This window comes from Sabethes cyaneus, chromosome 3 (assembly GCF_943734655.1).
Source record: "Sabethes cyaneus chromosome 3, idSabCyanKW18_F2, whole genome shotgun sequence".
Taxonomy (NCBI): domain Eukaryota; kingdom Metazoa; phylum Arthropoda; class Insecta; order Diptera; family Culicidae; genus Sabethes; species Sabethes cyaneus.
This window is the reverse complement of record NC_071355.1, coordinates 86,344,246-86,488,424: the sequence shown is the minus strand read 5'-3', so window position 1 is coordinate 86,488,424 and position 144,179 is coordinate 86,344,246. Positions and strand designations below refer to the sequence as shown.

At 41.3% G+C, this 144,179-nt stretch overlaps 1 protein-coding gene across 1 annotated transcript; it reads right to left on the bottom strand.

Moving 5' to 3' along the window:
• Window positions 1-34,893: 34,893 nt before the first annotated feature.
• On the bottom strand, window positions 34,894-136,178 carry LOC128743422 (ras-specific guanine nucleotide-releasing factor 2-like). Its single transcript, XM_053839996.1, has 22 exons — window positions 136,089-136,178; window positions 126,221-126,289; window positions 125,913-126,080; window positions 124,369-124,475; window positions 123,983-124,130; window positions 122,698-123,012; window positions 113,470-113,647; window positions 112,887-113,309; window positions 112,660-112,783; window positions 112,067-112,410; window positions 111,597-111,965; window positions 106,114-106,443; window positions 105,417-106,042; window positions 97,793-97,923; window positions 91,210-91,395; window positions 66,072-66,092; window positions 59,349-59,703; window positions 59,193-59,290; window positions 51,329-51,448; window positions 51,073-51,235; window positions 35,530-35,727; window positions 34,894-35,082 (listed from the first exon to the last, which is right to left on the bottom strand). Exons 1-22 carry the CDS (start codon window positions 136,176-136,178, stop codon window positions 34,894-34,896), a joined length of 4,752 nt encoding a protein of 1,583 aa, XP_053695971.1.
• Window positions 136,179-144,179: the final 8,001 nt, after the last annotated feature.

The window sequence follows — 144,179 nt, the reverse complement described above, 5'->3', positions numbered from 1 at the left end:
ATGGAATCTCAGCTAGCACTGGCGAAGGCGTATTTACTTCAATCGTTACAACGGCGCAAAAACGATCTCCTCTTCACTTCTATTTGGACGACTTTGAGGCTCGTTCTACTACTCTCCAGATAGCATTTACAGTAGACTTCCCTCTCCGGAACCCGAACTGATGTTCGACAGACCGTATTCATCTTCCGTGACCTCGTCAGCTTGTTCAGAATAATCCTCTCCAGGAGTTTTCCGCATGTATACAGCAGATATATCGGCCTATGCGACGCCGGATTCCTTGCAGGTTTTCCTGGTTTCAGTGCTAGCACTAGTTTCTAGAGTTTCCATCTATTCGGGAAGTGACCATCTTCTTGGCATCTTTGCAACACTGCCGTGAACATATCGGGAACACTTATAATGCAGCCTTCACGACCACGGTAGGTATTCCATCCGGACCGGGCGCTTTGTTGGTTTTTAGCCGTGTAGCCATTGCTACCAGCTCATCTTTAGAGACCTGTAGACCGTCGGCATTGTCCTCTCTTCTACACTGTACGATATTGGGGGCCACACCCTCCACGATAGCTCTCAGCTTATCCGAGCACATCTCCCTGGTAGTCTGAGGTCTTTTGGATTTCGCCATCACAATGCGATACGCGTCACCCCAGGGGTTGGCATCAGTTTCTCGGTACAGCTGTTTGTAGCAGTTGCGTTTGCTCTGCTTTATCTCCCGTTTCAATGCAGACCTAGCCAATCTGAAAACCATGCTACGCTCTTTACGCTCTGCTGCAGTTGTGGATTTCTGGACGCGTCTTCTGGGTCTGAGGCAACTAGCACGAAAGTTGCTAAGTGTCTCATTCCACCAGTTAGCTGGGCGCCTAGCATTTCTCGGCTCCAGTTTTCTCGGCATGGTAGCATCACATGTCCTTGTCAGCGTGTCCGTCAACTCACGCGGATTAAGGATCGATCTTCCGCTGTCCACTGGGAGCGCTTCAACGAACAAGTCCTTGTTAAAGGCCGTTGTCTTCCGCTTCCATTCGCCATTCACAGGTTTTAGCTCTTTGTATTTTAACCGGATACGGAAGTTAACCTAGCCTACAACCAAAAGCTGAAGCTCAGTCTCAGCTAAAGAATAATGGAACTAACATCAGCTGAAGAATAACAGAACCGCCGGAAAGGACCGAACCCCGGTAGAGCTCTACAAAAATGGCCAAGAACAACTAGCAACGGCACTTCACTAGACAATTTTAAGTATTTAGAAGGCTGAGAAACTACCGGAGAAGTGGATGGAAGATATGATTCGTCCCATCTACGAAAAGAGCGATTGGTTAGATTGCTGTAATTACCGCGGCATTACGCTGGTCAACACCGCCTATATGGTGCTCTCCCAGATTTTGTTACGCCGTCTATCCCGTCTATCGTCGTCTATTCAAGTGTAGTACCAGGTGGGCCTTACGCGAATCCGTGCTACTATGGATCAAATTTTCACTCTCCGAAAAATCCGCCAAAACTATCGGGAGGCAACGTGCCCACGCATCATATATCGTGGTTTTCAGGACAACGTTTGATACAATCGAGCGCGAGCAGATGGCAAAAATGTCCGAGAAAGGTTATTCGGACATACTGACGCGGCCAATGAGAGCAGATGACCCCGACATCATTTCTAGAAACCTTGAGAGCGCGGAGGCAATCTACGCCATGGTGGACTTCGGAGCTACGCAATCTCTGCAGTACTCTGAGGCAAACTCAAAAGCGCTTTTTCTCACTAAATTTAATGACAATCGCTTATCGCTCCGAAGAATTGAATCATTCCGAACAGTTTAGTTTGATCGATTTTGGTTTGGATGCTGTTACTTGTCACGAATTTTATCTACAAACAAACGAATATTTTCCAGGCAGGATGACCAATACTTGGACACACCAGTCATCTATCTTATTACTTTGGGTTATTACGTTTTAGTTTGTATATCATATAGAGCAAATTTGACTAAATTGTTTAATAATATAAATAACATAAAAGCAAATTTGACTAAATTGTTTAATAACATATCAAATTTCGGATCTGCATCATACTTCGGTCGTAAGAAAACTGTTCTCCACAGTCCTGAAATCTTGAAACCGGACTGCATTCTTCTATTCAATATTTCTTCGGAATCATATTGCGAGACCAAACTTCGACGAGCATTCAATTGAATTACAATTACTTGCCGAGCACATCCTCCATACGTAGACAAACCCTCACGGAATATAGCCTTGGCCATAAAGCGCATCTATATATAGACGGTCCACAACTGATTGTGATTCAACGCAGGCCCGAAACTGAATTCGATTGTTCAGTCGTTCGGGAATATGGCGAAGGAAATAGGGCAAAAGAGAGTATTATCGGCTACTTGAGCAGTCAGCGGTTTGCAGCATTGGAACCTGGCAACCGCTAGAGCAAATTTGGAGCAGGTATTGTTTTAAACTTTCCTCAAGGCGAGAATCACTTTCCTACTATGCTGGCACGCACTGTGTCAGGTTATAGACCAAGAATAACATACGAGCCAAAAATTGGTACCATAATTCTTCGAAAGGTTTCAGTTCAATGCAGAAAACGAACGAGTAATTCTTGAAGTGTTTTACTTGCAGGTGTTACCGGGAAAAAGAAGAGGAATTTGTGTGGCGATAATAATTTATTGGAAAGACACCTGAAAACGACGCTTGTCGTAAGAAAGTGCTCTCCCCGGTTGTAAGTGTGAGGTGGGTAGAACTCTAACGCAAGCAGGGGCTAACTTGGGAAACTTTCGCAATATTTAATAAACGGAAATTCTAATTCCTAACTAGAATAAATCGTGTAATCAACAGCAGATGTTTCAATTATAATAAGATTAAGTTCTGTCAAGTTTTGTCTGATAAATGCATTATTATATATTTTAGTTTTATAAATATAAAGTTTATTAATTAAAATTAAGTTTTAATAATTTTTATAAGCATGAGCACAATGTAATTACAAAAAATGCAGTTGGTATCAAGAATGCGGCTCTGCTTTATACATAGAATCAGATTACTAGAAACGAAACTACTATGTAAGGTTCACCCAAAGCACATTGAATTGCGCATTTCCAGACTCCCATCTACCGATGGTGCCGTGGTGATGTTTCCATAGGCTAACTTAGTTTCTATGCTGGGAATCGACACGGTTGCTCAATTTTCAAGTCAACAAACATTTACGTCGCCTTGGTGGTAAATTCTAGATTCAATCAATTTTTTATCGTACCGAACGAACACCGTCGAAGAATCATCGGCCAAAGGATTGCTTGCTACTGTGCTGCAGTTACAAGTTGAACTCGAATGGATTCCAACATAGTAACCGTGCTTACCGTTGCGTTGGTGGCGAATGCAAATTAATGCTGATGGGGAAATGCATTCCGAATCGATGCACCCGCCGACGGGGGTTGCGGTCCAAGATAATGCACAAATTTTCCATCAGGAAGGAAGCCACTGAGGAACATCGTCTACAAATTAGGGAGCGAAATTTTACGCAAACAGTGCTCCAGCAATCTCAAACGAGAGGATGCACAATAGATGATCTTTAATGGATTGTCCGGGTGAAAAGGGCACCGCGAAGAAAACTTCGGCGATAAATTTAAGCTCGCTTTCGTGTTCTATCGCAACTGGAAAATCTTTTAGTGATTTTTTTTTGCTGCGTTTAGAAGTGTGAAGTGAATACCAATGATGTTTACAGTAGCAGTAACTTTAGTGTGTCAGTTATCAGGCTATCGAGTAGCTCCGTAAGACTGTAGAGATACTTTTTTATGAATTAATTTTATTTTTAAAATTAATTGTGGGAAAAACATTTATTTTCTTTCTGAGATAGAACTTTTTTAAATGATACAATAACTAACGCATATTATGAGTAACCCTATAAAGTATGAGATTTTTAGATGGCTACGTAGTACAGAGCTAGGGAAGAGCGCAGATCAACAAAAAGTTTAGTTACTTTCGAATAAATATTGTTTATGTCACTCTATCCAATACCGAGGTTTTCGGTTTTATGTGTGTTCGGTTAAATACAGTTAAAACTCTACAGAATAGCAAAAAAGTTCTTACTAATCTTGTTTCGGTAATAAGTTTGATGCATTATAGAAGTATTGCACACCCGGAAAAAATAACCATAACACGAAGATAAAAAATATGGTAACAGTAGGATACAAAATATGGTAAAAACAATAAAATTTATCGTCCGAAAAGATAACCAAACTATCAAATTTATTGTTGTCCACCATAACTCTTATGGTTTTCAGAGATTTCACCATAAAAATGACGGGTTGTTAAGTATCTTAACAATAAAAAAATCTTGTTTTCGCGAACAAAAATTTTCATTTACAGTAAAAGTTATCGTCCTTCTATGGTAATTTTTTTAGGTGAAAAAACAAAATATATTTAAAAAAGGCAGTAAATTTATGATGAAATATAGCCAATTCCATAGCACAAAATAAGAAACAAAAATATTAGTGAAATTTGATTGCGATTTGATTCGATTTGATTTGCGAAATTGAGGCACTTTTACAATAAATTTAGCATAAGTTTCAATGTTCACAATAAAAACTGTTGTAGATGCATTGTTTGTACTACAAAATTTAATGTAAATTTTTTTTTCGGGCATACCTGTAATTACATAAAAATTTATGGAAATAATTAATAAAATGTATAAATAAAAAGAATATTTTGAAAATTTTCCTTAAGTTTAAATAATATAGTTTTTCGAGTACAATAGAAAAGACACTTTTAATTTAATTCCACTATATTGATAATAGTGTTTATAGACCCTGAGGAAGCCGGCAAGTCGTAGGCGAAATACGTATCTGTCAAGAGTAAAATATTTGATAGTTTTTCAATTCTTTTGGAGTTTTCGACAATTTTTAAGTTTCGTGGAAAATTCTTTGAACTTTTTCTTCAAAGGTTCACCATCATCTGTAATCCACAGGACCTGTGAAGAGAAGTTGAATTCGAATCCGGTTATAATTGGCTTTCGGTCAGCGGATCTTCCAGCTTGATTAAAGAGGAACGATACACATACTTAATAAGCGTTGCTTCAATGACCCTACCGTACCAAATATGCTGCTCTTACCCTTTCACGTTTTGTCCTACTCTGGTTGGGTACTAGTTGGTAGTTAGTAGTTTTTTTATCTCATGTAGACCTTGTTGTCAGATGATCCGAAGAATAAATAAATAAATAAATAAATAAAAATAAACACCGTTGTATCATTACTTTCTTCCATCATCCCCTTTGCGAAAAGAGAAAAATATTTAAACGCCTCACCTCTTTATAAAAATTATTAATAAATTATCGTGGAATTATTTCCCTCTGCGCAGGTTTCAAGCTTTTCGAAATATTAATATAGGCAACGTACTGTTTCCAGAGGCCAAAGCGTATAGCTCATCTAACTCATCTAATCAGGGATTTTACTTATGCAGATCGACAAAAAAACGAATTTAGTACAGTTGTGATGTGATTGCGTTGCTTCTTTTTGCTATAATCGCTATTGAATGAACTATATGCTTATTACATTTTATATGTGCTTGTGTGTATAGGGGTTCTCCCTTCCTTCAAAGCTTGAACTACTTTACCAACTTATTCCTCACTGTCAGTACTATTCCATATTATAGCTGTCCCTGGCGAGGAATCATTCGTTCCTCTGACCAGTACACTTTACTATAAGAGGGACTTTTGCATTGTCAAGAGGCTTCAGTGGGTAAATATAGAATTTAGTATGAAGGAAGGATAAATGAGGGGCCTGAGAATAAACCCATGCTAAAGTCACTTGACATCGAATGGCTTGATTCTACTAAGATTAGAACCCACGACCACACGCTTGTCAAAGCAGACTCGGTAACCTTGCGGCTAGTCTGCTTTGACGAGCTAGGGGGGCCCTGCAGCCGCAAGGTTACCGAGTCTGCCTTGACAAGCGAGTGGTCTTGGGTTCGAATCTTAGTAGAATCAGGCCATTCGATGTTAAGTGACTTTAGCATGGGTTTATTCTCAGGCCCCTCCACGTCCTTCCTACTGCATTCCGCATTTACTAACAATGAAAGCCTCTTGCTAGGGCAAGTTTTAAAGTGGTACTTGCTTGAGGTGCGAATGAAGCCTCTTGTTCAAGGTCAAATTATAGCTTGTTCCGCTTCCTGGTTCTAGGAACAAGATTGGTAATGCATAAGTAGTAAGGAACACATTCATACACACATACATACTCTCACTCTGTGCTGAACTCTGCTTTACCGACCATGAAGCGTTTAGCCGGGGCAGGTTATAAGTATGATACTTGCTCGAGGTGCGAATGAAGCCTCTTGTACAAGGACAAATTATAACTAGTCTCCGCACTTCCTGGGTATAGAGCTTAGAGTAGTAAGAAGCGTAGAGGGAAAACGGGGTGAAAACACACCGACACTTTAAGCACGAATAATGAGCAGTTCGCTCACTCTATAGTGATACTACAATAACAACGAAGTGCGGAACAACACCTGGATAAAATCACAATAGATCAAAATGCTGGTCGTAGTGATAATATCCACACAAAAAAACTTGCGGCTACGGAGCCCCCTTATCACAAAGTTTTACCAACTGCTTCGGTGTACCTTAAGGGAGTAACCTGGGGTCATTACTATTTTTATTATTTTTTAACTGACGATCTTAAACTTTACTGGCCAAGCAACAATGTGAGTTTTAATATTTTTTAGAAACGATGGTTCTACAATTGATGGAGGGACGGTAGGAGAAAGTAATGAAAATTTTTTGGTGTGGAGGAAAAGACCGGGAAGGTGAGGGGGGGGGGGGGTTGGTAGCTACGCTTAACAAGTATTCGTTATGACTCCTACCTTTCGTCCAATGCTGGAAGGGGCATGGGTCAAACCAAGCTATAATCTAAGATTATAACCACTACTTGTTAGGCGTTAGGCGAACAAATCGTCGTTGAACATATTCTACGTTCTATCACGTTTTTCTTTCCAACACAGGTTATGAGGATTCCGGATGATGCTGGCATTTTGAAGTAATCGTCGTACCAATGCACTGTACAATGTCTTCAAGCTATGTGGTTCTGTCAAATCTCAAGCAATTTTTGCGATTAATCCAGAAGTTGCTACGAAGTTCTAGAGATGAAAGAGATGTTTCAAGGTCAGGAATTTAAATCTAACAACCACAGCAGCAGGCTTTGCAAGCCGTCACCACGAAAAATACTAAAGCACGGAACGAAGAACAAGGAAATTCTTAGTGGAACAATCGGAATAGACCCACGCGACGAAAAATGACTATGGATTGGAAACTTGGGACGTGGAACTGCCGATCTCTCAACTTCCAAGGGAGCACTCGAGTGCTCTCCGACGTATTCAAGAGCCGCAAGTTCGACGTCGTAGCGCTGTAGGATATGTGCTGGAAGAGCTAAACGGTACGTACGTTCAGAGATGGGCATACCATCTACCAGAGATGCGGCAGCACACACGAGCTGGGTACAGCTTTCATAGTGATGGGCAAGATGCGAAAACGGGTGATTGGGTGTTGGCCAATCAATCCTCGAATGTGCAGGTTGAGAATCAACGGCCGATTCTTCAACATAAGCATCATCAACGTGCACAGCTCCCACCACAGAAGTACCGATGACAACAATGATGAATTCTACGCGCAGTTGGAGAGTGAATACGACCGCTGCTCAAAACGTGACATCAAGATCGTCATCGGGGATTTCAATGCTCAGGTCGGCCAGGAGGAGGAATACAAACCGGTGATTGGAAGGTTCAGTGCACACCAGCGGACCAATGAAATGGGCCTAAGACTTATCGACTTTGCCGCCTCCAAGAATATGGCCGTACGTAGTATCTTTTTCCAGCACAGAATCCATCACAAGTACACCTGGAGGTCACCAAATCAGACAGAATCACAGATCGACCACGTTTTGATCGACAGTCGGCACTTCGCAGACATTATCGACGTCAGATCCTATCGAAGCGCTAACGTTGACTCGGACCACTACCTTGTGATGGTTAAGATGCGCCCAAGACTCTCTGTTGTGAACAACATTCGTTACCGACGCCAGCCTCGGTTAGATCTCGTGCGGCTGAAGCAGCCAGACGTCACCGCAAACAACGCGCGTTCACTCGAAGCTGCGCTGCCGGAAGAGGACGAGCTGGATGAAGCCCCTCTCGTGGACTGTTGGAACACTATCAAAACAGCCATCAGCAGTGTAACGGAGTGCTCCATCGGGCATGTGGCGCGGAATCAGCGAAACGATTGGGTTGACGATGAATGTAGGAGGGTGATGGATGAGGAGAACGCTGCGCGGGCGGCCAAGTAGCGCAGTGCCACACGTCAGAACGTGGAAAGACACAAACAGAAGAGGATGCAGCGAAACCAAATCTTTCGGGAGAAAAGGCGCTATCTGGAAAAGCAGCAATATGCAGACTTGGAGCGGCTGCATCGTTCTCAGGAAACGCGAAAGATCTACCAAAAACTGAACGGATCCCGCAAAGACTTTGTGCCGTGAGCCGAAATGTGTCAGGATAAGACTGACAGTATTCTGACGGACGATCGTGAGGTGACCAATAGGTGGAAGCAGCACGTCGACGAACACCTGAATGGCGCCCAGGCGGAGAACCATGGCGGCGGGGAAAGCGATTTCGACGGTGCAACAAACGGGGAAAAGGTGCCAGCCCCAACGATATGTGAAGTTAAGGAGGCCATCATGCAGCTAAAGAACAACAAGTCAGCTGGAAAAAATGACATCGGAGCGGAGCTTATTAAAATGGGACCAGAAAAGCTGGCCATTTGTCTACACCGACTAATTGTTAGAATTTGGGATACGGAACAACTACCGGAGAAGTGGAAAGATGGGGTTTTCCCGATCTATACTAAGGGCGACAAGTTGGACTGTCGAGCGAGCACCGTTCTCAATGCTGCCTATAAAGTGCTGTCCCAAATCATTTACCGCCGACTATCACCAATTGCGAATAGATTTGTGGGAACTTATCAATCTGGCTTCGTCGAAGGTCGGTCTACAACGGATCAAATATTTACACTGTGGCAAATCCTCTAAAAGGGCCGTGAATATAGAGTTCCCACGCATCATTTATTCGTTGACTTCAAAGCCGTGTATGATACCATCGACCGGAAAGAGCTATGGAAAATCATGGACGAGAACAGCTTCCCCAGGAAGCTCATCAAACTGATTAAATCTACGATGGATGGTACACAGTGCTGTGTTCGGATTTCGGGTGGATTGTCAAGTTCATTCGAATCACACAGAGGGCTTCGTCAAGGTGATGGTCTTTCATGCCTGCTGTTCAACATAGCGCTACAAGGTGTTATGAACCGAGCGGATATCAACACGCGGGGCACAATATTCATCAAATCTAGTCAATTCGTCTGCTTTGCCGATGACATGGATATTATCGGCAGAACATCTGTGGCGGTGGCTGAACAGTACACCAGACTAAAGCGCGAAGCAGAAAAGATTGGGTTAAAGGTAAATACGTCTAAAACAAAGTACATGCTGGCCAGCGGAACCGAGGCAGAACGACACCGCTTGGGCAGTAGTATATTGATCGACGACGATGAGTTTGAGGTAGTCGATCAATTTGTCTATCTTGGCTCACTGGTAACGACGGACAATGATACCAGCCGCGAAGTTCGGAAGTGTATTATCAGCGGAAGTCGTGCTTACTATGGGCTTCACAAGCAATTGCGGTCGAGCAGACTAAGTTCCCGTACAAAGTGCACCCTGTACAAGACGCTTATTAGACCAGTTGTTCTCTACGGGTATAAAACATGAACAATGCTCGAGGAGGACCTGCGAGTGCCCGCAGTTTTCGAACGACGAGTGCTAAGAACGATCTTCGGTGACGTACAGGAGAACGGAGTATGGAGGCGGAGGATGAACCATGAACTCGCACAGCTCTGTGGCGAACCCAGTATCCAGAAGGTGGCTAAAGCTGGACGGATACGATGGGCAGGGCATGTCGCAAGAATGCCGGACAACTACCCTGCAAAGATGGTGTTCGCCTCAAATCCGGTAGGAACAAGACTACCAGGAGCGAGCAAGATGGTTAGACCAGGTGGAACGAGATCTGGCGGAGAGTACTCGGTGTCCGAGGAATTGGAGAACAGTAGCCCTCAGCCGAGTTACATGGAGAAACTTTGTTCAACAGGCTTTGTCTTAGGACGGAAAGCCACCTAAGTAAGTAAGTAACCAGAGCAGCACTAGCAGCAGGAAGCGAGAGAGAATTGTCGTACTGTACTGACAAGTTTGAACAAGTAAGGCTAAATTTGACTAGCTGCTGGAGCAAATGAGGTAGGTTGGGTTGTTGCTATTGGACTAGCTGGAGTGGATAGCTGGGTATGTAGTTGGTCTTGGTATCTACCACAGACAACAGCTCTCCAAAAAACAAACTCTCCTTATTTGACCGCTGCGTAAGCAATTTCGGGAGAGTTAGTAGGGTCTAAGGAACGGGTAGTGAGAACTGAGAATTGAAAAGTAAGTAATTCCGATTGAGGGTAGTTCAATACCATCAGATCTCAAATTCGACCTCACATCCATTCTGTTCCCTTATGTCAAATAGATAAAATTATAAAATAATAAATAAACGAACTCTTTTATTAATTAAAATATACAATGTCGCTACTGTCCTTCCGATTGGCACCTATCGCCAAAAGAGGTAAAATAAATTAAACCAAGAAAATAATGTAGTTTTATGATGTTAGCCACTTCAACTAAACTGAAGTTACAACCTCTTTTGCAGATTGTCACTCAAACTTTTGATATCACCAATCCAATTAATTCAACTAACCTAAGATTGGGTAAAACGAAAAAGTTAAATCACTAATTAAAGCGACATCTTACCGAAAAGAGGCCCAATGGTCTAACCAAACAAGTACTTTTCTACGAAATCCAATCTTAAGTCCACATACGATCTCATCCTAACGTTCCTTCATCACGGTCAGCATCACCATTTGTTGTTTGCCTCTCATATGCATTTTAATTGGTTGCCCAACAAAAGAAGAGTGCTTTCCGGTTGAAACTTTTAAGCCCACTCTCGTTGTCGAACAGATTACCAACTCGGTGACATGTTGTAATCATACATTTTGCCTACATATACGAAATATGTTTCGTGAGCTGATTCTTCGAATGAATGGAGTGGAATGGAATGGCCGCTCTGTCTAAATATTTTCTCGCAAAATAATCCCCTACCCAATAGATGATATTTTACTGCTACATCGGAGCCCGGTTTCGGACGGTAGTCAGAAGCAATGAGTGGGACCCGGGTGAGGAAAACTAAAATGGGCTTTCAATTCTCCTCGAGCTTTTGTCTTGTATTCTGGCAACTGAACTTCAATTTCCATTCCCCTTTCCATCAACAACCGACCTGTTCAACATGGATTTTACCCGACAGCAAACAGTTGCAACCGCAGAGCAGGAACCCAAATCCTTCGGGTATAGGTGAACAGTTCGGTACAATCTTGTGCTTGGGTTCCGATTGAACGGCCTACAATAATCCAATCATTCCGAGCCAACCGTCTCCGAAATTGGTCGTCGGCTGTGGCATTTTATCGTCAGGAGATATCGTCAGTACCACCCTATCGATTCGAACACTGCCAAACTCGACCGACCGAGCACGAGTGGGCGAAAACGGATGAAAACAAGCTTCACAATCGGTTTGAAGATGGGAAATTTATGTCCCACTCGAGTTTATGAAGTTTTATTGCGAATCCGTTTGAACTTTTCCATCTGTGCCTATTGTTGCTTTGTTGGCGGCAATTTCAATGTGAAAAGTAAGGATATTGTCGGGGATTCGTTCATGGGAAAAACTAACTTATTTCTAGTTTTATTCCGACGGGTTCTGCCAAATGTAGAAAATGGTCTCTCTCCGACGGACGGTAACGAATGAATTGTTTGAATTGTTCTATTACTTTTCCTCCAATCTAATCCTGGTGAAAGCAGTTGATTAGTTAGATTACTTGTAGTGTTGACCTTGGTGACGAGTCAAGTTTTAATTTTAAGACCGGTTTCATTAAAGATAGGTTCCTTTAATGCAATAATTTTCCTATATGGCATGTGAGAAATTACCAGGATATCCTTCCAAACAACTTAAAACCTGGTGTCCTAATTTAGAAGTTCAACAGACTGTCATCACTAACACGTAGTCGTATCATCCCTTAGAAACTGTTTTCAACATAAAAATAAACTGCAATTTCACTCTACTTTTGCGATACAGAACTGCGAGACCTAATCTGTCACGTTTAATTTCCCATCCGTAGAAAACCGTGCACATTCAGCAATGCCACGTCGCTCGCTGGTTATGTAGGACTCAAATTACTTTCACTTGGCCGTTTGAAAGCTTTTTTTCCCTGTACGTTAGGTAAAACAACAAAAACTCTAAATCGTCCCACCAAACGAAAGCTATTTCTTTAGCTCTTTGTTCGACTTGAGTGAGGGATGCACTATTTCAAGGGTGGTTCCCTGTCAGTATAGTAATTTTGAAGTGATTCTGATATTTGTACAAAATTATGATTGTTACTCAACAAGCAGTTTTAATTCCGTTAGATTTTGCAATATTACTTTTTTAAACTAATTGCTGGTCTAGATATCAGCTAGACCACCCTTTGGCCACAGCGTGGAGTTTAATGCAGTTTTCTTTTGCGTCGTGGTGTGGATTGTGGGACAGAAACCGGTTGGTTACGCTTTAAGTACAGAAAAAAAGATTCTCCGGTGTTGTGCAAATTATTCCTGGTGAATTTGTGGAAAACGATCGTCCAACCAGAGTGTTACTACTATAAATAAAGCTGTTCCAAAGTTGGAAAGCTCTGGCATTACATTTTCTTTCCTCTCCGCACCTGTTCTCCGTGAACAACTAGCTAGCCGGTTTGGTGCGATCTATGCAAAAGGATACGCCCGAAGAAAGTAACTGTATTGTTCTGGCTCTGGTAGATAGGATATGAGCCTGATGCGCACGTAAAAAGAGAGGAAACCCAGCCATAATTTATGGTCGTGCATAAAATGGTCGATACCAATCTAGCACAAACTGGATCCTCCCGATGATAGTGGGATGTGGTAGCTCAGGAAAGAATACCCAACCGGGGTAATTTATGAATTTTAGAAAATTGGTTGGAAAGGACAAACGGCGAACAAGTTATTAGCCGGAAACGCCAAATTAAAAATGCAGAATGAATAGCTCGAGCAGTTAATCGTTTTCGCAATGTGGGTAGTTTGCAGAAAATAATTGTAGTGAACCTCTTATATAAACAATAGGCTATATCATAGACAAATACACAAACTAGTAGGATCAGCTAATGATAAATGCGAAATAACCACCCACGGTCAAATCAATCGTGAAATATCCTTTTGTCTCGAATAAATAAGTTTGCACAAATTGCATCAATATAATCCACACGAAGAAGTTGGACCACATTGGATCGTTTCCACGCTTCAATAGTTATCTAAAGACTGAATTGACCTAAAGATTATCTTTACGGTCATTTTCGGAGTTTGTTAATCACTTTCAGAGGATGTTATGTTTACTGTTCTCCAATCGCTGTCGCTAGATATGATCAAATCTTTCAACTTTATTTTTACCCAGTTCACTCTAATTTATCACTCTATGAGAAAAATAATAAAATTATTTTAAAGATTTGTTGACTATTTTTGGCGAAATTCTGGCAACATTGAATTCCTTTTCTAACACGCGACGTTTCAGTATACTATCTTTCGACTATCATCAGACTCTAATTAAACGGCAGGAATATTCTCCCTGCTTCTTGTAGGCTATTGATTCACCTCACCTACTAGTTATTTGGTAGAGCTTGAGCTTATGCTGCTATTTTAAGTAGACAGACATTCGCTGTTCAGCCAATTTAAATCAGTTTGCACAAATTTATCTGATTATATGCTGATGGCTGATGTTGTAAGCCCAACTTTTTCTGAATTCTTAATTCGTTCTACCAACAGGCCGAGCAGCAAAATAAAAGCGCTCTTACCTTTGAAGTAGAATCATCATCCCTTCTCTGACCTATTTCGTAAATATGACTTTTTGATGTTTTCTAGATATTGCAATTCATAGACAACGCATTCAGCTTCCGCTGGCTGCTGCTGCCTGAAACTTTCGCCAGCATCGGCAGACGGGCACGATCTGAGAGGCGATAATTAATTAACGGAAGTACTTATCGCTACTCACAACCGGAGTAAGGCTTCCTTTTTGGATAAGAAATCAAAGCCCAAGAATTGAAACAGAACAACTTTTTTCTATTGGCGTGGGCTTTTGAACGGGATGCATAGTACAACTAAAATAGATGCAGTCGAACAGATTGACGTAAGAGAACGAAGCGGAAAAGTAGGTACCTTTGATGTCTGTTGTATGACCAGATCCGGCTGCATAATTGCTGGCAATGTTGGGAAATTGGTAGACAATGACAGACTTTCAAGATCTAAAGTGATAATGCGAAAGGAATACCTAGATAGCACATCAATCGAATAAAAGTCTTTCGTTTTATAATATCAGTTCGTTGCATTAGTTTCAATTCTATTCAACCGTAGTCAAATAATAGAGAACAACTGTATGCTGAAATGCCTATATGTAGGTATGTGTTTCCACTTTAATTTAAACCACTAAGTGTTGTCACTGTTTTCTGGCAAACCACGATTGCAACCACTTTGCCCGCCCAATCAAGACTATTATAATTAAATCAATCAATGACCGGTCGGAGAGATATGCTGGTTTCTTAAGCACCCTTCTACTGATTGCAGCTTAAGTAGTCACAAAATAGGATAATTCTCAATACCACAGCCTTTATGTGGCATTTTGTCTAGGACAAGGTAGCATTATTTATAGAATGTGTATCACACACAGGAATTAAAGCAAATAATAACAATTGATTTCGCTAATTAACAAACAGGATTTTTTTTCAAAGACGGTTGAATACTGTCATAAATTTTTGTTGTTGTTGTTATTAGTTTATTAGGACCTTTTTACGCAAGGCGTTTATTCTAGTCCTTGTCATCAATTAGTTCAAACCGCTTCACAGACAAATTTTCACATTTATACCATAAGAAAATTACGAAATAGATTTTTCCTAATATTCGATGCAAGCACCCTTTGGTTATTAGGTATTAAACGAATATTACCATAACTGAACATAAAAATTAACGTTCTCTTCGTCGCGGTAAAGTGACAACACACCCGATAGTCACAGATGTGGAAAAAATCAGTAGGATCTGGCCCACCGAATTGAAGCCACTACACTAGTAGTGCTCGGTAGAAATAGATATCGCAAGACACGGCGGCGCCTAGCAGGACAGTAGCTGTTTTTTCTCTCATCCGAGTTATCGTCATAACGGTTAGTCTTACATGTTTCGATCTGTTGTGCAGAACAATTTTTGGACGATGAAGGGAGTTGTTCGATTAAAATCGGTTTTTAAAATTGGAAACTTTTCAAGCTAGGGTAAGGAACCGATTAACCAAGGGCCCCCCATTATACTCAGTTGAAAATAAATGAGCTTAAAATGCAGTATTTTGTTCATATTTCAGAACTTTTTGATAAGACCATCATCTTGAATCACTTAAACATAAATTTAGTTCATATAAACACAATTTACTATGTTTTCGACAAGAAAAATGATAAATTAAAAATTGTTGTCAAAAAACTTACATATTTCAACTGCTGAAGAGATTTGCTACCTTGCTACTCCGATGGTGAAAACGTGGTACAATAGTTTCTAGAGAAATTCCATAGTTAATTTTCGCTTGATAAATTACTGGTTAAGAAAGCATCGTGGTGATTAAAATGCGTTCCGGGTTATTAAAATTAGTCCCAGAGCGCATGAATTTATTTATCAAAAAATCAGAATTTCAGCTTAATAGTAGCGACTTTCAGCAGTAGCAGCTTGAAGAAGAACTAAAGTTAACAAGAAGATTGGTATGCTAATATTTGTCCCTTAGTTAACCCATCGCTTATATTAACCCTCTAGGCTGGTAAACGGTAAATAATGTGTACCGTCGGTGCCTTGTACCTCGTAGGTATAAAATAGACCCTACAGTAGTCCAAAATAGTATTGGGCGATACCGTATGGATACCCGCGATATCGATACTCGAAGGTCGATATTTCGATATATTTAATCGATACTTACGACGTCGATATTATGCTAAATCGATAATTTCATCCCGATACTGTTTTGATAAAGCGGGATATGCAGCTGAAAAAAATTAGGCTAAAACTAGGCCAGGATATACTCAAGAAAGCAATATTTTAAGGATGTTTTCTTGCGCTGTTTTCTTTTCAGGTATTTACTAAGCTTAATGCTCAAATTTACTTTATTGAAATTGACTCTTATGCAAAACCTTGAACTATGTCACTTACATGTTTAACACTTATTGAACAGTAAGTGCATACGATACGCAATTTTCAGCAATTCAGAACTAACCAGAGAGCACAGAGAGTAGTATTGGACTTTGACGGCAATAACAAAAACTTTCCAGCTTTTTATGCGCCATAATAGCGGTGAAAGTGGCAGAGGTGGGACAGAGATCGAGAAGAGCTAAAACCGGAAAGGAGCAACTCCCGGCGGAACTCTGCAGGAATGGCCAAGAACCGCCAGAGCCGACACATCACTGGATGGTTTCAGGGGTTTGGGAGAGGGCTGCCGGAGGAGTGGTTTAAGGGTGTGGTTTGTCCCACATACAGAAAGGGCGATCGGATAGATTGATGTAATTACCTGCATCAAAACGCTGGTAAAAGCCACCAACAGGGTGCTCTCCCACATTTTGTTGCGTCTTCTATCCCCGGTGGCAGGAGATTTCGTAGGGTAGTACCAGGTGGGCTTTATGGAGGCCCGTGCTACTACGGATGAAATTTTTACTCTTCGGCATGTCATCCAGATGTGTCGGGAGTACAAACCATTATATTTTTGTGGATTCCGGGGCAGCATACGATTCAGTCGGGCGCGAACAGCTGTGGCAGGTGGTGTGAGTACGGTTTTCCGTACAAAGCGACGTGTCCGAAATAGAACTACACTGGAGCGAGTGATGTGCTGCGTGCGTGTTTTGGGGGCACTCGCTTTGATCAACATGTTTTTATTGATTAATTTTTAAAAATCTCTTTTTTGAGTAGCATTTCCAAATCCCAGAATGCCGCCTTAAATAGTATCGATAAATATAAAATCGATGCTTCACGAACGATATATCGATGGTATCGATAAAGCGGCGGATTTGATAATGATATTCGATTATCGATACTTTCGGGAATTTTGCCCAATTCTAGTCCAAAGCCTCTTATTCAGCAACTCCCATCGCTACCTCCTCGTGATATCACCTGGGATACGGTCAACCTTGGTGGAGATCGGGTAACCAACTTCGGTGGAAGCCAAGGTCGTATGCTGACAGGGAAGGAGGCCTGTGCATATGCATAATATACATATCAGAATATTATTCAAAAGTTTTCTTTTTATTTAATTCCAGGTTTCGTATTCTACTAAGACGCTCCAAAAATTTCAGGGAAGAAGGGCTCTTTTGAGCTTCGTGGGCCTTTCGGCGAAATAGGGGGTGGTGTAGTAGGCTTTGCAAACTGCCATTACGAGCATCTTAAAGCACGGAACGAAGGGTAAGGAAATTCGGACTGGAACAGTTGGAATAGACCCACTCGATAAAAAGCACTATGGGTTGGTAACTCGGGACGTGTAACTGTTGATCTCTCAATTTCCAAAGGAACACTCGCGTGCTCTCCGACGTATTACGTAAGAATCGCAAGTTCGACGCTGTAGCGTTGCAGGAAGTGTGCCGGAAGAGCTTAACAGTACGTACGTGTGCGTACACACGGTTCTCACCTCAGACGTACCGATGACGACAAGAATGAATTCTCAGTGCAGTTGGAGAGTGAATACGACCGCTGCTCAAAATATGATATCAAGATCGCTATCGGGGATTGCAATGCTCAGATCGGCCAGGAGGAGGAATACAAACCGGTGATTGGAGGGTTCAGCGCACACCAGCTGACCAATGAAATGGGCCTAAGACTTATCGACTTTGCCGCCTCTAAGAACATGGCCGTACGTAGTACCTTTTCCAGCACTAGGATTCTGTGTACACCTGGAGGTCACCAAATCAGACAGAATCGCAGATCGACCACGTCTTGATCTACGGTCGGCACTTCTCAGATGCTATCGACGACAGATCTTATTGAAGCGCTAACGTTGACTTGGACCACTACCTAGTGATGGTTAAGATGCGCCCAAAACTCTGCGTACCCACACCGCCTCGGTTAGATCTCGCACAGCTGAAGTAGTTAGACGTCGCCGCAAACTACGCGCATTCACTCGAAGCTGCGCTGCCGGAGGAGGACGAGCTGGACGAAGCCCCTCTCGAGGACTTTTGGAACACCATCAACAGTGTAGCGGAGTGCTCCATCGGGCATATGGGTCGGGATCAGGATTGAAGATGATTGTAGGAGGGTGATGGATGAGCAGAATGCTGCGTGGGCGGCTAAGATGTGCAGCGCCACATGTCAAACCCGAATTAATCCACCTAGCGGCGTGACCTAGCCTTTCTACTGCCACAATAATCTTTATAAAATTTCTCAGGAACTTAATTGTAGATGTATCGATGTTATATTAGACTATATTTTTAAATATCCGTTCCTTATTCTTCAAAATCCTTATTTGCCAGTAAAATTCACAACGTATTGTGTAGAATAATTATATTTTCTTTCCTTGGGTGCGTAAATATGTAAGCGTCATTTATGTTACTTGATGAACACCTTATTTAGTTTTATAATATTTATAGAAAAATAATGTAAACACAAAAGATAATTTTTACAGACTTGAATGAATATGTATAGAAAATTAGAAATTAACCCTCTAACGGGTCTACAGATGGCCTTAACTTTCGGGCTTTAGAGCCACATACGAAACTTGTTTTGAATTGACAATATGAAGTATTTGTTCAAAGCAGATTTTTTGATATTTTGATATTAATACCATGCATTCAAAAGTTAGCATCTTTGAAAAACAAGAGTTCAGAAAAATTATTATTATACTTTGGTTTTGAAGAAAAAGGATATCGACAACAAAATGATTAATCTCAAAATTTTACTATAAGTTTGCTTGGCTTCACTTTTTCAATGTATCTGAATTAGAAAAAATAACTGAATAGAGCATTAGATATGAAAAAGAGAAATTGAACTATTTCTTAGCTAGCGCTCCTTCAGATAATTATTTTTGCATGAAAATCAAAACTTAAGCTTCTTTTGAATGTACTTTCATGAAAAGATAGTCATTAGCTTGATCGCATCGTTTTTACAATGTTAGAGGGTTAGGAAAACAAGATGAGGTCGAAAAATAGTGCCAAAGCTGCGCCATAAACATGCTTGAGAATGGGAAATACGATCGATATGATTCCCAGTGCTTGTCTTTTTTTGATTTATTTATTAAAACATGATACATGACGATAGAATTTTTGTAAGATTTGTTTTCGTTAGTGATATTTTAAAGGACAGATGTCTTATGTCCTTTAAAATATCACTAACGAAAACAAATCTTACAAAAATTCTATCGTGCAACGTTTACTTCCTATTTTTCATATAACATTTCTAAGCTCTGGAAATGGGAAATACTATTGATTGAAAAGAGCATCTATTGATGCGCAGAATTTGTTTGGAATTTGTACAAATTTATTTGGAAAAATCAACTCACTAGTAATTTTGATTCTATACACCACTATACCTACATGCTTAAATAAACTGCTTTTCTTCGCTTTTTGCTTTTCTTGTACAATTGTGAGTAACAGTAAGTGAAGAAAATGACAATTGAAATCTGAATTCAAAGAAAAGAAAAACTTTTCGATAGAATCCCACTATTTAATATTTATTTGCAACAGATACGTACTTCCCCTACGACGTGCAGGCTTCATCAGTGTCTTATTTCAAAGCGTATACGTATCTGTCGCGAATAAATATTAAATAGTGGAATTTAGTCGGTAAAAGTTTTTTCTTTTATTTAATTTCAGAGTTCGTATTCCACTAAGAGGCTTCAAAAACTTCAGACAATTGACATTGACATGACAATTCTCACTTTTCTTGAATTTCATTGCAAATTGTCATCACATACATACATACATACATACATACATACATACATACATACATACATACATACATACATACATACATACATACATACATACATACATACATACATACATACATACATACATACATACATACATACATACATACATACATACATCACACACATCTCATACATTGAATACAATCAACATTTGATTGACATGTTTTGATTTCACACGTTTTAACGGTTTAATATACGGTGCTTAAGGGTTAAAGATTGAATAACTTTTGAATGAAGCGTTCGATTTTAAATAACTCGGTTTCGTTTGATAGATCTCAGCAGTAATTTTCAAATAATCATAAAATGTGTGATGTTTTTCATTAAATTAGTGCTTATATGTTACATAAATATGTTTTAAATACTATTTTTTCACATTTCTTTATGTAACTTTCAAACTACAAGTCCAATCGTCATGAAATTTGGAAGTTAAGGGTTTGCAAGGCTCCTCTTTCATATGCAATCAATTTTGTTCAAATCGGTTAAGAGACCTATGAGATAATGAAGTCCCATATTTTTCGTATTTTTATACATAACTTTTGAACTAAAAGTCCGATCAGTATGAAATTCAATAGCGACCAATGGGACACCTAGACCTTTCATTTGACACTAAGAACATTAAAATCGGTCCAGCCATCTCCGAGAAAAGTGAGTGAGATTAAAAGCGTCACATACACACACACACACACATACACACACACACACACACACACATACATACACACACACAGAAAATGCTCAGTTTTCGAAACTGAGTCGAATGGTATGTAACATTCGGCCCGCAGGACCTTCTTTCCATTTCCGGTTTTCCAAGTGATTTCTATACCTTTATACTATATATTTATATAGTAGAAAGGCAAAAAGTGTAAAGACACAAACAGAAGAAGATGCAGCGAAATCAAATCCTCCGGGAGAAAAAGCGCTACCTGGAAGAGCAGGAGTACGCAGAATTAGAGCGGATGCATCGTTTTCAGGAAACTCGAAAGGCCACTTGGGCAGTAGTATAATGATCGGCGGCGATGAGTTGGAGGTAGTCGACGAATTTGTCTACTTTGGCTCACTGATAACGGCGGATAATGATACCAGCCGTGAGATTCGGAGGAGTATTATCAGCGGAAGTTGTGCTTACTATGGGCTTCAAAAGCAATTGCGGTCGAGCAGACTAAGTCCCCGTACAAAGTGTACCCTATACAAGACGCTTATTAGACCGGTTGTTCTCTATGGGCATGAAACATGGACAATGCTCGAGAAGGACCTGCAAGTGTTCGGAGTATTCGGACGACGAGTGTTTAGAATGATCTTCGTCAGCGTACATGAACTCGCACAGCTCTATGGCAAACCCAGTATCCAAAAGGTGGCGAAAGCTGGACTCCCTTCCAAAGAAGTGAGCACACTTCCGTTTTCCGTATGCTACCAGCAATTTCACCGAGATTGGTTACCCCCCTTTCTTAATGGGATTCTAAATTCTAAGTTCATTAAACTGAAATTTCACGGCGGCTTGAATTTAGTCATCCCGTCAGAGCGCAGAGGATTTTTCGTACCAAAGACGAGACAAGAGGAGGGATGAGTTTTGGTCACTTTCTCTAGATGTTGGTCATGGATGCCAGAATGGCTTTGAATTGGGTAGAATTTGTCGGGGGTTGTGATGTAAATCTCTATTTCTGAAGTCTTGAATCCGCTCCTGGATGACCCTAGAGAGACAGTTGGGCATGGTCTTTTACTGTCGGTCATCAGATTTTTCACATTCGCAAGAAGCAATTTAGGTTTTGTTACACACTTATGATGACCGCTAAGGCCGAAATCGGTCAGGAAGACTGCAATAAGAGTGCAATAAAACATACATTGTTACCTGGAATTTGGCACCAGCAGATGTTGCTCTACTACATAAGATGTTTAATGGTATAATCAATTTGGAGATAGTGTTGCTGTTGAATGAGGACCATTCTGTCACGAGCGACGGGGTTCGGTCACTGGAGCGATTTTAGAGTATGGTTGATTTCTTTCGGAATATCCAGATGCTGTTAGGATGGATGTTGTCGTCGACGATGCGAACTCGACCCAGCTATTTATTTGTTTATACCTAGAGACAAGAGACAAGAGACATATTGCTGTCCTAATCACATCTTGCATCCAAAGTATTTAAAAGGTTCCTACAAATTGTCTTACGAATGAGGTGGAAAGATAATCCAACCGATGCAAAGCAAAGAAAAGCCATGGGTATAAACGGCCTTCCGAAATTGACCCTTCTTTATCGACAGACTTCGCTGCCGGTTATTAGAGTACAGGAAAATTACAGGGCTAGTGCAAAGATCCAAATAACTTTGTTGCGGCACCACCCAGTTGAGATTCGAACACGCGACGACTGGCTTGTTAGGCCAGCATCGTACCAACTGATGTTTGGCTAAAAACTCGTTGAAGTCCGACAATGGCTCCGTTTACTCCCTAGTTTGTACTTCAAAATGGCACTTGGAGAAACATTCTGCTACCAAGAGCTCGTGGTTGAACACGTAGACTAACACGGTTTGAGAAGCCATGGACAATCGGCCTTCGCCACCAGGATATCAGCTATGAGAATTGCTCGGCACAGATTTCTCCTTGTTGCTTAGGTACCAGCCCGACTAGCATTAGATGCACTTCGTATCTTGGTAGCTGTAGCGGGTAGTTCCAGACCTCCGAGCAATATCCCAGCGTCGAACGAACTAGCGCGCAGTACAAGTTCTTCAGGCAATGTTCAACTTCAACTTTGAAGCTTTACTTCATTCTCATAATCGGGCCAAGACTAAGCCTTGGGCATAACCGTCTTTAGATATTAGCCTTCTTTATCGACAGACTTCGCAGCCGGCTGTTGGAGTATAGGACTGACTCTATCTAGCAGCGCCGCCTAGCCAAGATTCGAATATACAACGACTGGTTTGTTAGACCAGCATCGTACCTCGAAGCTAACTGGACGGTGCAGCGGGCCAAGACTGCGGGACACAATTGATTATCCCGTCCTTCTGCGCAAGTTACTCAAGCCTCAAAAGCCAAAAGTCTGATGGTTGGATTTCCGATGATGGGTACATCGACTTTCTTCTAGCTGAAAAAACCGAGCAGGTGCATTGCGTTGGTTCCATAGAGTACGAACATTTCAATCAATCAACTCCTTTTCATATCAGAGCGCCGTAGCAATGTCGTCAGGAAAGCAACATCATTGGTAAAGCCCATTCTCAGCAACTCTCAAAGCGACCCATAATTTGGTTCACAGTTGAACGCGACCATCATTATCTTCTCAATGACTGTGCATATTGAAGCTTTGTCATATGAGCACTAAGCAAAAGAACTTCCGGAATTCATGCCGTTTATCGTCAGATTGTTTGACACCTAAGGTACCAAACCTTCATATTGAAGCGAGTCAAGCTTGGCGAAGCACCAAGTTTTTGATATGGTACGAATCATTCTAGCTATGTGCTGCTAGAGGAGGAGGAGGATCTGGTTGCCGCCTATTTTATAGCGGTTTTAGAACCTTTTTGATCTGTCTTTTTCTAGATGTTCTCTAAGAGTCATACTTTCCTTAGGGTTCCCAGGACATCACCCCGTTGATGGGAAACATATTTCCCGAAACCGGTCGGTTTAAAAGGTAAACTATCCGTTTGTAAGAACTATTAGTGTTATGTCCCGTTCACTAAATATTGACCCATCTAGAACTTGAAAGAAAAGCAAAATTTACACAGCGTGATTTATCGAGACGGCAGTAAATTAGTTTAGGAGAAGTTTCCACTTTCGTATATTTATGAATTGGCTTTCTTTTAGATTGGATTATAAGGTAATAATTCGAAATCGTTGTCGTGGTTGAATATAACTACAATGCTTTGCAATTTCTGTGCGGCAGCTCGTTTGTGTAAGTTTTGCCTATTTATTTTTTCCACAATAGAACTCTAACGATCACTAATTGAAGACAGTTGCAAAACTAGTTCAACAATTTTGTCTCTCGTAAACAAAGTGCAACTCCCTTTAACCAAGAATCATTCGCTTTCAGGAAGCCAACAACGTTATTTTTAGACAACGCACTAAGGTACAGGAAAAGTTTTAATTAAAATGACAACCCAATTCCATCTGGAGTTTACCGAGTGCAATCGAAAAACTATCAGCCTTGCCAGCGCAGACGCTCCCGACAGACTGTCTTGTTTTCCTAGTTCAACCAGCCGAGTTTGCTAACCAGCACAGCCAGCATGGGTGTGAAAGTGCGAGGATGTCAGTAATTATGTCTCACTTTGCGTTATGTAAAAACACTTACTCTAATGTTGGCATCTTGCGTGCTTGCAAATGTTTCGAATGTTTAACAACTAGATGGTATTTTACGCCGAAGTTAGCAACGTTTCGTATGGAAATTGTTTCCGCAGGGTAGATTCTCCGAATGTTGGCACATTTATGCAACAAATGTTTGATTTTTTTTCTTTTGAGAAAAATAGAGTGAATGTAAATTCGGCTTCTTAAGATGTTATTATGTTTTCGCAAATAATGATTTGGTGAACTCTTCATATTTTATTGCGTATCTACTAATCAATTTATTGGATTTTTTTTCTGGTTAGACTTGCTGCAAATATTTATGTATTAAATTACTGAATACAGTCACTTCGAAAGCAATTTTAACCACATCAGCTTCGTATAATTTTGTACTCAAACGTTGACGAGACGAGCAACAAAAATTAATGTTTACGATGATGCTCGTCAAACATATAAAAGAATGCTCCATCAGCAATGAATAGACTAACTCTACCGCAACTAATGGAGCAATTACCCTAAATGTTTACCCTCGAGCAATAGACTGAAATGGTGCGGGTTGTGCTTATAGGCACTCTGTATATGCGTCGGAAGTAATGCACTTCTTTCCGAGATTATCACTTTGGGCTACACACAGCCAGCCAGCATCAGCACTTACAGCAGCAGCTGGTTATCTTTCTGCTCCGCGGCTGCTGGTCGCACCGGGAGCCTAACGAGCAGCGACACGAGGACCAGAATCCTAACATCATGCAGAGCGAAGGAATGTCCCGTTGGCTAAGGGATCGGCAATCGCCCCGCATGCCGGGCCGGTGCGACATTGCCAAACGTGCGGTTCGCAGAATTAATGGGTACTCATTGTGAGCATTAACTTGAACAGCGTGCGACTTTCCGCAATGCAATTGGAAACCTGAATCAGGGAGGGGCGGAAGAGTGGTTGATATCGCCTGCACCGGAGGCTGCCGTTCGACATAATTTTAAGTTATTCAGCTGGCCCTAGACAGCAGTTTGCTGTCTACGTGTTTCTTGCGCTGTAGCGGTGCGCCAAATTGAGTTTTAAGCTCTGGTAGCAGCTGCTAGAATCCTGTTGGGGTGTCTGTATACTGTATGCAGCAGGTTCGCGGTGTGGACCGTGGAAATGTTCAAGTGTAAAAAGGATGCACTGTTGCAGGAAGTGATTTTTGTCGTAGATAGTTTTAATTGCAAAATAATACCGTAGAAGTTTTGTGTTTGATCCTTTTTACCCAGTTAGACCTTTCTATTTTGAGGAGCAGTGTTATAAAACAAAGTATAGTTAGGGTGTTAGAAGCTTTCAAATAAGATTTATTGAAAGCAGACTATTCTAAAGAATTATTATTTTAAGATAATATTTTAAACATCTAAATTTTAGTTCCTAATAAAATGAAAAAGTCTGCAAATGAGAAATATAATTTTAATTCAATAACGAGCTGAGAGTGCATGTTTTTGATAATTTCTAAAACGTAGACAGTCGTCGTTCATTTTATATAGAACGAGCTAGTGAATCAGGCCTGGCAAAGGGTGAGCATGTGCATTCCATAACCTCTACTCACTAACTCCTATCCCTACCCCCACGTGGTGCCGGCTGGGGTACGCTTTCTCAGTTGTCGTACGTTAATAAGAAAGGGGGCACAGAGTGGCTCCCGCCCACCTTAAGACGGCAACATATAACAATTCACTGTACCCGAAAATAAAAAAGTTAACCCATTTCCTCCCAGCGTTGCGAAAACGCAACGCACTTTCATTCGATTCTAGAGAAGACCCGGTTTAAGATATCAACTTGGAACAAATTCGCAGCTTCAAACACTGATGGCAGATGGAGAAGCCGTTGTGATAAGAGCGTAATAAAATTGTTAAAGTACCTTTTCCTCCGGAATATCTGGAGGAATTGAGTGATGGCAACAACAGTTTCATGGACCCAAATTTAATGTTACAACCTTTCCGGAACGTGTTGCTGGCATTTAATCATCTGCGACGACATGCATTTAGCATTCAAACTGCATACTATGCGACTAGTGTAAAGTTGGTCTCCAAACCAAATGTTCCGACATCTATCATAAAACATAACATGTAATACTCTAAGTCATTCATTTAATCTTTATTAATACTCAAAATCACAAAAAAAAATCTTGAATTTGATTTAACGGTAAAAAAGTATGAAGCATTTATATGCATAATAATGAAGGTATGCAGAAACGGTATACCCTTAACGCCCAGCGTTGCGTTTTCGCAACGTAGCGTTGCGGGACACAGGGTCAAAATTAAAAATACATGGCAGCGGCTTTTTCTTAGTTGACCTAAAAGAGAATTTTCCTGAAAGTTTCAACTTTCTATCCCTGCTGGGAAAAGTGTGGGGCTTAATGGGTTAATGAAAATGGATTATTGGCAACAACTTTTAGCATGAAAACACGGACACGAATCGGAACATGGAATATGCTGACCCTTACCCAGCAGGGCAAGCTCAACATGCAAGGGAAGCTGGCCGCCTGAAGCTCGAAATCCGGGGACTGAGCGAGGTGCGCTGGCCGGATACTGGCGAACACAAGACATCATCCGGGAAGGTCTTCCTCTACTCTGGCATATGAGGTGAAAATGCTACTCGAGTAAGAGGAGTTGGATTCCTACTGAGCCCAGAGGCGTATGTGGCCCTAATGAAGTGGGACCCGACTTCAACGCAAAGATTGGCTCAAACAACACGAACCTTGAACGCGTCATGGAACACCATGGAACGACCATGTCCACCAGCGACGAGAAGCTGTTTACAGAATTCTGCTATAATAACAACATGGTCATCGGTAGATCGCTCTTTCCCCATGGACCGGTACATAGTCACGTGGATTTCCCGTGACGACCGAACAGAAAACCAATTCGACCACATATGCATCATCCGAAAATGGTGAAGGAGTCTTGTTGATGTACGCAGAAAACGCAGCGCTGACATAGCATCCAACCATCATTTTGTTATCGCTGAGATACGTTTGCGCGTCGTACGTGTCCAACGACGGGAAGAGAAAGTTGGGTGCCGTTACGACGTCCGCCTGTTGTAGAATCCTGAAGTGTAAAGGGCCTTTGTCGAACAACTTGAATCCCGAGCCAGCTGGTGGAACCGTCGAAGAGCAATGGACCGATAATAAGAACGCCTTCACCACGACCAGTGACGAAACCCTCGGTAATGGGCGCAGCGGGTAAAGCCAGTGGATTTCGTATGAAACTTAGAGGAAGATCGACATGCAGAGAGAGGCGAAAGCTGGAATTGAGCGAGTGCGAACCAGATCGGCTAAGACAGCTGCCCGCCAACCAACAAAATGAGCTTGTGGTCAGCACAAGAGAGCGTGGACTAATACCCTGTAGACGAACAATAGAAAACCGCCCGCCGCCGCCAATAGTGATATCTGTTTGATGTACGATAATTCTCGCCGCTTTAGGAGTGCCAGATGAATACAAAAATACCGCTAAAGGGCAGAGCTGATCAGCTATAGACTGACTGTACAGAACAGCTTAAGCGACATCAAAAAGGCGTTTGACCGACTCAACCACGAAAACATCTGGGGCGCACTTAGGCGTAGAAGAGTTCCAGATAAGCTAGTCCATCTCATCTCACTACGAGGCATTCCCGTGCAAGGTTTTGCACGACGGCGTCTTGTCCGACCCTATAAGGGCTACTGGGCGTGAGACAGGGCTGCATTTTATCACCGCTTCGGTTTCTAATCGTTATGGATGAGATATTAGTTGGAGCAGTTGACAGTAGACCAAATCGAGAATTGCCTTGGAATTCCCGATATATTCGTGCCTGGTGGCCTGACAACTGGATGTCCAATGAGGAACTCCAAAAGTGAAAGTGGATCGGACACACCTTGAGGAAAAGAGCGAACGAGATCTGCAGAGAAGCACTCGACTGGAATCCGCAAGGATAGCGTAGAAGAGGCAGACCCAGAGGTTCACGGCAACGCAGCTAAGCCATCGACATCCGGACTGCAACCGAGACCCTGTCCTGGCGCCAGATTAAAGCTATGGCAGGCAACCGTCGGCGACCGTCGGAGATCTCTGATTTCATCCTTTTGTTCTACCGGACCGGCATACATGGACACATAAGTACGTTAGTAAACCTATGGGTACTTGGTACCTAGAACTGTAGATCGCTGAATAAAACAGGTTGTCACCGGGTGCTTCTTCTAATGCAAAAGAGAGAAGGTTTGAAAAATCTGCAGCGTAAAGATCCAGTTTTACCATAGCGGTGACACTACCAACAAACTGGGAAAGGACTTTGTACTAAATCGGAAGGCAATCAATGAGAGTGAATGTCTAGAGAAGATAAAGGGCCTGAGTGGATGCCCGCGGAACTGGAGACCAGTTGCCATGGACCGAAACAGGTGGAAAAATTATACTGCGCAGGCCTTGTCGTAAGACGTTAGGCCAATTAAATAAGTAAGTAAGCACCATGCACTGTCGCATGATGGTATAACCGACGATGAGAAGGAATGCGCGGCTAGACGCAACGTATGAGACTGTTCGTTATGAGACATCAAGTTTTAAAATCTATAGAAATGTATATACTAGGGATGGGAACTATCATTAAAAATCGTTACTGATGACTATCAGTAGTTTCCTGTACGTTACTGATAACTATCAGTAAATATCAGTAATTTTGCCCATCACGGCTTTTTGCAAAAATAGGAAATCGTAATATTAAAACTGCGTTATTCATTGCAAGTCAATCTTGTAATTTACCAGACGGGCTTCACGGATCTCCTTCAACCAAATTTTTACCATCCAATAAATCTTGCAGAAATATCGAGAGTACAACGTGCCCACGCATGTCATCTTTATTGATTTCGAAGTAACATACGATACAGTCGATCGAGACCAGCTATGTTACATAATGCACGAAACCGGTTTTGTGGATAAACGGACATCACCAAATACATGAAAGGACGAGGCTCAAAGCAAACAGTCGCGTTCCGCCCACAGACGGTAACCGTTGACGGCGACGAACTAGGAATGGTAGATGAGTTCGTTTTTTTTTCAGATCGCTGGTGAGCGCGGACAACAACATTAGTTAAGAGATCCAACGGCGCACTCAAGTGGGAAATCGGACCTACTTTGCCTTTTGCAAAATGCTACGATCAAGAATCAAGAAGCATACGCTGCCGAACGAAGCTGACGATGCACAAAACCCTTATTAAACCAGTAGTTCTTAATGGACTTTAAGCCGTGTTTGAGCGGAAGGTGCTGCAGCGATATTTGGCGAAAGTCGGTAGGCTACGGTGGGCCAGGCGCGTCATAAGGATGCCGGACGAGAGTGCGACGAAAACAGTTCTCTTCAACAACCACGCCGGCTCCGGGAACAGAGGGCTTAAGGTGCGAGATGGCTCGACCAAGTCGAGAGTGATTTGCGTCTTCTGAGACAACTGAGAAATTGGCGACGAGCAGCCCAAGATCGCATTGAATGGAGGCGACTGCTTGAAACAATACGAGCCACCCGGTTTTATGCTGCCGACAACAGCGACGATATATTGTGTCCTCTTCGTCTTTCGTACGCAACTACCGACCAATAAATTTAATCTAACCTAACTAATTTCTCTAACGGAACGACGTAACTGTATCAGTAAATATCAATAACAGCAAAACATTACCGATACTTAATGGTATTATTAGTTACTGATAACTATCAGTAGTTAATGATAGTTTTCCCATCCCTAGTATAGACCGGTGATAGGGCCCCATAGCATGCACAATGACACGAATGATAACGGCCAACGATATATAAACTTCGCAGCTTTCTCTGAAGCGACTGATCAAAGCTACCCTGGAACGAGTGATGTGCTACGTGCGCGTTTCAGGGATACTCTCGAGTCTTTTCGAATCGCGCAGAGGGTTGCGACAAGGGGATGGACTGTCCTGTATATTATTCAATATCGCTATTGAAAGCGTGATCCGGCCATCGAAACGAGAGCAACGATCTTCAGCAAGAGCAGCCAACTCCTAGCCTTTGAAGACGACCTCGACATTATTACTAGAATGCTTGGGACGGCGCCGGCAATCTACGCCAGACTAAAAACGGAGGCTAGGAGGATAGGGTTACAAATCAATGAGTCGAAAACCAAATATATGGTAGGAAAAGACTCAAGGGTAAGCAACGTTTGCCTTCCTCGGACATTATTGACTATTGACGGCGATGAACTGGAAGTGGCGGAGTACAAACGGAAAGCGGAGAGTGGCGGAGGCGTATGAATCACGAGCTACAGGCTCTACTTGAAGAGATTCTTATCGTACACCTGGCGAAAGTTGGGAGACTACGGTGGGCCGGCCACGTCGCAAGGATGCCGGATGACTGTACAGTGAAATCCGTTCTATTCAAGAACCCCATCGGCACCAGGAACAGAGGGGCCGAACGTGCTAGAAGGTTCGACCAGGTTGAAGCCGACTTGCATGTGTCGCGACGCGCAACGAATTGGCGACGAGTAGTCCAGGACCGATTACAATGGAGAGGAATTCTTGATACGGCAACTGCCACCCCAGCTCTCGGCTGGTAAAGTAGTAAGTATCAGCTTTCTAAAACCTGGTGATCCGAAATACCTTTTATCGCGATATCCATAAAGCCATTTGACCAACGTTCTCATAGACGGCCTATTCTTTACTAACATCAGGAACACATATTATCTGCGACGCGTCAAAGCCGTCCTTCTCTGCTGAACATTAGGCAGCTAGATATACCGTAGTCTACCGAGAACTACGCGCGAATACTGATAGAGGCACCCTGAAGAGTTAGGTGCTTCAACCCTCAAAGACGGTTAGGACAGAATACGCTCGACCATCGGAAAGGAACTAAGTGAAAATCCCCAGAATATTCAAAATGATTCGTTTGATGCGGAATGGTAGCAAGCTGTGGAGAGCAAAAATATTACTAGAAAAATTTATCTGAGCACTGCCACTAGGGAGAATCTGGCCAAGTACCGACGAGGAATCAGTTGACCACAATTCTTAGCCGTAAAAAGCACCAGAAGGAGAACATAGATAGTGAAGAATTATAACAACTTTATTATTAGAAATGCGCAAGTTTTACCAGAAGGTAAACCAATCTTGTAAGTGTTGACACTGAAGCTTAATATGTGTAGGGTTGAGGGAGGAAATCTGATCTCCATCGAGCGCAAGTTGGTTGACAGTTGGAAGTGTATCTTCGATGAACATCTCCATGGTGAAGGAGGCGGAACGGAAATTATCTTAGAAATACTCATAGAAAACAGTAATGTTCCAGCACCTTATCTCCAAGAAGTCAAACGAGAAATCGAGTTTTAAGGATCAACAAAAACACCAGTACCAGCAGAGTTTTATAAACATGGCTGAAAAACACTGGCAACGTGGCATAATGCTGATAAACACCGCCTGCAAGGTACCCTCCTGTTATACCGACTATCACCAATAGAACAAGATTGCGTAGGGAAATAGCAGGCAGCCATCATAAAGGCTCACGCAACCACGGACCACTTTTTTACCATCCGACAGATCTTGCAGAAATGTCGAGAATCAAACCAGCATACGATACAGTCGCTCGGGTCCAGTTTTCGGACGGTTTTCTGGACAAACTGACGCGATTGACCACAGCTACATTGGATCAAGTGATGTGTCTCGCATCTCGGGACACTCTCGACTCCACGAGGGCTGAGACATATCCTTCATATTATTTAACTTCGCTCTTTAAGTGTGTGAGGAAGAGAGGCTTCAATTTTAGCAAATGGCTACCTCCATGGCTTCGTAGATGATTTTGATATCATTGCCAAGAATTTTGTGATAGCGAAGGCAATCTACGTCAATCTGAAAAAGGAGCCTAGTAGGACGGGGCTAAAAATAAATGCGTCAAAGACCAAATACATGAAATGAAAAGGCTCAAAAGAGACCAACGTGCGCCTCCCACGAACGATAACCGTTGACGGCGACCTACCAGAAATGGTAGATGTGTTCGTTACCATGGAGATTCCGATGCACATTTAAGCAGGAAGTCTTGTCTATTTTTTCCTTCGAAAGACGCTAAAATCAAGAAGCATACGTCGTCGTACGAAGCTGGAAATGTACAAAACCCTCATTAGACCAATAGTTCATTATGAACTTGAGGCTGTGACGCTGCTTATGGAGGACATCCGCGTCCTTGCCGTGTTCGAGCAGAAGGTGCTGTGTGGAGAGATTCTCATCATACATCTGACGAAGGTCGGTAGGCTATGGTGGGCCGGACATGTCGTAAGAATGCCGGATGACAGAGCGGTTTCTCTCCATAAACCCTACTAGTACCAGGAATAAATGTGTCCAATGTGTAAGATGGCTCGACCAGATCGGAATCGATACACTTTTCGCACTTATGGTTGCAGAAACTTATTTATGACTGAAATTAGTCATAAATCGGTTGCCACAACTGGTATGTAACAACTGTGCTAGTAGGGTTTTTTTTTCATGTGTGGACTCATTACTGCGACCAGTATAGTTGATCTATTGTAATATCGCCCGGGTGTTTGCTGTATGACCTGCACTGCATTTCTTTTTGCTATAATCGCTATTGAGTGAGCGATATGCTTATTTTAAATTGTATGCGTGCTTGCGTGTATTGGGGTTTACCCTTCCTTCAAAGCTTGATCTACTTTACCCACTTATTCCTCGCTGCCAGCACTATCCCATATTATAGCCGTCCCTGGTGAGGACTCATTCGTACCTCTGACCAGTACACTTAACTATAGGAGGGACATTTGCACTGTCAAGAGGCTTCAGAGGGTAAATATAGAATTCAGCATGAAGGAAGGGTAAATGGAGGGGCCTGAGAATAAACCCATGCTAAAGTCACTTGACATCGAATGGCTTGATTCTATTAAGATTCGAACCCACGACCACTCGCTTGTCAAAGCAGACCCGGTAACCTTGCGGCTACGGAGCCCCCCGTGCTAGTAGGGTTGTTTAACTTTAAATGCAAACCATCCATAGATAAAAGAAAATGGTTGCGAGTAGTGCATGTTTCAAATAAGTTAATACTCATCAATAGAAATAAAGCAGATCTTTAAAACAAATAGCTAAATATTCTATGCAAAACCTGTCGTCGATCAAGGATACTTTTTTCGACCAAGATGTTGAGTACCATACCAGTGTACCTATAGCCCAACCATCCACACACCTTTTGCGAATAATGGAAACGGAAAAGATACCCCCACAAAGTGACAACCATGATGCGCACATGTCAGCTTCACTAGCGATCACTCTTAACGCCCATCGTCCCCATAGCAACCTCGAAGCAAGAACCTACCGATTCTAGTCGTACATTTCGGTTTCTACGTGGTTCACGTCTGGAGATTGATTAAATCAAATACGACAGACGCCCATGTGCTCTTCAAAGTGGCTCTAATCACCAATTCACCATAAACAGCTCATCAAATAAATCTTGGACCGTTTCAGCGCAGCAACCGCAACTGGATGAACATCGCACATTGGACGCAGATGGGCAGCAAAAAGAAACCGTTCCCCACGTGTGCTGCCCAGGACGACCGAACAATTTATTCTACTTTGCTAGGTATAAGGACCAGTGTGCATCAGCATTCTCATCAGTAAGGCTATTCTGCTGGGAACTCCCTACATCATTGGTCGTCAGCAGCCTCAGGGGTGGTTCCATTCGGTGGCTCTATTGTGTGGTCAAGAGAACATTCTAAACGAAACGTTCTAAACCGTGAAAAGCACTATTTGCATGGGAACATCAACATCAACTTAATCAAGTACGCTCGAATGCTCACTGACACGTGGGATGAAGAGAAAGATACATACATTTAGCAAGTGATTGCCCATCTATTGCAGCAATCCGCCTGCAACGGGCATTGTACGTCCTTCCGTAAATCTCCTCGTACCGGGAGAATGACTTGTGTGTGTGGACCGCCGTATATTATGAAAACGTCTATGCTCATCGCTGGATCAAACTATGCACTATGCATGACCTATACTTCAAAATGTCGGGCGTAAATTAGTCCGAACTGTCCGGATGAATCGATAAAGCATTGACACGACGGGAGCGAAACAGTTTGCGCTAGGAGAAGATATCAAACGTAATGCAAATGCGTTCTGAAAAGTGTATACTCGTAGGTTTGTATAAAGCTTAACTTGTTTCTTCAACGTACTAAAATTACTTTAAATTACAAATACCGTGTTTCATTTTATAAAATACAGAGTACAAACGTTTAAAGAAACTGGTTTTTGAACCTATCATTTTCAAACTAAAGCTCTACCGTACAAATCAGAATACTTACCTCAATATGATTGAAGACCTTCCTTCCGGTCCGATGATTGACGATTGGCATACTAATATCAATTTCTTTACGTATTTTAGAACGAATCCTTTTTAACACTAACACTAGCGAATCACTTTCTTGCACACCAGTAGTCTAAGCGGAAAAATAACGGCGGATGGAATTATTCAAATGGTACACCGCAATCAGGATTCCATTTTTTTTCTCTCTCTTCACATTACTTTGTTTGTTTTTGCACGGTTTAAACGTTCGCCGTGTTGGGTGCACTCAGACGCGAACTTCGCGGTTCGATTTGCAGCGACTTTTGGTACAACTCGTCGTCGTCCAGCAGCAACGATGTATCCAGGAGGTAGGATGTAACTTTCGGAATGTGATCAATTTTGTACGGTGTCTGTTGGAAATGGCGAATTTCGCGTATCACGTGCGCGATCTGAAAGTAGTGGGCAGGAAAAAATGCACGATAGAATACATACAACCAAAGCAAGATGATATTCGAAAATAACATTTCTGCAGTTAATATCACCAGCAATCTAAATAACAGGTGAGAGACATCAATAACAAAACTATTTAATTCTTCTATTGAATTCGTTATAGCAAGCTGTTTATACAATAAACCTTACAACCGTGTAAGCGTAGGGAGCATTTTATAATGGAGTGTAAGAGGCTTTCGTTGTTGGACTATCTTATAGACATTCCGTTGCACATGTCGATTCCCGACCGGAACCGCTCTGGTCGGGATTATTTTTGCTATTTCCGCTTCCAGCGTAATGGTGCCGGACGAACAGGAATGGCACGCTCGGTTCCCATTGGTGTAACAAATCGTGCTTGAAATTTATCTTCATAAATCAACGTGTTTTAGGTTGATTGCAGTACTCACCATGCGCATTTTGGAAAAATTCAGCAACCGGTCCGGTGTAAAGTCCGGCGTCCCTTCCTCGATGAAGGAAAGATCGGTTAGATACATGCCCAGGTACGGAATGCAGGGTGGATCGCAACGGTGCAGGGCCTCGCGCATTACCCGGAAGCGCCCATCCGAACATACCACAGCCTGCAGTTTGGTGATTGTCGATTTGATCTGCAATGGAATGGCAAAACCGTTAGAGATTGATAGTGGCCTCGAATGGCAAACTATATCAAAGCAAAAATGCGTTGAAACATTTTCTATAAAACATGAAAGAGCACCGTTAAAGCACTACCATTCGCTTAAATTCGATTAAATTGTTTCGTTGGTGAACAGGCAGCGTATTATGCTCCCTTCAGGCATTATATTTTGAAAACATCAGAAAGAAATATGCAATTTCAAGTGTAAATCATTCATAATTTGAACTGGTCGCAGTAAACACCAGAAAAAAAATTCGTGTAAGCAAACATCTGCGATTAAACTTTTTTCGCGGCTTAGAATACACAAGCAAATAAGCCCTAACAGCATTACACACGAAGTGAGGGTAAATTGTTTGGATTTGGCAGAAACGCTGGAGCGCGAATGCAATGGTTTCCGTACATCCTTTGCAAATATTCATTTTCATTAGCCTCACTCTCCGCAGAAGCGTAAACAAAAGTAAAAGCATTTTATTTTCAAAGTTTACCCATAACTTGGCGCTCATAATGTTTATTGTATCCTTCGTATCCATTAACTATACACTCACATACCGAAACCTCCTACGCGTGGTCGAGCTGTGGCTGCTTCTGGTGGTTTTGGCCAGAATTATTTATGATAGTCACTGTAAGTTGGTGCTGCTGGTGAGCAACTTTCGTTCTGTCAGCTCCTGCAGCTGAAGGCCACATATGCTCAGTTAGCTTATTGCAAATTTAGAATTCGGTAGTCGTATGGAAAAGAAAAAGTTCAGTACTTCTCACCTCATATTCAGAAAAATTTAGGGTTTTAAAAGTGAAACTATCAACAATCTATCACGTAACTTTCGCTAGGATGTCCAGTCCATACCATAACCGTAGGTGGGCCTTCCAAAAGCATGTTTTGAATTGCAAAAATCAGACAAGCATGTAAGATGGATCTGTTTTTATGCAATAAATTGCCTTATCGCAAAAATTCCGGACGATTAGGTTAAAAACGCCGAACATAAAAACTTTTTGCTTTGAATTTTATAGAGCAAGTACAACTCTGCTCCAGCCTAGGCACATCAGTGATTCATTTGAATAGTAACCGTGAAAAATTGAATATTGGATGATCATAAAAACCTGAATACCTACTCGTGTGCAGACGCGTAAGTCGCATAAACGTTCAACCGAAAATAGAAAACTGAAAACATACATAGGTTAAATAGATTAACATACAGAAGCCAATTTTATGCAATAAAGTTACGTATCAATAAACTTGTTTTTTTTTTGCTTTGGTTGTTCAAAACCGACATAACTTAGCAAGTTATCGGTGGGGTTCTTGAAGAGAACGGATTTCACTGCGCAGTCGGCCGGCATCCTTGCGACATGGCCGGTCGACTGTAGCCTCCCAACTTTTGCCAGATGTACGCTGGGAATCTCTCCAAGCAGTGACTATAGCTCGTGATTCATACGTCTCCGCCACTCTACACTTTCCGTTTGTACTCCGCCAAAATAGTCCGCAACACCTTTCGTTCAAATACCGAAAGTGCACGTATATCTTCCGTAAGCAAAGTTACTGTCTCAAGTCCGTAGAGGACTACCGGTCTGATTAACGTTTTGTTTATCCGTCAGCTTTGTGCGGCGGCGTATGCTCCTTGATCGAAGCGTCTTGCGGGGAAAAAGTAGGCTCGATTTCCAGCTTGAGTGCGTCGCTGAGTCTCCTTACTCATATCATTGTCGGCGGCGACCAGATATCCCAAATATACGAACTCATCAACCACTTCCAGTTCATCGCCATCAATAGTCACCGTTCGCGGGAGGCAAATGCTGTTTTCTCTAAACCCTCTTCCTACCATATTCGATGCATTGATTTGTAACCCAATCCTCCTAGCCTCCGACTTTAGTCTGTCGTAGATTGTTTCCGCCATTCCAAGGTTTCTAGTAATGATGTCGAGGGTGTCTACGAAGTCTAGAAATTAGCTACTCTTACTGAAAATCGTCCCTCTTCTTTCGATGCCCGCTCGCTAGTTCATCTTCTATAGCGATATTGAATAACAGACAGGACGGTCCATCTCCTTGCCGCAACTCTCTGCACGATTCAAAAAGACTCAAAACGCGCGCATAGCTCATGGTAACTTTGATCAGCCGCGTCAGTTTGTTCGGAAAATCGTTCTCATGCATTATTAGTCGTAGCTGTTCACGCTCGACTGTATCGTATGTTGCCCTAAAATCCTCGAAAAAGATTCACGGTAGCAAGACTACATTTTATCAGAACGGTGGAGCATCCAGCGAGCAGAGAACGATCTTGTAGTGCAGTGGAAGAATCTAGAATCGCGAGCGAATTGAGAAATGGAATGGTGAGCGATCAATATGAAAGGTTGTACCGGTTGAGGATAATAAGCCGTTTCTTGGATTACAGCATCGTCAAAGTGCCCGTATGACAGCCCCAATGTTGCAACTGTTTATTATAAGACATCAGGACCGTCATAGAGGAACTCCCACAGCTCCATCGACTGTATACCATTCGCGAAAATACCGTCCTGCTCGGCTAAACGGCTAAAATTCGGCAATTGAACTACCCGTACCACCGCTGCCGAAAACTAGTCGTGTCTACTGAATGAGGCTCATCTGGAAAACAAGATGCTTCGATCCTCGAAGGCGAATGAGGGAGAATACGATTGGCCGTCTATGAGGTTGTAACTGCCGTGCTACGTGAAGAAATCTCCAAAGTTCGGAATAGGCGGCCTTAATTTGAAGCAGATAAGCAATCGCAATTTGTCAAGATCGATAAGAGCAAATCAACTTCATTCCCTCTCTGGTCTGATGTGCCTCAGGAACGTCATCTTGGATCATTGATTTTTGTTACGATCATGGATAAGCCTCCTAGCGTTTAAACCTTAGTTTACTTACTTACTTACTTACTTACTTACTTACTTAATTGGCCTAACGTCTTATGACAAGGCCTGCGCAGTATAATTTCTCCATCTGTTTCGGTCCATGGCAACTGATCTCCAGTTCCGCGGGCACCCAGTGCTCGCCAGATCTCGCTCCACCTGGTCTTGCCACCTCGCTCGCTGTGCCCCTCTTCGTCTTGTTCCTACCGGATTTGATGCGAAAACCATTTTTGCAGGATATTTGTCCGGCATTCTAGCAACATGTCCTGCCCAACGTATCCGTCCAGCTTTAACCACTTTCTGAATACTTGGTTCGCCGTAGAGACGCGCGAGCTCGTGGTTCATTCTTCGCCTCCATACACCGTTCTCTTGCACTCCGCCAAAGATGGTTCTTAGCACCCGCCGTTCGAAAACTCCGAGTGCTCGTAGGTCCTCTTCTAGCAATGTCCACGTTTCGTGCCCGTAGAGGACAACCGGTCTAATTAGCGTTTTGTACAGTGTGCACTTTGTACGGGGGCTCAGATTGTTCGACCGCAAGTGTTTGTGGAGTCCGTAGTAGGCCCGACTTCCGCTGATAATACGTCTTTTAATCTCACGGCTGGTATTGTTGTCCTCTGTTGCCAGCGAGCCAAGGTATACGAACTCGTCGACTACCTCGAACTCATCCCCGTCGATTACCACGGTGCTGCCCAAGCGAGCCCTGTCGCGCTCGGTCCCGCCCGCCAGCATATACTTCGTTTTAGACGTATTTATCTGCAATCCAATCTTCTCTGCTTCGCGTTTCAGTCTGGTGTACTGATCTTCCACCGCCTCAAATGTTCTGCCGATAGCATCCACGTCGTCAGCAAAGCAGATAAATTGACTGGATTTGTTGAAAATCGTGCCCCGCATTTCGATCGCCGCTCGCCTTATAACACCTTCAAGCGCAATGTTGAATAGCAGGCAGGAAAGACCATCTCCTTGTCGAAGTCCCCTGCGAGATTCGAATGGGTCCGACAATCCACCCGAGATTCTCACACAGCACTGGATCCCATCCATCGTAGCCATGATAAGTCTGGTAAGCTTACCCGGAAAGCCGTTTTCGTCCAAAATTTTCCATAGCTCTTGTCGGTTTACGCTATCATATGCGGCTTTGAAATCGATGAACAGGTGGTGCGTGGGGACTCGGAATTCGCGGCACTTCTGGAGGATCTGCCGCAGGGTGAAGATTTGGTCTGTTGTAGACCGACCCTCCATGAAGCCGGCCTGGTAACTTCCCACAAATCTATTGGCTATTGGCGATAGTCGATGAAAGAGGACTTGGGACAGCACTTTGTAGGCGGCATTCAGGATAGTGATGGCTCGGTAGTTCTCACAATCCAGCTTATCACCTTTCTTGTAGATAGGGCAGATAACCCCGTCTTTCCACTCCTCCGGTAGTCGTTCCGTATCCCAAATCTTGACAATCAATTGATGCAGACAGCCGGCCAACTTGTCCGGGCCCATTTTAATAAGTTCCGCTCCAATGCCATCCTTTCCCGCTGCTTTGTTGTTCTTCAGCCGCTGGATGGCTTCTTTAACTTCCCTTATCGATGGGGGTGGCACATCTTCGTCGCTTGCTGCACCAATGTGGTCACTTCCTCCGCTATCATGGTCTTCCGCCTGCACGCCATTCAGGTGTTCATCGTAGTGCTGCTTCCACCTTTCGATCACCGCACGGTCATCAGTCAAGATACCTCCATCTTTATCTCTGCACATTTCGGCCCGCGGCACGAAGCCTTTGCGAGATCCGTTGAGTTTCTGATAGAACTTCCGTGTGTCGTGAAAGCGGTACAGCTGTTCGAGTTCTTCGCACTCCTTCTCCTCTTGGTGGCGCTTCTTTTCCTTGAAGAGTCGGGTTTGCTGCCTCCGCTTCTGTTTGTATCGCTCCACATTCTGACGGGTGGCTCTACGCAGCATTTGTACCCGCGCTGCGTTCTTCTCATTCAATATCTGCTGGCATTCCTCGTCAAACCATTCGTTACGTCGATTCGGTGCCACACTGCCTAGGACGTTCTCCGCTACGCTGTTAATGGCTGTTTTCACGGCATTCCAACAGTCTTCAAGAGGTTTACTTACTTAATTAGTTGGACTCACGTCTTATGACGAGGCTTGCGTAACCTAATTCCTTCATCTACTGATAACATGTCCTGCTCAACGTATCCGTGCAGTTTCAGCCACTTTCTGAATAATGGGTTCGCCGTAGAGAACTCGGTTTACACTATCATATGCAGGGATGGCTATAATTGGGGACAGCGCTGTCATGTGGACTCCCAGTTGGCTTCGAGGTATGACGCTGGCCTAATAAGCCAGTCGTCGTATGTTCGAATCTCGGCTGGGAGAGGCTGTTAAAGTCAATAGGATCGTAGCAACTGGCCCTGCAATTGTCCTGTACTCTAACAGCTGGCTGCGAAGTCTGTCGTATAAAAACAGGAGGTCAAGCTTCGATAATGGAATGTAGCACCTAGGCTTTGCTTTGCTTCGCTGTCATGTGGAACGAGGTGGGTAAAGTAGAGACGGCATTGAAGAAAGAGTAAAACCCAATTACACACAAGCACGCATACAATTCAATAAGCTAATCGCTTACTCAATAGCGATTATAGCAAACAATGTAGTGCGGGTCATACAGCATACACCCGGGCAATATCACAATAGATCAACAATACTGGTCGCAGTGATGAGTCCATACAGGTAAAAAAAGACCGCCCCTCCATGAAGCCGGCCTGATAACTTCTCATGAATCTATTGGCGATAGTCGATGGAAGATAACTTGGGATAGCACTTTGTAAGCGGCCTTCATGATAGTGATCACTCGGTAGTTCTCACAATCCAGCCTATCGCTTTTCTTGTAGATAGGGCAGATAACCCCGTCTTTCCACTCCTCCGGTAGCCGTTCCGTATCCCAAATCTTGACAATCAATTAATGCAAACAGTTACTTAGTCCGGGCCCATTTTAGTAACTTTCGTTTCAATGCCATCCTTTCCTGCAGCTTTGTTAGTCTTCGCCCTTTGGATGGCTTCTTTAACTTCGCTTATCGATGGGGGTGGCACATTTCCATTGCTTGCTGCACCAATGAAGTCACTTCCTCCAATTCAGGCGTTCATTGTGGTGCTGCTTTCATCTTTCGATCACCGCACAGTCGTCAGTCAAAATACCTCCATCTTTACCTCTGCACGTTTCGGCTGGCGGCACAAAGCCATTGCGATATTCGTTGAGTGTTTGATAGCATTTCTGTGTGTCGTGAAAGTGGTACAGCTGCTCGAGTTCTTCGTACTTCTTCTCTTCCTGATGGCGCTTCTTTTCCTGGATGAGTCGGGTTTCCTGTCTCTGCTTCTGTTTGTACCGCTCCACATTCTGACGGTTGGTTCTATGCAGCATTTGTACCCGCGCTGAGTTCTTCTCATCCATTGTCAAACCATTGGTTACGTCTATTCGGTGGCACACTACCTAAGATGTTCTTCGCTACGTTGTTAATGGCGGCACTCCAACAATCTTCAAGAGAAGGTTCACCTAGCACACCCTCTTCCGGCAATGCGGCTTCGAGATAACGCGCAGCTTTCAGCGACATCCGAATGCTTCAGTCGCGTTAGATTATACCGTGGCGGGCGCCGCGCCGGTATCATATGATGTTCGAAACAGATAGTTTTTGTCGTATCTTAAACATCACTAGACAACGGTCCAAATCAGTGTTAGCGCCAAGATAGTGTGTGCCGAGAATCTGTCAGAATGGTCTATTTGTAATTCCGTCTGATTGAGCGATCTCCAGGTGTACCGATGGTGGCGGTTATGCTGAAAAGAGGTATTACGTATGGACATGGACATGTTTTTGGAGGCGGCAAAGTCAACAAGCCTTGGACTGTTTTTCGGCTGCTAACACGAGTAAGTAGTGATACGAGCTGCTGGAGAAGAGGCTATGGAGCACTGTAGGGTCCTTTTTATGCCCTGTGCGCAAGGCACCGAGGCAAGGCTTTACTGGTCAACGCCGCCTACAAGGTGCTCACTCAAATTTTGTTACGTCATCTATCCCAAATAGCTAAAGAACTTATAGGTCAGTACCAGTACAACGTGCCCACCCATCATATTTTCGTGGATTTCAGGGCAGCATACTATTAAGTCGAGCGCGAACAGCTTTTTCAGATAATGCACAAGTACGGTTTTCCGAACAAACTGACGCTGCTGATCAAAGCTACCCTGGAGCGAGTGTTACGGAGACACTCTCGAGTCCTTTCGAATCACGCAGAGGGTTGCGGCAAGGGAATGGACCGTCCTGTATATTATTCAATCTCTCAATTGAAGGTGTGATCCGGCGAACGAGCATCGAAACGAAAAGTACGATCTTCAGCAAGAGTAGCCAACTTCTAGCCTTCGCAGACGACATCGACTAAAAACGGAGGCGAAGAGAATAGGGTTACAAATCAATGCGTTAAAAACCAAATACATGGTAGGAAGAGGCTTCAGAGAAAGCAACGTTTGCCTCCCACGGACAGTGACTATTGACTTTTGGTTGATGAATTCGTATATTTGGGATTTCCGACAATAATATGAGTAGGGAGATTCAACGACGCATTCAAGCTGGAAATCAAATATACTTTTTCCCCCGCAAGACGCTTCGATCAAGGAGCATACGCCGCTGCACAAAGCTGATGATATACAAAACGTTAATCAGACCGGTAGTCCTCTACGAACTTGAGACAGTAACTTTGCTTACGGAAGATATACGTGAACTTTCCGTATTTGAACGAAACGTGTTGCGGACTATTTTGGGCGGTGTACACACGGAAAGTCTAGAGTGGCGTAGGCGTATGAACCACGAGCATTCCCAGCGTACAATTGGCAAAAGTTGGGAAACTACGGTGGTCGGGCCACGTCGCAAGGATACCAGACGACTATGCAGTGAAATCCGTCAAGAGCCCCATCGGTACCAGGAATAGAGAGGCCCAACATGCTAGATGGCTCGACCAGGTTGAAGACGACTTGAGTGTGTCGAGACGCGCAATGAATTGGCGACGAGTAGCCCAGGACCGAGTACAATGGAGAAGCATTCTTGCTACGGCAAGAGCCACCCCGGCCCTCGGCTAGTAATGTAAATAAGTAACTATAGAAGCTGTTCCCAGCTTGTATGTATTACCACAGCTCTGATGTGGCCATCCCGATACGTACGCATTAAACACATTCCAGCGTTACGAGACACCATGCCCACTACACAAATCAGGTCTAAATCCCTGGAATTCAACCGGAAAGTAAAGTCCTTTTGAGTTATTTAGTTTACAAAGCTATTTGCCAAACATTTGGTGGAACAACCACCAATTTACACGGTAAAAATGGTTGCTAATTGTGTCCCGTACTGCTAGAATGTGTCATTAGCGTTCCTTTCAAGCACATTTCGTGCAGCGCTACACTATCGAACGTGCGACTCTTCACTTCTTCAAAAAGCATGCGGGTACTACCTCCCAGTGGACATCGAGGTATGCAAAGCAAAGCAAAGCAAAGCCTAGGTGCTACATTCCGTTATCGAAACTTTACCTTCTGTTTTTGTCCGACAGACTTCGCAGCCAGCTGTTAAAATCAGGGCCCTACAACGTCACCTTCAATTGCATAGCGTCACTCATAAATGAAGCAGTGAAGCTTCGGTTTCTACAGAAGCAGCACCGCTTCAGTTTCAAACTAGCTTCAGTCAGCGTCAGCAAAACGGGTTTCACTTCGTCATGACGATCAGTTTCAACTTTTCATTAGTACTTTTCTATCAAATATTCAGAAGAAGACCAGCAGCTATGAATGCAAATGAATTGAATTTGAATAACAATTCCTACAATGCAACGCATATTAAAGTTAACCTTGTCAATGTCGACAAATCGTGCCTGACTTTCTGTCGTCGTCAATTGAAACAGTCACCAACTTCAACTGAAGTTTGCTTGAAATGTTCAGTTCAACAAACGAAGCAAGTCACTTCATGTATGAAGCGAAGGTAAGAGAAAGTCAGTTTCATTTATTTGTTTCGACGATGCCGGGCCCTAGTTAGAATACAGGACAATTGCAGGGCTAGTTGCTACGATCCTATTGATTCCAACAGCCTCTCGAGGTATGGTACTGGCCTAATAAGCCAGTCGTCGTATGTACGCATCTCGGCTGGGAGCGGCTGTTAGGGTTAATATGATCGTCGTCCATATCAATCAGATCAATCAATCAATAAGATCAACTGGCTCTGCAATTGTCCTATACTCCAACAGCTGGCTGCGAAGTCTGTCGTCTAAAAACAGAGGGCTAAGTTTTGTTTTGATAACGGAATGTAGTACCTAGGCTTTGCAGTACTTTACTTCCGAGGTAGTTTAGAGAACAACAGTTCTATGTTCCTAATTTACAATCGTTAGCCCGTTTTCGTCGCCTGAAACTTTGCCGTTTGTTCCGACCCGCGTTATTACTTACGTCGTTCGTTACTTTGGTTTTTTAGTGGTTCTGGCTGGCAAGACCCGCAACCAACCCTATAGTATCCTGAGGACCAACGTAGCTAGAAAGAGTCGTCCGTCCCTGTCAGCACACGACCTTGGTTTCCATCGTGGTTGCTCGTATACCAGCTGAAACAACGAGGAGGTAGGGTCCTATCCCTAGATAGTTGCTAGATAAGAGGCTACGGACTACTGCCGGGTCTTTTTTATGCTCAGTGCGCAAGGCACCGGTAGTATGCATGTCTCAGGCTTTAACCAACCATCATAGCTTGTGTAGATGACGATATAAAGATTCTTCTCCCGATTAAATGCTTTAAGGGTTTTCCAATTATTTTTGCAACTCGCTTGGCCCAAAAGTGAATGCGATGAACGCAGTTTCATGCACTCGAAATCAAACAAATTACGTCAAAAAAAAAACAATGAAGGCGATCTTGGGATGGAAATGGATAGCACGACAAAACGACTAGTCATCAAGTAACAAGCGACAAGCTGGTGGAAAGTGTGATAAAAGTGGATCAGCGAAAAAGTAACCACCTGTAGTTGCACTTCATTTAACGTGAGGTTGGTTGAAGTCACCAAAAAGAATGATCTCGTCACGTTCAGAACGATTCGCAATATCAACGACAGTGTCTCTAGATGCAATTGAATGTGGTTGCAATCCTTGTTTTTGTCCGGTAGGAAATAGACAACGTCAAAGAAGATAACTTTGTCACCAATGGCAATTTTCACCCATAAATCGCCCATTTCGACAGTTTGTCCACTGGATAGATGGACAGAGCTGAGATACTCTGGCGCATCGCACGCGTCCAGTAACGGGAGGAGTGTCGTTACGATGTCCGACGATTGGAGAATCTCGAGGTGAAAAAAGCCTTTGTCGAACAACGTGAATCCCGAGTCTCCAAGTTGCCGCCTGGTGGAACGGTCGAATAGCAATGGACCAGCGTCGAGAACGCTTTCATCACTGAAACACTCTGGAAAATGCACAGCGGGCGATGATATTTCTCGCCGTCTTAATGATGCCGAGATGTATACTAAGAAGCCGTTAAAAGATAGAGCTGGTAAGTTACTGAGAGTATAATCAATAACAGTTTGACAATCAGATTAGGAGTAGCACAAGGCAGTCACTTAGGACCATTGCTATTCGTGCTTCTGATGAACAAATTGCCAGATGTTCTCTCCCATGCAACTATGCTGATTTATGCAGATGATGTGAAAATCTTGTTTCCGATCAAATCTATTGATGATTGCGTGAAATTACAGCTCGACTTAGGTCATGTAGGAACGCACTGCGAAAACCGTGGATTGAAAGTAAACACGAGAAAGTGCTCTGTTATGACTTTCACCAGAAAAGCTAATCCTGTGATTTTTGACTACGCATACCGAGGCAATGTTGTTCCGCGAGCTGAATTTGTCCGCGACCTGGGGATAACTTTTGATCGCTCACTCTCCTTCAATAGGCACATTGACAATGTCATCAATGAGAGTCTGAAGCTTTACGCACTTGTCCGAAGATTTGGCCGTGATCTCGATGACCCTCATGCAGTACTAGCGATCTACAAAGGCCTCGCCAGAAGCAAGCTCGATTTCGCTAGCGTTATTTGGCGCCCGCTGTATATAACGCACATACACCGTATCGAAGGGATTCAAAAAAGATTTGTAAGATTCGCTCTCAGGAATCTCGGATGGAACGGAGAACAACTACCGCCTTACCACGATCTCTGTTCTTTGGTGGATATTGATACGGTCCATTCGAGGCACAAGATTGCCGATATCATATTCTTCACAAACATTCTCTCAGAACGAACAAACAGCCAAGCTCTGACCAGTCGATTGATATTTAATGATAGTGCTGTCACGCTCCGACGACGTAGGATTTTTGACCCACCTTTTAGGTCTAGAAATTACTCACAGCACGAACTGACTTCCCGATTCATGAACGCCTTCAATGCATTGCAACATGTTATAACCATTGGCATGAGCTCGGATGTGATAAGACATAGACTCAGTTTATACTTTAGAGGACAATTACGATAAATCGAATACTTTTAATTTTTAAGACAATTGTAATTCTGTGCGTGTTGAAATTTATTTATTTGTAAGCCTATGTTGTAGTATATATTTAAGAATGGGTAAAGGGCTTAAAGCCTATATTCGAAATACAAATCAAAACAAATCAAGATTCCCGTTTCGATTTCCGTCGATATCACTGGATGAAATGGAACCAGCCATCAAAAGTATGAAATCCAAAAAAGTGCTAAGGACAGACTGTATTTTAGCCGAGATGGTCAAATCACTGCTTCTGTTTCTCATCGTTGGGGGTGAGATTTCCTTGGAATCTTCTAACTTTGGATCAGCTAAATGATCTCGACCTATCCGACGACATTGTCTTGCTCGCACAACGCCGAAAAGATATGTAGAACAAGTTAGATGACCTCTCCAAGAGCTCCCAGGCAGCAAGTCTCACAGTAAATGCAGCAAAAACTAAGTCTATGGTAGTGAACACTGACAATCTCACCAACTTCACAGTAGCGGGACAACAAGTTGAGCTTGTAGTCTTTCAATATCTTGGTAACCAGACAGCACCCGATGGTGGTTTGCAACTTTGCAGGTCTGCGAAGCATTTGGCGTTCAAACCAGTTCACTCTACATAAGAAAACCCAAGTTTTCAACTCAAACGCTAAATCCGTACTGCTGTATGCCTGCACAAAAACTGTAGACGAGAACCTGTCCTAGTGACAGTTAGAAGTCATCGCGGGTAACCGGCGGCAATGGAGATCTCTGATTTCATTACTCTGTTCTGCGCGACCGGCGAACATCCAGTAAGTAAGTAAGTAAGTAAGTAAGTAAGTAAGTAAGTAAGTAAGTAAGTAAGTAAGTAAGTAAGTAAGTAAGTAAGTAAGTAAGTAAGTAAGTAAGTAAGTAAGTAAGTAAGTAAGTAAGTAAGTAAGTAAGTAAGTAAGTAAGTAAGTAAGTAAGTAAGTAAGTAAGTAAGTAAGTAAGTAAGTAAATAAGTAAGTAATGTCACTGCAAACAAATGTTATTCTGGTTCCTGTATTTTCAAACTGTTTATATTTTTAAACTATCTGTGTTCTGTTACAGTTTAACAAGAACAAAATCACTACAACTATATTTTTTTCGGAGATACAATTCACAGGCCAGCGAGTACAGTAGACTCTCGGAAAAGTTAACTCTCTGAAAAATTAGTTTTTGCCTTAACTTTTCTGAAAGTTTGAATTTTTGGTTGTCCAAGCGTTCGTCCACACACGTGAGTTTACCTTCTATCTTTATTTCTCATTTTTCAGTTTATTGTCGCCGTTCCACAGTTTCATACAGGGTCGCATCATAACTGGGATTAAATTAAACTTTTGTACCGGACAGTCGCAATAATAGTTCAATAAGAGCACATAGTTACTTCAGGATTATTGATAACATACTGGAAAAGCCCAAACTCAGATGAATTTTAAATGCAAAAAAAGGAACTAAAAATAAGCGCGAACATTATCAAAACGTAGTCGCATAAAAAACAAAAGTATAGTAGTGTAACCGATTATTTTAAACTTACTGAAAGGAACTAAGTATTATTTTATAAAGATCTTGCTACATATTTCTTTCCATTACAACTTCCAAATACATGAAAATGTGTACCCTATATCCCGGAATGCATCTTTCGCTTTTATATTTATCATTTTTAATGATTTTTAGGACTACTCGGAAAAGTTAATAGTTTGGAAAAGTTAATCGACCCATTCCCCAATCGATTAACTTTTCCGAGAGTTTACTGTAATACAAATCTGTCATGAAAATGATTTGTTATTTCTATGACACAAGTGTTTTATATATTCAACCTTCTTCCGTTTTCAGCATCTCACATAAACATTTGCGTGAAGTACATCGCACATCGCGAAAATCGAATTGTATATTGAATCCATAATCCGACGCAATCTTCTGAACAACATCGCACTCAACACCGCTCCAGTCCAATATACCTAACCGTACGCGTTTTGAATCAACTTGCCGGCAATGAAGCATAAACTGTACTACTGCGAAGCTGCCAAACACATTTCACGATGGCGATCATCATTCCGGAAATACCGTCGAACAACAGCAATTGATGGAGACAAATCAATAGCTAAGAATACCTCTTCGTACCGCGGTGGACGTACGCCATCACAAGGTAACGACGAAAGAAATTTTTCTCAACCACGCACATGTATCACTATTTGCAAGGTATAGGATATGAATTGGAAATTGAGCCTGATTTATTGCTACATTGCTTCGGCTTACTTGTTTTCATGAAATTTTGCTGCGGCGTTAACAATTTTGAATGATGCGTTCAACAAGTCTTCAATATACTGAATATATCCTATCTATAGAAAGTTGTAACAAAATTACTAAAAAGACGAAGTAATCCATCCATTTTACCAGCAACAGTGCATAAACTGCAATTGACCAAATGCACATTCCATGAAATACCCATTACAATCGTTCCTACCACTCTCTGAAGCTGTTTAATAGCACCAATGATTTCCCGGCGATGAAACAAAAGGTGTTCCCCATGACCCTTCCTAAATCCAGTGGTCCTGAAAATTCTCTGCGATTTCAATTTACCGCCTTGTTCGAGCAATTCCATAACCTTTGCCAACTCTTGCACTTGGTCGAATAAATTGACGATACCAAACACCAGCCTGCGGGTATTTAAAAGACCGCGGTCGTCCTGCGATGTGTTGCGAAACAATGAACATTATTCGCTCTTGCTGTTGCTGGTATACAAAAGCAAACTAAGCGATGTTTGTTGGCCCTTCTCCAAAGGTCCTTTTTTCCTGCGTTCTATTGTACACTAGACCATATGCCGCTTTCTTTTTGTGCTTACTTCGAGATAGGAGAGCTTGTCGAGTTTAATTTGAATCAAAATAGCTGAACGATAAATTAGACATTCAAAAACAATAACTCATCAGCACACACCGGCTTCCCAACATCACCCTATTATCAACCACACAACACAAACTTAATAGATGGCTTCCGGCACGTGGTTACAGGAACAACATTATCCCCTACCCGACACAAGAAATAACACTGCATATCGGTTTGTCATGTTCCGCCCGAACAAATGGCGCTCTGACCGAAAGTGCAAGTTCATCATTTTTTTGCCTCCACTACTGCCGTTTCCGCTTGAAGTAGCTATTGCATGTTGGCTACAAAAGTAGGCTTCGAGTGAGTGCAGTACTCCATTCTGGCTATACTTTGAACTCCTTGCCATTCGTTACCACCAGCTTTAGGGTTAGTTCAAAGTTACCCTGCCTGGCACAGCGTGGCGTACGACGGTGAAGGGTATAGCTACTACTCCAATAAAACCCCTTCTCTGCGTGGAACCACTGGACAGCAGTGCCAGCCCGGAACTGGATACGAATTGCAATCCTAATAGCATCTGGTAGTGAAACAACTATTATTTGAAAACATTTTTGGGATGGTCAAAAGGGCAGGCTTTGTTGTGATTAATTACTGTTTCAGATAATGTAGAGCGGTTCGATCTACTACAAGAATTTGTAACTTTACATGGAGAGATACAAATTAACTAAATGTATCGTCGGAGGATGCACAGCTGGTAAGCGGCTAAGTTGCGTCATTATCGTGATTCTGGTGTGAGATAACTTTTGCAAAAATGGCTGTCCTCCACACAACAGAAGCTTTTGCTGCTATTAACCCAAAGTTGTTTGAAAACCTTGCCCCCTATATGAAGCTATTCCTCATGTTTGAACCGATCCACCTTATATAGAATTGGATAGATAGTAATGAAAAAGGTTGTCATGCACTGAATTTTCGTCATCCCTAGATGTTGGAAAAGGTCCATCGTTTCCAGCTTCAGAAAGGTAGCTGCCAAAACGAACTTCGTCAGAAGTATACCAGCTGATTCCTTTCAGAACCGTTTTTCAATGGGCCAACGGAACAGGGCCAACCGAAGCATTGTGTGCTTTTTTTCCGGAAAGGGTAGGAATAATTGTTCTACTTACTGTTTTAGGTACTTTGTCCCAAGTTTTCTTCAGTCGGTACACAGCCGCATTGGTAAAGGCAGCACAGATTTGTAATACTCCGTTAAAGTTATGCAAACACCGGCAGATGTCAGCAACGGCAGTCCACTTCTCGATGGCAGCTACCCGCGCTGCCATGTTGCTCCTGCGGGCAGAACACATACACAAACACACACACACAATTGTTATTCCACAGTCATCCGGCTTTGTCGGCAGAGAACCGAACGAACCAACTTACCTCGAAACTATTTCCGAACACACCAACCGTGAACCGTCGTTGAATCGTTTCGTCATAAGAATAATATGTTCCGCACGCGACTTTTTGTCGGATTTCATCCACGCCTGGCCGAGAAATTCTCTGCAGGGTAGAAAAATGAGTAATGATGTCAGTATAGGAGTGAGCTACAAGAATAATGTTAACTTTTAATTAACAATGTGACCTGTTCAGAATTGTAAGTATATATTGCATTTTTTTGTTCATGTCAAATCAGGTTACTTGATGTAAAATGGAATTATAAATAGATGTACATAACAAAGAAGCAATCTTTTGTTAGTTTTTATCTTAAATTAAGTGTAGGAATTTTAACATTCATTACAATATTAGGCAATTACAAATACACTAAAGTCTTTTTTTACACGATTTGTTTCTTTCGATTACTCAACAACGGTGCAACTTAGGGACCATTTTCAAAATACGTGATGAATGTCGGGCTGGTCCCAATTGTATTGAGAATTAAATGAATAGTCCCTAAGTTGCCCCGTTCTTAATAATCGAAAAAAGTACTTGAGTGTATTTTATAAAGTTTTTGTTCTTCCGGTGTATGGCCGCTGAAGGGGGAAGGGGGCAAAAAAACAAAGAGATTTTTTTAATCGAGCAACAAAAATGTGGGACATAAGTTTTTACCTTTGTTATACTCTAACAAAGATCAAAGATCAAGTAGAACCCGACTTCTCTATTGCCGTTTTCGTTTTTGTGGTGTAGCTACACTTTTTGCTAGATAGACGAACGCTCGCGGTGCAGCAACAGTGATGTGGTATGGGTGGGTTGATATTTTTCGATCTGCACCAGCTACACTCTCTTTTTTCTGGTGTAGCTGGTGCAGAAAAAGAGTAGCAATGGAGTAGCACAAAAATCGAAAACGAACAGTTTTGGTGCAAAAAAGCTACACCGGTGTAGCCTTGGTGTAGCTACACCGCAAAAACGAAAACGACATATGTTTTCTGTTCAACCAGGTAGACACCAGGAGGTATGAGTCGGTGCGTCCATCCACCATTCCAGGCCCTATCCCACTCTTGCTGCCAGTTACTCAGCGACTCTTCTCTCGCCAGCTTTCGAGTTCCTCTGGTGTTTCTTTGTCCGTAGCAGTCGTTATCTTCTACGAGTATGATGCTGATGGAGATCATTCCAGCGATAACACATATTGCCTCCGACGATATTGTTCTATATGCACTGGCAACTCTTACAGCCATGAGTCGGAAGGTACTATTCAGTTTCACGCGATTCAGCTGGACCTCCATACCGCAGTATCGATAATGGCACACTAGCCAGCAGTCTCCGCTTGCGACAACTCGGCCCGTAACAATTCGGCATTATTCTGGCTATCGCATTGATAGCCTTCACCGCCTTCTCGCAAGCGTAGTCGACGTGGCAGTTGAAATACAACCGGTCGTCTATCATTACTCTCAGATACTTGACCGCGCACGTGGAAGTAATAATATGCTCTCCGACGGTGATGACTGCATGTTGTACGGCTTTACAGTTGCTAACCAGTAGAACCTCCGTTTTATAGTGGGCGATTTATAGCTTTGCACCATGCATCCAGTTCTCGATACTTCTAATCGCCTCTGTCACCAGCATTTCTTCCTCCTCCAGTGACTTGCCTTTTACCGATAGCACGATGTCATTGGCAAAACCGACGATCACCGCGTGTTTAGGCAGCTTCAGAGTCTGTACACCGTTGTACATCCCGTTCTAGAGCGTTGGGCCAAGGATGGAGCCTTGTGGGACTCCAGACGTAATGTTCATCGTCTTGCGCCCCTCGGCGGTCTCATAAACAAGCATCCGATTCCTGAAGTAACTCCTCAATATTCTACATGGATATCCCGGGACATGCATTCTATTCAGCGACTCAGCAATGGCCTCTCAACTAGCGCTGTTAAGGACGTGTTTTACGTCGATCGTTACAGCGGCGCCAAAACGGTCTCCTCTTCGCCTCTGTTTGGACGACTTCTCGGCTCGCTCGATCACTGTCCGGATTGCATTCACCGTGGACTTCCCCTTCCGGAACACAAACTGCATGTTCGACAGACCGTGTTCACCTTCTGTATACCTCGTAAGCCTATTCAGGATTATCCTCTCCAGGAGTTTTCCGCATGTATCCAGTAGACATATCGGCCTGTATGACGCTGGATCCCCCGCAGGCTTCACTGGCTTTGGCAACAGCACTAGCTTCTGGATCCTACATCGGTCCGGGAAGCTACCATCTTCTAAACATTTCTGCAGCATGGTCCTGAACAAATCCGGGAACGCTTGTATTGTTCCGGGGCTGATAAATGGCTCGGTAATGCGTACCATCGGTGCCTTGTGCACTGGGCATAAAATAGACCCCACAGTGGTTCACAGCCTTTTACCTAGCAACTCCTACCCCAACCAGGGATACCAGACTTGCAGATTTGTCTGCAAATTCCAGATTTTTGGAGCGGTCTTGCAGATCATTATAAATTTGCAGATATTTGCAGTTTTTCTGACTTTTATTGTTTTGGTGCAGATTTTTGTTCGAAGCTCTTTAAACTTTCACAGACTTCCTAAAAAAGTGTGCAGATTTTCGCAGATTATTTTTAAACCAGAAAATTCGAGTAGCCGGAAAACTGCTCGATTTTTGCGGTTTTCGAGCAGTTGCAGACATTTTTTTAGAAAATATGGCATCTCTGACCCCAACCTCCTCGTGGTACCAGCCGGGATACGAGCAACCTCGGGTGGAGATCGGGTAACCAACCCCGGTGGAAACCAAGGTAGTATGTTGACAGGGGAGGAGGGCTCCTTCGAGCTACGTTGGCCCTCCGGCGATACTGTGGGGTTGGTTGCGGGCTTTGCAAACCTGAACCACTAAAAAAACCAAAGCAATGGACTCCGTAAGTAATAATAATAACTCTAATCGGAACAATCGGCAAAGACCCAGGCGACGAAAACGGACTAACGATTGGAAATTAGGAACATGGAACTGTCGGTCTCTAAATTTCCTCGGAAGTACCCACGTGCTTTCTAAAGAAGTGAAGAGCCGCAAGTTCGACATCGTAGCGCTGCAGGAGGTATGCTGGAAAGGAACGATGGTACGTACGTATAGAGATGATCATACCATCTACCAGAGCTGCGGCAATACACACGAGCTGGGCACAGCTTTTATAGTGATGGGCGAGATGCAGAAGCGGGTGATCGGGTGGTGGCCGATCAACCCCCGAATGTGCAGATTAAGAATCAAGGGCCGATTCTTCAATATAAGCATAATTAACGTGCACAGCCCTCACCTCGGAAGTACCGATGATGACAAAGACGAATTCTACGCGCAGTTGGAGCGTGAATACGACCGCTGCCCAAGACATGATGTCAAAATTATCATCGGGGACTGTAATGCTCAGGTTGGTCAGGAGGAGGAATTCAAACCGGTGATTGGACGGTTCAGCGCTCACCCGCAAACGAACGAAAACGGCCTAAGACTTGTCGACTTCGCCGCCTCCAAGAACATGGCCATACGTAGTACCTTCTTCCAGCATAACCTCTACCATCGGTACACCTGGAGATCACCCAACCAGACAGAATCACAAATCGACCACGTTCTGATAGATGGTCGGCACTTTTCAGACATTATCGACGTCAGAACCTATCCGGGCGCTAACATTGATTCGGATCACTACCTAGTGATGGTAAGGATACGTCAAAAACTATCTGTTGTGAACAACATACGATACCGCCGCCCGCCACGGTATAATCTAGCGCGACTGAAGCAACCAGAGGTCGCCGAAAACTACGCGTTATCTCTCGAAACCGCGCTGCCGGAAGAGGGAGAGCTGGATGAAGCCCCTCTTGAAGACTGTTGGAATGCCGTGAAAACAGCCATTAACAGCGTAGCGGAGAACGTCCTAGGCAGTGTGGCACCGAATCGACGTAACGAATGGTTTGACGAGGAATGCCAGCAGATATTGGATGAGAAGAACGCAGCGCGGGTACAAATGCTGCGTAGAGCCACCCGTCAGAATGTGGAGCGATACAAACAGAAGCGGAGGCAGCAAACCCGACTCTTCAAGGAAAAGAAGCGCCACCAAGAGGAGAAGGAGTGCGAAGAACTCGAACAGCTGTACCGCTCTCACGACACACGGAAGTTCTATCAGAAACTCAACGGATCTCGCAAAGGCTTCGTGCCGCGGGCCGAAATGTGCAGAGATAAAGATGGAGGTATCTTGACTGATGACCGTGCGGTGATCGAAAGGTGGAAGCAGCACTACGATGAACACCTGAATGGCGTGCAGGCGGAAGACCATGATAGCGGAAGAAGTGACCACATTGGTGCAGTAAGCGATGAAGATGTGCCACCCCCATCGATAAGGGAAGTTAAGGAAGCCATCCAGCGGCTGAAGAACAACAAAGCAGCGGGAAAGGATGGCATTGGAGCGGAACTTATTAAAATGGGCCCGGACAAGTTGGCCGGCTGTCTGCATCAATTAATTGTCAAGATTTGGGATACGGAACGACTACCGGAGGAGTGGAAAGACGGGGTTATCTGCCCTATCTACAAGAAAGGTGATAAGCTGGATTGTGAGAACTACCGAGCCATCACTATCCTGAATGCCGCCTACAAAGTGCTGTCCCAAGTCCTCTTTCATCGACTATCGTCAATAGCCATGGTTGCCATGGACCGAAACAGATGGAGAAATTATACTGCGCAGGCCTTGTCATAGGACGTTAGGCCAATTAAGTAAGTGTATTGTTCCGGACTACGTCGAACTTTTCGACCTACCTCTGCCACTGTTAAAGATCGACGAGCATCATAAACCGTTTGTTCTACGACTCGACGCACAGTTCACGGTGCCAAATTATAGCAATAACGCCGAGATAGCAATAAGCTAAGCAATAAAATTTTGACAATCGACTGGACGCAACGATTGTGTTGTTCTTCTGTAGATGAGACCGTAAATGCCTTCTACGACGCGTTGTATGACATATTCGATGTGGTTGTACCACGTTGCAGAATTAGCACGTCCTCCGTTAGCCGCAAGCCTTGGTGGACTCCTCAGCTCCGAAATTTACGCAATAAGGTTCGAAAAGCCCGAAACTGATTCTTTAGCACCAGATCTGTAGAAAATAGTAATCGTCTACGAATCATCGAAAGTGACTACAATGATTTGCTTACAGTGTCCTATGCAGCGTACGTGGACAGGGTGCAATCGAACCTGAAATCGAATCCGTCGTATTTTGGGCTTTCATAACGACCCACAGATCGTCAAAACGCACACCGAGTAACGTGGAATACAAAGGATGTGTTTCCAGTTCAGCCAAAGAAGCTGCCAACCTGTTTGCTAACTTCTTTAAAAGCGTGTGCCGCGCCAGTTTGCCCGCATCCAAGCCGGAAAGATTTCGTCTGATACCATCATACGATGTGGACATCCCGAGCTTTCGTTTCTCGGATAGGGATGTACTTGAAGTGCTGAACGATTTAGATGTATCAAAAGGTGGAGTGGATGGATTGACGCCATTTATCATCAAGAACTGTGCGCAAGAACTGACTGCCCCGATATCTCTGATTTTCAATCGTTCTCTTACTGACTGCACGTTCCCGTCCATTTGAAAGATTGCTAAAATGGTCCCAATCCACAAATCAGGAAGCATTCAACTCGTTGATAACTATCGTGGAATATCGATACTTTGTTGCCTTGCTAAGGTCTTCGAAACAGTCGTCCATCGTTTCCTGAGCAATGCTGCAAAACCTTTGATCAGCGAGTTTCAGCATGGTTTCGTCGAACGTCGTTCTACAACTACAAACCTTATGGCTTATACCAACACGTTGTTCCCTGCAGTTGATTCCCGTCGCCAAGTAGATTCAATTTACGTAGATTTTTCGAAGGCTTTCGACCTTGTTCCGCCACGTTCGTAATCGACAAACTTACCCATCTTGGTTTCCCGAGTTGGATAGTGGCTGGAATCATTCCTCACCGGACGAAAAGCTTTTGTACAGGTTGACCATGAAACCTCAACAACATTCAACGTCACGTCAGGAGTTCCTCAAGGGAGTGGGCCCACTTATTTTTATTCTATACTTAAACGACCTCACATATCGGATATCATCCGGAAAATCATTCTTCGCTGACGACCTCAAAATCTTTCGGGTGATGTCATCCGCCCAAGATTGCGCCACCTTGCAAAGCGACATCGATCAACTCTTGTTGTGGTGTGACGAAAACGGTATGGCTGTAAACATCAAGAAATGTAAGGTAATATCTTTTACTCGCTGCCTAACTACTACTGAGTTCCCATACAAGATTGGCTCGGCCGTTTTAGATAACAAACTGCGATTCAATGAGCATGTAGCATTAACTGCTGCTAAAGCCTTTTCTGTTCTGGGTGCCGTTCGCCGCCATACAGCATTTATTACAGACGTATATGCTCTTAAGTCGCTGTATTGCTCATTGGTATGGAGTATACTTGAGGATGCAGCGCCAGTATGGGCACCTTATCATGTCTCGCACGCCCTCAAATTAGAACGAGTCCAAAAACATTTTATACGGTTTGCCTTTCGTCAACTCCCCTGGACTAACCCTACAGAGTTGCTTCCATAAACCTCGCACTGTTTACTGGTTGGCTTGGAAACACTCTCCGCTAGGCGCTTAAGATTGCAACGAGTGTTTATCTTTGACGTTCTCACAAACCATAGCGACTGTCCATCATTACTTGCAAGCATAAATATAAATGCTCCAGTACGCATTCTCCGAACTCATGATGCACTTCTGTTGCCACTACTGTTGACGTCTGCTTCTCGGCACAGCTCCTTGAATCAATTGCGTTTACTCAGTCTCAGCAGTGAAAATATAACAATAAACATCTGCTTTTCCTGAAATTCCTGGACCGATTTGACTACAATAACTAACAAATGGAAAGTTTTGTGGCCTAGAAGAATTCTATTGAACAGAAGTTGGATCGGATGTACGGTTCCGAAGATATGTCCGGATATGTTTTTTGATTGGTTTCAAATATTATACAAATTTATCAGTATATTACATACATATGCATATGTATTGATGATAACCACCATAGTGTTATCAGAAAGTTGAATTATGTTCCGAAGACGTGTCGAATTCTATCTCAAATGAAAAATGAGATAGTATAACAAAGGTTCCTTTCACCAATAGGTAGATTAAATCGGGTTTTTTACTTAAAGTTTAAACGTGAAAACCAAATCTATTCTTGCTTTTAAAATATACGTTATTATTTTCCATGCAGAAATGTACGAAAAAAAGGCGAAAACAAAAGAAATTTTTTTTTAACGATTTTCGGAAATTACATTGTTTGAATTTCCATTTCTGTTTCGTGCTAGAAGCGTTAACTCAACTCGTACCCTCATTTTTCGAGTGTTCCAGGCTGTAGAGCCCACAGACAATTGATTTTATAAAAAAATTTAACTCATATGCTACAATTTTTTCCAAATTCCAAGGGGTGGGGGGGGGGGGGGTAGCTAACAAGTACTTAAAAAGTAATTTGCAATGATCTAACTATTAGGTTTAAACATAAATGAAGTTACAGAACAACTTCACATACTAAAGTTTGTTTTTGAACGTCGTAGTAGAATATGAAAATCAAATGAAAGAAAATCGAATCTGTTTTCACAAATAAAATTCATTATAAATTTTATTGTGACAGATACACAATTCGTACACGCCTTGCAGGTTTCATCAATGAATCGAACTAAAACATTCTACTTTTCTTTCATTCAAATTTACGGAGCCTTCAATCACTCAATTCATCGCTGCAATTGTGATGAAAGTTAAGCAATTCAATCGTAACCCAAACTGAAAACTTATTCAGAAAAATACAGTAGGCAAAACAAAATACTCACTCGCTCCGTATGGCCAAAAATATTTGATGATCCAAATATGTCATTTGCTCCGCAATTTCTAAAGCTGACAACGTCTCAATACTCTCCTTACTCGGGGTCTGTGGATAATAGAAGTTATAAACCGGAAACTGTTCAACGTCAACAGTCTCAATATACCTGTGGTGGTTTCAGCAGCATATCAAGGTGCTGTTTCCCGCTGTCGATGTCCTCGCGGCACAGAAGTCGTAACAGTTGGGATGCAGCTCTGTGCTCGGTTGGCAATAAATTCGGACTGCACGTAATATCGTCCAGAAACGCTATCGTCTGAGAGCGCAAAGTTGCATCCTGCTCAAAGTCCTGAAAGTGCTTGGACACCCAGTGGCGCAGAACGTTCAGAACGCGCATCGTAGCTGGTGAACTGACAACGGATTCTTTCCGGTTCCTAGCTTCCACTTCGGGGGGCTCGTCCCTAGGGTTGCTGGAAGCTGAGGTAGCGATTGCGAAAGCCGCCGCTGCCGTTGAGGTGCTACTCCTGAACGCCATTTGTCATCGAAACGAACATGACGAAATGTAAGAAGAGGTTCAATTAATTCGACTGTCTTGAAGAGTGATAGTAAAATCTGTCGAAGCCACACTCTCTTCACGAGGTCTAGGATGGAAAGGTGTTGTTCTACGGAAAACGTGCTGTGAAATGGTCGTGATTCGATGCACTAAGGTTTTTCAGATGTGATTTCATGTTCGGTTGACGATACTGTGTAATGGAAAATAATATAAGTGAAATGTATTCAAAATTTTATGAGTTTCGAAATTATTATTGATATAGTGGCTTGAAAAATTCATGCAATTGGGAATTGGGGCTCAAAACAGTATCTTAATTTGAGCTTAGATCAATAGTATCAATCAATACAATTCTTTTTCCCATAGAAAAACCTTAGTGTAAGCAGTGTGATGATGATGACTAATTTTGAGATTTTTAAAGCTAATAAATCAAACAATCGCATTTACTCCGAAGCATATCATGTATAAACAGCCTTTATATATCAACCAAATTTGACTTCAAAGAGCGAAACCCACCGTCGTTCCAGTATTCTATTACCACTTTTCAACGCTCCTTTGATATAAGCATTATAACCTATATCATGTTAGAAAGAAGTAGCAATAAGCTTAAAATATATAAGTATCTAAAATCTTGAAACATCACGGATCTACGCTCATTTTTGGTGGCAACATTTTTATCCCGGCCGTGCTTAATTTAATATCGTTAAACCAAGTTGCACATCGCTCGAATCAGGGCAATTACTGGCAGCCGTCGTACGTCGCCCGGCCCAGAAAATTTCAAATGGATTTTGTAAACTTCAAACGCGCCAACTTGCTGCGGCCGAGGCGCAAGCTGCCGGCACGGCACACTGACATGGTAAACCCGTCAAGTTGTCATAATTATTTGTCTTTGATTTTACTGCACTACTCCGAATGCGAGCGAAAATTTCATGCTGCGGCACGGAAAGTTTTCTGCCGCCAATTTGCTTTCTGTGTACACAAGTCTCGAATTTTCTCAGCCATCAGCATTTTAATTGAAGCTTCGAGGGAAAATTTCAATACAGCCTCGTTCTGGAGTTCTGGCTAAACTCTGTTCAAAGCTGTAGCAAACGCTGGAAAACTCAGAGACGGTGCTCCAATTTGCGTACGAGGAAAACATTCACTGGAACAGTAAATTTCGGATTTAATTGCTCTGGTTGACCAAGTTTGCATTAACTTTGACGAAACGGTTCTCTTCCGAAATTTGCAAAGAAGCTACCGAGTGCTTTGTTGTTCAAATTGCCAACATGTTGCAGGCGTCATTCCAGAAGATGTTCCGCTTCTCAGCTGACAACAGAGGCAACTTTATCACTTTCGTCAGATGTGGCATACGTAGGTGTTGTGGGTTTACGTACGAGTGCACAAACATGTTCGAAAGTGTGACTAAGAGGACTTGCTTTATTGAAGAGCTTCCGATACGTTTGCCACAAACGATTTGAGACATACAATATCTACTGATTTTGTGCTAATAATGAATAAAGTTCTGTCCATGACACATGCCTGATACACCACATGTTTCTTGCGAACATTGTTTTCGAACACTGATTAACACAAAGGACAGGACTAGTATCCTGATGAAAATTTTCTGCAAACGTCACTGAAAAGGCGGTATTTTACTATTTGAAAAAAAGAAAAGGTACTTATTAGAAACAGAGTCGAAATTTCTATTATAAGCATTGCTTTTTCCATACTTTATACACATTATGAGTAATGAAGCGCTAGCAAATATACGTAAAAAACAATGCCCTTAGTGCTTGATCCCTCCTTCGGAGTCGGTTTTTTTCGACAGGTTTCGCAGTCAGTCAATGGTGACTTGCTGTTTTGGCTATGATTTTCCCAGCAACCGCCAATCGACAACCGGTACCATTGCACGGGTTAGTAATGCTCAATTTAGCGAAAAAAGGATAATCATATTGTCGTCACTGGTTTTTCTTTAGAACTATACAAGTTGGAATATGCGCCTACGAGGGCTCTGCGGTTTGACAGTGAATGGTAACGAAATATACCCTGCGATTCAAAATGGTTCTATGAAGGTTTTCCAATCGGAAGTAGTTTTCTTTCAAAGGAGTGGAAGGAAAAATCAAAAGTGTATTGAAATAAAATGACACAAAAAGTCAAGTTGTTGGACGAATGTGTTTCGAATGAAAAGGATTCCCAATGGCAGTCTCAGGGAAAGTCAAAAAAATCTTGATTTATTCAAACCACTAAAGAATATTCCAGAAGGCGTAGGTTCCCAATTACAATGTTCGAGCAAAATTTGATCGATTTAAACATGATTTATTTATTTTAATAGCACATTTAGAAAATTTGTAAACCCCGCATTTTGTAAGAACTATGGCTCAATTTTGATTTGGACTCTTGTTTTTCAGTCATCAAAATGGCAATGGATTCAACGCATGAAAACTTTTGTCGCACATCGCAAAAGTACGAAATCTCGCACACCAAGTTAGCAAAACAGTTAAATGCAGCCAAATCATTTGTCGCCAACGTAATTAAAATGTATTGTTCGGAAACAATTGTCGACAGCCAGAAAACCTGAATCGGGGGAAAACACTTTCAGATGGAAACCCAACCTTTCCGTTCGCAAGCAAATAAACTGAAAGTGTTTTCTACAAACATGCATCGACCAAAAAACGAAGCGAACGACTTATAAGCAGATACTACCTCCGAATTACGACGATAAAAAACGTGGCGGCGATGAAAAAGTTCGATTGCGTGGTGATGAACTAAGAAATCTACATGAAGGTATACATCAACCAGCTTGCCGAAGTGGAGTTGTATACGACAACTGGATTGAGAAAAAAACAACCAGAAGGTGGCGGATATTTTCAAGCACATGAAACTCTCCAAGTTCGATAAGAGATATTTGGTCTGGTTATGCTACCAATAACGTGCAGGTTGTGCCCTAGAAAAGAACCCTCCGAAAATATCAAAAACGCCAGAACTGCGCTCAATTGAGGAATAGAGAAATATGGTGAATGTCCACCTTATCCCAATCCCAATCCCAATTTCAATCCCAATCCAAATCCCAATCCCAATCCCAATCCCAATCCCAATCCCAATCCCAATCCCAATCCCAATCCCAATCCCAATCCCAATCCCAATCCCAATCCCAATCCCAATCCCAATCCCAATCCCAATCCCAATCCCAATCCCAATCCCAATCCCAATCCCAATCCCAATCCCAATCCCAATCCCAATCCCAATCCCAATCCCAATCCCAATCCCAATCCCAATCCCAATCCCAATCCCAATCCCAATCCCAATCCCAATCCCAATCCCAATCCCAATCCCAATCCCAATCCCAATCCCAATCCCAATCCCAATCCCAATCCCAATCCCAATCCCAATCCCAATCCCAATCCCAATCCCAATCCCAATCCCAATCCCAATCCCAATCCCAATCCCAATCCCAATCCCAATCCCAATCCCAATCCCAATCCCAATCCCATTCCCATTCCCAATCCGAATCCCAATCTTCTATCTATCTCTTGTATTCACCACACTATGGGGCTGCTACACAGTTGGTATCAAAAAGAGCGCTCATTTGGCTACCAATGGGGTAGCAATCGCATAGCGCCGTAAATACAAAAGATAAAATTTTTTTCAACAATAATCTAGATAATGATTAGCTCTACAATTGCCCTTTACACTACTTTTCCGAACTCTGTTTAGTAGAGGCACTATAGCCAAATGAGCATCTACTGAGCAAAAAAGCAAGAATGAAGCCTGGTTAGATGCGAAAATAAACTTAAAAGCGAATTTGAAGTTCTTATTGGTTTTGAAATCGAAATTGGCTTTGTAATTTAACTTAAAATTGTAATTGAAATTTGACTCCAAATTAAAGTTGAAACTATTAATTTTGAATAAATAAAGCTGAAATTATACTAAAAATTGAGCTTAAAATAGGACGAAAATAAGATTCAAATTACACTTTGGATTGGACTTGGAATAAAATTTAAAATTAACCTGAAATTAGAATTCAAAGTGTGCTATAAAATAGTTTTTGGCTACTTTTTGCTCTCCTGTTTTCCTTTTTATCGCCAATTTTTCATCTTTCACTTTTCAGTTTTACCTTTTTCTTTAATCCATTTTTGGATTGAAGATTGCCCAGATTGGCATTGGGATTTTCTTCATTTTTTGCCCCGTTTTCCATCATATTCCTATCTTGTACCATCTTTCTCCTTTTATAAACCATATGACCTCGTTTTTTCGTTTTCCTCGTTTCCTCTGTCGATTTTCTTTATTCTCACTAGCAATTTTTCTTTTCTCTTTTGATTTTTGTTCCGTTTTTTCTTTCGTGTCTTGTTTTCTCTCATTTTTCCAATTTTTTGTATCTTTTCTGTCACTTTTTTCTATCCCGTCTTCCTCCTATGACACATTCCAGCGTTACGGGACACTATCTCTACTATACAGATCGGTTCCTGTTTCATTAAATCCCTGGCATTCTAGTGGAAAATGAAGTACTCTTCTAACAACTATTTTACAAGCTATTTGCCAAAAAAATTGTGAAACAGGAGGCGATTCATAGGGTAACAATGGGTGCTAATCGTGTCCCGTAACGCTGGAATGTGTCCTATTTGTCTCATTTCACTTCTTTTTCTCTCATTTTTCCTTTTTCTGCCCAATGTTTCCTCTCAGTCCAATTTCTTCTTTTTTACTCGTTTCTCATATTTATTCTTTTCTTTTTCATATTTTTTGTCCATTCTCCTCTATTTTTGCATAGTTTTCTATTTTTATTTGTTTTTTTTTATTTATTTGTTTTCTATTTTTTTTACGTTTTCTTCTTCTTCTTTTTTTTCTCTTTTTACACGTTTGTCCTTCCATTATGTCTTTTTCTTTCGTTTATCTTTTTTCAAACTAGTTTTTCGCCTTTTCGTCTGTCTGTCTGTCTGTCTGTCTGTCTGTCTGTCTGTCTGTCTGTCTGTCTGTCTGTCTGTCTGTCTGTCTGTCTGTCTGTCTGTCTGTCTGTCTGTCTGTCTGTCTGTCTGTCTGTCTGTCTGTCTGTCTGTCTGTCTGTCTGTCTGTCTGTCTGTCTGTCTGTCTGTCTGTCTGTCTGTCTGTCTGTCTGTCTGTCTGTCTGTCTGTCTGTCTGTCTGTCTGTCTGTCTGTCTGTCTGTCTGTCTGTCTGTCTGTCTGTCTGTCTGTCTGTCTGTCTGTCTGTCTGTCTGTCTGTCTGTCTGTCTGTCTGTCTGTCTGTCTGTCTGTCTGTCTGTCTGTCTGTCTGTCTGTCTGTCTGTCTGTCTGTCTGTCTGTCTGTCTGTCTGTCTGTCTGTCTGTCTGTCTGTCTGTCTGTCTGTCTGTCTGTCTGTCTGTCTGTCTGTCTGTCTGTCTGTCTGTCTGTCTGTCTGTCTGTCTGTCTGTCTGTCTGTCTGTCTGTCTGTCTGTCTGTCTGTCTGTCTGTCTGTCTGTCTGTCTGTCTGTCTGTCTGTCTGTCTGTCTGTCTGTCTGTCTGTCTGTCTGTCTGTCTGTCTGTCTGTCTGTCTGTCTGTCTGTCTGTCTGTCTGTCTGTCTGTCTGTCTGTCTGTCTGTCTGTCTGTCTGTCTGTCTGTCTGTCTGTCTGTCTGTCTGTCTGTCTGTCTGTCTGTCTGTCTGTCTGTCTGTCTGTCTGTCTGTCTGTCTGTCTGTCTGTCTGTCTGTCTGTCTGTCTGTCTGTCTGTCTGTCTGTCTGTCTGTCTGTCTGTCTGTCTGTCTGTCTGTCTGTCTGTCTGTCTGTCTGTCTGTCTGTCTGTCTGTCTGTCTGTCTGTCTGTCTGTCTGTCTGTCTGTCTGTCTGTCTGTCTGTCTGTCTGTCTGTCTGTCTGTCTGTCTGTCTGTCTGTCTGTCTGTCTGTCTGTCTGTCTGTCTGTCTGTCTGTCTGTCTGTCTGTCTGGCTGTGTCTGTGAACATTGAATGAATGAATGAATTGCAATGGCATGCAATGAGAGTCAAGATTCCCATCGGCAGAGAGTAAAAAATTCTATAGAATTTCGATTCGAGTAAGGATTGCAAGTTTAGAACTGGAATTTTATTTACAGACCAGAATCGGCAAAATTTTTTGGCTGTTCTATCTCTAGCGGTGCTTAATTTGCCTAACCGTCAACAGCTATCAAATCATACGTAGGTACCTTTACGAAACAAGAGCTGCATTAGGCCCTGGAAAAACCAAAGCTCAGAACGAATCGAAACGAAACCGCCCAAGCTATACTCAATCAAGTGCAACTAAGCCGTCATCAGGAACGTTTGCAGCCGTGATCCCGGAACACAACCTAACCACAACCGCCGTGCCGCGCCACGTCGGCTTCGACAACAATCGAACGACGCCAGCCGTTGACTTTCAACTTACCACAATGGATCCGGTCCCATGCTGTGTTGGTGCAAGCAAAGCGCGATGCATCCGATGGTAAATGAGTAAGCAAATCAGAGAATGTTTTTCCCGCATATGTTCGTGTTGTTGTTTATAGTGTTTTTTATGTCCCTTGGCAAAACGAAATGTTGCCAGGTTGCATTTTCCAATATTACATGCGAAATCAGCATGTCGTTTGTGCGATGAACGTGAAATCGTTAACAGTAAATGATGATTACGCGGGTAGGTTTTCCAAAATTTCATTTCGAGTACGGGGTACGAATAGATGGAATTTTCGAACAGATAAGAATTTTTTATTTCATTCAAGGCGCAAACGAAACGAGAAGTGATGGAATCATGACGTGTACAGCCGGCAACATTAATAGGAACCGGATGCGTCGTCAATGCCGGTGCATGGCAAACGCATCAGGATGTTACGAAGATAGCGTTATACGATAAATTTATTTATGATGTTGGAGGCGGTTACCAAACGGCGCAAAATTGCAATTTATTCCATTCGAACGTACGAGTTTTATCGCCAATTTTTATTCATTCCGTGTTATCAAGTTTACATGAGCGTGAGCGATCCGGTATTAATTACAACGGCAACCGTACACAGTTGGAGTTATCGATGAACGTGATTTTTCAGGATAGTTGTTGGTTCAGGATCGAACCGGCGGGGTAGCGAAATTTCAATTTATCAGAATGCCACATGTGGACTCGGAAGTCCATTCTCAGGCATACCCACACACATACACATACACGTACACAGACACACACACGTCCATTCACATACGCAATACGGTGTGCCCCCCGGGGGAACATCCCGCGAAGAACAATCACGCCCATCGCAGCATACAAACACAAACATATTCACACGTACCGATACAAAACGATTTTCGCAGCAGGCATAGAGGACAATAAAAAACCAGTAGTGCAAAAGTGAAGTGTGAAAGCGAGACACCGAAGTAGAGTAAAAGTGCAAAATAGGGCATAGTGGAGCCAATCGAGAACAGCAGAGAGGCACAATTGGCATTGTTATTGGCGGTGTCGTAGTTGTTAATCACGGTTCGCACATTCAGACGAGGATATGTCACATGATAGGACACGATTAGCAACAACCCGCAGGGAAACATGGAATGATAAATCATTCATTTGGGCGCAAGAGCATGATTTTGATTTCCAACACCGATTAGAGTGATATTTTTTTCCGCATATGTCATCAACGTTTCAACCGTTCCAAGAAGAGACCACGCACATAACCGTTCCAGTCCATTCCACGCACGCATTTCACGATACATCAAGGCAGGGTGCAAAAAAAACGAAAAATATTCAAACATGGCAAAACGGTTGATGATAAAGCGTTTTTCGGTTTAGTGGTCCAATGACGAGAAAAATGAATTTATAGAGAAAGAGAGACAGTATACCGTACAGTCACAAGAGGTTTTAGTGGTGATTGAGCACGATTAGAGATATTCAATAGGAACATTTAACGCATACGTGAGTACAAAATTTCGGCATCATTACACAATCATGGTTATGTCGTTTTTTGTGATGGTGGCGATTTGTCAAAGACACAGGTTTTTTTCATTGCGTTCATTCAATGCACAAATTTAGGAACATCCACAGTAATTCACGTTTGAAGGAAAGCAGAAAAGAAGAAAAAAGAACGAGAAAAATACTGCATGAACACACAGGTTTGCTTCTGGAACCAGTAACAAGTATAGAGTTAGTTCGGTTTATGTAAGTGGTATCTTGGATAGAGAGAGAATAAAAGAAGTTGAAAAAACACTAGTTTCATGAACACTGAACAGTTTGCGTTGCAGGAGATTGAGTTGAGTGCTAGTGACCAGCAATTACCGAGGTTCTTGCCTAATTATAAGCCGTTTTTTGATTTAATTTAATTGATATTCAGCAGATTTCGATTGACGACGATTATATGGAGACAAATATAATTGGATATCAGAGTAGCAAAATATTGAAAATAAATTGAGGAAAATTTGAACAACAAACTTCAACATTTTCGGGTGGGCTGAAAAAGGATAGTAGGCTATTGGAAAAGGAGGTTACAGAAAGGTTTGACTGTGCTTCATGGTTATATGTTCTTAAAAGATGAAGTTCTTAAGAATTTGGATGGTCGGAAGGGAACTGTACCACTTCACATAGCCACACCTCCCTCTTTTGGAAAAATGGTGTAATAAATCGAAAATGTTTATAGTTGTTACGCTCACTTTATCTCTTTTAGCTTTGTTTATAATGTTACATGTTTCATAAATAATTACTTTTAATCAGTCTCTTGAAGTAATTAAACGGTCTATAGCTTCATACACGGGCATGCCCGTGCAATTATGCGAATGTGAATCAGTTCCTATGTCATATGTCTGAAGAAATACATAACCTCTTTTTCCAGTTCAAAAAAACCAAGCCTAGGTGCTACAAACCGTTATCGAAATTTGACCTTCTGTTTTTTTATGAATTGTTATGAATTGTTTCTGAGCCTTTACGTCCATCTACCGTTTTTGGCAATGGGCCAGTATTATTGCCATTCGGCCACCGACTTCTTTCGCAAGCCTCTGAACTCCTCTGGTGTTTCTACGTCCGTCACACTCATTGTCTTCCGTCAGGTTGATCCCGATTGGATCATTCCAGCGATAACACATACTGCCTTCGAGAATAGTGTTCTGTACGTGCTGGTGCCTCTCACAGCTATGAGCCGGAATGTAGTGTTCTACGTCGCTCGATCCTGCTTGGTTTGTAGCGCTGTAATTCACAGTATCGGCTATGATACTCTGGCCGCCGCTTGATAGTACCGGACTCGTAGCGTAGGTGTAATTCCAGCTACTACATTGATAGCCTAGCCCCATTGCCTTCACTTGAAAGAACCTTAGTCGATGCGATTGTCAAAGCTCAGCCGGTAATCGATCATTAGCTGCTCCCAAATGCTTGAGATGTGCTATCCGACAATGATTTCTATTCGCTTAGTGCGATGGAATTGAGGCCCGAATTCTACGCAGGATCTCTGGGATAACTTCCCAGCCAAAACTACTTGATACGTTTCTTACGTCGAACGATATAATAGGGTAATATAGTCTTCTCTTCTCTATTTGGACAATTTCTTGGATCGCTCAAGCCACTCAGTTAGCTTCAGGGTCTGGTGGTCTAACAAGCTGTTCTAAAGAGAGTCAGTATTTGTTTCGTTGTATTAGCCCCGTACTTATTCTGTACTCTAACAGCAGACTGCGAGTGAAGTCGTAGAAATACGTTTAAGCCTTTAAAGTTTTTGGCCTCGGATTGCTCTGCCAATATCGAAATAGCATCCACTACAATCATCTGCAGGTACGCAACAAGTGCTGCACCAATATTTCATCCGACCATCACCTTGTTATCAGTGAGCTATGCTTACTCGTCACACGTATTTTATAACAATATACATTATATTCACGGACGAGGAAATTATGAGATAAGATAAACTATCATATTGTTATTGCACAATAAGTAATTCTTTGTAATTAGATACTCAGGGGTTTTTATACCTGAGATGGAAATGACATTTGAAAGTACTTATTTCCAACTTGGCTTTTCCCCATCCGATAAAAATAAATAAACACAAAAATACTTTACTTTATTTTACGTGTCCGGCAACAAGAGGAGAAGATTGGATGTCATTACAACGTGTGCCAAGCCGTAGTGCAAGAAGTCGCTTTTTATGCGAAGGATACGTTCCGCGTAAATCAAAACCGCCTAAATTCCAAAAATAGCGTAAAACAAACCTCGCGAATTCCAAAACTAGGCATATATATAGACTCATAGAACACCTCCGCGTAAATTCCGAAATTCGCGTAAAAATAGTCGCGTAAAAAACAAACCGCTTAAAAGACGACTTCAGTGTAGTTCATCGCATTAGTCGCGTCAACTCTGCGGTGTCATTCCTGAATAAAATTGAGCCGAATGAATTAACTTGAACTACCTTCCGACCAAGTAACCCACTCTTCATAAGATATTAATAACCTCTATAAGAACCAGGTTAAAAGCTCAAGTAGTTTTGGAACGTTCTGCTGAAAGCGGCAATAAAGCCGACTATAGGCCCAAACACAATGCATACGGATTTTACTACGTTGCGGCAATTTGATAGTTTTTCCATTGGTTTTCTGTCAAATCTGCAACGTAGTAAAATCCGTATGCATTGTGTTTGGGCCTTATGCTTTTCGCTGCTTAACATAACATAATGAAGCTTTTAACTTTTCGCTTTGTGGCTCTGTTAAAAAGCTAAATTAGTCAGCTAGCTAGCTTTATTAACTTAAAAATATATATCCGTGACTCGTGAGCAGAAAAGTTAGTTTTAATATCAAATCATTCTAATCAATTTGGTTTATAGCGATCATTAGAAAATATTCGATAAAATAAATACTTATTTCTCTGCAGTTTCCGTGGTTGTGCAGCAAATGCGCATTAAATTTTATTAAACGAAATTGAAATTTTTGCGCAACTCGAAAACTAACAAGTAAATGGAACCAAATTTGGCATGTGAGGGCTTTTAGAGGCAGGAATTTTTTCTGTGGTGAATTGAAAGCCCTCACACCTCTAAAAGTAGCGGCTCCCATATAAATAAAACACAAATTTGTGCATAACTCGAAAACAAATCACGCAAATGGAACCAAACTTGGGATGTGATGATTTTTGCAGCCAGAAGTTTTTTTCTATGGTGAATTGAGGCCCGTTCTCCCACTAAGAATAGGGGCTCCCGTCCAAATGAAACACATATTTTCTCATAACCCGAAAACTAGTCAAGTAAATGGAACCAAATTTGGCATGTAGGGGTTTTTGGAGACTGGATTTTTGTATATGAAGGGGTCCTTCTCTGGAAGGGGGGCTCTCATACAAATGACTCACAAATTTCTGCATTACTAATCACGCAAATGGGACCAGATTTGGCATGTGACGGTTTCTGGAAGTACGAATTTTTTTCTATGGTGAATTGAGACTCCTACCCCCTCTAAGAGGGGGAGTCCCATGCAAATCAAACACAAATTTTCTCATAACTCGAGAACTAATCATGCAAATAGAACCAAATTTAGCAATTGGGGGCTTTTGGAGGTTGAATTTTTTTGTGATGGTCTGAAACCCCTCTGTGAAGGGGGGAGAGTGGTCTCTCATACAAATAAAACAGAAATTTTTGCATAACTCATGACTAATCAGGCAAATGGAACCAAATTTGGCATATGACAATTTTTAGAGGCAGGAATTTTTCCTATGGTGAATTTAGACCCCTATCCCCTTTAAAAGGAGGGGCTCTCATACAAATGAAACACAAATTTCCTCATAACTCAAGAACTAATCAAGCACATGGAACCAAATTTAGCATGTGAGAGTTTTTGGAGGCCGGATTTTTTTCTATGATGGATTGAGACTCCTCCCTTCTCCGGAAGGGGGCCTCATACAAAAAAAAAGAAATTTTTGCATAATTTAAAAACTAATCGAACTCGAGACATTTTATACTTTTGCATAAAACATATGTCAATAACAAGATTTCCAAAAACTACCTGTAGCAACACTAGATGGCGAAACGGCCGCAGGCCGCGAGTGTAGCCAGCGACTCGCCGTCGGAAGCGACAGTCACTGCGGTGCCACAGTAGCCCCCCGCAGAAATCACATCTGTCTAAGTTTATTTGTTTTCCTAGGTTTACTGACGGCTGGTAAACGGCTGGGTAATGCGTACCATCGGTGCCTTGCGCACAAGGCATACAATAGATCCCACAGTGGTCCACAGCCTCTTACCCAACAACTCCTACCCCTACCTCTTCGTGGTACCAGCCGGGATACGAGCAACCTCGGTGGAGATCGGGTAACCAACCGCGGTGGAAGCCAAGGTCGTATGCTGACAGGAGAAGAGGGCTCTTACGAGCTACGTTGGCCCTCCAGCGATACTGTGGGGTTGGTTGCGGGCTTTGCAAGCCTGGACCACTAAAAAATCAAAGCAATGGACTCCGTAAGTAATAATAACTCTAATCGGAACAATCGGCAATGACCCAAGCGACGACAACGGATTAACGATTGGAAATTAGGAACACGGAACTGTCGGTCTATAAATTCCCTCGCAAGTACCCACGTGCTTCTAAAGAAGTGAAGAGTCGCAAGTTCGATATTGTAGCGCTGCAGGAGGTATGCTGGAAAAGAACGATGGTACGTACGTATAAAGTTGGTCATGCCAGCTACCAAAGCTGCGGTAACACACACGAGCTGGGCACAGCTTTTATAGTGATGGGCGAGACGCAGAAGCGGGTGATCGGATGGTCGATTCGGATCACTATCTAGTGATGGTAAGGATATGTCAAAAACTGTCTACTGTGACCAACTTACGATACCGGCGCCCGCCACGGTATAATCTAGCGCGACTGAAGCAACCGGATGTCGCCGAAAACTGCGCGTTATCTCTCGAAATCGCGCTGCCGAAAGAGGGTGAGCTGTATGAAGCCCCTCTTGAGGACTGTTGGAATGCCGTGAAAACAGCCGTGTGGCACCGAATCGACGTAACGAATGGTTTGACTTGACGAGGAATGCCAGCAGATATTGGAACGCAGAACGCAGCGCGTGTACAAATGCTGCATAGAGCCACCTGTTAGAATGTGGAGCGATACAAACAGAAGCGGAGATAGCAATTCTGACTCTTCAAGGAGAAGAAGCACCACCAAGAGGAGAAGGAGTGCGAAGAACTCGAACAGCTGTACCGCTTTCACGACACACAGAAGTTCTATCAGAGACTCAACGAATCTCGCGGGCCGAAATGTGCAGAGATAAAGATGGAAGTATTTTGACTGACGACCGTGCGTTGATCGAAAGGTGGAAGCAGCACTACCAAGAATATCTGAATGACGTACAGACCATGATAGCGAAGGAAGTGACCATATTGGTGTAGCAAGTAACTAAGATGTGCCACCCCTAATGGATAAGGGAAGTTAAAGAGGCTATCCAGCGGCTGAAGAACCACAAAGCAGCGGGAAAGGATGGCATTGGAGCGGAACTTATTAAAATGGACCCGGACAAGGTGGCCGGCTGTTTGCATCAACTGATTGTCAAGATTTGGGATACGGAACGGCTACCGGAGGAGTGGAAAGACGGAGTTATCTGCCCAATCTACAAGAAAGGCGAGAAGCTGGATTGTGAGAACTACCGAGCGATCACTATTCTGAATGCCGCCAACAAAGTGCTGTCCCAAGTCATCTTCCATCGACTATCGCCAATAGCCAATAGATTTATGGGACGTTACCAGGCCGGCTTCATGGAGGGTTGCCAACGGACCAAATCTTCACCCTGCGGCGAACCTCCAGAAGTACCGCGAATTCCGAGTCCCCACGCATCATCTGTTCATCGATTTCAAAGCCGCATATGATAGCGTAAACCGACAAGAGCTATGGAAAATTTTTGGACGAAAACGGCTTTCCGGGTAAGGTTACTAGACTTATCATGGCTACGATGGATGGGATCCAGTGCTGTGGGAGAAACTCGGGTGGATTGTCGGATCCACTCAAGTCTCGCAGGGGACTTCGACAAGGAGTTGGTTTTTCCTGCCTGCTATTCAACATTGCGCTTGAAGGCGTGATAAGACGAGTGATGATAGAAATGTGGGGCACGATTTTTAAGAAATCCAGTCAATTTATCTGCTTTGCTGACGACGTGGATGCTGTCGGCAGAACGGCAGGCGGTGGAAGATCAGTACACCAGACTAAAATGCGAAGCAGAGAAAATTGGGTTGAATATAAATAGGACTGTCTAGCCGGTAGTACCGGGAGTACCGAAGCCGGTAATACTAATTTTTGGATACCGAAATACAGGTTTTGTAGAGGCAGGAAGAGGCGCTTAATCGGTTTTATTGCTGCTTTCAGCAGAGCGTGATACGACTACTTGAGCTTATGACCTGATTCTTATAGTGGCTATGAAGAGTGGGCCACTTAGTCAGCAGGCAGTTTTATAGATTGTCTAACAATTCCCGGAAAACTATTCCCCAGAAAATAAAACACCGAAGTTTTTTTCATAAAAAACCAAATCCCGGAAAGCACCAATAACCAGAAAACCATTGACCAGAAAGCATTAATCCCCAGAAAATTGAAATCTAGAAAGTACTAATTTCCAGAATACTATTCTCCAGAAGAAACTAATCGCCAGAATACTATTTTCCAGAAATAGTTATATATTCCTAAAGACGAAATCCGCGAAATAACAGTTACCGTAAGCGCGCCTAATTCTGCGCACCCCGCATTTCAGTTAAAACTTTCCAATTTCCGATGAATTTTTATCTTACATCCACACGTAAACAACTCCGGAAATTTCCGAAAAAACTCACAAATACGAAATAAATTTGTGTTGTACTGATAAATGCTCAATTTATTCTATAAAATACTTTTAAATTCTTTATTAGCTTAGAAATAAGCGCAATAACATTAATCTTTTGAGAAGAGTGATGAAAACTAGAGCTCCTGGCAAAATTGAGCGCAGTTATAAGGAGCGCCATTTACCCTTTCCATTTAGTTGGAATGAATAACATCTTGACTCAAATGAAGACCCCCAATGAAGCTAAGTACAATGCTTTTTAATTCGGAATTTTCCGAATTAGCGAGATCCGAACTATCGAGTCGTCGGATTATTGGATGTCGGACTAGCGGTATACTGTAGAGTAATACGGGTTATTGGATTTAACTGTTACAGTTGGAAAATTTAAACAGTATGTCATAGAAACCTCTTAGTTAGCTTCAAGGTATGACGCTGGCCTAATAAGTCAGTCATCGTATTATGTTCGAATCTCGACTGAAAGAGGCTGTTAGAGTTAATAGGCTCGTAGCAACTTGCCCTGCAATAGTCCTGTACGCTAACAGTCGGCTGTGAAGTCTGATGTATAAAAAAACAGAAGGTCAAGTTTCGATAACGAAATGAAGCACCTAGGCATTGCTTTGTCATAGAAACCATTCACAACTTTCGGCCTACTCAATTGTTGGGTAATTACAGGCTGTCCTTACTCGCTACCACTCGTTCGGACTCAACTAAGGGATAACTCCTATTTGTCAGTGAACCTAGAAAAACGCATGCACCTAAATAGATGTGTTTTCTGCGGGGGGCTGCCCCCCTGCAGTGGCCGGCACTTCCGACGGCGGGTTGTCGGCAAACACTCGCGGCCTACGGCCGTCTCGCCCTGAATCATCTAGGAAACGTTTGCTACTAAAATAGGTGCCACATTTTGCAATGAACGCAACTCATTTGCGAAAAAAAGAAGAAGTGTAATTTACTTACTCGTTACGGATTACTCGTTAAATATTTTTCTGAATATTGGTTCTTTCTTGTCAATAGCTTTCTGGTAAATAGTACTTTCTGGGAAACAGTTTTCTGGAAATTAGTACTTTCTGGGCAATGGTTTTCTGGAGAATAATTCTTTCTGGGAAATATCCTTCGGTATTTAATTTTCTGGTGTTTTGTTCTTTAGAGAAAGTCGGACAACCAGTTTTATAGCGGTCGTCAGAAAGTTCTGGTAGAGCTCATAGTTTTATTAGCGGTTTTATGAAATTGGTCATGAAAACCACTAGGTATACGAACGTAATAAAACTTGGAATTGTTACTTGGGCTGTTTAGTATAACAAATTTATTTGCAGTTTCAATTCAGAGCACCAAACATGTGTACCGCAATGAACGAGGAAAAAAGTTTAATAACACTTCCAAGTGGACAAATCCTGTTTCAAACAATAGCATTTTCTTTTTGTTCTGTCACTTAAGTGTTCTGGATATTCATAATTCACCATGCGCCTCCATTACCTCTCATTCTCAAACAAATTTCAAGTTAAGTTTTCTCAAAAAAGTTCCACATGCCACACTTATACGAGCAGTGCAGTTAAGTTCTGGATCAACAGGAATACACTATGGTGTATATGGTTAAGCTCTATGCCTGTGACCGATAGTAATGTGTCTTTGACAGACAAAATCAAATTATTACAGCAAAATTACAGTCAAATAAAAATTTGGCAAATATTTGCGAGGCAAAACAAAACATACCGTAACAGGTTCGTACGTTTGTTTTGTCTAAAAAAGGTGTTCAAAATTGCTAAACTGTGCCAGAACGGCGTTGAAGCTATTGCTGTGCAACGATTAATCAAGCGCCTCCATCTATTCAAGCGATAAGGGGACGCATGGTTACTTTCATACAATTCAAACGACTGTGTAACAGAATGTGTTGTGAAAAAGCAAAACCTAGTTTAATTCCTCCTATATTGTGTGCGAGCAAATATGGCACTCATGACTCTGTGATTCTGTTCGGTAAAACACAGATAACAACAATAAAAAAGAAGAAAACAAAAAGTTATTTATATCATTTAATTCTACTACTGTGTTTTATTGATAAATACGTATTTCGGTCTCGACGTGAGACCTTCATCAGTATCTAACTAACTTAGACTGTTTTCTATTTCTAAAAAACAGTTTTCTAAAAAACAGTCTAAGTTAGTTAGATACTGATGAAGGTCTCACGTCGAGACCGAAATACGTATTTATCAATAAAACACAGTAGTAGAATTAAAGGATATAAATAACTTTTTGTTTTCTTCTTTTTTATTGTTTCAGGTATTCTACTAAGACGCTCAAATAAACATTAGTTAACAGATAACAAGCTATTTTTAACATTTTGTAAGAAATAAATTCGAAAAGTTGCATGTAACCTAAGCGATTTACACGTCACGAATGGTGTGGTGTAAAGTATCTCTTATTTTAGGCGTCTTTTCTTGGTTATCAATATTCCAGTATCTACACTATCACATTTCGCCTACAATAATTACTAATTTATTTGCATATCCGTTGCATGGTGCTAAAAGACGGCTGAACGTTTACAAACCTCTGTTCCGCTTGCATTTCATTTTTAATTGCACATAATGCATATAGACACAGAATATGGGGCTATGTTTTTCTCAGGCGCGGGTAATGATGATTATAATGCAAGGTTTTCTAGCGTATACTTTTCAAATACCGTATCATCGTCTCAGCTAATCATAACCATTTTCGGTCAGTTTAATTAAAACCGTATGTTACCAATAAAGTTTCATTAGCATCAAGTTTCACATACAACAACCCAATATTTCAGGTACATTCCAACAATTTCAAATATCCATCCAGTACATATTAGATGCAGCGTTTCACGTTCTAGTTTTCGAACGGCAGATATTTCGTTCATTGTTAACTGAACCGGAATAGGAAAATGGATCGTGCACTGAGGGCACTTCCTTCCGTATCGCATTTATTAAATTTATCTACACGCAACCGGATATCACCACACGAAATACTGACCGAAATTTGAATGACGTGGCGGGTCTACTGACCAAAATCGAGGACACCGCATGGCTTTGAACATATTCCACACCACGCCTAAACAAGTTCCCTTCCACTATCTCTCTCTCTTTCTCGTTCACTGTCTCTTCGCATGAATACATTTTTGATATTGAATATGCCCAAAACAAACGACGTAGTGTACCTTCGTTTTCCTGGTCAATACAACAGGACATATCTGACCCGCATGAAAACTCAGCAGCATTCCAAATCTACCCATATGCATGATGTGATACAGAACGCTGTCGGAAACATGCATCACTAGTTCAAAATTTAGTACGGTTGAACCGACTGAATTATAACAGGGCAGTGTATTTCCCCCTTGGTAAAGATTATTTTTCCAATGAATGAATTTTCTTTTCAATAACTGCTTACATTCAAATGAATAACAGCTGCATTAACAAAGTAGTTGCCATCGAAGTATAGGAAGCACATTTTAATATATTCAGATTAAACTCGAAGCACACTACATCAAGCAGCAAGTTGTGCTCAAAGTATTATCGTTAAAACTAAGCGAGACGAGAAAGCAAACGTTTCAATAGCGAATGAATACCTGAACCAGATGCTTTTGCTTATGCATTTCGGTTATACCTCTGCACTACGAGCCGGGCAAGCCAAGCGAGGGAGCGCACCATCAACGAAGCAGTACGTTCAGCATGCCGTTGTTGTTTGGTTGGCCCCGGCTGGAAAATACTAGGGGAGTGTCGTCGTGGTTGGGCCACGTTTTGGAATTCGCCCATAACTTTCGTTTCAAAAGGAATTTTGGGGATCTGAATACATCGTTACAAAGGTCTAAGAATAAGGTATATTTCTGGAAAGTTTTGAACTGATTGCTTGAAAAATAAAAAAGTTATAGGTATTTACGTGAAGACAAAAAATGTTGTCATAGTCGGGCCATGTTGTACAGATTGGGCCACCGCAGAAAATCTAAGACATACGTATTGAAATTCTATATAGAGACATGAAAAGAATGAATTCCGTGAACAATGACTCATATAGGTAAAAATACCCTATTTTTAATTGCATTTTTGCGAAATTTTGGCGATCTTGTAAAATCAATATAGCTACAATCGCCTTTTCCGAAGTGTACAACTACAATGACAAAAAACAACAAAAATCTAGGTTTTTATCGTGTTAATTTTGCTTTATTTCATCACATTTTACGTAACTGACATTCTCTAGCGATTATTGCGCTTCTGCGCTTAAAATTATGGTGGCCCAACAATGACTACTCAAGTGGCCCGACCTTCACAAATAGCGCTTTTCTAGTATTTCACCTCACCCTTACCAAACACCTTACTGGAGGGTATTTTTCTATAGTCTTCGTGTGAAGCACAACACACTTAATACATTTTCAACATTTATCTCGAAAATTGCATTTCATGAATCGTTTCTCGAAGAAAAGTTTACTGCGCCTGCAAAACTTTTTTTTGTCAGATTTAGTCACTGAATTCAGTACGCGTGTTTTGAATAAACTATTGAAACTCACAATATTGTGAAAAGTTAGCTGTCATAGTAAGAAGTATTACAATGCTTGTACATAGATATTATGAGTTACTAAAACTGTGAAAATCGAAATGGCCCGACCATAACAGTGGCCCGACGATAACGACAATACCCTATATATTTTTTATTCGATCAATCTCGCTTTGAAAAGCTCGCTGAATAGGGCCTTTGATGTTTGGAACGATTTACGTTCTGCATTTGTTCCAGTAATTGGAGGGAATTAATTGAAACCACTTGACATATTTATGAAGCTTCCATTTATTAGCAAGAATCGATTTAGGAAAACCGTTCAAGCAAATTGGTATTAAAGGATGTAAATATTCCATGAAGCACTCTAAAATTTTGCACAATAGTATTGTGAACTGCTGTGGATGGGCTTAATAAATCGTTTACTCAGTTCCCAGTTCAATTTTAAAATTGGAAAATGTCGTATTGGTTTCGACTGTGGATGGTATTTGGGTTGGCCATTCGGCTTTTGCAGTCTCAAAATAATATCAAAACGATGGTTTGTTGTCCGACATTTCGGCCGTTGATTTCGGCCTTTTTCAAAGGAAATCTACGAAAAATTGGGTTTATTGAAAACATGTAACATATAAAACTTACTCACTGGAAAATGTGTAGCTTGCTAGTAAACTACTATCAATTAATTTTTTAAAATATTGCCAGTATTATGCATTCTGACGATTCTCATTACATATAGATAAATAAACAATTCGTGAATAAACACTAAGCCGACCACCAACATCTTACAATAACTTCCGAAGCTAAACATGATTTTTTGCAATCTATTATCTCCCACGAAAGAATACTGGAATCCCTAAAACGGTCAACTTCAAAATCCATCAGGTACAACATAGTTCAACTCGATTCGATAACCTCACCATGGAGTCCCACAACGTGAGACTCTGACTGAAATTGGTTTGAAAATTAATATCTTTTGAAATGATGGTTTTAAAATTAATGGAGGGACGGTAGTGGAAAGTAATGAAAACTTTTTGGGAAAGGAGGGGAAAGAGTGGAAAGGAAGAGGGGGGAGTAATAGGTAGCTACGCTTAACAAGTTGTTGTTGTGACTCCTATCTTTTGTCCAATGCTGGAAGGTGCATGGGTCGAACCAAGCTATAATCAGAGATTAGAACCGGATTTGAACCCATAACACCTGCCAGGGCGTGTGGCTCGCTGGTACCCGTGGTTTGAAAGGATATTATAAACAAGATAGTCTAACTTTTCCGTTTACTAAACGCGAGCGATGTATGTGACTCGACCCATTGAAAAATGAAAAATAAAACATACTTTCTTTAAAAAATGTTCGTGTTCAACCTTCATATCTGTTTCGCACAATGTCGATTAATATGAATATATTATTTTACCAGCTTTCCACGTCTTTCAGGTGTGTTTCAATCTTACTCGCATTAAAACAACGCCATTGAAAAACTAAACAACTTCAAGGTAATGAACAACGTTTCTTAAGAAAATAAATTTTTGTAAACGAAAGAAGTAAGGGACTCACATATAACTGTTAGTCTCGTGTTGTTTGGAATTTAAAAAAAATCAGATAAAAATTTGAAGTATACTTGTCTCTTCTGCTAAGGAGCTTAGAGTCATGTATTAGACAAGGAAAATTACGAGCTCCCAAATTTCCCATATACAAACCAACCCTGGTAACGTACGATAAACGCGACAGGAAATCCCAACGGAATGAAATACCGACCACTAAACAATGGTACAGCAATATCCGGTGCGCTGCATCACAATAGACCATCACCTCGTTCTTATATTTATATGTATTTATTGCCTATGAACAAACGGTCACACACTTGCAGGAAAACAGTGAACGTCAGTGAAATAAGATAAAGCCGGATTGTGCTGGGGCCCTATGCGTGAGAAGTTTCTTCTGTCTATTGTCGCTGTTCTTCTTCTTCTTCGGGGAATGTGTGAGAAAGGTCGGTGAAAATTATTGTTAAATCTTAAAATATGTTGGTCCGGCAATTGTTCTGTCTAATGCCATTGCTATTTGTAAGCCCGACCATAATGGTGATGAGGATGAGGATGAGGATTGCTTAAACTAGAAGCACATTTTCAAAGCCGAAAGCCGGCTCTTTGTCCCGCTTGCCTTCGCTTGGGTACGGTTCTGATTAGTGGAAAACCGCCTGCCAATGGGAGAAGGTTGCACGACGAGCCTGTGGCGCAGAGTTTAGTAGGAAATGTTTATGCCTCAGCAGTGTTAACGACAGGAAAATTTATGATTCGTACCAACTAGCTTCAGCAACACGCAATTCATCCTGTGCCGGGTTCAGTTTCAATTCCCCGAAGGGCTTAGTTTGCTTACATAAATATATTTTACTGACGGTAGTGCCAGTTGGAATGTAGTTGATAGGCAATCATGAATATCAAGTACCCACCGACGGTTATGGATATGCTAGTTTTGCAACTCTGTTATTGAACTTACTATTTTTTGCTGTGCAATTGATCAGAGTCGGCGAGTCGTCAAATAAAAGTTTTTAATGATTTGCCCTAATTTCTATTGCCATGACGAAACGGATGCAGCCTAACACACTGTCGCTAAAATAGAACAACGTTTTCAGGTTGCTTTTTTAAAGGTACCTAATATCGTCAAATTTTTGTTTTAAATAAGTAATATGCGTAATGCGTATACTATCAACTAAATATGATGTCATCCGTTGAAAACTAATGACAACTATCTGGAAATATGTATCTCAAATAATTACATATCGTAGTTCAAAATAAGTAAATATAAAAAAACGATCGCGAATTAATATCTAGCGTTGCTCCGCAAAAAAATCCTTATTATTTCTGAAAGCAAAGCAAAGCCATTGGTATAAACGTCCCTTAGAACTTGACCCTTCTTTATCGACAGACTTCACAGCCAGTCATTAGAGTACAAGACAATTACGGGACCAGTGCAACGATCTTACTGACTCTATAGCAGCATCACCCAGCCGAGATTCCAACATACGACGACTGGCTTGTTAGGCCAGCATCGTAGCCCAAAGTTAACTGGGTGGGCATTATTTCTGTACCGGTCTAACACCGGTCGTATGAAACGGCAAAATGCCGAATCCGGTCAAGGCAGCGTCTCGCCACCGTAAGAGGCACTTATCCTGATAGATTTCCTTGTTGATGGTAGCTGTCGTAATGTACGGTTGATTCATCTTGCCGCACCCACAGGTGGCCTATCAAACCTAGAACTTTTTGACAAATTTGACCACCTTTTTCTTCCTTTTGTCAGCCATTACGATGTATCTCGGTTCCATCATCCACTCTCGGTACAGCTTCCTGGCGCGGGTTAAGGCTACCGGATTTTATATGCCGTTTGATGGCTTCTGGACCTTGAAGATGCAGAATTCGGCAAGCTTCAACGATTTTGGAATCCGTCATCTTCACCGCCTCGCAAATCGGAAGTTCCGGCCGACCGACACTTGAACAAATTCAACACCCTCATGATTTTCACCAGGTTACCTGACCGCCACTGGGTCGTTTGGGTCTTCTAGAATGACTACACCATTCGGGACATTGTGCACATACAGTGCACAGCCCTCCCCTCAGAAGTACCGATGACGACAAGGATGAATTCTACGCGCAGTTGGAGAGTGAATTTGACCGCTGCCCTAAACATGATATCAAGATCGTCATCGAGGATTTCAATACTCAGGTTGGTCAGGAGGAGGATCACAGACCGGTGATTGGAGGTTCAGTGCACACCAGCTGGCCAATAAAACGGGCTTAAGACTTATCGACTTTGCCGTTTCGAAGAACATGGCCGTACATAGTACCTTCTTCCAGCACAGAAACCAACACAAGTATACCTGGAGGTCACCAAACCAGACAGAATCACAGATTGACCACGTTTTGATCGACTGTCGGCACTTCTTAGACTTTACCGACGTCAGATGCTATCGAAGCGCTAATGTTTACTCGGACCACTACCTAGTGATGGTTAAGATGCGCCCCAAACTCCCCGTTATGAACAACATTCGGTACCGACGCCATTAATTATCGATTAAATCTGGCACAGTTGAATCAGCCTGGCGTCGCCGCAAACTACGTGCACTCACTCGAAGCTGTGCTGTCGGAAGAGGACGAGCTGAACGAAGCCCCTCTTGAGGACTGTTGGAACACCATCTAAACAACCATTAGCAGTGTACCGGAGAGCTCCGTCGGGCGTGCCCTACGCTACGTTACGCTACGTGTAGCGAAACGATTGGTTTGACGATGACTGTAGAAGTATGATGAATGAGGAGAACACTGAGCGGGCGGCCAAGATGCGCATTGCCACGCGTTAAAAGATGGAAAGACACAAAGAGAAGCAGATACAGTGAAACCAAATCTTCCGGGAAAAAAGCGCTATCTGAAAGAGAAGGAATTTGCAGAGTTAAGGCAGCTGCATCATTCTCAGCAAATGAGACAGTTGTATCGAACTATCGAACGATCACCGTTCGCAATGCCACCTACAAAGTGCAGTCCCAAATCATTTACGGCCGACTGTCACCACCACGAACGAATTTGTAGGAACTTATCAGGCCGACTTTGTCGAAGGTCGGTCTACAACAGATCAAATATTTACACTGCACCAGACCTCCAATAGGGCCGTGAGAGTTCCCACGCCCTGTATGTTCAAAGCTGCAAATGATACCAACAACAGCTTGACTTCAAAGCTGCATATGATGCCATCGACCGGAAAGAGCTACGCAACATCATGGACGAAAACAGCTTCTCCAGAAAGCTCATCAAACTGACTACGATGAATGGGTACACAGTACTGTGTTCAGATTTCGGGTAGATTGTCAAGTTCATTCGAATCACACAGAGGGCTTCATCAAGGTGATGTTCTCTCATGTCTGCTGTTCAAAATATTACTATTTACAAGGTGTTATGAACCGGGCGAATATCATCAACTGCTTTGTTCTCAGGAAACTCAACCTATCTCACAAAGCCGTTGTGCCGCGAGCCGGAATGTGATTGGATAAGAATGAACGATCGTGAGGTGCCCGAAATAGTGAAGCAGCACTTCGGTGAGCACCAAGGCGGAGGACCTTGGTAACATAGAAATCAATTGCTTCAGGGAGGACAAACATGGCCAATGAAGACCGTAGCCAAGGACGCCGTCAATTAGCTGAAGAATAATAAATTGGTTGGAAAAGATGACATAGGAGCTCATTGAATGTCAGCCCCGTAACGCTGGCTATTTGTTTGCATAGGCTGATTGTAATGGTTTGAGATACATGAGGAGGAACAATGGAAAGTTGGGATTATCGACTCGATCTACGATATAGGCGACAATCTCAACTGTGAGAACTATCGCGCGATCATCGTTCGTGATCTTACGCTGACTTTCATCAATTGCGAACAGATTTGAGGGCCAGCTTTATTGATGAAAGGTCAGCGACGGACGAAATCTTTACTCTCAAAAAAAAACCCTGAATACAGAGTTTCCATGTACTATCTGTTCATCGACTTTAAAGCTGCATGCAATGCTATCAACCGCAAAGAACTATGGAAAATGATGGACGAGAACAGTTTTTTAAAGGTTACGATGGATGGTAAGTAGTGCTGTGTGAAGAGTCCGGGTGGATTGTCGAGTTCATTCGAATCCCAATCGAAGGGACTCCGTCAAAATGATAGTCTATCTGCTGTTCAATATAGCACTGCAGGGCGGTGTGCACCGAACGGATACAAGAGGAATGATCTTAAGCAAATCTAATATACTCAACACGAAGGAATACGCGAAGCAAAAAAGATTGGATTGAAGATAAATACGGTGAAACCGAAGGACAGTTTCTCATCTGCGACCCGGATGGCGCAGGCCAAATTGCGTCGCCACGAGCCTCTGGGTACACAGTGACCCCTGTTCCTATAGGATGCTCATTAGATCGGTTGACCTCTAATGGCTTGAAACATGGACGAGAAGAACTTGCGAGTGTTTGCAGTTTCCGATAGACAAACGCTGAGAATGATTTTCGGCAGCCTACTGGAGAACGAAGTATGAAGGTAGAGGATGAACCATGAACTCGAGTACCTCCACGGCGAACTCAGTATTCAAATGGAGGCAAAAACTGGACGAACACCGAAAATAGTGTTTGTTTCAAATCAAGTGCAATAAAGCTGACTAGGAGCACAGTGGCTAGTACACGGCGTCCGAAGAATTGAAGGGTGGGACGTCCCATCCAGTGTAAAGTGACGGTCAGCTTAGTGACTGACGTTTGACTATAACCAACAGTAAAAAGTAGCGCAACATTTTTGTCCGTGCCAAAAAAATCCCAAATGTTCATTTGAGATACCGTCATCCGGGGATACTTGCAACACTTTTGAACTTTGACTTAGTATAACTTTCGAAGTATACCGTTTAGATCCAAGTGTAAGTAGCCAAAACTTGTATAGTGGTGAGTACTTTTGATTTATGATTATGAGAAAAAATATAAACTAAATGAATCTGCAGAATGAACCGAAAATAAGGGTGTTGCAAGTTACCCAGTAAACGGGGTTACTTGCAACACTTTTCTGATTTTGCGTTTCTTATGATTTTATATCTGATTTCAAACCGCGAATGACTATTTTGAGATATTTTGAATGTATTTGTAGTAAAACAAGAGATACTGGAGGCGTTTTTTGTTTCCCAATTTCGTCTATCGCTTTTTTCAAGATATTCGGTGAAAACGCAGCATATCGGCGAGCTCCAAATTGCCGTTTCAAGGCACGTGGAATTTTTCACAATTTTAATTTTTTTGGAGATGGTGGTAGACAAAATAACATCAGATGCAAATTTGCTTTGTACATACTGTCTATTACGATAATTTTCATTTTTACAAGTGCTGCAAACCGCGCCATATTGGAAGTTCAAAATATAAACAAAGCTCAAAATTGCTATTTGTTGGCTTATATGATGCACTTCTTGTGTACAGGAACCAAACAATAAATAATAATTTCATGTCAATGAACTGACGCAACTTTGCACATCCATTTTTCCGACTCTGAAAGTGACATTACTTTCCAATCGTATAAAAACAAGCAAAACAATGATGCAATGGATTAAACTTAACTAAACAATAGATAAACATCCCTTCTTTAAAATGGCATTGGGTACAAATAGTTATGTTAACAAACAAATGCGTTAGAGCTGTCAGAAGCGCGATGCGCCAAAGTGTTGCAAGTAACCCCGGTGTTGCAAGTATCCCCGAATGACGGTACGTAGAAATATCCCTAATTCGGGGGATCTTTTTAGATGTTTGACGACATTTGACCAATTGTTTCAAATCGGATGTTTGACGCAAGATAGCGGGGGATGTTTTGATACGCAAGATGGCGATTGACACTTTAAATGATTTCGGCACCAACTTTTCAAAAGGGCCAATCTGCAAAATGTAAACAAACCGAGTGAGGGTTTCTTTACTAACGCCAGGTTTCTAGTCCAACAGAAAATAACCCTCACTCGGTTTGTTTACATTATGCAGAACGGGCCTTTTGAAGAGTTAGTACCGATTTGGGGTATTTTGCATAAAAACCGATACAATAAAGACTGTTTTAGAATGGAATGGAATTTTCAAACCTAAAAAATCAACATTAAACGTCATTTTAAAATCCAATATGGCGGAATATTATTTATCTCTTTGCATGAAAACCCTTGAAATATAGACTTTTTTAAACGGGATTTGTGCTTAAAGTCAGAAATCGATGTTTGACGCCATTTTGAAACCCAGGATGGAGGACTTTAGCATGAAAACCCTTGCAGTATCCAGCTTTTCACGCGCTATAATGACAGACGCAATAAATTGTATTCGTAATATGCGAGCAATCTTTTCGACAACTTTCCATCCATCAAATCTGACACTCTTCTCCTGTACGGCAGTGTTGCTCTTTCTTTAGTTTACGCAAAACAAGGAGAGCAATAGTTTTGTTGACATGTCATGTCATGTCATGTCATGTCACGTCATGTCATGTCATGTCATGTCATGTCATGTCATGTCATGTCATGTCATGTCATGTCATGTCATGTCATGTCATGTCATGTCATGTCATGTCATGTCATGTCATGTCATGTCAAGTCAAGTCAAGTCAAGTCAAGTCAAGTCAAGTCAAGTCAAGTCAAGTCAAGTCAAGTCAAGTCAAGTCAAGTCAAGTCAAGTCAAGTCAAGTCAAGTCAAGTCAAGTCAAGTCAAGTCAAGTCAAGTCAAGTCAAGTCAAGTCAAGTCAAGTCAAGTCAAGTCAAGTCAAGTCAAGTCAAGTCAAGTCAAGTCAAGTCAAGTCAAGTCAAGTCAAGTCAAGTCAAGTCAAGTCAAGTCAAGTCAAGTCAAGTCAAGTCAAGTCAAGTCAAGTCAAGTCAAGTCAAGTCAAGTCAAGTCAAGTCAAGTCAAGTCAAGTCAAGTCAAGTCAAGTCAAGTCAAGTCAAGTCAAGTCAAGTCAAGTCAAGTCAAGTCAAGTCAAGTCAAGTCAAGTCAAGTCAAGTCAAGTCAAGTCAAGTCAAGTCAAGTCAAGTCAAGTCAAGTCAAGTCAAGTCAAGTCAAGTCAAGTCAAGTCAAGTCAAGTCAAGTCAAGTCAAGTCAAGTCAAGTCAAGTCAAGTCAAGTCAAGTCAAGTCAAGTCAAGTCAAGTCAAGTCAAGTCAAGTCAAGTCAAGTCAAGTCAAGTCAAGTCAAGTCAAGTCAAGTCAAGTCAAGTCAAGTCAAGTCAAGTCAAGTCAAGTCAAGTCAAGTCAAGTCAAGTCAAGTCAAGTCAAGTCAAGTCAAGTCAAGTCAAGTCAAGTCAAGTCAAGTCAAGTCAAGTCAAGTCAAGTCAAGTCAAGTCAAGTCAAGTCAAGTCAAGTCAAGTCAAGTCAAGTCAAGTCAAGTCAAGTCAAGTCAAGTCAAGTCAAGTCAAGTCAAGTCAAGTCAAGTCAAGTCAAGTCAAGTCAAGTCAAGTCAAGTCAAGTCAAGTCAAGTCAAGTCAAGTCAAGTCAAGTCAAGTCAAGTCAAGTCAAGTCAAGTCAAGTCAAGTCAAGTCAAGTCAAGTCAAGTCAAGTCAAGTCAAGTCAAGTCAAGTCAAGTCAAGTCAAGTCAAGTCAAGTCAAGTCAAGTCAAGTCAAGTCAATCCACTAAAAGTAAAGAAAAGTGAATAAGTTAGGCAGTAAAGGCCGATTTAAATTTACCGTTAGTCACCATCGAAAGAAACTTACAGGATCATAAACGGATCAAAAGGTATGTGATGGTTTGTACTAGCTTATAATAAACACGACACGATTTAATACCCTCATCCGGATCAAATTGAATAAAATTCGTCATTAATCAATAGTAAAGGTCAAGACACATGGCATGTTTCTCACGCTGACCATTACTCAAATGGACAAATTTGAAAATTATTGTTCCGCTTCTATGCCAGTAGAAGTGTGCAGAATGGATGCGTTTTTCTCTAGTTCATCTCCATAAAACAACTTTTCAATGAATAAAACGATAGTAAAGCTATAGCAAGAAGAAATCCAGCTTGCCTTTAGTTGACATCTCGATGGTGAACCCACAGTAAGTCCATACATCACCCAAGCAGATACGTTGGCTCTAAATCTTCATCAATCTCTACGACTGTACCTATTGTTTGTATATGGAATGCATTGCTGTACATATAGCCAATAAATACTCTTCCTTTCCTATATATTTCCACCGACGGGAGCTCGAAAGGGAGCTTACTAAACTACACCACACTGCGATATATAGGTATTGTGCATATTTCGCCTCTACGGTCGCAACGCAACCAGTTGAGGCAAGATTTATGTTGCGAAATTCATGCTCATCGTTCCATCCGTAATAAATCTTGCAGCGAACAAGACGAACCGTAATCGGATGGGCACAGAAAAGAAAAGGTTACATCATGAACACTTGACTAGAATCGACCCGGTCGCTGCCAACCGTCCCACGCAACCCCCCGGCCCCATTTCGCTGGTAGGGTCGTTCAAGGAAGATGTTACCAATTTTCGACAAATCCCACCATCCATTTCCCTCAACCACAATGGTGGTTTTTTCCTAGGAACATTATATTTGTTTTCTGTTTTTCTTTTTTCAACATTACTCCGTAGGTGGATGTGGTTCCTAGAAAAATGAGTGATCACAGATTGGTTGAGAAGATTACAGGGTTATGTGTTGACAACCTTTGAAAATCAACACTGAAGAAAGCGTAACGAAAATCCAATCGATATAGCAACCCGAAATATTTTATATTTTTATTTCCCATCTCACATAATTTGATCCAGATCCAGATCCAGATTCATTGCAAAAAGAAAAGTGCAATTCCGTAAGAGTGATATTTGTTTTCAATTTATTTCATAGCTGGGAAACCGTTTGGAACGACAGCGTAAAACTAACAGGAAATTGTTCACCGATGGTAGACAAGAATGGCATAACAAAGTGCAGTTCATTATTTTCGGCTAATGTCTTTGCGGTTCGCTGTTGCTTGTTAAAATTTTACAAGTTAGAACCAGCGTCATTATCGTTCGGTATTATTTCACACAAATTTTCTCTAGCATAGTATAAGTTATATCCTCAGGGTACAGTGATAAATAGCAAACGAAAGAAACTACTTTCTAAATTATTGAATCCTTAAGTTGAATAACCGTTTTATCTGTTTCATAGAACTAACTTCTTATTTACAACACTTTATCAGTTGATTTACCTTTAGGTCATTAAAAATTATTCATTTCATACGTATTTGAAACAAACAGTTAGAAGTTTTTCCTGATGCTCCATTTTTGAAGAATTTTTTTTTTTGACTGGAAGATATGAGAATTGATTGCTTAAGCGAGTTAAACTGAAAAAAATAAAAGCTGGTTCTTTGCAATTTTATGGTAATACCCGGTCGGTGTCTAGTCATATTTGAATATTATATGAAAGCCAATATATTCTCGAACAATGACATAACTGGCCTATATTGCAAAGCATTTGAACAGTGTCCAAATCGTTTCTCAGAAACCAATATTAATTTCTGCCATTATTCTTTAAACTTCCAAGTTCCACGTCTCGTTGCTGCAAATGCGTTGTCAACGAAAAAGGCGCAGAACAATTTTCTACTCAACGGAACAATTGACCTAAAAAGAACCAAGCAACCATTTTTGCCATTCTCATGCAACTTCCACATTTCAACTCAGAAAAATACTTTAATATTCCTATAAAGTGCCATGAAAGCGACGCCTTGGTGCTCCTTTCTGTCGTAATTTGGCCTTCTGCCTTTTTTGTTCGAAATACTTCGCAGCCAAGAACTACCTATTAGTGTACCTATAGGAAAAGAGCCAGCCTTTTGACTCTATTAGCCCCTCTCCGTCGAGATTTGAACATACGACCACTGCTTTATTAGACCTGTGTCGCCCTCGAGGTCAACTAGGAGGCCGTCAGGCGTTATTTACAACGCTAATTACAGACGAAGAACATAAAAAATAAATTAAATAATAAGAAGTAACTAATAATTGTATTTTCGGTTCAACTTCGTAGTGTTATTCAACAAGCTGTAATTTATAAAACATTCAATATAGTCAATAAACCAAACACCTTTTGCTCAGTTCATGACTTTTTCAATCCACTGATGATGCCAATCATGATTTAATTAGGACATTAACTTTCCCGCACATTACCACCAGCATTTCAACTCAATCTCCGACGGTGTGAACGGGCTCACCGTTCACCTGCGAATAGTTAATTGCACTTGAAAGTAAGTGGAAAATGTAAACTAGTGTATCAACAAAAATCACAATTAATCATACCAAACAAACAAGATCAGAAGGCAACGAATCGCAACGCACAGGAACAGTCCGAACGTAAGTTTGGATGCCGGATAAAAAACGAGTACAAACAGAACGACGTAGAGGTGAAAAGATTGATAGAAATAGAAGATAGTGACACAAACAAAAAGTTTAAAAACAATTTCCGCTAGCAAAGCGAATCGCCGGAACGATAGCAATAGCACGAGAAAAATGACAATCCGGAACTGATCAGAAGCGAAAAGCGTACCCCGGCACGCCGTTTAACATAGTAATAATAATAATTTGAAAAACTTTTCACGAAAACAGAAAAAAAACAGAGAGAGAGAGAGTAAACAGAAATGCTTTCAAAACAGTTGCACGGTCGGAAACGAAATGTAAGAAAAACTGTTCTCCCGAGCAAATCACGGCACAACGGATGACCGCTTCAAGCGATTCGGAATGATTCGAAGGAACAATTGAATACAGTGAAGAAGAAAAAAAAAAGAACTTGAAGGAACGGAAACGAAGTAAACAGATAACTGGGACATGAAAGGCGTCAAAGTAGTACATTACCTGCGTTGTGATTGACGGTAGGAAGTGATTACGACTCCCACCTTGCTGGAACAGTGCGGGACGTGGTCATGCTGCATGGAGGCCCGAGACGAGAGAGTGTTGAGCGAAACGCCACCCACCGAACCGCGGGGCGTTGTGAAAATCGACGTTGTCATATCGTCATCGCTCTCGGAGAAGCGCCGCGAACTATCAATTGCCGGCGGTCGTTGGTACGAACCGAGCCAGACAATTGATGCAACCGTTTTAGTCAACCAGGGAAGATGAGAAAAAAACGAGGACGAGCAGTTTTAGCAGCATTGATTAATGTCAGGTAATTTGATTTGGAAATAGTTGACAGTGATACAAAAGCGGACACAATTAGTAAGCATTACGCAGAGGAAACTTGCCTAACACAGCGCCTAACGTTTATTTTCCTTCCCGTAATTAATAAACTGAAAGGCATTGATCAAAATCGAATAACCACTGTTCGAACACTGTTTAAGTGAGATTCCTCTGAAGTTGGCAGAAAGATGTAAAAATTAGTAAAGCACAATAGACACTCGTAACAGTTTGATGACACAAATAACTTCGATTTACATGCAAATATTATGATACGATGAAAAGGATGAATGATAAAAAATACAATCGCTCACTGATTTCGCCATACCTTGAATATTTAATAAACCATGCATACAAAATGCCCAATAACTGCACCAACATAAAGAACGGGTTTCCGCCAAAATCATTAAATTATTTTTGGAAAATCATAGAACATTTTGTTTTACTTATGAAGAAACTAAATATATTTAAAAACTTTCCCAGAACTACATGTAGTAGACATACAGTAATAAGAAATGTTTGTTATTATTTTTTGTTTTTATTGGTTCACTTAGAAAACTTCATACAATATAAAGAAACTTCTTCCACTCTGTTAGTTGATCCTTCGTTAGTCGTATTCGAATAATATTTTGATACAGTAACCACTTCTCAGAAAATCATCATTTTCAGCACCTGATAACACAAAGCTTAGAAGATGTCCAACTTTACGACTATCAAAACTCAAGAAGTTTTGTCGCTACTAAAACAGCATTAAGTTTAAAATACGGTCATTATGGAGCACCATCCAGCTTCTCTACATCATCCAATGATTGATGAGCCGAAAAGTAAACTTTCTGAACATGATAAATACGGTCTACGGTTTAAGTTTACAAGAACAAGACTACGCAATTAAGTTAAAACGGGGCCAATACTGACACGAGGTCTTCAAATATTAGAACGTTTGTACTTGATTGGTTGAAAAGGATTAAAAAATGAAAATTACACTACAATACTTCGAAACAGTGGAACTCTCGTTCACGTTCGTTCACAGGGGCCCGACAGTTTAAAAAAAGTATAGCTTTTACAAAACTTGAGCGATGTTTCCCAAATTTGCAGTGAAACAACAAACAAACAGGACTTGCAAATGAAGTAAAAAACTTTATTTGGCCGCAATACTGAATTTTAACCAAAAAAAAGCACCATTTTTCGTCTTGACCCCCAAACCAATTTTTATTTTCAGACTACCATTGGAAAGCTAAAAAATGCTATGAAATGCATTTATCAAATTAGATGTGCATTGGCATTAACTAAATGAAACAACCAATTGGCTGTAGCAAGGTTCACAATTTAGTTTCCTTAGGTCCTACCATTTATTTGGTTAACGCATTGATTGTAACTTAATCCTCCTAGCCGCCGTTCTCAGTCTTACGTAGATTGCCTCGGCCGTCTCAAGATTTCTAGTAATGATGTCAAGTCTGTCTGCGATGGTTAGGAGTTGGCTACTTTTTCCAAAGATCGTTTCTCTCGTTTCGAAGCCCACTCGCCGGATCATACCTTCAATAGCGACAACAAACATACAAAACAGTTCATCCCCATGGAGCAGCCCTCTGCGCAATTTGAAAGGACCTTGAAACACTTACATAGCACCCCTACCAACACAGTTGTTACAAAGTAGTAGTGGCAACCGGTATGCAACTAATCCAGGTTATAAATAAGTCTATTCAACTCAAAGTGCTGGAATTGTGCTGCTTGGGACATCCCTCGCGCAAGAGCAGCATCGTCAGTTTGTGCGGGAAGTTTGTTCGCGTGCATTATCTTCCATAGCTATTCGCGCTCGACTGTATCGTATGCTGGCTTGTAATCCACGAAAATATGAAACGTGAGCAGGTTGTACTCTTAACATTCTAGATCTAGAGTATTTGTTGGTGCATAAAAATTTGATCCACAGTAGCACGGGCCCCGCCACTTAACTCGTAGTGCTAGTGAGCCACGCACAGTCACCGGAAACTGTCCTGTTTACTTATTTATTCGGCTTGCCATCCTAAGACTATAAACAGCAGGCGTAAGAGACCATCAACTTGACGAAGCCTTCGGTGTGATTCAAATGAACTCGACAATCCACGCGAAATCCGAACACAGCACAGTGTACCATCCATCGCAGACAGAATCAATTTGATGAACATCCTGAGGAAGCTGTTCTCGTTCATGATTTTCCATACCTCTTTTCGGTCGATGGTATCATATGCGACTTTGTAATCAACGAACAAATGGTGCCATGTGAACTCTCGGCCCTTTTGGAAGGTCTGCCGCAGTGCAAGTGTTTCCGCTTTTGTAGCTCTGAAACTGAAGGTTCAGCGTATCTTCTCTGCAGAGCTACGGGGCTTTTGTTTTATCTAAGCACAACTTCTTCCATTTCCTTCTTACTCCAAACCAAGTATGCAGCCTAAATACTAAACAATACCAAGTATGCAGCCTAAAACGTTCTGAAAATTATCCAATGAAGCCGCTTCTAGTGGTTCCTTGCCACCAGGGAATCAAAAATGACGAAGGCACAAGAGACAAAGATGTTATCCGTGCTTCAAAATGTTAGAACAAAATGTGGTGAAAATTTGTCACTATTGCATGAAAGTTAGGACAACAACAAAATATCGTAGCTGTTTATCATGGATACAGATATTTCATGACAACCGGGCTGTTCCTTGCGGTAGAGACACACTGTTGTATGAAATACGTATTGTACAACATGCGTTACCAAGTAACGACATCTGCTGTATTCAACAGGGAAACAATGATAATTTCAAGCATTTTCTCAGGCATGGCGCATGATGAAACACTAGCGCCAACTTCTGTTTTTTTATTATCAAAAGCTAGAGACGGTGTCCTATTATGATGATGCGTTAATTTTAACCCTTATCATTCCAATACGCACGATAAAATTTAATGCACATGTATTGCACAACTACGAAAAAATTTTGCTGAATTTTTTTTTATTCTTTTAGATATTTTATTCTGGTCGCTGTAAATCAAATTGATCAGGATGATCTAATAGTAAAACTTTCCCTTTTTCTGATTATGGCTATGCATATTTTCAATTTAATAAAGCTGTTTGGGTGACTTAGCTTTTACACGACAAGCTTTACGCTTTACAGCTTTGTAGAACAAAGCGAATAGCTTCATTAGAGTAAGGCAGTTGCCGGCAAGCGACAAAAAGCATAATCAGGTTTATTGCTACTTTCAATAGAGCGTAATAAACCTACTTGAGCTTATGGCCAGACTCTTCAAGAGGCTATAGAAACCTTCTGAAGAATGGGCCTCTTGACCGGAAGGAAGTTTTAGGCCACAGGCTACAGTTTATACCATGCTGAAGTTTGGAAACCACATTCAACTTCGTCTATAAATTGATCGAACCTCAAAATAGGTCACGCTCCATTTCTTAGGACCAGATAAACGCAGCCACATCTAGCTTCGTCTGATCTAACCAACCTGTTCGCTGTACTCCTTGTCAGCTTTAGTAACCTTTTCAATATTTCAATAAAGTGGAGGAGGGTTTGGTGAGAAGAATGGTAGACTGGATGAAACTGCGAAACTTCGACATGAGGCCAAAAACATATTTCGTAGTTCAATTGGTAAGTGGGACGCCAACCCACTCTTTCGGATGGCGCCCGAGTGTTTTGACAATTAAACTATCACCACACGACACCCTATATTAGATAGTCTCACATCTAGTTTCCGTCCACCTTTTGAATATTTGGTTCACCGTAGTGCTTCCCGGGTTGATGGTTGATCCTTCACTTACATACTCTGTTCCTCTGTGCTTCACTAAAATAGTTCTCAGCACTCAAAAATCCGGGCACTCTCAAGTCTTGTTTCATGTCTCTAGAGATCAACCAGTGTGATAATACGCCTCCAAATCTCAATTAGCTTGGGTAGACAAATCTACATCCAACTCATCACCATTCCGAAGGCGTCGGTTAGGGAAACCCTGAGGCCACAAGATTACCGAGTCTTCCTTTTCCTTGACAAGCGAGTGGTCGTGTGCTCGAATCTTAGTAAAATCAGGCCACTCGATATTAAATGACTTAAGCAAGGGTTTTTTTCTCATGCCCATTTACATTTTTCCTTCTTACTGAAATTAGCATTCACCAGCAATGAAGCTTTCTTGTCAGGGCGAATTATAAAAATGGTACTTGCTTGAGGTGCGTAGTGATGCCTCTTGTCCAAGGGCAAATTATAACTTGTTTCGCTACTTGATTCTAGGAACGAGATTGGTAATGCAATGCCAGTAAGGAAAACACACACACATACACACACACACACACGCGCGCACACACACACACACACACACACACACACACACACGCACACACACACACACACACAAACGCGCGTGTGCTTTTTCATCTACAATTTTCCATATCTCTTTGCGGCTGATGGTATCATATGCAGCTTTGAAGTCAATGAACAAATTATCCGTATAAACTCTATATCCATAACCATTGACTTTTGAAAGATCTGCTGTAGCAAAAATATCAGGCCCGTCGCGTTAGGGAAAATTAACTTGTGAGGCCAATTTATGGACGGTATTGAAAACTGTAATCGAACAACAATTCTCACAGACCAGCTTGAGGTATTTCTTGTAGATCGGATAGATAATCCCATCCTTCCACTCCTCCAGTAGCTGTTCTGGTATCACGAATTCTTACAATCAGCCGATCCAAAAAAGCGATCAGCTTTTGCGGTGCCATCGAAATAAGCTCTACATCGATGCCATCGATGCAGATACTTCAACTCCTCTCCATTTACATATTCTATTAATACTGTCAACAAAGAAATAGAGAATTTTACGTGACAAGCGACATGGTAACTTGCTAATATTGATATTGCGCTTTTACTTTGACAATCCGCAGATGACCCACGGGAAAGCAATATCAATATCAGTAACGTTGTCAGTTCGTAAAATGATCTAAATTAGGGAACGATTGTTTAAAAGCTATTTAAGAAGTGACAACTGTAATATTTGAATGAACTCAAAAAACAGAGAAAAAATGTAGAGAATGAAGTCCTCTTAATGCTCAAACTCAAATATTCTTATATTGGGTGACTGAGTGAAGTTTATATAGCTCCAACAATTTTGATATTGACACCTTAAAAAGACTAGTTCACTAGTAATTAATCGTTCTCAAAAGAAATATGTTAGCAAATGAAAACGACATACAGAAATGAAAAACTCATCATCTAAACAACCAAGACAGTAACATGAAACATACCCGATGCGATGAAAATGCAAATAGTACACGAATTGGATGGCAAAAATGCTTACACCATCTGGCATGAATGGATTCCATTGTTGCCTTTACAAACACAAAACCAGGCCCGGGATATAGATGTCCGAAGGATAATTGAAAATTTCCTTAACTGCCACAAATCTCCAACCGATTGCAGAACCGGTATCATTGCCACCAGGGGAAATCAATGACAACAATCGAAAAGGAAACGGATGACATCCATAAATCACTGCTCGAACTAGCACTGCCATCATCCTTCTGTATCAAAGCTAGAAAAGCCTCCGATGACAACTCTAGAGACCGGCCGATGTCGTCAGACATTAGGCATACAACACGCAAACCGACCGAACATCGCAAGCTGGAGAAAACCGATTGCGACGATGTGTTTGATTTATTGGTTAAAACAATAATTTTATGACCCTTTCAAAGCTAAACTCCAAAGACACGGTCCCGGTGCATACCGCACCTTACAGCAGGATGCATTCTCCGCTTCGATCCATCAGCGGGTACTAAGCGAACCAGCTGGGTACTAAATCGACTGTGACCTGAGACAAACATCAAATATTTTCTCCCTTTCTTCGGATGTGTTGGGGTGGATAAGCCTAATCTATTAAATATTCGAACCTACTAGGGTTACTCAAAACATTATTGTGTGTACATATTTTTGAATGATCAGCGAGCGCTAAACTGCATTCATGTTGAAGAAAATATAGACAATAAAATTGGTACCGGTTATCGTACTGGACAAATAACCTCGGTGTGATGTTTGTTAGTTTATATGAAGCGTAATTGATGCTAATTTGTCAAAATTCCGAACAATTATGAAAGAATTTAAAACCATTAGAAAAGAAAATTTAAAAACCAATAACTGATTTTCAATTCCATTTGTTACCAAATCACGTTAAACATTCATCAAGCAACAGATAGAGATATGCAAAATACATGCAAAACGGCTAGAGACGAGAGTCCCTAAGCCTGACGGAATTTGCAATGCCACCTACCTCGATGAGTCCCGGTCGCGTTGTGGCGTTCCGAAGAAGCTCTTCCGCTGCCGGTCCGGCGTTTTCGGGGCGGAGAACTTTCGTGCCGTTAGACGTGGACTGCTGATCGGAGGCTGCTGACGGTCACCGCCCTGGCGAGTTGGTCGGGTCATGATGTTGTTGGGGTGTTGTTACGTCCAGCCGTAGTAGTCGGGAGACAAACATACAAACAGATGATGAAATCACAAATCAAACTCGGAGTGATAAATTTGGATTTAGTGTGGAGATACGGGATTTGCTAACGAATTTACGAATCCTGCCAGGAAGAATGGGCAGAACGGTTCTGACCCGTGAAAGAGTGTCTTGATGTGATTGTGCCTTATCTCACATCAATCATACTTAAATCTGAATGGAATGAATGTGTGAGCTGCTTGCCGTGGAGCGATGCAGACGCTCATGTTTATTGAAGACAGAAATTAGTTTTAGTGAAAAATACTTTAAGAATAATACGACTACTGTTGGAAAGCGGGGATTAAAATAATCGATGGATTCCGAAATTTAAAAAAATCAAAATTCAAATTTTTTTGTTCAAATTATTTACAGGTTATCAAATATTTATATGACCTAAAAATAAAACTTACAGAGAAAGTTTACATTGGAAGAAATTCGCAAACAAAAAACAAAATCCATATTAGCTAAGTCATGAAGGTTTTCAATTTTTTCAATCATAAACTCCCGATCAACAAACCTAGCCTAGCCTATAAAGCTATGATGTTGGAAATTGGTTTCGCCATCATAAAATAGTTCCCCTCAGCTAACATTTTTATCATTGGCGGAACTAGGAAGGGAGCTAGGGGGGGGGGGGCTAAGCCCTCCCTAGAAAAGATTTAGCCCCCCCTAGAAAGGTTGAGTTTTTTAATTTTTGAAAAACCAATAGTTAGATAACTATAGGTACGAAAAACTTCAGAGTAAAGTTTATTTGCATGACTGTTATAAGATTCCAGGCATCAATATGCATTAAATGTTAATATGCTGACGAAATAAAACGGTTGAAAAAAATTCCGCTATGTTCGCTATGAGCGCTAGTTCCGCCAATGATTTTTATATATTAAAAATCAGTTAAAAATCAGCGTTACGTATAGATATGCATGCTAATAAGTCGTATTTGATGCGCAAAACTGGCATATTCGTACTATTTTGGAGGCGATATACGTGATGAGAAATAATTAAACGCCTTTCATCTATATAAGTATTTATATACGATAATATCCGATTAAGCGTAACTCACTCCGTATTGCTATACAATTCTTTGTAGGAAATCGTATGTGTGTCAGTTATTATCATTTTATACGACAGAAAATGAACTTGAGTGCAAAATCAACTTGGGTGTACGATTTTGTGAAACCCGGGTTCACCATGAAGTGAGAAATGATTTCCATAAAAATGTCACATTTCACGTTTGCAAGCGATACGAAGTTTATAATATTCTTGATTTCATATAAACTGCCGTTTATCGTAATTTTCGTATCAGTGTAAAATGGTATTTACCTTATTTTTGTTTTAACATTTTTTAATGCCTGAAAGCCAGCCAACGAAAAAATTTTGAACAAATACGTGTGAAATTCAAAATATGATCATATCGAATGAATGACATTGTATTTGTTTCATATTCGTTTCAGCCGATTTCTGATTTGTTCGACTTTCACCAATAAACCGCTCAAATGTAGCGTGTGATTGTTCAATGTAAATTTGCCACATTTTATCTCAAATTTACTGTCACTTTTTATCATATTTTGCTTTTTCGCTTAAAACTATTGTCATAAAAGGACGACATTTAATGTAAATGAAACTTTTTTGTTCGCGAAAAGTTTTATTATTGATCAGATACTTGACAACCTGCAATTTTTATGGTGTGTTTATCTTTTCTGCTAATAAGCTTTTACTGTATTTTGTATCCTACTGCTATCCTATCCTATCCTATCCTATCCTATCCTATCTTATCCTATCTATCCTATCCTATCCTATCCTATCCTATCCTATCCTATCCTATCCTATCCTATCCTATCCTATCCTATCCTATCCTATCCTATCCTATCCTATCCTATCCTATCCTATCCTATCCTATCCTATCCTATCCTATCCTATCCTATCCTATCTTATCCTATCTATCCTATCCTATCCTATCCTATCCTATCCTATCCTATCCTATCCTATCCTATCCTATCATATCCTATCCTATCCTATCCTATCCTATCCTATCCTATCCTATCCTATCCTATCCTATCCTATCCTATCCTATCCTATCCTATCCTATCCTATCCTATCCTATCTTATCCTATCTTATCCTATTCTGTCCTATCCTATCCTATCCTATCCTATCCTATCCTATCCTATCTTATCCTATCCTATCCTATCCTATCCTATCCTATCCTATCCTATCCTATCATATCCTATCCTATCCTATCCTATCCTATCCTATCCTATCCTATCCTATTCTATCCTATCCTATCCTATTCTATCCTATCCTATCCTATTCTATCCTATCCTATCCTATCCTCTCCTCTCCTCTCCTATCCTCTCCTCTCCTCTCCTCTCCTCTCCTCTCCTCTCCTCTCCTCTCCTCTCCTCTCCTCTCCTCTCCTCTCCTCTACTCTCCTCTCCTCTCCTCTCCTCTCCTCTCCTCTCCTCTCCTCTCCTCTCCTCTCCTCTCCTCTTTTCTCCTCTCCTCTCATCTCCTCTCCTCTCCTCTCCTCTCCTCTCCTCTCCTCTCCTCTCCTCTCCTCTCCTCTCCTCTCCTCTCCTCTCCTCTCCTCTCCTCTCCTCTCCTCTCCTCTCCTCTCCTCTCCTCTCCTCTCCTCTCCTCTCCTCTCCTCTCCTCTCCTCTCCTCTCCTCTCCTCTCCTCTCCTCTCCTCTCCTCTCCTCTCCTCTCCTCTCCTCTCCTCTCCTCTCCTCTCCTCTCCTCTCCTCTCCTCTCCTCTCCTCTCCTCTCCTCTCCTCTCCTCTCCTCTCCTCTCCTCTCCTCTCCTCTCCTCTTCTCTCCTCTCCTCTCCTCTCCTCTCCTCTCCTCTCCTCTGCTAGTCCTGTGCGCCGCTCCACCGCGGCACTTTGACACACGCCGTCGGCGGTGATTTAAAGTCGGCGCGCCGCCGAGGTCATTTTTGTCACACCACCGAGACAGTTTTACCCACGCCGATGACGTAGCCCAAAGATGCTGGACAAAACTTTGGCAGCACTCCGTTAATCCGTTTTGTGAATTTAGTGTTATGATGTACGTTTAAGTTATATTTAATTTAACTGCATTCCAGCCATACTCTGGTGTGTCCACGCGTTCAACTGACCTAAGAGTGAATAGAAAATACCGTATGAAGAACTTCAGTAATTAACTTACAGGGTCGTAACAGCACAGCGTTTGTGAGACAACGTTAAATAAACGTCAGGGACCGCACACTTTCGCTCCATATTGCCAAGAAAACACCGCAAAAAGATGTTAAAATCTCCCATTTTATTGACAAGTTCATTAGTGGCTCCTATCTCTTTGGTTCGTAAATTGCACTTCCGGTTACGGAAATGTTGATCAGGATACGTTAGGTGAGTAAAACGACTTCGGTGGCTAACGGTGCGAGGTTATAGCTTACTTACTTCAACTTTACTTTACTTTTTCGGCGACGCATAAGCATAAGCGATAAGCAGATTTATCGAACCCACACTGGCTTCAGGAACCGTCTCCACATTTCTCGATCTTGGGCTACAGCTTTCCAGTCGCCCCTAATACCCGCTGCTCTAACATTCACGTCAACAGCGCTCATCTAACGGGTACGGGTCTGCCTCGAAGTCGGCGACATCTACCGAATTCTCTGCTGAATATTGTTTTCGCTGGTCTCTCATCCGGCATCTCTTTCAACGTCCACGCTTCGTCGTCGTAGAATAACACCGGAAGAATTTTGTATACAGAATTGGGCAGAGTAATGCCTCGGTAATTGCAGCATTCGAGTCGATGGCCCTTTTTGTAAATAGGGCATATGAGATTTTACAGCTAGTCCGTAGGTAGTTGCTCCTCAGTACATACCTTTAGTATAACCTGATGGATTGCACAATACAGCCGTTCGCTCGTAACTTTCAAAAGTTCGGCGGGGATGCCGTCCTTTCCAGCTACTTCGCCGTTTTTCAGCTCCCGCTGCTTTTCTAGCTCCGTCCAATGCTGGTGGATCCACAGCGTGTCCATCACCCTCAATCGTTATCCTATTTCTGTTAACAACTCCATCTTGTTCACCATTCAACAATGCATCGAAATGTGGTTTTCAACGCCTAGCCACCTCTGACCTTTCGGTAATCAGGTTCTCTCCTTGTCATTGCACATAACAGGAGTTGGCACGGTTCGGTGATTCCATTGATTCCGTGAACTTATTAAACAAGCTTCTTGTATCGTACCTTTGGAAGCAATTCTCCGCCTCCGCAAGAACGCTGGAGTTTCTTAGGACGGCGAAGTCTCTTTTCGGCAGCTCTAGCATCTAAGTATCTCTCTCTGCTCTGGCATGTCACAGTTGCAGCCAATATGAGACTTATGGCTCGATTTTTCTCATCAGTCACTCGTTGGCTCTCTGCGTCAAACCACTCACTGGAAGTGGCTGCAGACGTAGTACCCAACACTTCTCGCGCTGTAGTACTGATCGCGTCTTGGATGTGCTGTGGGTTCCAGCGGACGTGAGGACCAACCTAATTACAGCTCAGGATCAAACGTAGGGGTTCTAGGAGCGAAAGGACATTGTTGTTGTTGTTATTTTGTTTGAGAGGTTTTACACTTTCGTGCATTCGCCTTTATGTGCGATAGGACATTGTTTAGCGTGGATTTGATGCGGTTATGGTCGACAGTGCGGTCAAAAAATTTAAGGTAATCCATACCCATCGTGTGTGTTTCTTTACACGCCTATCCTATCTCCCTTCAAAACTCTCTGTAATTTTCGGCTTTCACTATACCCTTCTTTCTGGTTTATTTTGCAACTCAAAATAATTCTCTTATTTCACTGCTCTACTGTTTTAAATTCAGCACTGCTATCTTTTGCTTTTCAACTGCGCTGTTGGGCTTCTGACAAGATAATGGCTCAGGCTACCTTTTGTCCAAAGATCTATGATCTTTTTCGCGCCAAGAACCATGTTCTAGCTTATTTTCCATCCACTGACCTATCACCGCTATGCCCACTCGACGTTATCTTCACTATATATTCCGCCCCTGGTGGTAAGTGGGCAGAATAGAAACTATCCTGTATGACTCATTCATCGTCAGAAGTTGGGAAACGTCTTCTATCGAACTACTGTCTTGTTTCTCTGTTCCCATTTCTTTACTAAAGTCGCAGTGACATTTCTTTTGCAGTTGAGACGTTGATCTACGTAAAAATTTCAGAAGGAAAAGCATAGCATCACAGAATTTGCTCAACTTTCTCGGTAACTGGGTCGTATGAATAAAAGAGCTTGCTTTTCTTTTCCCGTGTAAATCTTATTGGAGAAGTAAAGTAAACTCCAGATGGAGAGTAAATTCATACAGCCCGTCATCTCCAAGTTAGAGCAAAGCTGACCGTACAGAAACATTCACTGGAGCAAAGTAGAAAACTATTTTTTCTTCCTTGACCACGCCACTTGCAAAACTGTACTCCGGAATATCGCCCAAACCTGAGAACTATAAAAAACAAATTTTCATATTTTTCGCACATTAAAGTAAAAACACGTTCTCCTTTAAATGCTACAACTCAATGCTGTCAATGTCTTCGCTTCATCGTTCTTTCAGCTATTAATTTTTAACGCCATAATAACGGGTGACAGCTAAAATTTTGGAATTTTTTTCTCAAGCTGTCAAAAAAAGATAAAGATTGACTGAAGTTTTTGGAGCGTCTTAGTAGAATACGAAACCTAAAATTGAAAAAGAAGAAAACTTATCCACTTTAATTCTACTATGTATATTTTATTCACGACAGATACGTATTTCGCCTACGACTTGGAGGCTTCGAACTTCGAGTTCGAAAACAGACACTGAGGAAGCCTGCAAGTCGTAGGCGAAATATGTATCTGTCGTGAATAAAATATACATAGTAGAATTAAATTGGATAAATTTTCTTCTTTTTTAATTTTAGAAGACAAAGATGCATGAAGAAGATCTGATGTACCGAAATTAAAGATACATTATCCATTGTTGAAAAAAAAACATTAGTGTACATTTGAAAACGGTCCGCAATCGGCTGTTCGGCGAAGGTGGGATCGAATGGGTACTTAGGAACGATTGTTTTTTTTTTGCCGTAATGCGATGATGCTCTATCCGGCCAAAACACGTACTGCCCATCTGCATGATGTTTTTGTAGAAACGGGATCAAAATTTTCATCAAACATTCGTCTGGTGCATCTTAATTGATAGTCGCACCAGGGCTTGTTGTTGAAGAAATGAGAAAGAGAACGATGTCCATCTGCGCCTATAATTTTGGCTGGTCTTCCACTACCTTGCTTGCGAATTATTGTTGAGCATCTTAGGATATGGTAAACAGTCGAAGCCGCAACATATTTGCTTTTTAAATGTTGTACCGCATAATTTTTGCCGAGATTTCAGTGGCAGTTCGTAGAAGTGTACAATGCGCTCCCGAAATGCTTCTTGTTTCGACGCCATTTTTAGCAAAACTGGGCAATCATAAACAAAACAAAAAATATTAACAAAAAGAGGAGAGAGAGTTAGTTTTGAATCAAAGTCACATATCAATCTATTAAACCTATTAAATTATTTTTATTATTATTATTGCTAAATTTTTGAATTATTTTGAAATTATTATTAAACCAAATACTATTTGCGATCACTAATAGTAATTCTAAACTTTACTGAATACTGTGCGCTTAAATAGAAAGTCCATCCCAATTGACGGTACGGCATAGCAGAAAGCCATACTTGCATGTAGAGCCATTTGCGATCATCGATTGAAGTTCTCGCTCAATTTCCAATTTTGGTCCCAATTTGTAGGTACGTAGTTAATTATTACACTAAATTTAATACTTTAAAAATAGTTCTAGACTAAAATTTAAGGATGTGAACTAATATAATCAATCCAATCGTCAATAGGTGCCCAGCAACAAACCGAAGTTTGCAGTACTTATTATTCAATAAACATGTTCGCTGCTCATTTCACGTCGAATGTTTCCATTACATTACACGATTTGTGTCAAACAAACGCACGGCAGACGCGAACGATAGAAATTTCCTCTGCATCAACTTTTCAAACGCCCTGCCGGAGTACTGCAAATTAGTTTACTCTCCCCACACATCACTAATTGCACACATATCGTTTGCAGTAACGTGTAATACCGGGCAAGCATAAAGCTATCAGTATCGTACAAGCAGTCGACATCAGTTGATAGTATTATAATGACGTTCTCCAGAACGGGGTCCCTTAATATCGAACACAGGGGATTTATACAGTTTAGTAGCGAAATAAGAAAAAAGCCTCCTCTAAAAGCACGTAATAAAATTTGAAATAAGGATTTTGCCCTTGGCAAGCAACAACACCAAAACGGAATGACCCCTTCGGATTAGCAGGAACATTAAGTGCGTGTGACAAAAGCAGGGTAAATTGCATATACGCTAGAGGGAAGGATGGATTTCAGGGTTGAAAATACCTTGCCGAGGAAGCTGCCATCGCCGTTCAACTGTAAGCTGTGTCGGTGCTGGCAGAGCGCTGCATGAGGAATCGCAATGGTGTGCCCAACGCTCGGTCTTCGGTCCATCGGAAGGAGATGCGGCGGCGAGATGCTTTGGATGGCAGTTGCACCAGTGGTCGCTGTCGTCGTTATCGTGGCCGTTGTCGTGGTTGTAGTGCTGAGATAAGACTGAGTTATTATTTTCGGACTTTCATGTCCATTTTGGCACACCGTAGGATGCTCTTTGCCAGTCTGCTGCTGTTGTTGGACGCTGTTGATGGTCGGATTATGGCATGGCGTAGTAGTTACCGTTGGCGGAGATTGAGGTATTTTAATCTGCTGCTGGTGGTGGTGCTGCTGCTGTGGCTGCTGTTGTTGCGTCGTGTTAGAAGTATCGGTCGTACAAATTGTTGGCGTCAATGGTTCTTTCCGTTGTTTCGGATTAACACGTTCTGGCAATGGTGCAGTGGGTACTTTGCCATATTTGAACGTTCCGTCCGTAGGAGTTTGATCTTCAGATTTATCCTCTCCACCGGATCCGGTAGAACCCACGAGTGTGACACTGCTCAGATTCGATGGTGACGATGGTCCACTCTTTGCTGCTTCTGTAAGTAAACAATAACCGATCCGTAACAAGGATGGCTCATAAGCTCTCACTTCAATTGAATTTAATTACCAGTCAAAGTATCAGAGCTGCTTGAACCGGCCATTGTTTTCGGTATCACCAGGTACGAGTCATCCTGAGGTTGTGGATGGATTTGATGTTGCGATTTACTTTGCATGTGGGTGCTTTCGACTTTGGCCGGCGAACTTTGCTTCTCCTCTTGGGTGTCATGATGATGCGCTCCGTGAATGATGACCGGTCCGACCTGTTCCGGAATCCAGGAGAGAGTTTCCTGCTCGGAACTCTGGTGGCTAGCGTACCCTCGACGGGATCCACGAAAGCGAAGACCGGCTGAATCTCCACTCATCGAACGGTCACGGTCGGCACCTTCAGAACAGTATCCTAAAATATCAAACAGATAGAAATATTACTTGTGTGTACAACCAAGACTGGAAACTTATGTATCAAAATTTAATGTCATTAATTTACTCAACATTAATAATGATTCTTAACCTTCCGTTACTCGCGCTGTTGTGTTTTGTACAACACGTGCGGATTTTGTTTTCAGAAAATATTTTGATGGACCAAAAACTCTAAGCTGATGAACGGAAGTTTCAAATTTTCTCACTATGTGTCATTACTGTGCAAAAACTTTCTGCCGAAGCTAATCAAAACACCACATCAGCCCTACTTTCTTAGCTGCCAACAGCAGAAATAATATCATGCTATGTTTTAACGGGTGGCAACTAAAATTTTGGAATTTTTTTTTCAAGCTGTCAAAAAAAGACAAAGATACATGAAGAAGATCTGATTTACCGAAATTAAAGATACATTATCCATTGTTTGAAAAGAATTAGTGTACATTTGAAAACGGCTGTAATCGGCTGTTCGGCGAAGCTTTCGTTTGACGTCGTAATAGGAGCGTTGTACGGCCGTCATGTCAACTTTGCGAATGCATTTGTTGATTCTGCCAATCAACTTTTTGCAATTCGTGGCTTTCCAGTTATTTTTGTACACCAAGGAATTCAAAATTCCGAAGAAATCTTTGATTGGGCGCACTGAGACAAATTTTTCGGGTCGTGGTTTTTGGGTAAAAATGCAATCGAATGGGTATTCAGGAACGATTGTGTTTTTTGTCGTAATGCGATGATGCTCTATCTAGCTAAAACACGTATTGTCCATCTGCATGATGTTTTTGTAGAAACGGGATCAAAATTTTTTTCAAACATTCGTCTTGTGCATCCTAATTGATAGCCAAACGAGAGGGCTTGTTGTTGAAGAAACGAGAAAGAGAAAGCACCGCCTGGTGACTAATTTATAAAATTCTAGCCCCCAAACGAAACGTTTTGACCTACTGATTAACTTTGCTGAAGACAGTAACTTTCTATACAGCCAGGATTCCGAGATATTCCGAGATGAAGAGTATTGTACTAGCTGGAGTAGCATAGAAAAATCAACCCTCACTCGATTTGTTTACGCTTGCGACATTCGCGCTTTTGTTAATTCTATCTTCATGTTTTAATGTGACAAAATTATTTGATTGTGAGTCTATTGAGGGGAACAATGCGCAATAGTATGTTTCGAAAGATAATATTCTTATTGACGTAGGACTACGTCTTACCACAGGTTGTCAAAAATTTGCTTGCGTCGGCCTGATCGCTCTCATCGGACTTTTGAGTATAAAATGGTTGCAATCGTAGAAAAATTATTGATTTATTATATTTAAATTATTTTTGACCCATTTTAATTAATTTTTTTCATATTTGTATATCATAATTGTTTGCCAAATTCGAAGTCCTACTCCTATGGGTAAACCTTTATTACAAGCATAAAAGATCTTAACCTTCCGTTACTCGCGCCAACTTTTGTAACACGGATACTCGCGCGTTGCATTTTGTACAACACTCTTTATCTCGGAATATCCCGCAATCGAGGTTATATAAAAAGTTACTGTATGCAGCCAAGTTAACCAGTTGGTCAAGACCTTTCGTTTGGGGGATAGAATTTTATAAGTTTGTCACCAGGTGGCGCTTAAATGCGCTGTAAATTATACATCTTACAATTGCGGCCTCCCAGTTGGCCTCGAGGTATGATGATGGCCTTATAAGCCAGTCGTCGTATGTTCCAATCTCGATTGGGAGAGGCTATTAGTGTCAATAGGATCGTAACAACTGGCCCTGCAATTGTCCTGTACTTTAACAACTGGCGGCGAAGTCTGTCATATAAAAACAGAAGGTCTAGTTTCGATAACGGAATGTAGCACCTAGGCTTTGCTTTCCTTTGCTTTACAATCGCGGCCATATACAAATTGTTGTAGTCGGAAATATCGTTCCTAAATGATGTAGCATTCTATTGATTTTTTTTGAAATGATGGTTCTACAATTGATGAAGGGACGGTAGGGGAAAGAAATGAAAATTTGTTGGTGAAGGAGGGGAAGAGCGGAAAGGAAGGGGACGGGGTATTGGTAGCTATGCTTGACAAGTAGTCATTTTGACTCCTACCTTTTGTCCAATGCTGGAAGGTGCATGAGTCGAACCAAGCTGTAATCTGAGATTATAACCGGATTCGAACCTACAACACCCGGCAGGGCATGTGATTCGCTGGTACTTGTACCTTTGAACCATAGAGGCGCTGGACAAAAGGAGACCGCAAAATCCACTTCTCAAGAATAGCGACGCGTTTCGTTGGGTTATCGACACATATTGTGCCGCTTCTTACATCAATTGCAGATTACCACCGAGCGAGAAGTTTTAATCTAACTGCTTTTTTTGTTTTTTTTACTTTCAGGACGACGACACTGTGCAGGCCCTTACGACTTGCAAGCTAACACGCGGCTAACACACGCTGACAGACGAACAACGTCACGTGCAGTACCTTGCAAGTCGTAAGGGCCTGCACAGTGTCGTCGTCCTGAAAGTAAAAAAAAAGTAGTTAAATTAAAACTTCTCGCTCGGTGGTAATCTGCAATTGATGTAGGAAGCGGCACAATATGTGTCGATAACCTAACCAAACGCGTCGCTATTCTTGAGAAGTGAATTTCGCGGTCTCCTTTTGTCCAGCGCCTCTATGGTTCAAAGGAACAAGTACCAGCGAACCACATGCCCTGGCGGGTGTTGTGGGTTCGAATCCGGTTATAATCTCAGATTACAGCTTGGTTCGACTCATGCACCTTCCAGCATTGGACAAAAGGTAGGAATCAAAATGACTACTTGTCAAGCATAGCTACCAATACCCCCCCCCCTTCCTTTCCGCTCTTCCCCTCCTTCACGAAAAAATTTTCATTTCTTTCCCCTACCGTCCCTTCATCAATTGTAGAACCATCATTTCAAAAAAATCAATAGAATGCTACATCAGTTAGGAACGATATTTCCGACTGCAACAATTTGTATATGGCCGCATTTCAAGGTCAAGACTAAAAACTTGAGATTAGTCTATTCTATTGATTAATTTTTTTTCTAGCATAAAGTCTGATATCATTTCTGCTGTTGACGGAAAGTAGGGCAGATGTGGTTAAAAAGTAGGGCTGATGTGGTGTTTTGATTCATTTGGGCAGAATGTTTAGAAAGTTTTTTAGATAGTAATGACACATAGTGTGAAAATTTGAAACTTCCGTTTATCGACCTAGCATTTTTGGTCCACTAGAACACTTTTTGAAAGCAGGGTCTTGCAAATAAACTGATTTCGTGGACAGAACACATTCAGAAAACTAGCCCATACACTAGCGCCATAAAATCACGAAAGTGTGAACTTTTGTACACCTGCGGAATGATCATTAACTGTTGAATAACTTTGCTGCATACCGAAACCATTTTCCCCTATGAAGAAATAAGGGAAAATTCCAGTAGGTACCAATTGTTGTACCCCTCACACGTCACTTGCATCATTTCTGCAATTTTGGTTTATACTCATCTATTTTGCTGAATAGTTTAGAGCATAAATGTATTGAACAATTATGTTATTTTGTTCATAACAAGTTTATTGAAGAATATATTTTGATTTGCCATCGATCTGTTACTTTAAAACAAAATGGCAACCAAAAATCTACAAGTGTTGTACAAAATACGCGAGTAACGGAAAGTTAACTTGCAAACAAAACTCATCAAATCAAAGTGTTTGAAAAACGAGAGTTATTAACAATCGGTTTTCCTATCACAAGAAGCACCTAAAATGATTTTGCTAGAAATTGAGAATGACTAACTGATTATAGTTATATTGTTAAAACAACTAGTTTCCGAAAACTGTGAAATTTCGATAGCGCGTTGATTTTATCCAACTATTATATCAAGATGCATTATAAAATTTAATGCGCATATGCTGCAAACCAAAGGAGATTGCTGAATATTTATTAATTATTCTATGTGATATTATATTATGGTTGCTATAACCCAAACCGAGCAGGATGAACTGATAGTAAAACTTTACCTTTTATGCTCACGGATGTATTTTCAATTTGACGAAGCTGGCGTACTAATTTAACTTTTTACTAAACCAAGCTGTAGGTATACTTTATAGTTATGTAACAAAACGCTTCATTAAATTATGACGGTAGCTGTCAAGCAGCGAAAAGCATAATCGGTTTTATTGGTGCTTTATGCACGGCCCAGTTAGCTTCGAGGTACGATGCTGAACTAACAAGCCAGTCGTCGTATGTTCGAATCTCGGCTAGGCGGTGCTGCTAAATAGAGTCAGCAGGATTGTTGCACTAGCCCCGTTACTGTCCTGTACTCTAACAGCCTTTGAAAAAATAACTTTGAAAAAATTGCAATTGTTTATAAAAATGCACTATTTAACTATTGAAAAACAAACGAGAGGAGGTATGGTATACCAATTTTGAAAGCTTGTGGAATAGTGCAAACATCTGGTAGAAAGTAATTTTTTGATATTACAAACTATGTTTACAATCAGTATTTAAAAAATAGTGATTTTTTTCGGATTACAATACTTTAAAAAATCATATCTTGCAAATTCCAACAGTAACATCGAAATACAAAAATACATGTCGATTTTTTTTGAACAAAGAACGTAAAAAAAATATTCTGAAGAGAAAAAAAAATTTGACTGTAAATTTCCCGTGGAATGACCCATATATTATAATTAACCTAGTCAACATCGACAAATCGTGCCTGACTTCCAGTAGTCGCCACTTCAAAAAGTTACCATCTTCAGCTGAAACTTGCTTGAATGAAACAAGTCGCTTTATATATGAAGCGAAGGTAAGAGAATGTCAGTTTCATTTGTTTGTTTCGACCATGCCTGGCCCTGGCTCTAATATTGTTTTATTTGTCTCCAAGACGTGAGCGTCCACTCTTTCCCCTCCATTCAAAAAATTCTTCATTACTTTCCCCTACCGTCCCTTCATCAATTGTAGAACCACCGTTTTAAAAAAAAGTCCATAGTATAATCAATATATATTGATTATATACTACCGACTACCGAACATAATTACTAAGTTGAGCTAAAAAATGGCCTATAGAAATGAAAAAAAATTCGATTACTTGAACCACACAATAAACCTTAATAACTAAAGACCACCACGAGTAGATATTTTACTCACCCGAAACCGAACTAGCCCCGGAGGTTCTACGTGGCGATGCTCGTCCATCCTGATATGGCAATTCAAGAAAATCTGTCTGATGATCACAATCGCAGGCTGGCTCTACCGGAGGATCATAAAATACCGTTTTCAGTGCATTGAGAACCGTCTCTCCATCGGTGAACACACGATACGTCAGTAAAAACGTATTCAGAAAATCAATTGATAGGAATCGTAGATCTGTCAATCGCTGCAGAAGCCTTTCCGGTGTCGCATAACGTACTTGAGGCAATTTACAAGAATTGAGCGTGCGTGAAAAGCGAATATCAACATCGTCCTTGAAAAGACGTGGGTCGGCGCGTAAAGCTTGGTGCCCTGCAAAGATGGATCCTTCAAGATTTTGCCACAGATGATAGAAAAACACCGAGAAAAAAGCAAACGGGTAAAACGGCTGGAAACACATCTAACACGGATTCTAATGGGTCAGTTACCTCCTGACGATCCACCGATTCCGGGAGATAGCAGCGAGTGCAAGTGAATATTATCGAGACACTGCGATATATCACTTATCCATGCTTCCTTGTCCTGAATTGTCGGTGCAATTAGGTGGATGCCGTGGCGAGCACCGGATTTGGTTTCGACTATAATTTTAAAATCGCGATTGCCGGCATTTACCGATTCCGAAACACTTAGCGTGCTACCTCGGGTCGACGCCGAGCAAACCGAGGCTTCCTCATCGTCATGCTGCACTTCACTTGGGTCTTCGACGAGGGTAGCATCCGCCAGCGGAATTTTACCCACATCCGGCAACAGGTGTAATCGACCTCCAGAAGTTCTGGGAATATGGAAATAACATGCACAGCACTATAATTTCAGTTGTGGTAATACATGCTTTTATTCTAGTTCAGAAACTTTGCAATGATTCAACATTTATTTTCCTCACTGAGCAAAAATTTTTAGGAATTAAATAACAATTAGTAAAAATTAATGGTAAAATAAAGTATTAATTGTAAAATAAAATCTTTGAAACACATTTGCTTGTCAATCATAGCTTTAAACATTTGAAAAGCTTAAAAAGCCTCACCTGGTGGCGATAATCATATGATTCGAAAACAGAAAGCATTGCCGCACGGCATCACGTTCGCTTTTGAACGAAGCCAACCGGCTACGAATTCTTCCCCTTCCTGGTGGCACTTGAACGAGACTTCCTGTTGACGAAAAAAGCACGTTTTAGACAAATTGAGCCAACCATAAAGCACACGATTTGTCCGAAAAGTTACAAAAAAGCTCCTTCACGAAACAAAAGCTCACCCTGCCGAACAAACACCTGGTTCACGTCGAGCAGAATGTCGCACCCCTCGACGATCATGCGCTCTACGGCTAGATTTTTCCGCAGATTCTCCGTCTCCGACACTTCGTCGTGCATTTGGCGCGAAAGATCCTCCAGCTGCTGGCGCGCGTTTTGCAAACTTTTGCGTTCCACGTGGTCGTGCGGGGTATGAGCCAGTAGCTCGTGTAGCGTTATTATGTACCGTGGAATTTGGTGCATTGGATATGTGAGAAAGGTCTCCAGACTACGACCCTGACAGGCGGGCTTTGCTTCCAGCCGCTTGAGCACCGTCGCAAAGTTTGAATTGCTCTTGCACTCGGTCAGAACCTGCAGGCTGTAGTGATGATTGCGCACGTATTCCTGGTAGATACTCAACATCGGCAGAAGCATGTCGAACAAATCACCTAGAAATGTAGTTAGAAATTAAAGCTAATTTTATTTGACAACGATGTATGCGATGAGATGAAGAACACTAGCTGGTCCGAACCGGGCGGACGGAAAGATAGTACATTCAAAGGAATTGCAGTGACACCGTGAGAAATTTCGGGTTGTTAGTGGTCTTACCAAGTACCAACGTCGGCCATGATTCAAGCCGTGAAGTTAACCCTTTAAGGAAGATCTGGTGCAGGAACAGTACCGTTTCCGAGTTGAGAAAAATGGAATTGACGTCTTCGTGTGAGCACGGAGGCCGCTTGGAACTGGCTGCCATTTTGAACGGGCGCAGAAAGCATGCAACGAGAACCTGAAAATGAAACAATAATGAAGTTATATTTGGGGGAAGCTGTTAACATTAGATCGCATTGCTGTCGTAATACTACACAGGTTATTTATATTTGAATACGTTAACATTCTTATTGTACAAATTGTGTGTTCTGCAAAAAAGTAAAGAATGAAAGTAAATTACAAAATTTTTAGATAAATAATCAAAAATAATAATCCGTCCCATATTGTGTCAAACGAGTGCTCTCCGACGTATTGAAGAGTCGCAAGTTCGATGTCGTAGCGCTGCAGGAGGTGTGCTGGAAGAGCTCAGAGATGGACATACCATCTACCAGAGCTGCGGCAACACACACGAGCTGGGTACAGCTTTTATAGTGGTAATAGCGAGATGCAGAAACGGGTGATTGGGTGATAGCCAATCAATCCTCGAATGTGCAGGTTGAGAATCAAGGGCCGATTCTTCAATATAAGCATCATCAACGTGCACAGCCCTCACCTCAGAAGTACCGATGACGACAAGGATGAATTCTACGCGCAGTTGTAGAGTGAATACGACCGCTGCCCAAAACATGATATCAAGTGCAAGATCGCCATCGAGGATTTCAATGCTCAGGTCGGCCAAGAGAAGGAATCCAAACCAGTGATTGGAAGGTTCAGTGCACACCAGCGGACCAATGGTATGGGCCTAAGACGTATCGACGTTACCACCTCCAAGAATATGGCCGTACGTAGTACTTTTTTCCAGCACAGAATCCATCACAAGTACACCTGGAGGTCACCAAATCAGACAGAATCACAGATCGACCACATTTTGATCGACTGTCGGCACTTCTCAGACATTATCGACGTCAGATCCTATCGAAGCGCTAACGTTGACTCGGACCACTACCTAATGATGGTTAAAATGCGCCCAAGACTCTCCGTTGTGAACAACATTCGGTACCGACGCCAGCCTCGGTTAGATCTCGCGCGGCTGAAGCAGCCAAACGTCGCCGCAAACTACGCGAATTCACTCGAAGCTGCGCTGCCGGAAGAGGACGAGCTGGACGAAGCCCCTCTAGAGCTGTTGGAACACTATCAAAACAGCCATCAGCAGTGTAGCAGAGAGCTCCATCGGGTATGTTTCCCGGAATCAGCGGAACGATTGGTTTGACGATAAATGTAGGAGGGTGATGGATGAGGAGAACGCTGCGCGGGCGGCCAAGATGCGCAGTGCCACACGTCAGAATGTGGAAAGACACAAACAGAAGAAGATGCAGCGAAACCAAATCTTTCGGGAGAAAAAGCGCTACCTGGAAGAGCAGGAATATGCAGAGTTGGAGCGGCTGCATCGTTCTCAGGAAACGCGAAAGTTCTACCAGAAACTGAACGGATCCCGCAAAGGCTTTGTGCCGCGAGCCGAAATGTGTCTGGATAAGACTGGCAGTATTCTAACGAACGATCGTGAGGTGACCGATAAGTGGAAGCAGCACTTCGACGAACACCTGAATGGCGCCCAGGCGGAAAACCATGGCGGCGGGGAAAGCGATTTCAACGGTGCAACAAATGGAGAAGAAGTGCCAGCCCCAACGATAGGCGAAGTTAAAGAGGCCATCATGCAGCTAAAGAACAAGTCAGCAGGAAAAGATGGCATCGGAGCGGAGCTTATTAAAATGGGACCAGAAAAGCTGGCCGTTTGTCTACACCAACTAATTGTTAGAATTTGGGATACGGAACAGCTACCGGAGGAGTGGAAAGATGGAGTATCTGCCCGATCAATAAAAAGGGCGACAAGTTGGACTGTGAGAACTATCGAGCGATCACCGTTTTCAATGCCACCTATAAAGTGCTGTCCCAAATCATTTTCCGCCGTCTATCACCAATTGCGAACAGATTTGTTGGAACTTATCAAGCCGGTTTCGCGAAGGTTGGTCTACAACGGATCAAATATTTACACTGCGGCAAATCCTTCAAAAGGGCCGTGAATACAGAGTTCCCACGCATCATGTATTAGTTGACTTCAAAGCCGCATATGATACCATCGACCGGAAAGAGCTATGGAAAATCATGGACGAGAACAGCTTCCCCAGGAAGCTCATCAAACTGATTAAATCTACGATGGATGGTACACAGTGCTGTGTTCGGATTTCTGGTGGATTGTCAAGTTCATTCGAATCACACAGAGGGCTTCGTCAAGGTGATGGTCTTTCATGCCCGCTGTTCAACATAACTCTACAAGGTGTTATGAACCGACCGGATATCAACACGCGGGGCACAATATTCAACAAATCTAGTCAATTCGGCAAATTCAATTATCGGCAGAACATCTGTGGCGGTTGCTGAACAGTACACCAGACTAAAGCGCGAAGCAGAAAAGATTGGGTTAAAGCTAAATACGTCTAAAACAAAGTACATACTGGCCAGCGGAACCGAGGCCGAACGACACCGCTTGGGCAGTTGTATATTGATCGACGGCGATGAGTTTGAGGTAGTCGATGAATTTGTCTACCTTGGATCACTGGTAACGGCGGACAATGATACCAACCGTGAGATTTGGAGGCATATTATCAGCGGAAGTCGTGCTTACTATGGGCTCCACAAGCAATTGCGGTCGAGCAGACTAAGTCCCCGTACAAAGTGCACCCTGTACAAAACGCTTATTAGACCGTTTGTTCTCTACGGGCATGAAACATGGACGATGCTTGAGGAGGACCTGTGAGTACTCGGAGTTTTCGAACGACGAGTGCTAAGAACGATATTCGGCGGTGTGCAGGAGAACGGAGTATGGAAGCGGAGGATGAACCATGAACTCGCACAGCATTATGGCGTACCCAGTATCCAGAAGTTGACAAAAGCTGGACGGATACGATGGGCAGGACATGTTGCAAGAATGCCGGACAACTACCCTGCAAAGATGGTGCTCGCCTCAAATCCGGTAGGAACAAGACGACCAGGAGCGCAGCAAGCAAGATGGTTGGACCAGGTGGAGCGAGATCTGGCGGAGAGTACTCGGTGTCCGAGAAATTGGAGAGCGGTAGCGCTCAACCGAGTTACATGGAGAAACTTTGTTCAACAGGCTTTGTTTTAGGACGGCAAGCCACCTAAGTAAGTAAGTAACGATCGCTAATGGACCGTTGCCACTAAAGTAAAGTAAGTAAGTAACACGGGCCTCCATAAACCCGCCTGATACTGTCCTAAGAATTCTCTTGCTATTGGGAATACACGACGCAGCAAAATCTGAGAAAGCACCTTATAGGCGGCGTTGATCAACGTGATGCCGCGGTAATTACAACAATCTAGTCGTTCGCCCTTTTTGTAGATGGGACAGACTACACCTTCCATCCGCTCCTCCGCTAGTTCCTCCTCCTTTCACATCCTAGAAATTATTGCTAACGGTTCTTAGCCATTTTTGTAGAGTTCGGCCAGGAGTCGGTCCTTTCCGGCGGCTCTATTATTCTTCAGCTGCTGAATTTCTCACCGGATCTCCAGGGATGGCCAGCACCTCAACTTGCAGCGGGTGCGAAGAGTGATTCACACAGTTCTCTCAGCGAATAGCAAGGATGCAGAGGTATAATCATTAGTTCACTGGCTCCTAGATGCAGTGTAAGTGGCAATGGAACTGACGACAGCGTCTTTTCTTCTCCGAAACACCGCACAAAGCGGACATGAAAACAACTACACTGCCACTGTGAAGGCCCCAAGTGTGGCTTCACTGTGAAATACAAGTGTGACTTGGCTGTGCGATCCTTACTGTGAATTCACACTTCATAGAAATGTATAGTTCACCAGCGCGCTGCAGCGGTAAAGATACTGAGAATTCACTTGGAAGCAGTTTATTGGAGAGTTCGCTTTGTGTTGTTTCCATTTCGGTGAGCTACACAGAAATTGAAATGCTTCTATGATGCATGTCAATGAATGATTTTTTCGCGTGGAGCTGGCGGTAATAAGATATTTCGAAGATATTTCATATTTTTATTGCCGTAGGACTACGTCTTACCGCAGATTGCCAAAAACTTACTTGCACCGGACAAATAGCTCTAAGCGGACTTTTTAAAGATAAAATAGTTGCAATCGTTGATTAATAATATTTAGTCTATTTCCAACGCATTTACATTCAATTTTTTCATTTCAAAAAAGGGACTCGATTTTAGCACGGTTTCGATTTTGGCAACATAGGCGATACGCCGTTGTTGCCTAATTCGAAATCCTACTGTATTACAAATCACACCTGGTTGTTTACATTTACATGGAAAGTGAAGTTTGTGAACCTACATCGTATAATGCAGTTTGAGAAAAAAATGTTGATTTTGAAATATATTTAAAATTTTTCAACAAAAATCAATTTTAGGGGGTCAACATAAATTTTTTTGCAATCATTTTTAAGTGATGTTCAACAACAAATACATATTAAATTAAAACTAAAATTACTGCACGGCATCACATAGTAATAATAGTTAATATTAAAAAAAATATTGTCCGCTAGTTCACTATTTTTTATAAAACATTCCTATTAGCAACGGTGACACACAGAGACGCGGGGGACACTTAGACATAGCTTTCACCATGCATATTTTTTTGATTTTTTTTGTGTTCAATTGCATTAATCCATAGGGATAACCTGTAAATAAATGTGTTAGTTAACACTCCATTAGTCGCGCAGCTAAGCACAATGTAATTTCTTTTTTCTTGTTCATTCAGGTATATGCTTCAACTAATGCTTGTGGGATATTAATTTATCAAACATAAGGTGTTTGTCACAAGACAAGTCAATTGCATACGTTGTGTAATTTCTGAGAAAAAGGTACATAAAGTTTGGAAATCGTGTTTTTCCAGGAGCGGCGTTTTTTTCGGCGAGGTTGTTTTACGCCGCACTGGAATGCTTATGTGTATGATTTTTTTCAAATAAGGCCATTGCAAATAATTTCAAAAGTTTTTGAGTTCTACAGCCTGAAAAACTCGAAAAATGAGTGTATGAGTTGAGTTAATGCTTCTAGCATGAAACAGAAATAGAAATTCGAACAACGGAGTTTCAGAAAATCGGTAAAAATGCCTAAGATATATATTTTTTTGTTGCTCGAATAAAAAAAAACGAAAGAAAAATTTTTCGGCCGATTTTCTGAAACTCCGTTGTTCGAATTTCCATTTTTGTTTCGTGCTAGAAGCATTAACTCAACTCGTACACTCATTTTTCGAGTTTTTCAGGCTGTAGAGCCCACAGACAATTGATTTTATGAAAAAAAAACTCATACTCTACCAATTATTTTTTGCCCCACGATTTTTCAAGCCAATTTCCAAGGGGGAGGGGGGGGGGTGCACAAAAACTTTTGAAATTATCTGCAATGGCCTAACTTTTAAACGAAACCTCGGACCGCAGAACAATTCAATAGTGATCTGCAAGGCAGTAACACCTTTCAAACAAGCTTAACGGCGATCAAATTGGTTAAGCCATATCCGAGAAACAGATAACTAAAGTCAAGCGTCACACACGCACACACACACACGCACACACACACGCACACACACACGCACACACACACACGCACACACACACACACACACACACACACACACACACACACACACACACACACACACACACACACACATTTTTAGTCGTTTATGGCCCCTTAAACAACACATTCGACTAAAGATTGAGACCTGTGAGTTCGACTCTCACCCTCGCTCTATTCGCTCTAAGTCTATATTTTTGGCATAATGTTAAGAAAATAGGATACTTTCAATTATCTTAAACTTCGCATATGCAGTATGCTGCAACTGCAACCAAAATCCTGACAGTGCTGAAGCCCTAAAATATTAGTTGGTACTTGTCACCATAAATTGCAAAATATAATTACTGTTTATTTCAAGGATTATTTGTTTCGAATTGATAAATATTTTAATACAAAATTTAAACTATTTTATTCAAACTCACATTTGCTGCATCGAACGGAAAAATATGCTAGGGGTATTCACGTAGCGCTTGCAATGTTGCGTATACGATGTATTGCGTATTTATACTGCCGCTATTTACATAACAGTTTCATCTCCATAGAAACTGGGACTGTTATGCGAATAGCGGCAGTATATACACGAAATACATCATCTATGCAACATAGCAAGCGCTACGCGAATACTACTGCTATGTTTTCTATTCCGTGCCGTCTTGCATTTGTGTGATATCTACGCAGCTTTGGCTGTACCAGCGCACCTTCTCCTGTGCGAACTAGCGAAACACGATGGAAAAGAGGAGACTAACAAGTGTGAGTGTGAAGTAACAACACACTCACCTTTGAGTACGCTGCACCGACGCTGTGTGGTTCAATATTTCACTTCTCTGACCAACTGTGATTCACACAGGAAAGAGCGGGTGTAGTTCACCCGCGTGTAGAAACACAGTGAACGTGCCATCCCTGCGGATCTCTTCGAGGTCGGGAGCCGGAATGCTGATGTCGTTTTTAGGCACTCCGAGGTTAACTTCCGCTGCGTTTCTTTCTGCTGTTGCTCTTGAGGTGATCATCGAAATACGGCTTCCACCTGTCGACCACCTTGCGCTCGTATGTGATTAGATCCCCTCCCTCGTCCCTACACATGTCAGGTTTATTTACCAATTCAATCCTATTTTATCAACAGCACATCTTTTTACTACACTTCTAATGAAACGGCAAGCATGCGTATTCATACAGAGTCGTATTATAACCGAACACTACAGCAGTAGCACACAGATTCCAACACAGATATCAAATTCATCTACGTTTAATCGTCTCGCAGTAAAGAATTTGCGATCTGTTGGGACAACAAACTTGTATCATTTTTTCTGGCACACTTCCCTAACACAGACATCAAATTGGACTAGGTTTAATCGCGTTCGTAAGAAATCTGTTAACTCGAGGAGGCTTTGTCACTCTTTCTGGCGTAGTTCCCAAGCAAGGACATCACAATGGTCTACGTTTAATCGCGGTGTTAAAAAATCTTGAAATGAGGAAACTTTGTCACTTGTTTTAGCTTACTTCCTAAGCACAGATATCAAATAGGTGTAGGTTTAGATCATCGTAAAGAATCTTCCAACCAATTATGTAGCGAGAATTTTGGTAAAACATAGGTTCATTATTTTCAATTTTTCAATAGTTCCATCCATACTTTTCTTCATTTGGGCCAATTCTTAGAAGATTTTCCAATCGATTGGTGTAAGAATATTGAAAATCGTTTGGGAATCCATTAAGCTATTAGCGTTCAAAATCTGACCACTTTTCGAGAAAGATTTTTTGGAATTACCCCCTATACCAGCTACCTTCCTGAAAGACGTAGTCCTACGCCAAAAACAGCAGCAATCGCTTACGCGTATCCGCTCTTGATGATGGTTTGGAAAACACACAATTAAGATCACGTTTACTGATTCTAGAAACTAAACAGTTGTGAATATGGCATTACAGAACAATTCTACTTCTTTTTATCACGGAAGAACACAAAAATTTCCTTCTGATATGAAAATATAAATCAATTTTCATTCACTAGCACTTTCAGCATTTTGTTTTTTATTTCAGCATATTTCAGCATTTACACTACTACCAATGTGTGAGGCAGTTACTCCTGAAACTATTCTATCGTGTTGACACAGCTAGTATTTGAGTGACAACCACTTGCTTTTGGTGCTAGTGTATATTAACGATTCAATGATACACTAGCGCCAGCAGCTAGCTGTTGTCACTGCGAAAGTAGTTATCTTCAATCTAGGCTATACCGACACGTTATCCATCGGTCTCTCTTTTTATCTGTTTTTGAAAAGCATTTAATCCCTGTGCTGGCTATCTCGGCCGGTCGGATTTAAAAAACACAGACACCACTATAGAAAATGGGCTCAATTTAGTCGCAGCGACTTTATCATTTCTCGCGACTATAACTCAAATTCAGTAGCGTTTGATAAAGACCAAAATACACGCCGATATTCAGTAAGTATTATTCTATCAACTGGTATAAAAATCTTGTCTAGAATAAATAAAGTTTCAACGTAATTCCTGAATATTGTTCAGGCTACCGCTTAATGGGCTGGAAATACCCTCCCGTACCCTATATCGCAACATCACTAAACATAATTATCAATTGAAGGCAGCCTTATGGTAGACCGCTGAAGCTATGGCATATAACATAGTATATTTTGTGAATGCAAGCCTATTTCACTTTCAAAAGATAATAAGGGACAGCAGATGGAATAACAAAAAGATTTTTGACAGGAATTTTAAAAATTATCTCAACATTTGTTAAAATTCAGTTATATTCGTAGGAATTATGTATCATTTAAACTTAATTTGTATATGTAACTATACTATGTAATGTTTTATACACATGTGTTAGGTTTTAAATAAAGAACGAATACTGTTTTCTTTAAAAAAAATTATAATTTAAAATTATAGATCTCTATAAAAACATTCTTTATTTGCTAAAGTAAAAAAGTTCCAAAAAGAACAACACTAGTGTCCTGTCACAAGTCGCAAAAGACTTTAAAGCTCTTGGAATTTGGCGGACATCGTATAAGGTGCAAATTACGGTTGGTAAATTCAAGAAGCTCCACTAGCAAATTTCAATTACACATCTACACTAGATAAATTCAAATGCGTCTTCAAAAAATTGTGGTACGGTTTTTGGAATTTGCAATTCTGCTCCCAACGATATCCATTTAATTGTTGGTGTTTTCACCACTGCCTTTATGGTTTCATTAACGACACTCTGTCTCACATAATTAAGTTACGATTGCCGCAAGCTCTAGCCATTCCACATCGATATACCTACATGCAGTCAACCTTGCACTTTAAAGCAAAAATCACTCGTTTTGTTGATCAGAATGACATCCCAGTATCCGTTTCGAAATTGTTTTTGAGAGTGTTACTCATTCCTTTTGCGCAGCTATTTGACATGTAATTGTAGAGGATTATTTGCCCTAAAGAGTGGCCATATTTATAAGTACCTCTATTTACATGAAATATGAGAAATTAATACCTGAAATATTGCAATTGCGTAGTACGACGTCACTAACTTAATTATGTTGCAAACATAATCTTCTGCCATTTCCTGTTGTACAGATAATAATAATCTACTCACCTCCAGTTGTTCCAGATATTCCTCCTCAGCTTCCACCATGCTGAACACCAGATGATTCCGCTTTCGCATGCTCTCAGCGTGCGGCGAACGAATGTACTCTTCGACGATTTGCTTCCACCGGCGGCGGCATAACCAGCCACGAAAAAAACTTTGCACCTTCTTGATCTTCCGCAGCTCGATGGAGTCATGCACCGAAGCACACAGACCGGGAAGCGACGAGTGATCATCGATGCTATCTCCCGGGACGCTGAAACTTCCTCTGCCCACCGGGGTTGCCGAGTAGCTCGAACGGGTTTCTTTGCGCAGTACGCATAACTGAAAGTACGCAGTACGCATAACTCATGTTAGAAAAAAAAACTTATTTAATATTTTAAATTTTTCAGACGGGATTTGACCAGTTCCACCAATAAAATAATTTGAACACCCAAGGATTTCAAGGTTGCTGAAACCTGAAAATAGTTCATGCACTCCTTTATTTCTTTTAATTTTATGGAGGCGCCTAGTTTTTCAGCGATATTGCGATATTACCAAGTTAATTTAATAATACCATAATTCCATAATGCCATAATTAATCAATCAAATAAACTCGTAAATTGCACACTTAAATAGTGAATTATTTCTGTAGGTACTCGTAATAAAATTAGTACGCCATACAAAAGAGGTGGGCCTATAACTAACATTATAAATGTGAGAAATTTTTTCGTAGCCAAAAGGCCTAATCATAATTTTTAACATTTTTTCAATGTCTACTATATTTAGTTGTTGGAAAAACATAAGATTTTTCGATTAACGCTTATGGATTCAGCTCTTAAATTTAGTATGAAGTCAGCTCCAGAACTCTGCAAGAATTCAGCGCCCAAATTGCATGTACAGTTAACATTTAGAAACCCCAAACATTCCAATTTCAGCATCAGTAGATTTAGCACTTTTAGACTTCAGTAATAGTCAATTATTCTCGCATAAATTCTAAACGTCCCGCAACCACTCAGCAGCAAGCGAAGCGCCAATGTAAACAAAAGGAAGTAGCACTAACGCAATAATTGGCTTCCTCTTTCCCCCATATACCGTTATGCTGAAGGGCAATAAGCGATTCGCACTTGCTTTATGGCACTAGACACAACTGAAGTATCCGGACTCGTCGCCCATCTCAGCTTAGCCCACCCCCTTTGCTATGCCAATGTGCAATGTTGCCATATATAGCTAACATCCTTTTGCCTGCATTTCCTCGTAGCACCCCGAGGGCAATAGTCCTGTACGGGCGGGCAACAAACAACCGTACGCTCACCTCGGCTCTTAGTTTGCGTATTTCGGATGCAAGCTCTTCACACTGCTGAGTGTACTGCCATTTGGCCGTCTTCTCGCTCTCGACCACCTGCAGCAGATGAACATGCTTTTGCTCCAATTCTTCCTTTTGCAGCAACAGTTTGTTGAAGCTAGAGTAGCCGGGAGATAGCAAAAGAAAAAATCACTTTCTAGTTGCAGTAACGAGTGAGAAACTAAAATGTTTTTATTTGTCTTATAAACGAATGTGATGACAGGTGCATTTATTCTGATTTGTTGAGAAAATATACAAAACTCAAGAGCGTAATACTGAAATAAAGCGGGTGACAATCAATAATAATGAGAGATAGAAATGAGACGCAGTTAGTTAGCCGATTATTGGTCAATTACCTTGCCTCCCTGATGGCGATGATCCATGCCGAACATTCAGACTCGGTGGAAGCTCGAAGCTCGTACTGGCGCTGGTTTTCACGCCGATAGCAAATAGTGAAGCAGTGCTGAAAATCACAACAAATGAACATCGTTTGCAAGATTAGTAGAAAATCCTTCAGTTTAAGATTTTCTATAAATAGCAACGGTTTGAATCTTAATCAAAAACTGAACAATCAATTAAGTAATCACTGATGAGTGAGTGTCCTGTTGTATGTTTGCGCCGAAATAAAATCTCTCATTGACGATATGAGAGATCTACACATTTACGGAAACAGACTACAGAAGTAATCTGTTTTCTCTGTTCTCTTCCTTTTATGTTTTCTCTGTATTCTATATTTCATTAGTCTTTTCTTTCTGTAATCTTCCAGTTTTCTCTGTTTCCTCTGTTTTATGCTTTATGAGGTCTATATTTCCTATTCTCCCTATTTCCTGTTTTCTCAATTCTATGTATTCTATGTTCTCCAGATTATTTATCTTTTCTACGTTTTCGATGTTTTCTACGTTTCTTTGTTTTCTATGTTTTCCATGTTTCCTGCATTTTCCATGTTTTTAATATTTCCATATTTTTTCTGTTTTCCATGTTTTCTATGTTTCAATTGTTTTCTATGTTTTCTGTTTTTAATGTTTTCTATGTTTTCTATATTTTCCATGTTTTCTGTTCTCTCTTTTTCGTTTTCGGTTTTCCATTTTCCACTTAGCGTTTTCCGTAGAATAGTAGACCAGGACCGGATTTACATCCTTTTCGTCTATCTGGTCTGTCTGTCTGCATGTCTTTCGTTGTCTGATGCCTGAGGTTTGTCGTCTGTGGTCTGTTGTTTGTTGTATGTTGTTTGTTGTCTGCCGTCTGTTGTCGTCTGCTGTCTGTTGTCGTCTGCTCTCTGTTGTCGTCTATTGTCTGTTGTCTGTTGTCTGTTGTCTGTTGTCTGTTGTCTGTTGTCTGTTGTCTGTTGTCTGTTGTCTGTTGTCTGTTGTCTGTTGTCTGTTGTCTGTTGTCTGTTGTCTGTTGTCTGTTGTCTGTTGTCTGTTGTCTGTTGTCTGTTGTCTGTTGTCTGTTGTCTGTTGTCTGTTGTCTGTTGTCTGTTGTCTGTTGTCTGTTGTCTGTTGTCTGTTGTCTGTTGTCTGTTGTCTGTTGTCTGTTGTCTGTTGTCTGTTGTCTGTTGTCTGTTGTCTGTTGTCTGTTGTCTGTTGTCTGTTGTCTGTTGTCTGTTGTCTGTTGTCTGTTGTCTGTTGTCTGTTGTCTGTTGTCTGTTGTCTGTTGTCTGTTGTCTCTTGTCTGTTGTCTCTTGTCTATTTCCTATTGTCTGTTTTCTGTTTGCTATCTTCTGTCTTCTGTTTTATTAAAAAGTATGATAGTCACATGATATATTATCAATAGATAATTAATTCTCCTCTAATTAAAAATGTACACACGTATTAGGTTCTCCTAATCAATTAAGCAGTCACTGACTTAACTGAACCGGTAAAGTAAACACATCTGTTCCGTTCTGAATAATTTAACCAACCTGTAGTTTCTCTTCCTTGGTGGCCTTTGAACCCTGCCCGCCGCCACTGCTGATCGGCGGACCGGACAACGAGGGGGCTGAAACAAGCCGTTCGCAGTAGCAACCTTCGAGAAAAATCAGTCCGGAAGGTCGACTCGATTGTTCCGATTCATAGTAAAACAGCAGATTCTGTCGAGTAGAAAATGAAAAAAAAGGAATTACTGGTCCAGAGGTAAAACAAAATGCATTGCATAAATTAAAGCGAAATTGAAAAATTGTGAATGTTAATGTTTCTCACAGGAGCAATAAATCATTTGTGTGTTTCTCACCTGATATAGAACGAACCATCGCGATTGCCACTTGTTATTGTCTGCCGTGCGTTTATGCAAATGTCCGTGCTGAAATAGAAAGTAAAGAATGATAAATAAAATAAATTAAAAATTGGATATGCCATGAATGGAATATTCAATGCCGTTTTATATTTATGTCAACTGGTTATGAAACAACCCTTTTTTTCAGTAAAGCACACCGAAATAAAACTTTTCAAGAACGATTTGTCATCCTGTGACTTGCGAATGAGTGCTTGTGAAATATAACTCAACCTGTTAACTTTTAATGATAAAAAAGCATTAGAGTTTTATATCCGAAAAGCTTTTTGACAAACGAATTTTATGACAGTAGATCGTAATGAAATCCTTAATTTCATAGTATATTCGTCCAAATGAAATTGCTTTCAAAAGCACTAACAAAAACTGGAAACAGAGAAGGTCAGACTGTGCACACACAATTTTCTTACAAGTTGTGAAAAAGTATACGCTTTTTGCCACACTACGAAATAGAGCTACATTAGAAACTACTTCTGTGACTTTTCCGGTATTTAATTTATAGCATGAAGCTATTCAACATCAGTAAAGAAAGAACTTGCTAGGTTCTAACAAATTTTGAGTTATCATATGTGTCAATAAATTTGTTATTTCGTAAGCTCCTTTGATGTTAAGTTTGAGCATTCTTCTAGTTCTACTTCATGTGAGGATTGAAGCAGAACCTAGTAGCATAGGTACTAAAGTAGACTGAGCAGTTTTTTTAACAACATGTTGAATGCAACATGTGGAATGCGAATGTTGCCAGTTGTTCCTCAATATTACTTCTGTCGCCGCCTGAGCCTTTGTGATATGTTTTCATAGTTGTTCAACTCTAAACACACCTTAACCCATTATGACACGGGTATATCAAAATTTGAACCAAATGAATTGAAATTGTGTAATCCGTTATATTATAGCTTGAATGTGTCGGGTAACTTAAAATCGTCATTTGGAATGGTTTCAAGTCCAAAATATCGCAGGTTTTATATTTCATATGCTCAGTTTCAAACAAACAAATTACAAAGTTGTTTACATATTTCTTATCGAATTTTGTGATAAACTTTACATAAAAATACCATTTTACATTTCAAGTAATGTTTCGTCACAAAATGTAGACTTAAGGCCCAAACACAATGCATACGAATTTTACTACGTTGCGGATATTTGACAGAAAACCAACGGAAAAACTGTCAAATTGCTGTAAACGTCAAACGTAGTAAAATCCGTATGCATTGTGTTTGGGCCTTTATTCATACGTTTTGGAGACAAAGTTTTTTTCGCCATTTTTTCAACTATTTTTCCGCCATTTATCACAATTTTGCACTGTTGAAAATACATATGAAATGACAAAAACTGACAGATTATCTTACGCACATATTAGATTGATGTCTAATCTCTCTTGTAGTGATATATTAACATTGCAAACCATTGAAATTCAGCAGTAAACGGGGTATGATCATACGCTAGCTAGGGCATAATGGGTTAAGGTTCAATTTAATATATTTATTATTGTCCAGTAATCATATGAGTACAACCCATTTTAAACAATCTAGCTCTGTGAATCTAGCCTAAATATATGTAACTAGTTTTACTAGTTTACTAGTACCATATTCCAATTCACGACATCTCTAATGAACAAAAAATAATTCTTTTTATTTTTAGACAGCTGTACTGTTTTTTGGAATCACAAAATTTTGTATAAGCCTCGGGATAAAATCACATTTTGATGCAGAGTCAACAGCGTGAGGGTTGTCACTAAATTCCTGAAGAACATACTCTAGCGGTGTGCATAAAAGTATTAGTACAGTGAGCCGCTAATAAGATTTTGCTGCAGGTAAGTTACTCCTGAGTAACGACCTAATCCGTATACGAATCTCACGCACCAGTTCAAAGCAACTCGCAGTTTGTTATGGGCGAGTTTTACGCAAATCCATATTGGAACATTAATTATGCTATACTCAACAACACATTGAAGATACACTAGCCAAACAAAAGTTGTATACCCCTTCTCAAATTGGAGGTAAACAGAGACGTCAAATTTCTAAATTGCAAATGTGTGTGTGAGACGCAGAAAAAACCACGCTAAAAATTTTCGCGTAGGACTTTAGGAAGGCCGATTTTCTGCAATTGTGTTAAGGATCACAAGAGCTACCAGAAACCAAACTCCTCCGTTCGAGATGTGGAACAAACTGAATCTGAGCGAAATTTTCGTGCAGAAGGCAAAAACTTGAGCTGGATTCAGTACATTCAAGGTTCAAAAGGCCCCAGACCGTGACGAACAGAATACGGTCGCGAAAAGCCATGTTCGAAAGTAATACAAAGCTGACAAAACCACACTGCTGCGTTGTGGACGACGAGATCTACGTGGAAGCGGACTACAGCAGGCTTTGGGGAACCAGTATTTCACTGCAAAGGATAAGTTTGAAATTCCAAAGAACCTCCGAAAACAGAAGATGTCGAACTTTGCCAAGAAATTCTTGATTTGGAACGCAATTTATTCATGTGGAAAACGGAGTACACCTTTCGTAACTACAGATAACATGAATGGACTGGTGTATTTGAAAGAGTGTCTCCAAAAGCGACTTTTTCCTGTTCTGAGGTTTCATAACTGTCTTACGATTTTCTGTCCGGATTTGGTCAAAGGACCAAAGGTCGTGCTGGAGTGGAATAAAGCAAATAATATTGTTTTCGCGTCGTAAGATCTTCACCCCCTAAATTCACCGGAGCTGCGACCAACGAGAAATACTGGGCTATTATGAAGCAAAATCTTCTGAAACGTCTTAAAGTAGTCAAAACAGTTGGATAAATGAAGAAAGCATGGGGAAATATGCAAAAATATGTCGATTCTGAGGTTGTGAAAAACCTCACGTGTGGGGTTAAGGCCAAAGTTGACATTCGGATACGGAGGCAAAATTTAATGAAATAAAGGCGCTAAAACTAAGTTTAATTATTTCATTTGACATCCTGAAAACTTGATGGCAATCGGACTCGAACGTAAATGTAAATGATGGTATATATTTCGACACCGTCGGCGTAAAACAGGCGACATTCTGATGGCAATATAACAGAAAGTTCTTTGATAAATAGCGAGAGCAAAAGAGGTACAAGATTACTCCCATGGGAGACGCCCAAAACATTCGTATACACTTCAGAGCAAGAAGCTCCGATCTTAAGGCAAAGCGATCAGTTTATCAAATAAGATCTGAACCAGGCGATTAAGGATCTGTAGACTCCAAGTTTCTCTAATTTACTTAACAGAATTTCGTGATCAACTCGATCAAATGCTGGCTTGAAATCAGCGTCAACTTATCCATCGTTGTCCATTGCGCAAATGTATATAGTGTTGCAAATTCGATCAAATTGGTCGCAACAGACCGCTTGGGATACAATCCATGCTAAGCAGTTGAAATGTAATTCTTTCATGAGCAAATAAGCGCTTCATTGTTAATGATCTCAAAAACATTTGAACAGCAGCATACGGAGGTGATGTCTCTGTAATTCCGAATGTCTCTTTTATTTCTCTTTTATTCTTGTGAACAAAAAACATAAATGATTTCCACAGTTCAGGAAATTTGCTCTCTTTCAAGGACCTGTTAAATAATTTCGTAAGTGGAGCAAGTAAAACATCCGAGTACAACTTCAGAATGGACACTGGAAGGCCATCGGAATCAACAGCATATAAAAGTTTTAACTTCTGGAGTGCAGACGACTATTTATTCACTAATGTGAAATGGACTGAACTCAAAAGCACCACTAGGACAGTCGTTGATTCCAGCTAACATCTTTATATGTGTATAATAGTTAAAAATCAGTTTTGGTTTAGATATACGGCTTTTGCAGTCTACGGAAATGATGTTAACCGGTATTTGATGTATATCCGACGTTTCGGCCGTTGGTTTCGGTCTTTTTCGAAGGAAATCTAGCAAATATTTGTTTTATTGACAACATGTAACATACAAAATTAAAATTTAACTCACATAGGTATTGTTTTACGTTAAGCGCACTAGCTCTGCGGTCTATTGTTAATAAATCATTTTTCGAAGACCACAAAGCCGTATATCTAAACCAAATACTATTCACAGTCAAAACTAGTACAATACAGTTAAAATCAGCTTTACGTAAAGGTACCCCAAGTAACCATAAGCATTAAGCCAAAACTGTATATTGAGAATAAATAAGCATTCATAGTGCTAACTGCTGTATATCAATAATCTTAATGTTTATTTTATATTAACACTAGCTAACCCGACAAACTTCGTATTACCACAAATTAAACTGTGTTGTACTTAAATCGTGAATCTAGGATGACCTTTGTCACAATCTTGAGTTTTGCAAGTTTCTGGGGACTTCATGGGTGTTTTAATATACAAATTTTCCTCACAGTAAAGTAGAAAACAACTCCTCCCATTGCTTAGCCAGATAAAATAAAGCGGATAGCATTTAAATATTCGCCATCATTACAAACCATTTCGCCGCATACCATTTTGCGGAACACCAATTCTCGGTTGACCACAACGCGGAATATAGAGTTTCGCAGAATACCATTTCGCGAAAAACCTTACGCGGGATGTACAATTTCACGGAAAATCTTTTCGTAGGTCGCCGGCAACACTCACGGCCTGTGGCCATCTCGCGCTGAATTATCTAATGTTACTATTGATAGTTTTTGGCGGTCTTGTTAGTGATTAATGTTTTATGAAAGAGTCTAAAATTTCTCGAGTTCGATTAGTTTTTGAGTTACGCAAAAATTTCTGTTTCATTTGTATGAGAGTCCTACCACAGGGGTGAGGGGTCTCAAACCATCATTAAAAAAAATCCTGCCTCCAAAACCCCCCACATGCCAAATTTGGTTCCATTTACTTGCTTAGTTCTCGAGTTATGAGGAAATTTGTATTTCATTTGTATGGGAGCCCCCCTCTCCTAAAAAGGGAGAGGGGTCCTAATTCATCATAGAAAAAATTCATGCCTCCGAAAACACCCACATGCCAATTATGGTTCCATTTGATTATTAGTTTTCGAGTTATGAGGAAATTTCTATTTCATTTGTATAGGAACCCCCCCTTCTAAAGTGGGGAGGGGTCTCAGTTCACCATAGAAAAAATTCTTGTCTCCAAAAACACCCACATGTCAAATTGTGTTCCATTTGCTTGATTGTTTCTCGAGTTATGAGGAAATTTGTATTTCATTTGTATGGAAGCCCCCCCCCCCTCTTAAAAGGGAGAGGAGTAATAATTCCCCTCCTAAAGAGGGGAGGGGTCTCAATTTACCATAGAAAAAAATTTGCCTGCAAAAACACCCACATGCTAAATTTGGTTCCATTTGCTTGATTAGTTCTGGAGTTATGAGGAAATTTGAATTTCATTTGTATGGGAGCCCTCCCTCCTAAAGTGGGGAGGGGTCTCAATTCACCATAGAAAAAATTGTTGTCTCCAAAAACACCTACATGTAAAATTTTGTTCCATTTGTTTGATTAGTTCTCGAGTTATGCAGAAATTTGTGTTTCATTTGTATGGGAGCCCCCATCTTAGTGGGAGGAGGGGTTTCTAACCATCATAAGAACCTTCCCTGGTCCCAAAAACCTATATATACAAATTTTCACGCCGATCGGTTCAGTAGTCTGCAATAAAATCCACCTGCATAAAAGATATATTTTTGTTTTGTCTTTTCGTTTTGACTTGTCTCCGACCGAATCCAAGTTTTCATTTTCTACACCAAGCGAACGATATGCCGTCGATACTTTTTCGATACGTCGATAATGTAGACAAAATGACATATTGATGAAGCTTCAAACAAACACTAATAATGTTTATTAAATGCTGGCGACGTAGCATTTTAATAACCTGCTATTTCGCCTTTTTGGCATTATATGAGTTCTACAGAACTATATAAAGAATAATAAGCTTTTAATCATAATTCTGCATGATTATGCAGTGTTGTCATAGGGCCAATGTTTAGTGCTTGGAATACATGCTAAGAACTCATATTTGATGCGCAAAACTGGCATATCCTTACTATTTTGAAGGCGATGCGAGATGAAGAATAATTGTACGCGTTTCATCAATATAAGTATTTATATGCGACAATATCCGATTAAGCGCGACTCGCTCCGAGCTGCTATACAATTCGGTGTTGAAAATCGTATGTGTGTTAGTTATCATTTATCTATATAATTGAAAATCAAGTCAGGCGCACATTATTAAGCTTTAGTTACGATTCCGAATTTGTTAAAAGTTATTTACGATAATTTTCATACATTGATGTACGACTTGGTGTTAGCTGGGATAGCAACAGTGACTTGATCAGTTGAAGCAGAGCGTTCGTTAAACGAATTCATAAAGTGTTGGACAAAAAGATTGCACTTATCAAGTTTAAAGTTGCTAACTTGTTCCCCACGATAAACTAACACTGGCAGACCAGCAAGCACAAATATGCCTGCGTACGAAGAACATATTGTTGGTACAGAAATCTGTTGAGATTCTTGTAGTTTTCTAGTCGCACGATTGAATTCCTGTTTCGTAAGGTGAGAACGATTCCGATAGTATCTTCATAAACCTCTAGCCCTCAGCCATTTTAGTCTGTGTAGATGATTATTTGACCAAGAAGGCTTTGGCGGCGGCTAGACGTCGGGTATAAATTCAATTACCAAGACCGCTCAAGATTGTTCGCTAAAAATAATTGACGGCATCGACAATACATGTGGCAGAGTTTAGTGTCTGCCAGTTAACACCAAAGATAGTAGATCCAATTCAGTCATACTTAGCTCGCCGAAAGACCGGTGTACCATCATTGCCGAAAGCATTCTTAAAAATGATCAGCGTTCACCAGAACGTCCAAAGCAGGATGATGTGAGTGGTGAGTGATCAAAGGCTTTGGTTCCGAAACGGTGCAGACGGGTGTTACGGCTTCGTTAGATAAAACCAAATCAAGAAATCGAGTGTTTTTGTTGGCTATGCCATTGACTTGCATCAGCCCATGTAGGGCAAACCGTCGATAAATGTAGAACTGACGGCAGATAATGCCATTAGGGAATCGATCTGAAATGTCCCGCCAATCGACACAACCGAAGCTGAGGCTGATTATAGTCCTCAAACTGCAGAGCATAATCACTAATTTCCAGGTTGACACAACAGCACAGATATAGTCCGCATGCTCATGAATGCTGCTAATATCATTACGACGATCCGGAGGCAAATAAATGACACTCATACTCACTACTCGACGAGGCGTAGCGATTCTAACCCATAGCTGCTCTACAGCATTGGAAATAGGCGTTGAATCGATATGGCTGCTCAAGCGAGTTAAAACTGCAATCAGCACACCCCCGGCCCCGCCACGGGTTACGATCGGTGCAATGGATAGCACAACCATTGCCGAACAGTTGCGCACTATATAAACATTCATCAAGCCATGTCTCGGTCATCACAATAACATCGTACATCTACAGTAGTTTTCATCCTCTTATCCAGCAACTCATATCGCTAGCTCCCCTTAGTATCAGCCGAAATACGAGCAACGTTATTGGTGATTGGGTAACCAACCCCGCTGGAAACCACTGCTGCATACTGAAAGGCATAGAGCATTCATACGAGTCCTGAGATTTGGTACGAGGAATAGCCTTGCAAAACTCGAGCATCTGAACCCATATCAGAGGCGGCTCTTGACGATGACTCCATTGCCGAAATGGAACATTGTTCCTTCATCCCAGCATCCGTCTGCACAGCAGGTTAGAGGCGGCTCATTACAGCGCCTGATTAGGAGTAGAATGAATTAGGAACCTGTTGTCTCGGCGTTAGAACCAATATGGTTGTCCATCACGCGACTCGGAAGCGTGATCCTGCCAAAGCAAAATACTTAAGTCATATTACTATGAACAAACAAGAACACTCGAATCGGAAAGTGTATAGCATAGACAGAAATCTATAATTATATAGTATCAGTATATGAGCGCTTAAAACTAGCGACGATGTACCACTCACACAGCCATCCTCCTTTGCTAAATATTAGATAACTAGACAACCCGTAAACTACGCTCGCTTTCTGGATAAGGCTCTATCGTCCTCTGTGGACTCTCGAAGAAGAAGAATGGGACAGAATACACCCGACTATCAAAGAGGCAATAGCCAGTGAAAAGAAGGTACAGCGAAAGTTAATCTAGTAGTGCCCATGAAAAATTACAGTGTATCAGAATCAGATCTCCAAGGAATTAAACGAAAAATCAGGTTCCCCAAGACCAACATAGCCGGCAATAAGAACCGACTAGCAATAAAGCTCTACAGATACGGCAGGGAAATGCTAGTAACGTCACTACACTAAATAATGTCTAAAATCTAGAAGGAAGATACCTAACCGGAGGAATGATTGAAAAGAGTGGGTTGCCCCTTCAACAAAAAGAGTGATCAGCTTGTCCATTGCAATTATCGCTGATAAACACTGTCTACAAAGTACTCTTCCAGGTCCACCGCCTGTTCCCGATAGTATTTGTATTCGTTGGGAACTATCAAGTGGGTTTTATCGGCTTTTGCTTTATCGACAAAGAAATGGAATAGAATGTGCCAACATCAAATATTTCGAACATCGATTTTAAAGCAGTATACGATACCGTCAATCGAGGGCAGCTACATATGACCAACATTGAGCTTAGTAAAATATGTGATATATATAGTGATAGGGGTATATCAAAACGCAGTGGTAGTGAAGACCAGATTATCATTGCCTTTCAGGGAGTGTTCCGACGTGCGCGGTCATAGAAACGAGAGAAATGTTTTTAGCTATCCATATCTACGGATTCATAGATAACTTCGCTATTACAGCAAGAAACTAATCTTATTAGTTTGACAGTTAATTGTAAAAATAAGGCCGTGCTGTTAATGGAGGTCATACGCATCGTATTGCCCTGTTCGAGCGGAAAGTGCTGCTGCTGATATAAAAAAAAATCAAATTAAAATATGTTTTTACAAGCTCCAATTAGCATAAGTGGTAGCATTTCGAAGCCTATGCTAAAAGTCGCAACATAACACGGTTGAAATTTGGCAAATTTTCAAAATTATCTTAATTCGATTCAACATGGTTTCATTTAAAACACTGTGCGCTATTGTTCCATCAAAGTGTTTGGCCACCATAATTCTTTCTTTATATTCATAACAAATTACACCTGATAGTACCGTTGGGCGAAGGCATCACTGCAGATACCAACCGGACAAACATTATTTGCGTACCTTATTAGTTGCGAGCATCTCGATGCTGCGGGCACATCCACCAGCGGGTACATTCGAATACTGTGGCAGCGCCCCAAGATATATAAATACCTACACGCTTATGCTTCAAAGAAAACCGGTATACGGATGTATCGAAAATTTCAAACACTGCTTTTTGCGATACCCTTTCCATGTTTGCATGTTACTCGGAGAAAATTTCCCGTAGAGGTGAGCTACAAATAACCAGTCCGGTATAACAAACCACTCGAGGGTCGTAAAAACCAACCCTTTCCGCTCGTTTTTATGGCTACACATGTTTGGGTTGTCATGTATGAAAATAAGCAAGACAAGTAAAGGGGTCCACGACAAATAGTATGATTTTCTCTTTGTACTACTAATACTTTCACTCATTAATGTATGCAAACCAACAACTTTTTGTTTTACATATGTAGATATTCATAGCACGACACGTATAAAAACAACACCATATCGTTCTCTTGTTATTATAGTTAGGACCATTTAGCGCGTACGATATAATGTCATCTTTGTTTTCCTGACATGCGGATTATGTAGGTGACATGTCACGAATAACTAAAGCATAAATATTACTTTCTAGTTGTTGGTCATTTACTCATACTCACCATCGAATGATCATACTGTGCCCGGTCGGACAGCATAATCAGCTGATGCTCGTTGACACGAACGGATCGCTGCATTTTTGGGCTGAGCATCGATAGACAAGCGAAGCAAACTATCGGCTGTGCCAAATTTGCACGTGCTGGTTCCTTGCAGTTCCGGTAAATTGACACCAGCAGCGGGGTGTATTCAGCAAAACCCACACCTCAAAACCGGACACCTCACTGCTTTTTACTGCTGTCACGGTCGAACAAAACTTTTCGTACTACTTAATTAATTTCCCAAAATCACTTCACTTCGACACACCTCACCAGGTTGGCCGGAATGCGTGGCCGTATAATTGAAATTGGATTTTTTGCTCGTGATTTACCTTTCAACAATACACTTTTGTCACCCTTTTTCTGAGTAAAATTTCGTTTTCATTAATTACATCCATGGTACTGACACCTTACACAACAAAAAACTGCAAACACGTGCTAGTCCCAATCCGTTCACCTTTCTACTGTACATCCATATATAAGTATACATATATCGAAACCCGTCAAAATACGGCTTTCCCGTTAGCAGTTATCTACGCTCTTCAGCCGTCGACAGTATTCAAACACAGATGTTTCCATGGATACCTTAACCTTGCTCTCGGTCGATTTTCGTATGTTTGTCACTTTTTTTTCTGGAAATGTTTTCAATGCCATTTTTGTGCCTTTTTGGACTTATTTGCTCATGCAGAGAGCATTCCCAGCATGGCGCACGAATAATAGGAGACAATACGCCCTCGGCATCTTTTATCCAGCCTCCGATTCCGTCTGCTGAAAACATTTCCGGTTGGCAATTGCAGTTGTAAATTTATATCCAATTGTTTCCCTTTGTTATCGGTATTGTTATCACTTTAACTTAGCTAGGTATATATTGTTGTTCGCCACGATTAAAAGTTGTTTGTTAGTTCGTTACCTGTGTGAGTTGTTTCAGCCCCCTCGATTAATTTATGAGCGGTTAAAGACTAGTAATTGATATGATCCAGTGGGCTGGCGGCTAGCGGATCATCCTAATGAATGATCATACCGTCAGGTGGAGCACTGTTGCGTTGGTTGTGTTGCTAGAACGAGAGTGAAATTTGACTGTTAGAGATATTTTGAACACATTCAGTTAATTTTCTAAAGCACTAGGCTGTAGTATATATGTAATCTCTGTTAATATTCAATAAAGTTGAATACAATTTCCCTCTATATTTATTCAGTGTGATAATCTGACAACTGAGATATCAAAATTGTCTCGATAGGAATACAATGCAATGCATAGATATTGTTCATACAATGCTCCTATGGATAATGCCGACATTGAATTCCAATTAAACTATTACAGAACTGTCAATATTGTTCAAGAACAGTGCTCATTAACTACTGTATACCTATGTATTTCCATTTTGTATGTCTGTAGGTCATGTGCGTTGTGAGTTATGAGCTTGCCAAATAATCACCTCTTTTCCAAAGATTAACTTGCGCTCCATTAGTTTCTTTTAAAAGGTACTTTTGCCCTTAACAAACTGCGTTTGAATATCGAGCATTTGCTTTGAAACTTATGAGTGGATATGTAACTGATTGAAATTGACTCAGTGAAAATGTAACTAATTTTTGTTGAAGATAACGTTTTTGATTTAAATTTCTTTACTATTAAATGAAAGTTTCTCATGGCAAAGTATGAGAAGTATGGACAGTATTTATCCCCATAAAAAGCGAGTGCGCATATGAAATGACCAATGAGATTTCTGAAAATAATTTTATCAATTGACACGGGAATCAATTCCATATCAACCAAATCAATATTGTGCCGACTGAAATGGATTGCTTAGTAATAACCCAAGTAACAATCTAATAGCAAATTGGATTTATTTTTTTCTTACAATAAGGCTTATACAAATTTGAAAAAAAGTTTATGTCGCCCCCCTTCAAAACTTTTCGAAATGTGAAGGGGCAAAAAAAAGTGTTACCTATATCATTATATTGCATTCTTTAGTGATAAGCAGGTTTTTTACAGTTCAGCGAGTTTACAACTCTAAATTATCCAATATGTGCAAAGTTAAAGCAATTATCTCGTTATTCTTGATCAAGTTTTTTCACCAACTAAGCTGTGTGATTCCTGCTGCAAATGACAGGCCAATATTGTACTTAGCCTAACGTCGTCGTCGTCCGACGTCGAAAATTGAGATGCTTGCAATAAGACTTTTGGCTCCACTTACTTTAAATTTTTTTCCATTTCAATTCATCTTGTTTTAAAAGAACCGAATTAGATTGAGGAAAAAATCAATCAAACAATATATTAGTGAAACTCGGTACCGCTTTTGACGGAGACATTACGAATTGCAGTGGGATTATTTTTGCCCGTCATATATACAAATAGAAATACGACAGATTAGACACTCCGGAATATCAACTATCGGTGCTTTCGGGGCTCTAAATTGATCATTTTATTCCATAGTGTCCAAGTACTTACCCTAATTTTGGTCGTTAGGGGCGTAAAACTCAAAGATGCAATTTTTTACCATGCGTTGGATGCATGCAGAAAGGATGTCACTGAACTGTTCGAAACTTGAAATTTTCTGACTATTGGCATGTTATGATTATTATTGGGATCAATGGTGGCCCTGCCATAACATCAAGTCAAATCAACGTTATTTCGCTTTTTTGAGCCAGCTGAGGATTTCCCGGAGATAGATAAGGATTTCCGAATCTCAGCTGGAAGAGACAGTTAGAGTCAATAGGATCGTAGCAATTGGCCCTGCAATTGTCCTGTACTCTAACAGTTGGCTGCGAAGTCTGTCATATAAAAACAAAAGGTCAAGTTTCGATAACGGAAGGTAACATCTAGGCTTTGCTTTGCTTGTAAGGTTTTGAGTGAGTACTCTTCCGAATTTTCCGGTAAGTTCATCGTTTGGTTATCAATCTTGCTGAACGATTTGAGAGTGTTTCGAATTCAGCACTATGTTTTACTAAGCCACCTAGGTAGCTTCGAGGTACGATGCTGGTCTGATAAGCCAGTCGACGTACGTTCGAATCTCGGCTAGGCGATGCTTGATAGATAGAGTCAGTAGGATCGTTGCACTGTTCCCGTAATGTTCCTTTACTTTAGCAGCTGGCTGCGAAGTCTATCGATAAAGAAGGGTAATGTCTAAAGGCGGTATAAGCCCGAAGCTTTGCTTTGGCTTTGATGTGCTTTACTTGCTGGAAAGTATCTTGGGATATGATGAGAAAAAAGGAAAGTAAAGCAAAAAACAGTGGTGATAGGTACAACGAATTTTTAAACTTTGCTTGGCTGAGACGGTATTGTCAAATCTAGCTTTAGTTTTCAAAAGGTCGCATAATCAACCCTTTTGCATGCATTATGAGACCTTTCGAAAACTAATGCCAGAAATGAATCAAATATAAGTCAAGGTGATCGAACCTTCACTGCCAGAAGGAACTTAAGATGCCAAAGAGTTGGAAGCTTTTTCGATCGTCAAATAGTTGTTATCGAAACGGTTTGCATCCTTAATATACAAAGGTAAAATAGTTATTGTTGGAGAACAAGCATCAGCTCCCCAAAAAGACCAAGAAACAAGCGATTTTAAACGTGAATAGTTTCAGAGATTTGTTTTCTTGAAATATGTCGGTAGCACAGTATATGCGTTCCAAGTAAAAAAGTTGTAGTGAGCTAAACTGCTATTTTCACACCATGATTATGAATTGATTATTCAAATGAAGGTCAAGTTATACGTTTGTGACTTTCTAAGGTGATCCTGTGGCACTCCACTATTATCAAACCGGTTCTACTCTACCAGGATGCTTATTTTATGTGCTTGGGTCGAAAAATTTTGAAGGTTGGTTCGGTTTAAACTAAAATCTAAGTATTGTACAAAATTCTTGTTTTAGATATTCAATAATATGCAAAAATAAACACTGGTTTCTACTCTTTTGTTTAGTTATTGAAGGTTTGATATTATTATTTTTTTCTAGATACCACCCCCCCCCCATCCCTTCAACAATATTTTGAGACCAGGACATAAACTTTTCTTCAAATTTGTATACGCCTAATTTTATCAAGGCATTGCAGAGTCTGTCAGACTTTATAATGGTTTTCCTCAAGTGAATTTTGTCTTATTTGATAATTAATTCTTGCGTATGATTGAAGAAGATATGAAGAATCATTCATACAATTCATAATAATTAAGTGTTATTCACTTTATAAGCGGTTTTAAAGGATACTTGCTTCCCGTTTAAGAACGACGTTCTATGGTATCCGTTAAACTTGACTTATATTGTCATTGTTCTGCAGAAGAAGAACGATTTATTCTACATATTACTGCCAGGAAACTGTCTTAAAATGTATATTTTTGAAAATGAAAACATATTCTTAAAAAAGAACACTGTACTATAAACAACAAATATGTCAAAATAGATGCCAAAAACTGGATAAAATTTAAAAAAAAGGTAAAAATTGGAATATTTTGAACGAGAACTAAGCAAAAATTTATCCAATATTTTGAACACTCCTTCAACTGAATAGCGAGCGAAATCATAACATTTTATCTATTTGACTAAACACGTGTTTTTAGTCTTTTACCTTGAAATGCGGTCAGGCATCAATATTCATATTTTTTTTGAAACGATGGTTCTACTATTGATGGAGGGACGGTAGGGGAAAGTAATGAAAATTTTTAGGGAATGGATGGAAAAGAGTGGAAAGGAAGGGGGGGGGGTAAATAGGTAGCTACGCTTAACAAGTTATCGTTGTGACTCCTACCTTATGTCCAATGTTGGAAGGTGCCTGGGTCGAACCAAGCTATAATCAGAGATTATAAGCGGGTTTGAACCCACAACACCCGCCAGGGCGTGTGGCTCGCTGGTACCCGTGTACCTTTGAACCATAGAGGCGCTGGATAAAAGGAGACTGCGGAACCTCCCTTATTAATGTAGCGACGTATGTGGGTTGGGTTATTTTAAGACACAAATTATGCCTCTTCCTTCGTGTACTGTAAAAACCAGCGACCAAGAAGTTATAATCTAACTTGTTTTTACTTTCAGGATGACGACACTATGCAGGTCCCTACGACTTGCAAGGTACTGCGTATGGTGTGACGTTGTTCGTCTACCAGCGATTCTCAGCGCGGGGTTACAGAGAAAGGCTCCGTTCCTACGAAATTGACCTCAGCCTACGGTGTACCTAAGATTATAATCACTTGCAGAACGTTCCGGAAGCTCCCAGCTTGTCAAGTCTGCAAGCCCAGCAAACACCAACTCGTATATCAATGTACGAAAATTATCGTTATTGACTTTTAATAAATTCAGTATCGTAAATATAGTCTAATGAAACGCGCATAAGTTTATATTCTATCGTATTTGACGATAGTAAGTGATTGATCTACGACTTTCAGTACAGAATTGTATAGCATAATAAAAGTAATCGCTTTGAGTCGGATCTTATCGCATACAAAGACTTAAAGTTTAATTGTTAACGTATATTTTGTAGTACGTATATGGCCTCCAAAATAGTACGCATATGCTAGTTTTGTGCATTAGATACGATTTTTCAGGGTGTATATAGGTACATATAACTCATTTATTGCTCTGATATGCATATAAAAATGTTTACTGGGAGGATGATACCGTAATCCACCCGATCAAACGATGTTTTCAGCTCCGTGTACACTGCATCAATTGGCACTCCTTCATTGATGTTGCGCAGGCAGCACGAGACAAAATCTACGAGATACGTAGAGACTAATCGAAAAAAAATCATGCTGGCCTGAAGAAATGTAATGTTGACAGCTAGCGAATAAAGCGCCGTTGCCATTGTCACCCTTCTTGTGTGCAGGGAACATGAATCTTTCCATTGGATGGGAAACTTACACTGCTAAATTGAAATATTGAAGAATAGGGAACGATATTCAGTGAGGACAGTAGAACACTTTTTGAAGATGCAAGATGAAATACCGTCAGGTCCAGCCACTAAAGAGTATTTTAGTTTTCCGATGGCAGTCTCGACGATCTGCTACACGAAAAGCATTGAAATTGACGACTTCCTCAGGAGTGTTTCTAACAGCAAAGTCAATTTGTTCCAAGAAAGTAGGATAACGATTAAGAGTCTGCATGAAGTGTGTTCCAAAGAGGTTGCATTGATCATGCGCAACGGTGGCCTTAGAATCAACCAGAAACAGATCCACAACTCGGAGAGATCGCGATCAAGACACCACCGGGATTTTCTGCTATCCTGCTGGTTGCCCTCACTTCTAAACACGGAAAATGCGCTCCCGAAAAGCTGTTGCGATCCTCTTATCCTCTCGTCATGTCATCAAGCTAAGTTTCAGTTAAAACGATTATATCGAAGTTCGACTCTGGTACAGCAATGTAAAAGTCATCGATTTTGGTCTGAAATCCGCGCACGTTCTGGTAGTAAATCAGCAGTAAATTGAAGTTCAGATGTGAGTCAGGAGCTGTTGAACTCACCTAGACTGCAACTCTGGGAGCCCCGTTCCGTACGTCCGCACGCAGGACCGAGAAACTGTTGTTCGCAGGCAGTAAAGACTCGACTACCTTGCGGTGGTCCGGGGCCACCATAATACCGAAATCATTGCATCTCGGCATGGGCGTAGCGACGGGGGGGGGTTTCCAAGCCTCCCACTCCAGAAGAAAATTTGTGCTACACTTTCAAGCTTGAAATTTCACAGCCAGCTGTTTAGAGCACAGGCAGATGTACGGAATTGGTTGTTCCATCCTCGTCATCGCTGTCAGCAGCTTAGAACCGAGATGGTTTTTGCTATTTTAAGCTCCATTCAGCTCGATCTTGGGTTACTCGTCACCCATTTCCCAAGCGTCTCTGAAGTCACAGTTTATTTTTTTACTAGGGATCGCTCGGGTATTTGCTATAATCTGCATCGCATTTTGTGTTCATTTGGGTTTGCCCTTTCTTCAATACTTGCTCTTCTTTACTGATCTCCTTTCTCACGGCAGTACTGTCTCGAATTATTGCAATCCCTAGCGAGGTTGACCGGTGCATAACTACAAGACTGACTTTTTGCACTGTCTGGAGGCTTCATCGGGGTAATATAGAGTTCAGCATCAAAGACGGGTAAAAGACCTTGTAAATGAACCCATGCAGGAATCATTTGGCCATCCACGGGTCAGATTTTACTAAGTTTTCCGCCCCGACCTACTACCACTCGCGTGTCAAAGGAGATTCCGTAACCTTGCGGCTACAGAGCCCCCCCTTTGCCCTTCACAGTAAATGCTTAAAATTGAGATTATCTTCAACGGATGGAAGAAGCCTGCCAAACAGGATAAAATGCGATACAAAATGTTGGACTACATCGAAAGAACGACAAGCAAAAAAAAGGGGTGAAAACACACCGAAAAGCACGGATAATAACCAGTTCGCTCACTCTATAGCGATACTGCAATAACAACGAAGTGCGGAACAACACCTGGATAAAATCACAATAGATCAAAATGCTGGTCGTAGTGATAATATCCACATAAAAAAAACTCGTCATTTTTCTTTCGACATGGTACGTTGGCAATTTTGGTTTCAATTCAGGAATAATAAGCAAACAAGACTCAATTGATAGCTGCTTAGTTGGCTTCGAGGTACGATGCTGGTCTAGCAAGCCAGTTGTCGTATGTTCGAATCTCGGCTAGGCGGTGCTGCTAGATAGAGTCAGTAGGATCGTTGCATTAGCCCCGTAACTGTCCTGCACTCTAATAGCCGGCTGCGAAGTTTGTCGATAAAGAAGGGTCAAGTTCTCCACAGAACGTTTATACCCATGGCTTTGCTTTTGGACTCAATTGATCAACCAAAAAATCAACGCAATCTGATCAATCGGGTACAGGTGTGCCCACTTCTTGCCCACGCTAATTTTGCTTAAACTTTGCATGCTTGGCAGTTGTCTAAAAATTTAAGATCTATATTTTTTGGCGCTTAGCGATCAGGTCAGGAGTCAGGAGGGGTGACTTAGGGTATTTCTAAAAATCGTCATCATTGCCGTGAGACTTTTTTTTAAAGTCATAACTTTTGAATCACTCGACCGATTTTAATAATTTTGATTGCAAATGAAAGGTATGATGATGCTT

Coding starts and splice junctions, on each gene's coding strand:
- LOC128743422 (XM_053839996.1), bottom strand. CDS start 136,178: ATGCTCAGCCCAAAAATGCAGCGATCCGTTCGTGTCAACGAGCATCAG. Junction 124,131..124,368: donor ATCGCCATCAGGGAGGCAAG/GTAATTGACCAA, acceptor CGGCTACTCTAG/CTTCAACAAACTGTTGCTGC. Junction 123,013..123,982: donor TACGCAAACTAAGAGCCGAG/GTGAGCGTACGG, acceptor GCGTACTTTCAG/TTATGCGTACTGCGCAAAGA.